At 42.2% G+C, this 144,179-nt stretch overlaps 1 long non-coding RNA gene across 2 annotated transcripts; it reads right to left on the bottom strand.

Annotated features, from left to right (window-relative positions):
• Positions 1 to 83,001: 83,001 nt before the first annotated feature.
• Positions 83,002 to 143,761, bottom strand: LOC117195579 (uncharacterized). 2 transcript variants are annotated; one of them, XR_004475313.2, is made up of 6 exons: positions 137,880 to 143,761; positions 133,541 to 133,656; positions 130,491 to 130,674; positions 117,959 to 118,114; positions 92,684 to 92,874; positions 83,002 to 83,622 (listed from the first exon to the last, which is right to left on the bottom strand). It is a non-coding gene; the product is annotated as an uncharacterized LOC117195579 (long non-coding RNA). The 2 variants fall into 2 exon arrangements; XR_004475315.2 differs by lacking the exon at positions 133,541 to 133,656.
• Between the last annotated feature and the right edge of the window lie 418 nt (positions 143,762 to 144,179).

The following is a 144,179-nucleotide window of genomic DNA, read 5'->3' as shown; positions in this document are numbered from 1 at the left end:
GTTGCTTGTATGCCGCCTGGAAACCAGAAGTGTGGAACATCCAGCCTGGCCCCTCGCCAAATTTCTACAGGGCATTAGTAACAAACTGGTGAAGCTCATTAAAAAAAGAGAGAGAAACCTATAACCATTAAAAGTCCATTAAGCAGCCTGTCATTTTGTAGAGCTAAATAGCCCACAGTAATCAAAAGCATATGAACCCCAGCTGGGATACCCAGTGAATTGTTTCGATTTAGGGGAGAATTCATCAAGAAAGATTGTTCTTGGGATTGGGTTGATTTTTCTCCTTCAGTTCCTGGCCCCATGTTCCATTATAATTAAAGTGATTGATGCACCTCCCAGACAGAGGTGAGCAGTGACCACCAGAGCCAAAACATCTGCTCCTTCCAAGCAAACAGCTAATACGGAACTTCGGTCGAAAGGCACGTAACCTGAGGTTACCCCTCCACTGTCAATTAGGCATGGCACAGTCAACCCTTTGCTGTCCGGCTGGGTTACCTCTCAGTTAGCTGTGAAATTTCTCTTTCCAACCATACTTGGACTTTTATCCACACCCAGATTATGGTCAAGAAAGAACTGAGTCTGAGGCCAACAAGGGACAATCCCTAAAGTGGATGATGGAAGACGCACCCATCAGTTGAAATGTCTTCCTGTCAATGCACGGACACTTGTTCATGTTGGAAATGTGGGTTCGTTCCTTCAAATTTACCACAATCCCTCCCCTTCCTGTTGCCCATTACCCCTCCCCTGTGTGGTGTGCCCCTGCCGTGCCACTGCCGTTAGCACCTCCGTAGGTGGCCACATGCTGAGGACAGAGGTAAAACTCAGAATGACAGTTTATGGTAGCACATTAGCAGTTCTGGCTCTGACATCATGATGGTGAGAAAAGAGAGAAAATGAATGATTCAACATGGGTTTAGGAGGCCATGGGAGGAGTCACTTCTTCATGCTTATCCATCCCATGACACTAGGTGAAAGCAAAGTGTTGAAAGAAAATGATAGAATGAAGATATTCAAAGTCAATATGAAGTCTTCTGAGAGCAATCACGTGTTCCCTTGATCTATCTTTATTATCATTGCTTCTCTTAAAATTTTCCCCTGGACTTCCCTGGTGGTGCAGTGGTTAAGAATCCACCTGCCAATGCAGGGGACACAGGTTTGAGCCCTGGTCCAGGAAGACCCCACATGCTGCAGAGCAACTAAGCCCGTGAGCTACAACTACTGAGCCTGTGCCACAGCTACTGAAGCCAGCACACCCAAGAGACAACTACTGAGCCTGTGCGCCACAACTACTGAAGGCCGCGTGCCTTTAGAGCCCATGCTTCACCGCAAGAGAAGCCACCACAATGAGAAACCCGCGCACCGCAAGGAAGAGAGCCCCCGCTTGCTGCAACTAGAGAATGCCCGCACACAGCAACGAAGACCCAACACAGCCAAAAATTAAATAAATAAATTTAAAATAAAAAATAAAATAAATAAAACTTTTCCCCCAAAATGTCAATAGTTTGATTTTAAATACATACATATATATATATATATACACACACACACATATATCTGGGACTAATAGATACACACTACTGTATATAAAATAGATAAACAACAAGGACCTACTGTATAGCACAGGGAACTACATGCAATATCTTCTAATAACCTACAATGGAAAAGGATCTGAAAAATAACATATATATATATATATATATATATATATATATATATATATAGCTGAATCACTTTGCTGTACACCTGAAGGTAACACAACACTGTAAATCAACTATACTTCAGTATAAATAAATAAAATTTTTTAAAAAGTCATGCTCAGTATAATCAACACTCTTCCCTCCTCCCCCACTGCCATCTATTCCAACTCCTATAGTAGTTTCTACCTATTTATATTGATCCTTTGAGAGCCCTGCACTGTTAACTGTGTTCTCGTGTCCAACCCCCATCATTGACTCTGCAGTTCTCAAGGGCAGGGACAACGTCTTCTTTTACTCTGTATCTCCCATTGCATCTCCTTAGTAGAATCTTTGCAAGTCAGAGTTCCTCACTCAATATTGATGGAGTCATCTTTCAGGGTTGCCAGGCTCAGCATTCCAGTCTCTCAGAACCTTCCGATTCACCAAGCACTTAATGAGCCCCCGTGCTGCCCACACAAGTTCATTTGCCTTGGGAATAAAAACAGATCAATGTCCCCTTTAGGCACTGAATCCACTTAAACACACATCACAGATTTACATACATATGGTGTACACGAAGGCAATTGCCCCCCTAGCCTCTTCTCACCATCCACATCCCAATTCTGCCCAACTTTCAAGGCTTGGCTGTCCTCCCATGACCACTGCGAAACCATCACAGAACACCCAGTCTGGGCCAGCAATCTCTCCCTCTGAATCCTTAAACTTCTAGTAACTAACAATCTACTGATAACTCTCAAAACTGCCTTGAATTGATTTAGTTAAAGGAGTAATTTAATTCCTTAGGTTATAAAAAGTCTCCCCCAGTAAATTCTTCGAGGGCAGCGATTGTAGTTTATCCTACTTCGTCTTCTCACAAACCAAGCAGAGGATGAGACACACAGTGAGTGGCATGAATAAGTAAGCAAGAGAGTCAGGGAGTGACAGTGGGCATGGGTGGACAGGTGGGACCAAGTGCGATGGAGTCAAAATGAGTGTAGGAGGGTTGAATCTAGATGAGGAGTGAGGCCCACTGTTGGCCCAGGTCAGTGAAAGCATGTCCTTCTCCCATCACTTCTCCAGGGAACCTGGGGAGGTGTGGCCTATCACTAGACAGAGGGAGTCTCTGACCCTTATGTTCTTTCCTCCTTGGAGGTCTAATAGTGAAGGAAAAATAAACACATAAAACACCATAAATCCTCCTGTAAAAATAAAGATCCCTTTTTAAGGCCCAATAGCTAATGACTTAAGTTAAATTCCAGACCCTTACAAAAAATGATAAGACGTCTTCCACCTCTCTGCTGTCTTGACCCCTTCCAGAGTCAGGAAACTCCCTATGTGTCTCTTTATTGATGGACGTCTGTAAGTGGTGCTTATGGCCATATTAAGGGCTTGAAAAGAATCGCACACTTTCAAATCAACTGGAGAACTGTCCTGGGAACCAGGACCCAGGTCCTCCATCTCGGAGTATTTTCTCCCAAATTCAGTTGGGAATGAAAGATGCTTTTCTCGGCAACAACCTGTTTTGTTGAGAACCAGCATGCCGAGTGTGTCCATGGCACTCAGGACCACCCGTTGTTCTAGGAGAGATAAAGAATCTACCTTCTTCTTGGTCTCCTGCTGGCACAGGACTTCCTGGGAAGGAGGATGTTCAGTAACATCCCCTCCACCATCCAAAGCCCTCACCCTCGTATGGCTTTCTCTCTGCAGGTGACCTGGCAGCTTAGGACAGCAACGAAAGACAGAAGCCATGAAGAGAGCTGCTCCTGGTGTCAGCTCCACTCCTTGCTAGCTGAGCGACTCCAGCTCTGAACCTCTTTATAATCTGTGAGAGGAAGGGGTCCCACTATGTCATCCCTACATCCTTCCTAGCCTGGCTTCTGCCATCCTTCCTACTCATCCTGTTACTCTCCACCTCGAGTTCTCTTGCTTCCGCTCCAAACAACACACAGTGCCGTCTCCTTTGTAACGCCCATTCCCTCCTACATTCAGGAGACCCCTTCTACTGCTTCTCTCCACGGTTACACCTACCTCAGCCTCCTATCCCACTCTAGTATTTTCAGTCTCTCCCTCTCATTAATCTCATCCCCTCTGACTATGCATAGTCAGAAGAAGAAACTCTGATTTCTTCTAGTCTAAAAAGCAAGCAACCTTCTGTGACTGTATGACCCTGTCACTCTCTTGAACTTTCCACCATCAAACTTCTCCATCGAATGTTCTCTACTGAAGTCTCCAGCCAGCTCCTTATCCAGTCCCTCCTCAACCCTTTCCACCCTGGCACCTACTTCTCAGCACTCTACCCTCTAAGCACTTACTAATGGTTGTTCCACCCTCAGGAGTGTTCTCCCAAGACCACTCGATCATAGATCCCATTCCCTAGAAGCAGACCCTGCAATGAGGATTCATAGACAAGTGATGAGAGAAAGCAATGCTCCAGAGAAAAACAGGTCAGGGAGTGGGGGAAGCAGGGCAATGTAGGAAAAGAAAACAAGCGAAGTCTCAGGGGGAAGTTCTAGAGTATAAATTATTCCTCGGGTCTGTCCTGACTTAAGACAAGGGAGCGGGGCTTTCACACTCCCCAGCTGGCAGTCATGGGCTACGGGCTTGGGTGGGACGGTAATTCCAGGCACTTGCTCCCCTCCGATGTTGCCAGCAAAGTCATACCAGGAGCCTGAAGGCGGTCTTCACAAGAAACGTCACGGGGGCCAGCAGTTGGAGCCAAAAGCACATCTAGGCTGGGTAAGGGACACCCAGAGACCCTGAGGGAGACCCAAAGGACACACAGGGCATTAAAAGTGTCCGCTACCCACACACCTTTCATCCTGCTGCAGCTTCTACCAGCGCTGAATGTGCTGCCTTTTGGAACATTCTCCCCCCGGTCTCGTGCAAGGAGAGCATCCCTGTGTTGCTCTTCTTCTGTTCGTTCCTTTTCTTCCTGCCTCATCCCCATTCCCCTCCCAGCTGTCCCATCTCTCCTTTATTTTTGTCACTTAGTGACCTCAGCTCCCCTTACAGCATGGATCACCACACGTAAAATCTCTCAGTCCCCATTTCCCACTCGGAAAGGAGCTTCTACTCAAATGCCCACCCAAGCACTCCAAAATCTAGAATTAGAACACAGGGACTTTTTAGTTCAAGTTCAACAAAGCCACTGATATAAAGTGGATATTCATACGCTTATTGCTGTACCAAGCAATACAAAGCAGTAAGGAGTCTTCAGAAAACTTATGTTCACTTTTAACAGTTTTGCTTTTCAATATTTTTTGAACAATAAGTAAGTGACCTTTAAAAGAAACGTATTACCATGTTGAACCCCACTCACAATTTTAAACAGTGCACTTCTATTTCAGATCCTGCGGCAAACTGAAAATAACCATCAACAAGAAGGTAAATGGTACCTTGCAGCTTATTAACACAATTAGACGTTCATAGCACGTGAGAAGAAAACTTCAGTGTGCCTTTAAATGCCATCTCACAGATTGTTCCCATCATTCCTATGAGCTTCACTACTAAGTTTTAAAATTCTAACATTTATAAAGTACACAGAACCTTATAAAGTCCCCATTTTATAAAACTCTTCCATGTGTGAGAGGACCCAGCACACTCTTCCCTTCCCTTCCCAGACACCAACTCTGCTCCTGGGCTTGGATTTATCAGGACAAGTGCTCTACCAAACTCTACCAGCATACATTCATCCTTCAGGATCAAAAAAAATGAATTTTAAAACATTCATTCATCCATGGACTATAGAAGAAACAGTCCTAGGAAAGAGGCGCCATGAGCTGAGAGGTATCGAACTGATTAACAAGAGCGACAGATGACAGGAAAAATGAAAAACCAGCCAGCAATCTGCATAGGCCCCCAAACAGGGGAGGAGATGAGAATGGATTGTTTAAACCAGAAAGCATAAGTTAGCACCTGTTAATGACCAGTTTGTTGGCTCACAAGCTGTTAACACTCAGACAAACTGGTCGTTAAATGTGGTCATTACTTATTTCAATGCAAAATTTATTAGAGCCCCCATTGGAAGATTTAATGGAAGGGCAGCTCTCGCCCTCCACACCTGCTATACCCGGAGGAAGCTGGGAGCCGGCCTCTAGTTGCTATGTCTGGATTTAAAAAAAATAAGTAATAATAATAATAATGCATCCTGTCACATCAATTACCGATTTCTTTCAGCAATCAGAATGTTAGATGCGTCCTGATTCACAGCTGGATACCTAATAAGGACCACTTGAGTCTTCATTACTTTGTGGGACCATTACGGTTAAGTGCGCACGGTCTGCACTCTTTACAACCCCGCTGCAGGACTCACTACTATTAGACAGACTTTCGATTAAGCTCAGAACATTTTTTTCATCTTTTCAGGCTTTTGCAGATCACAAAAAATATAAAATAAAATAAGAAGAGAGAGGGCTGAGGATTCACAGTGCTTACAGCGACAGAGGTGGATGGTGAGTCCTGGGAGAGGAGATGTGAGTAGCATTATTTTGTCTCAGGCTGTCCCCAGGGTGATGACAGAAAGGGTGGCCACCTGGAACCTCAAGGGCCGGAAATTCTCAAAGCAAAATCTTTCCCACCACGACACCTAAATCTACGTTCATTTGTGGATTTTGCAAAATAATGCCTGGGGCGGGGAAGAAGTTAGATCTCAGGAGCTTCAGCCAACACCAGTTAACAACTCGTGTTTTTTACTGAGGGGAAAGTTGACCTTAGAGCACTCTGTGCATCTCAGAGAGCGACCGAAAGTGCACGAAAACACTGGCCCCTTTTCCTTACGTGCCCCTCACACTATGGCACCAGAGCTGCCGAATCTAGCCAATAAAAAATCCAGGATTTATTTATTTAAAAAGATAAATAAATATTTATTTCAGATAAACACTGAATATTTTTTAGCATAAATATGTTCTGTGTAATATTTGAGACATACTTATGCTAACATAAAATAGTATTCATTGTTTCATTGAAATGCAAATTTCACAAAGCCACCCTATATTTTATGGCCACCCTAGAGAGGACACTTGGCTTTTGGAGAAAATGAAACTCTTTGGAGTTAGTAGCTCTTCAAACTGGTGGATCACGTAAATCAACTGGGAGATTATCAGGTGAAGACTGTGCCTAGGGAATCTGTTTTGTTGAAGGCTTTGAAGATGATGATGATGATGATGGGCCAGTTGAGAGGGGGGACCAGTGTTCTACAATATATCTGCATGACTCCTATAATTAAGGAGAAAGTGGAGGGTTAATTGGTGAACTAAGCACTGACAAAGGTTGGCCTCCCAAGGCCCTACAGAGCCCTATTCATTAATCAAAGTTCCTGAGTTCCCACCAGGAGCAGGGATATGTCCTTGGGGAACTTAACTCCAGTAGAGGGAAGAGACAAGGATTTAGAAGACAGACATTGATAGAAGGTCTTCTACGTGCCAGGTACCACACTGGTGCTTCTGCATCCATTATCACATTTAATACTTACAGCAGCCCTTTTTATGTAGGTGCCACTATCCTACTTCTACAGATGAGGATTCCGTAAAAGCTTAACTTGCCCAAGATGAGGACATTAGCAAGTGCCAGAGGGCACGTTCATGCCCAGGCTGGTCTGGCTCCAAGCATTTGCTGTTTGTACTACAAGTTCATCATATCCAATAAGCGCCAAGTGAGTGGAACAAATTAAGTACAAGAGACAAGCATCTTGATACTTGGTTCAAGTGTCACTCTGGCACTTCCTAGCCCTATAACCTTGGGCAAATGACTTAACATCTCTGTGTTTCCAAAGTTGCTGCTGCTTTGCAACTGCCATCATTGCCGCTCAGAGAAAATAAATGAAGAGAATTGGGGTGTAAAAATACGTTCACATCATTAAAATACAGAAGAGGTCAAAACAATGAGATCAATAGAAGAGAAACTTCTTCAAAACCTGGGCTCATGGAGCCAGGATCCCTTCCATTTTGAGCTCATCTGCTGTGTGACTATGAATAGCAGAGTCCCCACTTAAGCCTTCTTTGCAGAAGATGTCCCCACAGGGAGGGCTGTCTGTGTCTGGACATCCAGTGGTGGCCCCCAAAGCCTCTCCTATATCTTAGCAGTGGAAGAAGCGTGAAAGTATATAGGAATTAAACACGCAAGCACTTGGGGTTTTATGGGATGGAGCTTATCAGATTTAAGGCTGACGGGCTTTAGAAAAGCACTTCCTAAAGTCAAAGTAGCCTTCGTATCCAACATTTCTAGCCCAGCAATCATTTTCCTCACCTGTAAAAGGTAGTTCAAAAATTTCTCTGAGGATTAAATGAGATAATATATTTTAAATGCTTATTTCAATGCCTGATATATAGTTGGAGCTCAATAAATGTTAGCTGCTATTATTATTACAAGTTCTCTCCTACCAAACTGTGAGCTCCTTAAGGGCAGAAAACTATACTATTCTTCACTTGGCCAACATTAGCACAGTTGCTTACAAAGAGGAAGCACCAGGTGGGTGGGTAGGTGGGTGGGTGAGTGGATGGAAAGAAGAAAGGAAGGAAGGAAAGATATATGGGTAGATGAATGGATGGGTGGGTGGATGGATGGTTGGATAAAAGGACGGATGAATTCAAGAATGGATCTTCTGGCAATGATGACTGGGAAAATCTTCATGAAGAAGGTAAGAATCAAGCTAAACTATTAAAGGTAAACCATATGACAATTTTATGGTTTCATACATGCATAATACTTTCATTCTTCTTTTTCTTACTTCTATAGATGGATTATAGGATACCAGCCTTTTCGAAAAATACCAGTCAAAAGGTGTAGACGATCAGCATAATGCTATGCGCCTAGCAGATGCTCAAAAGATATACTAATTCATTCAAAAATATTGGTAATTTACCTTTTTCTCATTGGGAAGAAGAATTTTAATGTGACTTATAGCATGTTTAAATCCATAATATTCTTTAAGATAAAACCATATCAAAGCAAGTGGTCAGGAAGGAAAAGAAGAGTTGGTGTTTTTATTCTGTCCTCAAATTGCCTGGGTTTCCGAGATCAGTGTGATTGCTGCCCTGACTTCATTTAACATAGAATCATTGGGCTAGTAAAATTTTAAAAGTATATTTTAATTTGCTCCAGTCTGTGCAAGCTCAAAGAAGAGGGAGAGTGTGAGAGAGGATATGACTGGGATAGAAAAGAAGGACATAGGGAGGAGAAAGGACAGACTGTAAAACAAGGGCCAGCCGGCAACAGACGTGAAAAAGGGCCTGGCATAATTAAAATAATCAGGAACTAAGAGGAAAAACCAAGGGCTCAGAAAAAGTGAAGAGGATTCCATTAATAATCATTTCAGAAGGCAGTAGCGGGTAGAACTCCTGCAAGGGAACGAACAGGGAGTGAAAATAAAGTGAACAGCTGCACATTCCTCTCTCGATCCGCAGCGGTCACCACAGCCCCAAGCTCTTGACCTTGCCACGGAAAGGGCTCCTGAAAGCACTAGCCAAGGCGGACCAGCCCCCGGAGGAGGGAGCTGAGCCCAAGGTGCGCCAAAGACATACTGGCCCCTTAAGGGTCGAGGACATCACCAACACGCTGGGGCCACTTTGTGTGTAGACAGAGGTGGCAGCCTACCCTAGTGATTTTGAGGGTCCAGGCCCTGCACCCCAGAGAAAGAATTCCCTAACTTGCTGTCTGACACCTGCAATTCCACAGTTACAGATTTCTGTTTTGTCCAGTTTCTTCTTCTCAGTTACAGTGAAGATGCTCCTAGCAAATAGATATGAAATGTACCAGCCATCCATACTTACTGTGAATGAGTCCAGCAAAACATTTTCTGAAGCTACCTTGTTAATAAGACCGTCAAGAGATGCTGAGCCCCAGGATGCCTGCACCAAGGTCCACCAGGTCAAGGAGAAGGTTTGAGGCACCCAAACCTGCCAGGATCCTTTTCCATTCTGCCTGGTCACCATCTGGTGCTGACGTCTCGTCCCTAATGGGGCCCAACCCCAGCGGGTCTTGCTAACTGCTCCCTTAATTGTGCCAACTTTTGCTTCCTAAAAGGGAAAAATAACCCCCAAGTATCTCTCCGTTGGATATTTGGGGGCTATTTTGATATAAAAGAGCAAATGAGATTGAAAGGTAGACACAGGCTCTTCTTCAATACAAAAACTCATTAAAATTCCCCTGAACTCATCTTCCTAAAATGAGTATGTATCAAGCATGACAAACTATTGATCACTGTTAGTACTGAGTCATGGGCACCTTGGGGATCATTATATTCTCTCCACTTTTGTATATGTTTTTAAATCGCCACAATAAAAAAGGGAATAATAATCATTTCTTAAAGACTATGTTTCCAGTGAATTAATTCCACTGAATTAAAATGAATGATTGAAGAGTAAACAATTCCTCCATCTCTTAGATGTTTTACCCACTCTCATCCCAACACAAAATGCCTGAATGATTGGAAATACTCGGTTGCTTCTGCTTGGGGGAGGGGGATTTTGCTTTTCATTTCGACATCTTTATGACAGGTGGACGCTGCCTGAATGCTCCTCCCTACTCAGCCGGGGCTCCCGCCTTTTCTCTGACTCGTTCATGGGCTTTGCCATTTGCCATCCTCAGGTCTTCACTTTTAGCCTCTTATTGCTAACTCCATTCTTCCAGTTTCCTCATCCCAGCCTCCAGCCTTTGCCACTGGCTACTCTCTTCAGATGTCAGGAATCTCTGTTTCACAGATTCCCTGCTTCTCAGCCCCTCGCTCTCCTGCTAAAGATGCTTGTTCTCTTTTTTCTCCCCTCAACGGCTGGTTTGTTCATCCTGTGTGATTAATTAATGCATCGGCTGGCTCAATCTTATCACATGATCGCTGGCATTAATTAACCCTGCGGAGTCTTTGCCTTGTTAGACGCAAAAGGAAAAGGATTGCAGCACTGATGCCTCATGTTAGAGAGAGAGAATTTATGCTAATTTCTCAAAGAGAGAACTCACAACCAAACCACATCAAAAAGGATTCCTAAATTAGCACTCATGATTCCTTGGGGCATAGAGGGCAAACCTATTCACAAAATTCACACTCAGCAACAACACCACCTTTAATAAGGATACTGTAATTTCTGTATTTCACTTGGAGTCTGCAACAACACCACCTTTAATAAGGATACTGTAATTTCTGTATTTCACTTGGAGTCTTCCACAAAGAGTGACTGTTTTGGGCTAAACGTGAAAGTCAAACTGCAAAATAAAGACCAGGTGTAGAATCTCCACATGTGACCCAGACCAGTTCTGACTGCGCAGGTGTCAGTCATAAAGGCCTCAGAGAACCAGGGTCCAGTCTGACCCATCTAAAATCTCTGTGACATCAACACTTATGTTCACTCTGGTGGTTGGAGAGTAAAAGGACCTGCAAATGAAATAAAAGAAGCCAATTCTATATTCTATTAGGGCTTATAAAAAGAAACCCACCTCCGAATGTAAATTGGGGCAGCCACTATGGAAAACAGTATGGAGGTTCCTCAAAAAACTAAAAATAGAGTTGCCACATGATCCAGCGATCCCAATCCTGGGCATATATCCAGACAAAACTCTAATTTGAAAAGATACACGCACCCCTATGTTCACAGCAGCACTATTTACAATAGCCAAGACATGGAAACAACTTAAATGTCCATCAACAGATGAATAGATAAAGAAGATGTGGTACATATATACAACAGAATACTACTTAGCCATAAAAAAAGAATGAAATAATGACATTTGCAGCAAAATGAATGGACCTAGAGATTATCATACAAAGTGAAGTAAATCAGAAAGAGAAAGACAAACATTATATGATATCACTTATATGTAGAATCTAAAATATGGCATAAATTAACTTACCCACAAAACAAAAACAGACTCACAGACATAGAGAACAGACTTGTGGCTGCCAAGGGGAAAGGGGGTGGGGGAGGGAAAGAGTGGGAGTTTGGGTTCAGCAGATGCAAACTAGTATATACAGAATGGATAAACAACAAGGTCCTACTGTAGAGCACAGTGAACTATATTCAATATCCTGTGATAAACCATAATGGAAAAGAATATGAAAAAAGTATCCCCGAAATTGGCATAACTAACCTATGCTGTTAGAAGTCAGAAGTGTGTTCCTTTGGGGGAAGGGGGAGTGGCTAGAAAGGAGCATGAGAGGGGCTTCTGGGGTTCTGGTCATGTTCTATTTCTTAACCTGGGTGCTGGTGATGAAAGGGGATGTTTAGTCTGTGAACAAGTGTTGAACTGGGTGCTTATGATCTCTGTACTTTATGAATATTATACCTCACCGTAAAGTTTTCAAAATGAAAAAAACAATAATGGTGATTGGAAGCACACTGGAATTTCTCTTCCCTTAATTGGATAAAGGTTCCTGAAAAGCTAAAAGAAACAAAAATAAAATCCACCTCCAAGGCGGCAGCTGGGAGGATAAACTTGCTATAGATACTCTAGAGAGGAGGATTGGAATTCCAAATGTCTCTTCCAGGGAGAAGATAAAATCAATCTGCTTCAACTTTCACTATCTCTATGAATTCTTTTTTAAAACTCTTTCATTCAACATTATGTCTGTGAGATTAATCCATCTTGATGCAGGTATAGTATTTCATTTTCTAATTGCTGTGTACTATTATAATTATGTACAATTAAATATGTTACAATTTATTATCTGTTGGGCTATCGGCATACACATGGCTATTAGGAATAAGACTGCCCTGAAGAGTCTTGTATGTGTACAGGTGTGTGCCCATACATACCCATTCCTGTGGATGCCGAGGCTGAGGTCCAAGGTCACGTGAGTATGCATGCATGCTCAGCTGTGGTAGACACTGCTCCTAGCCATCTAACAATTGAGTAGGCCCTCTTAACAATTACCCTGCATAATTCCTCTTCTCCTAGCTTTGAACACCTTCACCTTCCCTTATGCATACCTCTTCCTCCCAAGATTCTTACCTTGATTGCCCCCTTCCCTCTGTATCCTGTGCCCTGTAGTGACCTCACTTCTAACACATGTAACTGACCTTCCATTTCTTTCGCCACACGCCGACTTCATGTCAAAGCACCAGTCATGTTCTTGCATCTTCTAGCTCAACATTCACCCCTGGATGTTCTTCCAGTGTTTGAAACATGTCCAGTCAAACCCCTCTTCCTCTCCCTCCCACTCATCATTTCTCCTTCAGACCTTCCTGGTTTGATTACCCTTCTCTTGGCCATCTGGGCTGGTAACCTTGGCAGTCCAACATCTAGATGGAATTTAAATCCTACTGGTGGCCCTTCTACCACAGACCTCAAAGGGGAGTGGATTTCTCCTACAAAACAGTTCCAACTGTTAGTTTACTTGAAATGGCTACCAAACTGAGAAATAGCAGAAAATGATTTTTATGTTTCCTATCTCCCAAATCATAAGGAAACACCATTTAACGGCTGGGTACCTAACCCACTGTCTTCAAATTGCAATTTGTAAAGGAACGTTTCTCTTTAAGAAGTGATGTCCGGAAAAGGGAAAAGGCGGTTTATATAACATTTAAGAGCATGGCTTTGGATCAAATAGACCTAGGATTCAAGTCCGGCTTCTGCCACCTTCTGGCTGTGTGACTTTGGGTAACTTACTTCCCTCTCTGAGCCTTGGTTTCCTCATCTATAAAATAAACAGAAATATTGCTATGTTGCCCATTTGCTGTGAAAATTAAATGAGATCAAGAGACTTAGTACAAGGACTTCCCTGGTGGTGCAGTGGTTAAGAATCCACCTGCCAAGGCAGGGGACACGGGTTTGAGCCCTGGTCCGGGAAGATCCCACATGCCGCGGAGCAAATAAGCCCATGAGCCACAACTACTGAGCCTGGGCATCTACAGCCCGTGCTTCACAACAAAAGAAGCCACTGCAATGAGAAGCCTGAGCATCACGAGGAAGAGTAGCCCCCGCTCGCCACAACTAGAGAAAGCCCGCACGCAGCAACGAAGAGTCTGCGGCCAAAAATTAAAATAAAGGAATAAATAAATTTTTTTAAAAAAGAGAGAGACTTAGCACAGCATCTACCGCATCTATACTCATTAACTGTGGTTGGTGCAGCTGTGTTGCCAATTCTCTGTGTGGGAAAACTGGATAAATCGCAACTCGTTCTGTGTCCCAGAGAGGTTACCACCGGACAAGCAGCAATTTCGAAGTTCTAATTTCTTTTTCTTTGCTCTCTAAATAGCTCAGAAGGGATGGCTAGGCGGTGAAAAACATTCTCGGGCTGGTCAGTTTGAGGTATTTCATTTCGCGGATCTGTCTGGAAAGTGCCAGCTCATTTCACTGATCAGCGGCCATCCCAGTGTTGGAGTTTAAGTTACTATCATCCTAAACTAAAGCTGAATGGGATCCTTAGGAGCCAGAAGCTCCGACAGTCTCCATCGGAGACACAGCTGTGGTCCACAATCAGGCTTCAATCCATCGGAGGGGCAATGTGCATTTGTGCCAGACTCCCTCCTCTCGTGATGGGACTTTCTCCACTGGCTCATGGATGGTCTTTTGCAGCTGCCTCAGATGGTACTTTCTGCAGAGCTATCAGTGCATCCGTCTGTAGCTGTCTGTCCTGTCTCACCCTCAAAATGCCCTGTCTTTTAAAGTATAAGCAGAACCCAAGCAGATACTGTGTCAATCCATCAATCAATCAAACGTACGTCAAGCATCTGCTAAGTACAGTGCCAGGAATCTCACGGCAGGAAAACACAAAGATTCTCCATCACAAAGCCTGGGTAACTAACAATACAGGTGAGCTTGTGGCTCAAGTAGTTACATGTCAAGATACTAATAGGAAGGAGAAGTCACTTCCGGATTCATGGATTCCAGAAACAATGGTAACCAGTCCCCACTCCAGCCCCACTCCTCTGACACAATCAAGAGCGGAACTCTACACAGAGTGGGTGACTCATAAACGCCAACAAATAAATGCTAAGAGTGCATTCTTAACATGTTCTTGAATTATTATTCTTTCTTTCAGAAAATCTTTCCTCCTCGTGAGCAGAAGTTTAGATGCTGAGTCCTCACAAACTAAAGTGATTTATCATATGACACAGTAGAAATATCATAAGTTTGTAGCTAGTAGGTAGGTAATAACTGAGAGTCAAACCCCATCCTATGGGGGGTGGGGGGATCACAGGATGAGGTTTGACTCAGTTACTACCTACCGACCAGCCATAAATCCTGAGCGACTTCCGAGCCTCAGTGTCTTCATCTGAAAAAAACGAGTGAACAACATCTCTTTCACAAGATGACTGTTGGGTTTAGAAACAGTGTAAGTAAAGGATGCAATGGTACAGAAAAGTGCTAAATAAAGTATATCCATTAACATTACTCTGTTGAACAAAAATAGTCCAACTCCCACCCCCCCAGCTCCCTTCCATGGTGGATGAAGCTCCCAGCTAAGCCGTGCAGGACTCTGAGCTTGGAAGACACCCACAATAATTAACAAAGCTCAGAATTCTTTTGGCCCTATCTCACCTGGCTTTCCCAAAAGGAGAAAGATAAAACGCAATGACAGGCATTCAGAAACTGAGAGAAACTGAACAAACTAAAACTCCCCCAAATACTCCATGAATCCCTGCTCTCGTAGAAGCTTCCCTGCCCAAGTTTGCACCCACACTCAGTCTTGAGTTACAGGAACCCACCTCTGGCCTAGGGCTATCCATACGTCCTCTTTGCAAGTGACTCTGTGCGTAACGGCAATTACCTCTAAGAGCTTGTATTTTCCCATTGATAATTGTTCATGAGACCGACTGCACCGAAAATCAATAGAACCCATCAGAAGGATGGAAAGAAGCAAATCTCCTCCATTCAGTTACATCGTCAGCCTCACACCAAGATTTTTCATCTCTCTAATTTTCCCAATTCCAACAGATCTTGCAGGGGTTGAAGTGAAATGATAGGAAAATACACGTGTTCCACCACAAGTCACATGGATGCTACTGGCAGAGGCCGAAATGTGGAGGCACACAGATAAAATAGGCATTTTCTTCCCATTTGTGCATCTAACCAGCTCTCTGGGTTGCTGTTTCAGGGCCGGGCTTATACCAGGTCCAGTGAAAGATGGAAAGTCCCACTTTCTGGAAATGAACTTGGACAAAGTTCTGGAAAGCAAGGCCAACACAGCGTGGCCAAGGTTCTGATGAGCCAGAAAGGAGAGGAAATGGTACTTTCCTCCTCGGATTCATGCAAAAACCATTCACTCTCGGTCCTTCTAACTATTCATGGTCTGAAAACATGGTGCAGCTGTCCTCATGAGCCATCCCACTCCCACCGTGTCACTCCCAGTCCGAGCTGACACAGAAATCAGACCCAAAGTGAAAGCAATGGGGTGGCCTCTACCCTAACCGTTCACAGATGGAGAAGGGCCGCACCATAAGTGCTCTCTCTTGTTTCAGCACTATAAAAACGTCGGACTGACCCATGAAAGATGGAGACGGAGGCTCACGCTGCCACGAGGAGGCATGCCTGCCTCGGAGCAATAAACTCATTCCCACGGTATTATGAAAATGGTTTTATTGCAGTGGGTTACATTTTTGCCCCCTCTGCAAAAAATTACTGCTTATCAGCGTCACAGAAATCACGCTAAAAAATCCCCACCTTTTCTCTCTTCTAATACAATCCCTCCCTCTGGCCAGGAACTTAATAAAATGGAACATTTCATTATTCCAGTTTGCATACCTCTTTTGAAGCTGAAACTGTCATCTCGAGTGAGTGCTCGGAAGTGGCCAGTGTTAGGCTAATTTGATTGCCCCTTGCGTTTGCTCAGACACCACCTGAAGGCTTGAAGAAGCCACTTAGCGTCCAGGCCTCTTGCTGGACTGGATTTGGGAGTTGCCGTGGGAAGGAAGTCATTCAAAAGCAGTACTTTCTGATTCCTTCAAAGTACAGTTTGGATATGGCTCTTTCATGAGCTATTAACTGCCTGTCAGATGCCTTAAGAGAGGAAAACAAAACCAGGTGTACTGAGAATTCATATATTCACAAAGAGCTCAGCCCAGAGAGGCCTCTTCTTCTCTTAAGGCTCAGTGGTCTGGGCAATAGGAATAACCAGATTGAAATGATCACCTCTGACACCAGCCATTTCCGAGGAAAACCTTCTGCTGTATTCAGACAACTGAGCCTCAGTGGATTAACACACCCAACTGGAATCCTCAGTCAATACCTTTATGTGGAGTACGAAATCTCGGGAGGTGTGCAGAACCTCAGGCTCAGCCCCAGATTTACTGAACAGGAATCTCCAGTTTTACCAGATCTCTAGGTCATTTGTAAGCATAACAAAGTTTGAGAAGTACTAGTTTATACAACAGAAGCAATACTGATGGCCTCACTCTGGCCGCCCAGGTTACTCAGCTAGTACCCAGTTAGTACTCATGTTACACCCTGCTGCAGTCACAGCAACCAGGAAGGCATGGTCCTGGCCTTCTGCGAGTTCAGCATCTGGGTAGACCACATACAGAGATGGTTAGTGTCTACAAGGAGTTAGGCAGCCTTGGAAAGGGGCCTCACGAATCTACAGACTTTAAGTGGTGAGCATCAGACCCTCCAGCACACCTGCCTCCCTGTGTGGTAGGTGGTCCCCCAGGAAGGCAATCAGACCCTCTGCCTGTGGCCTCGAAATGTCTCCCACAATCGTGTCTACCCAAACCCAGCAGTCCAAGCAAGCAAGAGCTGACTCCAGCTCTTCTGCCTTTGAGAAGGCCTTGACCATTGCACCTCCCAGCCGTCCAGCTCCCTGCAAGCTTCTCTAGAACACTCCTACCACACAAATACAGGTCATTAACAAAATGAGACCCTCTTAACATAGCATTCGTCCCAGTTATGCTTTGAGGCAGAGACATTTAGCCCTCACTACGTGTTCCCCACATCTCCCAGTGCAGATGCAGTTAAGAGGAGCACTGTGGCTAATTACGGTCAATGAGTTGCAAGCGGAGATGATGTATGTCACTTCTGGGATGAAGCACTGAAGAGCTGGTATGCTGAGCCCTTCCCATGCCTCAGGAACCAAAATGGAAGATGTGTTCCAGATAGCAACAGATGCAAGCAACCTAGATCTCTTGGAAAGGAGCTTCCTAAAGAGCTCCAAGTTGAACCACTAGTAGAATTTTCATGAGGAAGAAATGAGTCTTTATATGTTAAGCCACTGAGATTTGGGGATTATTTGTTACCACAGCATAACCTAGCCTATCCTGACTTATACATCTTTGAGTCATCCTTTTTTTCCATATTAGCTTCACATGAGGAATTCAACTTGACTTTTGCCTAAAATGTGGCAAGAAGTGATTGAACATAGCAAGGACTTTTCCTCAGGTTTTCTCAGCTAAATGCCTTTTCTATTTTCTAGTCATTATTTTTTCTTAAAATAATATTAGAAAATAGAATGCCTTCTTTATATGATGTTTTGTATTATTGTCCATTTTCCATTGAATTACTGTCCCAACCTCAAAGTTGAGAAAGCTGTTGGCACTTGGACGTGGTAAACAAATGTGGTCCCCACTAGATTCAATGATTAGATCTGAAGTAGCAAATGAAAGCAGTCATTTGAACAGGTCAATAACCACATATTGGGGGACAGTGGTTTTCTAACCCAGGTTACAGGCTGGAGAAGATGTGGAGAAAATACTGTGGTTATTCTTTTTCCCATCCACTGCGTAGACATTATGCTACAGTGGCAAGATTCTCTTCTCCTAGGGAAAACAACTCAACCTAGGTTTTCTCTTTTTCCAAATACATTGATCGACTCTTGATAAGAATTGCAAGTTGAAAAGCTATTTAATGTTGTAGGAATATCCACAAGATAAAGTCATGTTGTGACTTTAAATAACATGTAAATAATATTTAAACCATCTGCTCCAGAATCATCCTATCCGCCTGCCAAAATCCTTTTTTGGAGGAATGAGCTTTTCCTTTTTTCCTTTTAACTAGCGTTTAAAATGGGAAAAAAAACCAGCCCACTCCCACAAGAGATACCCTAATAAAATCACTAGGTATTAGCAATCTGGCTTCAAGTGCCAAGAATCCAGGGTAATTCTGATTTAGGACTGAAATTCTGCCCTGCATTTAGCTTGTTGTGAATGGTGATGGGAAAAGCTCATACTGCTTGGTAGGTCAGAACACCCACTGTTAGGAAGTCTTTCAGATAATGGACCATTTGAGATACAATACCTGGGCAAGGTTACATGGTCTGAAGAGAGGGAAGTTCAACTAACCCATTGGCGACAGTTCAGGAGTCAGGCTTTGAAGAGATGTTTTCCTTGCTTCCTGCTTGAAAATCTATAATCAGATAAAAAAAATGGTAAGACCATAGAAGTGAAAGGAAAATATTTAATTGTAGAAAATGTGAGTGAAGACATCCTAAGGAAACAGAAACAGAAGAAAAAGAAAAGAAACAGAAGAAGGAGAAAAACAAGACAAAGGGAAAAGTTCAAGGAAAGAAATCTACAGAGACAGAGACTGAAGGATAAGAGATTAGATATACCCCCAAGATATACTGCCCTGTGCACAGGAATTGTGTTTTCTATTTTGTGCATTTCCCACTCCTCTAAAACCTAGCACAGTGCTGAGGACCCAGCTGCTCTGGACTGACAGACAACATAAATTGAACTAATGATCTTCATTCTACTCTTGGTTCATGGGACCAGAAAGCAGTCTAGTTGAGGCAAGGAAATTTTGGATTGAATCATGAGTCTCACGACCAACACGGAACAAAAAATCCCACAGAAGAATCATGGAGCTAAATGAAACCCATCTGCCAGTTACACAGAGTTTAGCACTTCCCCGGCGTCCTTTACAGCTATAAAGACCTGCGTGATGCAAAACGGAAGAAGGGAAAAAAAAAAGAAGTCCTTCCATGGTCTTCCTGATAGCTGGATATGAAATTACCAACGGAAACATACAAAACTAAACATAAGCAGAAAACAAGATCATTGCAGAGCTCTGACCGATGACAGAGTCAGGGGTTGGCTTCTGAGCTATTACTCCAATGCAACCCAGAATGACAACTGGTGTCATGTTGCCCTGTAAAATCCACTTACAATGGGCGAGGACCAGCATTACACAACCTGAGAAAGTCCATATGGACGCCCTGAGGCTAACTGTCTCAAGGTCACCCCTGATTAAGCTCCTTTTCAGTCTGCCTCAACTCAGGTGTGGGGCTCGTCTCCTTTCCCTGGATGGACACACATGTACACAGCATACACAGCCACCCTCACCAGTGAAGTCCGTGTGAAGCACACTTTACTGAAGTGTGAAGATGGACGGAGCTAGAAAAAGTGAGCACAGACAACGTAATAATAAATCCAGAATACATCATCAATCCTGTGTTTAAAACTCCGTCAGCCTTTCTACCCTGTAGTTCCCCTTTCTACCCTGTAGTTCCTCTGCTCCTTTTCCTGCTTCCCTTTCCTTTTGCCCCCAAGACAACAAATTCTCCCATTCTCCTAAGCATGCCCATTTTTGTCTCCTAAGCACACCCTCTCCTTCCAGAAACTTCCCTGAGACTTATCTTTTCAACTCCCAGTGACCCACCAGGTTATCTTATGAAACAAAGTCCTTTTCTGAAGAAATGAATTTTGGTGTGAATTGTTTTTGTTTTACACAATTTTTAAAAATGTATTTATTTATTTGTTTGTTTATTTATTTTGGGCTGCATTGGGTCTTCGTTGCTGTGACCAGGCTTTCTCTACTTGTGGCGAGCGGGGGCTACTCTTCATTGCGGTGTGTGGGCTTCTCATGGCGTTGGCTTCTCTTTTTGCGGAGCATGGGCTCTACACGCACCAGCTTCAGTAGTTGTGGCACATGGGCTTAGGTGCTCCGTGGCATGTGGGATCTTCCTGGACCCGGGCTCGAACCTGTGTCCCTTGCATTGGCAGGTGGATTCCTAACCACAGCACCACCAGGGAAGTCCCTGGTGCGAATCATTAACAATCTTCTTGTGATAACCCATATCATTTAAAAAGCACTGGACATACAAATGACTTTACAAAACAGAAACAGACTCACAGATGCAGAAAACAAATTTATGGTTACCAAAGGGGAAAGAACGGGGGGAAAGGATAAATTAGGAGTTTGGGATTAATATATACATACTACTATATATAAAATAGGTAAACAACAAGGATCTAATGTATAGCACAAGGAACTATATTCAATATCTTGTATTAACCTCTGATGGAAAAGAATCTGAAAAAGAATACGTATATTCAGTTATAGATATATAACTACTTTGCTGTACACTTGAAATTAACACATTATAAATCAACTATACCTCAGTTAAAAAAAAAAAAGAAAAAGAAAGTAACGAGGGCATCAATCCCTTAGTATTAAAAAGAAAAATATTGAGCATTTAAGCTGACTTTCTTGTAAGAATTATATTTGATTATGGACTGCATACTAAATGACACAGGTATTACTGTTAATTTTTTTGTTTGTTTTATTTTTATTACTGTTAATTTTATTAGGTGCGATTGTGCATAATCATACCTAACAAAATGTAGAGCTAAAATGACATAATGTTTGAGATTTTTAAAAAATATTTCAGTAAAAAAAAAACAGGTGAAACAAGTGTAGCAAAATGTTGATTACTGTTGAATCTGGGAAATGTAATATATGTGATTCATTGTTCTAGTCTCTCTACTTCTGTCTTCATTTGAATTATTTCCAAATAAAAATTTTATGAAAGAAAAAAAAAACCACTGGTCAGGTCGCTTTGATTGAAAATATCTCCCTCATTTAACACTGTGTTTTCTAACAAGTTGTCCTTAGCAGTCAAATGTTCATCAAGTGTTCTGTAGCTGAGGATGTTCACAGCTATGTTTATGTCGATATCTGTATCTGTATCTATAGCTCTAATTATGTCTAAATCATAAACTTGCCTGCCAACAAATCCCAAGCCAGCAGCAAAATACTGTGTGCCTGGAGGTTCAGGAAAGAGGAAATGAAGAGGGAGGAGGGGACGGTAGGAGGAGGTGGGGAGGGAGAGGGGAAGAGGAAGAGCCATCACCATCAAAGACAAGGTGAAGGTCATCAATGAAAATTTGCCTCTTTCGCACACTCCCAAGAGCCAGTCCTGAATACAGTCCCCAGTGAATCCAGCAGAAGTCCCTTTGCCCAGGAGACCCATCCTTGGCTGCTGTCTGTGATCCCTCCCTCCCTGCAAACCAGGTAGATCTTGCAGCCCGAGGACACGAAGCCCCACACAGCCCCAGCTCCGCCTGCCCCTGCCCGGAAGCCTCCCCTCTGCCTGTCTGGGGACTCAGGCAGACAACCAACTGCTCCAGGAGCGGGAAGCTATTAGGAAGAGGGGCCCCCTCCCTACCCGCTGCCCGGCCAGCATGATTAGCATAATTACAATATGTTCCTGCAGCACCAGGATGAAAACTTGCGCAAGAGGGGGACGGGTTAACACACACAGGCCAGCCAAACAATAGTCAGGCTTTGTAATTAGCTAACAGTTCCTCTTTAGGAGCTTTCCTGGGATACTCCCAGGAAGCCCCAGGCTCCAGGCAGCACCTTCAGGACCAAAGGCAGCAGTAGGAACACGGAGTCCCTGCTTGAAAGCAGGGAGCTGATTCCCCCCACCCCCTCCAAAGAGGTAGCATTTGCCATTTTGAAGTGGAAAGTGACATCTCCAGACCTTTCCAATGGGTGTTAAGGAAACACCTCTTCACCCCTCAACTGTCCCTTCTTAACTGGCCTTAAAAAGTTCTAACCTTCCTGGGGCTGAATTTCCTCATCACCAAAGAAGGAAAAATAATCCATGCCTATTGTAAGAAATAATTAGATAATTGCTAGGAAACCTCTAAATAGCAAGAATGCTAAATAAATACCAGGTGACAATGATGATCTGAAAAGTATCTGGATTTGAATTATGGAAGTCATCTAATATCTGAAGGCATATTTCTGCCCTCTCATCCCAGAGTTAGATTTTCAGCATTTCCTTCTTGCAACCCTTACGCATACACATTGCCATAGTTAGTACATTAACACAGTAATAATAGAATTATTCGGGTTCCCTATAGCATGTTTTCCTTTTTCCTGCCATGGCATACATAGAAATTGATATTTGTAATAGTCCTCAGGGTAAAAGGTTGCTCATGGCAACCCAGGTCCCATCCTGCCGCCTCCAAGGCCTGATGGGATCAATAATTCCACATCCACCCAACACATCCATGAGACACAAATGTGTCCCTCCATATTGCTGGGAAGCTCTACTCCACGTCATTGGTTTTATTCTGATCGTTGCATTGTTGGCTGGTTGTTTTGTTTTGTTTTGTTTTTTGCGGTACGCGGGCCTCTCACTGTTGTGGCCTCTCCCGCTGCGGAGCACAGGCTCCGGACGCGCAGGCTCAGCGGCCATGGCTCACGGGCCCAGCCGCTCCGCGGCATGTGGGATCTTCCCGGACCGGGGCACGAACCCGTGTCCCCTGCATCGGCAGGCGGACTCTCAACCACTGCGCCACCAGGGAAGCCCTGTTTTGTTTTTTAACAGCCATAGCCCCCTGTGATTCTGGAGCCTGTGGTGGTCCAAAGCAATTGCTCTCAGCTTTGACTGTATATAAGAATCACTAGGGAAACTTTTAATAAACACCAACACTTGGGCATCACCCCAAGACATTCCGATTTAATTGGTCTGGGGTGGGGCCTGAGCACGAGGTGCAGCCGAGGTTGAGAAACAGTGCTCTAAGCTGTGCTTCTGAAGCTTTAAAGTGCCACCAAATCACCCAGGGAACTTGTTAAAATGCAGATTCTGATTTAACAGATCTGAGAGAGAGGTGGGCCTGAGATACAGGATTTCTAGGAACCTCTTAGGATACTGATGCTGTGATCCACAGAGCACACTTTGGATAGCCTTAGTCTAAAGAAGGAGATCTCAGATTTGAGCATGCCTTGCAATCACATGGAAGACCTTGCTGAAACAGACTGCCAGGCCCAACCCCAGAGCTTCTGATCCAGGAGGTCTAGTGTGGGGACTGATCATTTGCATTTCCATCCCCAGATCATGAGCACAGGTTACCTGTGGAAGTGGTTCAACCTGAGAGCCTGGAAAGGCCTGGATGCAGCCCTCCTGGAGAAGGTGGCTTCCTTTCTCCCTGTGTTGGGAAGACCCAGAGGAACCCTGCAAGCACTCAGTTTCTAGCCACACTGACCTCTCTGGTGACTCAGTCCACTGGCTCACAACAAAGCTGACATTCTTTCCCTGAGAGGTAAAAGGGGCTCAGCCTACCTTCAGAGCACAGAGCATCTCATCCCATCCCACCACCCAGGAGCCCTGTACTGGGAAACCGAAACCCACGGGTTCCACCCCCTTTCATATTCCCATGAGTTTTAACTCGAAAGAAAAGAATGGAGCCAAGGAAGGTTAAGAGGAGTGATGCAGGGAAAACAATGCACCCAAAGCGCCCTGGAAATACACTCAGTGCCTCCCTGGTTTGCCAGTACTCCTCTAATGGGCTGCCAGTAATGACCATAACCACTACCCCTCAGCCAGTTTTCATCATTGGATCTGGACAGCTCCCAGGTAACAAACTCCAACGGGGAGGCTCGATCGCTATCAAGCCGAGCGAGGGAGGTCTTCAGCTCAGTAAAGCTGCCAGGCTGGCAGCAGCGCGTGTGTAATCCACGTGAGCGGTTTCCAGCTCCAGGATGCCCCAGAAGAAAAGTCTGCTAGCACAGCAGCTGGAAAGCCAGGCCAGGCTGGGGACCACTGGGGCTTCATCACATGATGATAATCATTCGATAGGACGTCCTGCCCAGCCCCGGGGCAAGCTCACCAGAATTACCGCTGCCCTGTGTTTGCCGGCAGCCTCCAGGAGCATCACAGGACCCAGGGACAGCAGGAATTCGGTTGTCTGTTAATTACAGAGTAATTAACCAGGGTCATGGCAGGGGCTGGTTTCAGAGAAGCCTGCCTGGGGACTCACATCACGTTCCAGACCCCCAGGAGCTGGCCTCCGCTGCCTTATTCCTCTTCGTCTTGGAGTCACATGAGCCCCGAGTGAAGTGCTGCTGACCTGTGGGTCCCAGGCTCTACGATCCAGCCCTCACATTTCACTTCAGTGGACCCTGGACTCTGCAAAAGGTCCCCCCAATAATCAACAAGAGGGCTGTAACTTGGTATATTGGATAAACCTAGGATTTCAGCCAGAAGGACACTTATTCCAATACCGGATCCAGGACTTAACTAGTTTTTATCTGTAGTTTTTATCTGTGGGCAAAATAGCTTAACCATTCTGGGCCTCAGTTTTCTCATCTGTAAAATAATAACAAAAAACACCTACTCGTGATGTTGTAGGAATTAAAGAAAAGTAGGTATAAATCACCTGAAACACAGTGGACACTATATTATTATCATTATCATGATTATAGTTTTCAGCTATTTTTATTAGTAGTGTTACTATTCTTGGTTTCGACTTCTCTCCCTCACTTCCACCAAGTCTTTGTAATGTTCTTGAATAGAGCAGCCAAGGAGATTATTCTATTGAACAAGATCATAGACACAAATGGTGAGTTCCAAATATACCATAGATTTCAACCTCAAAATCTAGAATTCAGGAACTCAAAGAGTAAACTTCTCAATTCAGTTTTATCACCAGCATTTAATGAGTCCCTCTCTGCTTAAGCTGGTTTTGGAGTTTAAAGGAACATTGGCTAACCCAGCTGTCTCAATCAGGAGTTAAACACAGAGATCTCTGCCTTCTCAGCCCCCCGAACTGGGAACAAGAGTAGGAGAGGGGCTCACAGAAGTGGAAGCAGGATTTAGTGTCTTCTAGTCTCTCGGAACTTCTCCAGCACAAGAACGTCGGGCCTAAAACAACTTTCCCACTCGGTAAATGTGGCCAATTCTGATAGGATCCACTAGAGTCGATCAACCAGCAAGTGTTATTTGAGCGAAGAATGGTGAAGGGGTATGAAAGATCCGCTCCTAAGAACTCAGAACAAGACTCCCAGATGCAACTGAGCTAGAGAAAATTCCACCGCTGAAAATCCTGGGCCACATACAGATGGTGTTCAAGTTCTATATGTGGGTGGGCTTAACTGGCAGCACATCACCATAGGACATGACAAAGTGGTGCTGGGGAATCATTTTCAGGTGATTGTGCTCAGGGTGGGGTGGTATGGTGTGAAGGGAGTGTTGAGAGAGAGAGAAACCAAGCAGAAAGCCACACAGGAGCTCCCTGCAAAGGGAAAACTCCCTCTAGAGTAAATCACTGAGCACATGAACATTTGGGGTCAATGCTGTTGATAGTTGGAACCCCTTTAGTGGCAATGGAATGGAGTCAACAAGATGGATATGAGAGGCTCAGTACACAAAGAATGGACAGAAATTGGAATCCAATAAATGTCTAGGATATCTAGCCCTTAATGCTTCTTTCCAAAGAGGCCTCAGCCTATGGGATGACCCAGTAAAGTCCAGCTGAGCTTTGCTCACCCATTTCCCATATTATATGAACATCTGTATTTTAGACCAGGGTTAGCAAATAAAAGTATGAATAATTTGTAATCATTGTTTATCTGAAATTCAAATTTAACTTAGTGTTCTGTATTTTACCTGGCAAGCTGAGAAATCCTCCCCTAGAATTTGAGAGTCAGTTCCATTCTGTGAAAGAGCCTTTCCTCCAAAGCATGGGTAAATCCCATTCTTATTCTATAGTCTTAAAGTTAAGTACCAAGGATTGACCATCAACCTCCATGTCAACGCTCCTCCTTTCTTCAGAGCTGGACACCACCACAGGCCCTACAAGTAGAGAAGTCAGCTTTCTTGGCAATTAATTGGCTTGCTCACAGGGTCTAGTTGTTGGAAGGATTTTTTCATAAGTGGAATGATATTTATAGATCTTTACCCTCCTCTAACATCGCAGCCAGTGAAAGTCGCCATATTGCCAAAGCATGAAGCTGGATAAACAGAAAGCAACAAGGAGAGAGCTACGCCATATGCCAATCAAGCAGCTCTTCTTCCTGCACCCTGCTGTGCTAACAGAACCTTGATGGCTGGTGGCAAGGCTGCTAAACATGGACAGGAAAAGAGAGGCTAGATTCCTGCCAAGTCAGGGATTTATGGCCATTTGGGGAACTCCGGTGCCATTTGAAAAAATTTTCACTCGAAACAAGATTTTTTTTAACTGTCTTACTATTCATCTACTGCTCTCACTTCCCAGGAAAAGCAAATCCATGCTCCAGTTGACCCCACTATAACATCAGGGAAAGCTAACTTTTTCACATTTGCATTGCATGCCAGTTTAGGGTTGGAAGCATGCTCACTATAAATGAAACCATTGATAATCAGTTCCCATGTGAGCCCACAGATTCTGAGACTGGCACCTGTGTTCCTTGTCCAGCTGCATGTGCGCGCACGCACACACACACACACACACACACACATCACATAGGTATCCAAGCTTCTGGATTTTTCTATCACATGTGGAGGACTCTCTGATGAATGCAATGAGTAGCACATAAAAGACAAGGAAGAGTAGCATGTCTTTCTTTCCTGCATGATCCCTAACCACTCTCATCTTTACTGCATCACTCTCTCAGCTGGCTCCTGGTATAGGTCCCATTCCCTCCTACTTGACTTTGACAGCATTTGATAGTGTTGAAATCCTGCTCTTCAAAATGCATCCTCCCCTAGCTTCCACTGCAGTCTCCTGATTCTTCCCCCCACATCTCTCCTTCTCTTCCCCTTCATGCCTCTTTTCATAATTCTTCCAGAATATACAAAAATCAATGGCTTTCCTAACGCAAACAAGATGCAAAATACGATGGAGGGAAGAAAAGAATCATCTGTCCAAGAACAAAAACAACTATAAAATATCTAACAATAAACTTAAGAAATGTGCAAGACCTATATGAAGAAAACTTGAGAACTCCATTTAATAACAAAAAACATTTGAATATGTAAAATAAACTTTCTTAAACAAGATTTGTTATTATAAGGATGACAGTTCTGATTTATCTAGTAACTCAATTCCAATTACAAAAAAACATCCAGTAGAGCTTTTTTTTAATTTGATAAAATAATGTTAAAGTTCATCTGAAAAAATAAACATGTGAGAAAATTCTAAATAGGAAGGGTAATTGAGGATGACTTAGTCTTACCAGATATTAAAATGTGTTATAAAGCCAGTTATTAAAACAGTATAATATTAATGCTTGAATAGACAGATAATTGGAACAGAATAAAGAATCCAGAAACAAGTGCAAATGTATGTGGAAATTTAGTGTATGATAAAGAGAACATTCCAAATTACAAGAAATTACAAGAAAAAAACAATAAGAGCAAAGAACAGGAATAGAAGTTTGAACAGAAAGCCAAATAGCCAATGAACATATGAAAAGGTAATCAACTCCTCTCTTATGAAATAAATACAGACTAAAACAGATACCATTTTCCATCTCCAAAAGTAAACAACTTAAAATTTGAAAAATACACAGCATTTATAAGGGAATGAGGAACTTGTAGTTAGGCATATAAATTAGTACAACAATTTTGGAAGACAATTTGTTAATGCCTATCCAAATTTTCAATATACTTAACCACAGACCTAGTAATTCCATGTCTAAGGATTGGTCCTATGAATAAACAGAACTTCCAAAATTACACAAATGTATACACGAGAAGGTTCGCTGAAACATATTACAACACAGTGAACTACTAACACAACCTAAAGGGCTATCATAGGTTAGGGAAATTATGGGGTCATACCATGGAGTATCACACAACTGGCAATAAGTATGGGGTCATTCTAAATTCACAGACATGGTATGATAATCACTTAGCATGATCATACTAAGTGAAGTAAGTCAGAAAGAGAAAGACAAATACCATATGATATCACTTATATGTGGAATCTAAAATATGACCCAAATTAACCTATCTATAAAGCAGAAACAGACTCCCAGATATAGAGAACAGACTTGTGGTTGCCAAGGGGTGTGTAGGGGAGGGACGGACTGGGAGTGTGGGGTTAGTAGATGCAAACTATTACATATAGAATGGATGGACAACTAGGTCCTACTGTATAGCACAGAGAACTATGTTTAATGTCCTGGGATAAACCACAATAGAAAAGAATGCATACGTATGTATAACTGAGTCACTTTACTGTATAGCAGAAATTAACACAACGTTGTAAATCAACTATACTTCAATTAAAAAAAAAGACAAAGCTGAAAAAAAATACACAGACATGGAAAGATGTCAAAAATATATCGAAATGTGAAAACAAGTTACAGAACAATTTACACAACATGGCCCCATTTGTGTACAATATTAAATGTGCATACATATATGCTTATACACAAAAAGAAAAAAATGTTGATATATACACACAACATACCATCCCAAGAGGCTCTGGGAAATGGAACACAGGATGCTAGAAGAGAAACTTTTGCTTTATATTCTTCTGTAGAGTTTTAATTTTTCCTTTTTTCTACAAGTCTGTAGCACTCTTTGGATTAGAATTTTTAAAAAACAGTGTCATTCTAATTAAATAGATATTCCCTAAGGTTCTGACCATGGATGTCTCAAGTACAACACAACCCAGCATCAGTAAAACCAAACTGATGACAGAAAAGGAGAATTTTGCAATTCTTGAACTGAAAGAAATTTAGGGGCCATCAAGTTCAACTCTTCACTTTCCATATAAGGAAACTGAGGTCCCATAACAAATTCAAGGCAGAGCTGGGATGAGAATAATTTCTCAAGTTCTCTGTCCTTACCTCAGGTCCTTAATGGCGCTCCGGGCCCCAAATCTCCCAGAGTAGAATATGTGTAACATGACCTGTGGTTCTACGCTGACAGGACAAGGCTCTGCATGGCAGCCACTATCGCAGCCAGCCCAGTCTCTCCTCCCAGCTTTTCCCACATCACAACTGTTGTTTTGAGGTACTACAGTACTATGTTTCTTTCCCAGCACATTCCAGGCTCCGTAATTCCTCTTTGCCCATGCTCCTGTGGTTTCTTCCATCTCAAGTATTATCCACTTTGCACATTAGAATCACCTGGAAAGATTTAAAAGCTCCTTCCTTGCAAGTAGGTCACACCCAGAAATTCTATGAAATCAGAATCTCTGAGGGTGTAGAGCAGGCTCAGGAGTTTTGTAGGCTACCACAGTGATTCCAATGTGTACCCAAGGTTTGAGCACCTTCCAACCTCCTGCTTTGCCTGGTGATACTCAGTGATCCTTAGAAAACCCTCTCTGGGTATCCTCCCTGATCTGACCTTGACCCTATTCATCCTGTACATATCTGCACCATTGGCCTTTCCACATGGAACTGAGAATAATCTTTCATGTCTTAAGCTCCTGGGGGACAATAGTAACATCTTACTCTTCTTTGAGCTGCTGGTGTTTATCACAGTGACCCATAGTAAATACACAATAAACATTTGTGGAACTGAACTTCCTCCCTCACAGCTCCCATGAAATCAATTCATCTTCATACCACCTCTATATCAGCCTCCACCTTTCTAAACCCAGTACCACATCGTGATTTCTGCCTGAACTATTATCATAACCTTCTAACAAGGCTTTCTTTCTCTGCTTTCTCTCCTCTTCACTTGGTTTTCCCCCATAATCTTGCCATATGCTGGGACAGATCACAGCAATTCTGCTAAAACTTATCAGAATCAAGTCCAAGTTCATCACCACGTTCCTCCAAATCCATCCAGAACATTTTTCTTTTAGCCAAATGATCTGAACCTTGAAAATTAAGGAAGATGATGATTACACGCCTTTTCAAAGTCATTTTAGAGCACTGTGAAAAAAGTCTGCTTTGGAATCATCAGATGCTCTAGAAAAATGCAAATTTTGTTTGTCTTACATTTTACCATTGATTCTGGCCCAGGTTCTACAGAGTTGGGTGAACATGTATAAAATTGGCAAGCTACAAATGATTTTTTTGGCCCAGTACAATTGCAAATGAATACTGTCTGATAGAAAAAATAGCTCCACAGGTTATAACTTTATTGCTCTGTAGAACATTAACCAGATTCATATCTAACTGTGCAGCCTTCTTTCAGCTTTCCTTCTTTTATTGATTATATATGCTTTGGTCTCTCCAATTCTTCTTTGAACCAATTTTCCACTCTGCTGGTTCCCTAATTAATGAGTTGAATAAGTCTTTGACATGGGCTCACCAGATGTTTGTACGAGAATTTTTTTTAGATGTTTTAAAAAGTTATATTTTGACATTTCAGACCAGAAGCTCAGCCGCACTGCATACTTGCCAGTGCAGCTTTGTGCCTAGAAGCCTGTGCTCTTGTCATTGACACTAACCAAAAATCCCCATCTTGACCCAACATCTTTCAAAATCTCATCCTCCAAGGCTCTTCCCCCAGTGCCCCTCTCTGTGACGACGTTCCTGGTCTCTCAGTCTAATTGATTCCGTCCTCTGTGTTCTCACTGCGGCTGGCTCGTCTCTATTCCTGTTGTGGCCGTTCCTACTCTGCATTCCACCAACTCCCTTGTATCCTTCTCCTACCACAGCATCCAGCTCGATGCCTCACCAATAAATGTTCACTGACTATCTGTTTAATTGGGAATAATCAGTCTTAAGCAACCCACGATTTCAACACTTGGCCTCCGCCAAAATCTAAGCAATCCAACAGAAGATGGCTGGGGTGTTTCCCAACTTTTTTCCAAACCCACAAAAGATGACTGAAATCGACCGGCATCTATGGAGCACCTTCTAGGTGCCAAAAGCAAAGATGACTAAGACATGGAACTAGGTTATCCTCTCAGGAATCACTGAGCTTGCTTTCCAAGCCTTCTGTGCTCTGTTTAAAAAGAAACATTAAATCCTAAATAAGTTACTGAGAGCTGCCCAGGCTAAGTTTACCAAGTGTTTTCCTTGGCCTGTGGTGTCTTCCTGAGATGGAGGCACTGGTGGCCACAGGGGTTCTCAGCCAGCTGTGGCCCCCAACCTCCCTGGGGTGGTTTGGCTCATGGCAGAAGGTAGCAGCTCCCCAGGGGGGCTGGGAGGAGCACAGTCGAGTGCCTGGGGACAGGATCTGGGCTAAACCCAGCCTCAGCCTGGGGGTTCCTTCTGTGGAATTCTCTAGTAGCCCTGTATTCCCAGAGTTCTCTGTACACCCCAAGTTTGCCTCAACTGTGCCAAAAGGTACAACTCAAGAGTCGACACCTTATCCAACTGCATCAAAGGGATGAGCTGGAGACTCCCCAGTCTCCCACCAACATTGCAAAACAGCTCTCCACTTGCTGCTCTGGGCTTCAAAGGGATATTATGTTTTAATGAGCTGCTGTGTAATTCATCACCCTTCACCCTTCCTAGCTGAAATTACCGGCGGAAATAAGCAAACACCCCAAATTTGCTATTTCCCTTTCCCAATGCCAAGAGTCAGGAAACGTCCCCATGTAAATCAAAGCTGGGTGTGGATGGGTTCTGGGCTCCAACAAGTCTGCTCTCCAACCTCATACCTCAGACTCACAGCAGAGACTTTGGCTCCTCTAGGGGATGGCAGAGGTCACAAACCCTGCCCTCATCCATCCGCATCTACTGTGCAGAGGGCATGGCTCTTGGTGCCGTCTGCCTGGACACACTGAGGCCATTTAATCCATCCAGATGCCCAGGACCCAGCCACACAACCAACCATGGGCACAGGATGCCAGCAGCTTTCAATCTCAGCTCTGCCCAGGGCTGTGCTATGTTGAGCAAGTTATTTGCCTCTCTGGGACTCAGTTTTTTCGTCTGTAATAATAATAACAACAACGACAAACTCTTTCTCGAGTGGCAAGTATAGTAGCAAGACAACTAAGAGTAAGTGCTCTAGAGTCAAACAGCCCAGGTTATGACCTGACTCTATCATTTACTGGCCATGTGACGTGAGCAACTGCCTTAACCTCTCTGAGTCTCAGAGTCCTCATCTGTCAAATGGGGATGATAACCTCATAGGGTTATTGTGAGTATTAAATGAAATAATATAAGTAAAGTACTTCAATCAGTGCTTGGCACACAGCAAGAACACTTTAATGTTAGTTGTTGTTAATGTTATCATCATTATTATTACCTTTTTTTAGTATGCATCAGGTAGTATGCTATCAATGTTTTAATCTCCATTATATAGATGAAAAAACTGAGACTCAGAAAGGTGAAGGAACTCAGTCCAGGTCATAATAACGATTAATAGTAGATCCAGGATATTAAAAACCTATACAACTGCAGAACCACCATAAGGATTTGAGATGACAAGGCTGGCACAACAAATTCTCAAGAAATGTAATGATAGTTACTAGAAAAAGAAAAAAAAATGTGCTAGGAAATAAGACAGAACACGTTTCCAAGCACTATTTCTGATTTATCTGTGCAATTCACACTTCACACCCAACCAGAGGAAAGACGCTTCCCTCCATAAAGAAGAAGGACCATGTTTGTCATGAGCAGGAGACTGGTAGGAAATTTGAGCAGAACTCTTTCCCATCTGTAGTATAACCTGAGTGTCGCTTGTCCTCCAAACTTCTGGGATCCCTTTTCCTCTCAATACCAAATAAGTACAAATGCTTCCACCCCACATAATACGGAAAATCCAGAGCCCACCTCAGTGCATCCACAGACACTCAAGAGAAGGCTGACACTTTCCTGGACAGCTCTGCCTCTGAATTCCCCGACTGGGCTAGACTCCCCAACTGGGCTAGACCTATGGCTACCCCCTTACTCTCTGCTGTCCACCAGCTGTGGATATAGACCCAGCCTCAGTCTCCAAGCACCACCAACATGCAGACATTGTGTGTAACAGACTATTTGAAGGTTGGGGAATTAGCACAACCCAACAAGGAAACAAGTTAAAACTGTCATTATGCATCGTCCCCAGCACGTGGAATTTCTTAACTACTACTCTCCTCTTTACACTTTGGCCAGCTGTCATTTTTCCCCTTCTCTCTCTTTGAATCAAAACAGGCCCTTCCCCCATATCCCTTCTCTGAGTTTTACACCCATTTACTAGCTCATCTGCCAAAAACAAAATACCTATGATTGTTCAATGGAAACTAGGTTAGTTCTCTTTTTGTTTGAAATCTCTTCCAGCTACAGTAGTGTTCCTTAAAGTGGAATCCACTCAGTGGTGTTGGTCCAAGAACTTTGGTTCCCAGTCCACAACGAGGTAAGTACAGATGTTAAGGTTTTACAACAACTTGACAGAGTAATTTTATGTCTCCTGAAGTAATTTTCTGTCTCCAGAGTAATTTTATGTCTCTTAATAATAAAAGAAAAATAGGATTTGTGCTTTGTATGTCTTTTTTATTTCATGTTTTTAAGACTACGTTTTATTGTATTTTACAAAAGTAACTGTCCACAATGGATTGGAATTTTAAATGGTCCTTCACCATAGGACATTTGAGAAGTCTGATCTAGACTGGCCCAGGGGGTCTGTCTTATGAACAAAATATCCCATTTGTATATTCCCAAAGAAAAGGGTAGTTTTTCCTCTCCAAGGAATTCTGCTACTCTCCTAGGGAAACTGGAATAACTCATAAAATATTTTTTTCCTCCATGTCAGACACAAAAATACTAAAACATGACTTGCCAGGCAACACGTGTTATAGGACAAGAGAAGGATGTAGGGAGGACAAAAACATCCATTTGCACCACCCGCTGGTGTTTATAAATCACATTCCCATGCATCACGCCATTAGATCTTCCTGACAGTTCAATCAAGCAGCATTAGTATGCTCCCTACTGTGTGCATGAAGAAATCGAGGCATTGAGAAGGGTCTTGATGCCTCACCTAAAACATGAGACCGGGATTCAAAACCAGGTGCTTGGATTCTAGACTCCGTGTCCTACCAAGATGTCACAATATGATAAAACTCACTGGACAAACTCATTTCTGATTACAGTCTCCAGGTCTTGAATAGATACCCAAATCCTTTCAATCCTGATCAGCCATCTGGAACTAAAATTGTCCTGCATATCTCTAGCTAGTTAATAAAAGTAGCTGGTTTTGATTGTCTTTTCATGTTGCTTTGCCCAGAGATACACATGTCCCTCTCACCTCTGCTCCTTCCCTGTTCTGCTTTCCAGCCTTACCTACCTAGCTGCTACCTTCTTGACTAGAAGAAAACGGGTCAGGAGTTGCCAGGGACCTAGTTCAAGAACAAAAGCCAAGCTCAGAAGGGAACCTTGAGCTTCCCCAATGTTGTCCCTGACTTGAACCCAGCCATCTAGTACGTGCTGTTTTCTAATAAGGCAAATACTCTGGGTTGACATGAAATGCCTTTATGGGGCATAGCCACATGCTGACAAAAGAGGTGGCCAAAACAAGTGTGAGGCAAGAGTTGAAAAAGGATTACGGTTTTAATTTGATTAAGTTGTTGCCCAAAAGAAAACCAGAGGGATTTTTTAGAACCCTACTTCTGTAATTCCAATTTCTTCCATTCTTATAGCATATAAATAATTAAAATTATGCCCACAATACATGTGGCTTCATTCAGCAGGTATATTGACGAACATTACATTTAGTAATTTACATACACCAGAAACATAATACATTAGATTATCCAGAAAGCTAAGAACAGCAGGCCAACGTGGACTAATCTCTTATGTAACGTCTGCAGTAGCCTATTGCAGGCACATAAAGAGAGCTTGGATTTTCCTAGGAACCATTTTCTTGCAAATGAAACATTTAATTACGGAGCTGGGTCCATAAATAGACCGTTAACATTGGGAGTGGGGGATGGATGCAGCTATATGGCTGGATTAGCAGGGGAATATCTTACAGGAAATTCATCAATGCCATAGATAATTAATTACAGCTCACCTTCTCCCCATATAGCCATGCCTTTATCAGCCAGCGCTGGAGAAACAGCAGATGGCCAACCAAACAGAATGCAATTTTCTGTCAACTCATTACTTACAGAATCATGGATTAGGTACAAGACCCCTGGAAGGTCACCTAAGCCATTCCCCTATGTCCAGAACAATCTGCACCAAAATCGTCTTGGTCACACAACTACCTATCTCCCTTACTCAGAAATCATCCCCAGAGAGAGAACTGTCAGTGTCTGCAGAAGCTTTGAATTCCACAGACTCTGAGCCCTTCCACTGGGAAATGTTCCCTGAAGACTAAATTTCTCAGGATTTTTTTTCTTCATCAGTCTTTGGACCAGTGTCCCCAAGTGATGCTGACTGTCCCAAATCTGCATGGCCCCCTGGGTTCAGCCAGGACGCTGTGCTCCAGGGTCCCCTATTCTTTCCTTACTGAATACCAGCTGGATGGTACGACAAGGATACTTATTCCCAGGCGCTTTTCTTTTTTTTTTTTGGTACGCGGGCCTCTCACTGCTGCGGCCTCTCCCGCTAAGGAGCACAGGCTCCGGACGCGCAGGCTCAGCGGCCATGGCTCACGGGCCCAGCCGCTCCGTGGCATGCGGGATCCTCCCGGACCGGGGCACGAACCCATGTCCCCTGCATCGGCAGGCAGACTCCCAACCACTGAGCCACCAGGGAAGCCCCAGGCCATTTTTTATAAAAGTCTCAAAAGACAACTGAAAAGTTTCAAAAGGCTTCATGACTATTTTAAGTTTGTTTATTTAAGATTAAAGTTTTTTATTTGAAAGTTCACAACTTTCTTTTTATCCATATGTATCAGGGTTGCTCTGTTATATCACAGTCAGTTGTACATGGAAATGAAGTTTCTTTATTCCCCGAAAAGGATCTGCTCCTAGCTAGGTAGCTGGGAAACTTAAACTTGAGAAACAGTAGTACAGTTGACCCTTGAACAACACAAGTGTGAACTGTGTGGTATATGAGGATTTTTTTCCCTAAATATATTGGAAAATTTTTCTGGAGATTTGCTACAATTTGAAAAGACTTGCTGATAAACTGCGTAGCCTAGAAATATCAAAAAAATTAAGAGATAGCTTCCGGGAAGATGGCGGAAGAGTAAGACGCGGAGATCACCTTCCTCCCCACAGAGACACCAGAAATACATCTACACGTGGAACAACTCCTACGGAGCACCTACTGAACGCTGGCAGAAGACCTCAGACCTCCCAAAAGGCAAGAACCCCCCCCCCCCCACGTACCTGGGTAGGGCAAAAGAAAAAAGAAAAAACAGAGACAAAAGAATAGGGATGGGACCTGCACCAGTGGGAGGGAGCTGTGAAGGAGGAAAGGTTCCCACACACTAGGAAGCCCCTTCGCGGGCGGAGACTGCGGGTGGCTGAGCGGGAAAGCTTCAGAGCCGCGGAGGAGAGCGCAGTCACAGGGGTGCGGAGGGCAAAGCAGAGAGATTCCCGCACAGAGGATCAGTGCTGACCAGTACTCACCAGCCCGAGAGGCTTGTCTGCTCCCCCGCCGGGGCGGACGGGGCCTGGAGTTGAGACTCGGGCTTCGGTCAGAGCACCGGGAGAGGACTGGGGTTGGCGGCGTGAACACAGCCTGCAGGGGGTTAGTGCGCCACGGCTAGCCGGGAGGGAGTCTGGGGAAAAGTCTGGACCTGCCGAAGAGGCAAGAGACTTTTTCTTCCCTCTTTGTTTCCTGGTGCGCGAGGAGAGGGGATTAAGAGCGCTGCTTAAAGGAGCTCCAGAGACGGGTGCGAGCCGCGGCTAAAAGCGTGGGCCCCAGAGACGGGCATGAGACGCTAAGGCTGCTGCCGCCGCCACCAAGAAGCCTGTGTGCGAGCACAGGTCACTATCCACACCCCGCTTCCGGGAAGCCTCTGCAGCCCGCCACTGCCAGGGTCCCGGGATCCAGGGACAACTACCCCGGGGAAACGCACGGCGCGCCTCAGGCTGGTGCAACGTCACGCGGCGCGCCTCAGGCTGGTGCAACGTCACGCGGCGCGCCTCAGGCTGGTGCAACGTCACGCGGCGCGCCTCAGGCTGGTGCAACGTCACGCGGCGCGCCTCAGGCTGGTGCAACGTCACGCCGGCCGCTGCCGCTGCAGGCTCGCCCTGCACTCCGTGCCCCTCCCTCCCCCGGCCTGAGTGAGCCAGAGCCCCCGAAGCAGCGGCTCCTTTAACCCCGTCCTGTCTGAGCGAAGAACAGACGCCCTCCGGCGACGTACATGCAGAGGCGGGGCCAAATCCAAAGCTGAGCCCCTGGGAGCTGTGAGAACAAAACAGAGAAAGGGAAATCTGTCCCAGCAGCCTCAGAAGCAGCGGATTAAAGCTCCACAATCAACTTGATGTACCCTGCATCTGTGGAATACATGAATAGACAACCAATCATCCCAAATTAAGGAGGTGGGCTTTGAGAGCAAGATTTATGATTTTTTCCCCTTTTCCTCTTTTTGTGAGTGTGTATGTGTATGCTTCTGTGTGAGATTTTGTCTGTATAGCTTTGCTTCCACCATTTGTCCTAGGGTTCTATCTGTCCTTTTTTTTAAAATTTTTTTCTTTTTTTCTCTTAATAATTATTTTTTTATTTTAATAACTTTATTATATTTTATCTTACTTTATTTTACTTTATCTTCTTTCTTTCTTTTTTTCCTTCCTTCCCTCCTTCCTTCCTTCCTTCCTGCCTCTCTCCCTCCCTCCTTTCTTTCTTTCTTTCTTTCTTTCTTTCTTTCTACTTCTACTAATTCTTTCTTTCTACTTTTTCTCCCTTTTATTCTGAGCCGTGTGGATGAAAGGCTCTTGGTGCTCCAGCCAGGAGTCAGTGCTGTGCCTCTGAGGTGGGAGAGCCAACTTCAGGACACTGGTCCACAAGAGACCTCCCAGCTCCACATAATATCAAACGGCGAAAATCTCCCAGAGATCTCCATCTTAACACCAGCACCCAGCTTCACTCAACGACCAGCAAGCTACAGTGCTGGACATCCTATGCCAAACAACTAGCAAGACAGGAACAGAACCCCACCCATTAGCAGAGAGGCTGCCTAAAATCATAATAAGGCCACAGACACCCCAAAACACACCTCCAGACGTGGACCTGCTCACCAAAAAGACAAGATCCAGCCTCATCCACCAGAACACAGGCACTAGTCCCCTCCACAGGAAGCCTACACAACCCACTGAACCAACCTTAGCCACTGGGGACAGAAACCAAAAACAACGGGAACTACGAACCTGCTGCCTGCAAAAAGGAGACCCCAAACACAGTAAGATAAGCAAAATGAGAAGACAGAAAAACATACAGCAAATGAAGGAGCAAGATAAAAACCCACCAGACCTAACATATGAAGAGGAAATAGGCAGTCTACCTGAAAAAGAATTCAGAATAATGATAGTAAAGATGATCCAAAATCTTGGAAATAGACAAAATGCAAGAAACATTTAACAAGGACCTAGAAGAACTAAAGATGAAACAAACAACAATGAACAACACAATAAATGAAATTAAAAATACTCTAGATGGGATCAATAGCAGAATAACTGAGGCAGAAGAACGGATAAGTGACCTGGAAGATAAAATAGTGGAAATAACTACTGCAGAGCAGAATAAAGAAAAAAGAATGAAAAGAACTGAGGACAGTCTCAGAGACCTCTGGGACAACATTAAACGCACCAACATTCGAATTATAGGGGTTCCAGAAGAAGAAGAGAAAAAGAAAGGGACTGAGAAAATATTTGAAGAGATTATAGTTGAAAACTTCCCTAATATGGGAAAGGAATCAAGTTAATCAAGTCCAGGAAGCACAGAGAGTCCCATAAAGGATAAATCCAAGGAGAAATATGCCAAGACACATATTAATCAAACTGTCAAAAATTAAATACACAGAAAACATATTAAAAGCAGCAAGGGAAAAACAACAAATAACACACAAGGGAATCCCCATAAGGTTAACAGCTGATCTTTCAGCAGAAACTCTGCAAGCCAGAAGGGACTGGCAGGACATATTTAAAGTGATGAAGGAGAAACACAAAAGACCCCGAATACCCAAAGCAATCTTGAGAACAAGAAACGGAGCTGGAGGAAGCAGGCTCCCTGACTTCAGACTATACTACAAAGCTACAGTAATCAAGACAGTATGGTACTGGCACAAAAACAGAAAGATAAATCAATGGAACAGGATAGAAAGCCCAGAGATAAACTCATGCACATATGGTCACCTTATCTTTGATAAAGGAGGCAGGAATGTACAGTGGAGAAAGGACAGCCTCTTCAATAAGTGGTGCTGGGAAAACTGGACAGGTACATGGAAAAGTATGAGATTAGATCACTCCCTAACACCATACACAAAAATAAGCTCAAAATGGATTAAAGACCTAAATGTAAGGCCAGAAACTATCAAACTCTTAGAGGAAAACATAGGCAGAACACTCTATGACATAAAGCACAGCAAGATCTTTTTTGACCCACCTCCTAGAGAAATGGAAATAAAACAAAATAAACAAATGGGACCTAATGAAACTTCAAAGCTTTTGCACAGCAAAGGAAACCATAAACAAGACCAAAAGACAACCCTCAAAATGGGAGAAAATATTTGCAAATGAAGCAACTGACAAAGGATTAATCTCCAAAATTTATAAGCAGCTCATGCAGCTCAATAACAAGAAAACAAACAACCCAATCCAAAAATGGGCAGAAGACCTGAATAGACATTTCTCCAAAGAAGATATACAGACTGCCAACAAACACATGAAAGAATGCTCAACATCATTAATCATTAGAGAAATGCAAATCAAAACTACAGTGAGATATCATCTCATACCAGTCAGAATGGCCATCATCAAAAAATCTAGAAACAATAAATGCTGGAGAGGGTGTGGAGAAAAGGGAACCCTCTTGCACTGTTGGTGGGAGACCGCCTGGAGGCGTGGGGTAGGGAGGGTGGGAGGGAGGGGGACGCAAGAGGGAAGAGATATGGGAACATATGTATATGTGTAACTGATTCACTTTGTTATGAAGCAGAAACTAACACACCATTGTAAAGCAATTATACTCCAATAAAGATGAAAAAAAAAGAAAGATGAAATAAATGATGTCTTACCTATGAAAATTAAAAAGAAAAAAATTAAGAAATGGCATGAATGCATAAATATATGTAGATATACATGTAACACAAAAATATATATGTTAATCAACTGTGTATGTTATGGTAAGGCTTCTGGTCAAAAGTAGGCTATTAGTAGTTCACTTTGGGAGGAGTCAAAAATTAGACTTGAATTTTCGACTGTCTGTGTGGGATCAGTGTCCCTAACCTCTGCATTGTTCACGGGTCAACTGTATTTCTGTTCCATCCCTTAGAAAATGTCCCCTTAGACACTTAATCTTTTCAAAATAGAATTCCCTATTTAGATGAATTTTGGTCTCTTGGATTTCATCTCCCCTTCTTTTCCCTAAGATGTCGTCTTAATATATGAAGGGATCATTTTCTCCTCTTGCCAGCAAGGGAGAAGGTTCTCTGGATTATCCCTGGTCCCAGCTGCTTATCACCCAGAGCAGATCTGTTCCCTAGAGTAGTGACAGTAGAAGTGGTAATGACAGTGGTGTGCTTATTTCTTGGGGAAGGGGGGGAGGGAGCATTAGCACTTGAGGCCAACATGATGGCACTCACCACTGGAGTGTGTGGTCCCTGCCTACTGCAGCCTCTTCACTCTGACCACAGGCATCCAGCACATCAACAGACCCTCTCAGCCCTCCTCCATGCCCTCACCAGGTAGATGGGTCCTTCTGGGCTCCTTGCAAGCCCCAGTCAGATCATGGTAACCTGGCCTCTGGTCTTTCAATCTATCCTTCTTCTGTTGCCTAGCTTCCTCCTCACCAGACCTCCCAGGTCATGATGGAGGTCTGGGACCTCTTTTTCTCTCTCAGTCTCCCTCTCTCTCTCTCTCTCTCTCTCTCTCTCTCTCTCTCTCTCTCTCTCTCTCTCTCTCTCTCACACACACACACACACACACACACACACACACACACACACACACACACACACACACACCACTACCAGCCCACTAGCCCAGTGTTCTCCTTCTCCATCATGCTTCTCTGAGCACAGAAGATGGGGACCAAAGAAGTGAGAGAAACAGAGACACTTAAGTCTGCTTTCCTCCACTACTCGTCCCCATTCCATTCCAACCTTAGCTCAGTGCACGGGGTGGGTTTTCCCTTTTACTCCAGTCTGTCTTCCCCTTAGTCTAAGGCCACAACCTCACGACCCAGTCATCATGCCAGAAGGGCACTTTCCTTACACATAGGAGCATCTCAATGATCTAATCCTACAAATGTAATGGCTCTTCAACTCCAAGTTCATTTGCAACTAGGAATTCCTGAGGACAAAGAAAGTTGACTTGCCATCTCAATGTACTCTCACGACATCTAGTTTTCCTCTGTAAATTCTGTGGCTCCCAGCCAACTCCCTTCATACTCGCACAAACACACCCAGTTGTGCACATGTAGCAAACATACGCACATACGCACACTCCTCGTTACCTTGGATGAGAGAAAAGGGCAGCACCAAGATTCAGACCGGCAGATGGTCCAGGTTTACTAACAGCCCAAGGAGCAGGAGTGAGCCCTTAAATCCTTCTTCCAGAAAACGTATCATCATGGTAGAGGCATAAAGGTCATGGAAATGGTTGTCTCATTCCATTATTATTTATTTTGAATCTTAGGGGCTTATAATATTCCACTGTATATGAAAAAGTGTGTCAAATGCCTCTAAGCAATGTTACCCTAAACTCCAAAACACATACATACACAGAGAGATAGAATTTTAATAACTAGATCTCAAATTGATATGTTTTCAAATTTCATTACCTTCTCAATTGTATCTTTAAATTGCAAGTTAATCCTATGTATATCCCCAGCACATATCACACAGTAGGCTCTTAAAAACTGTGTGATGAAAGTCAAACCTTCCATGCAATGCCATAGTGAGAGGAGGAATTGACATCACAGACAGATCTTACCCCCTCCTATAGTTTCTAGCAAAATGAGATCAAGCCTCTTAATCATAGGGTATTTTGTGAGAATTTTTTTTCCTCAGCTATTTATTTACTAGCTCACTTCTCATCATAATGTGTGGAATATGCAGCATTGTAAAGAGATTTATGGGACAGATTTTAATCTCAGCTGCAGGGCATGCATCAGTGCTTATCTCTAAATTGAGGTATGTTTTATGTGGTCATTGTTTCATGTGATCACAGGGCTCAACCAGCCAAATGACTGCATACCTGAGGCCCAGGAGAAAGAGCAACCTTGGGGGAGTAGAATGAACTGGAACAGAGGGCAAGGTGCCTGAGAGAAAGGTGTTTGTTATGAACTCTTAAGCCATGGCACATAAATTCAATTCATCTCAAGCATGGTGAGTGGAGATGAGGAATTTGGGCCTGAGATGTGAAAATCTCATTGGTGTATCAGATGCCCCAAACCATGGAGCTTCCCTAGGTGTGAGCTCTCGGCTAAAGCACAGAAACTCAGAAGGCAGATTCTTTCCTGGAAATCTGATCCCTCCACTCCCTTCCTCTGCATTCCAGGCTGAGAGAGGAGTGTGAGGGATGAAACTGAAGGGACCCACAAGATGTGGTTTAAAGTTGCCACTGAGGGAGTCTCAGTGACCTCCCCCTGCCCTCTGAGGCCCAGGCAAGCTGGCTTTCTCATCAGGGCTGTGGGGAGGGGTAGTTCTTGGCTCCTATTACAGGGCCAAGGAAAGCCCTACTTAAGGTCCCTGGGGCCTTTGACACTTGATCCTCTGTCACTGTCTTCCACTGACCTAATGGGCCAGAATATGTCTTTTAGATTGAAAAGATATTTTTGAACTTGAGAGCTCATCTGTTTTCTTCCAGAGAAGGCCCATTTTAAGCAGCCCTTGACTGTATTCCTTCATTCAGCAGTATCAATTAAGGGCCTATTCTACCAGATAAGGTGTACGATACTAGTTAAAGAACAGATCTCTGAAGGTTTGTGCTATTTTTGCCAAAATTTCTCTTCAGAGAAGATGGAAGATGATATAAGGAGACAACTGCCCAAACACAGCTTTATAAGAACCTTAGGCCAAGGTCACTCTACTCCTCACCCACCTGGGTTTGGAGGTGCAGAGCATGACTAAGTGGGAAGGCGACCCAGCCGTCCTAGACCACTTCCCCTCCTGACCTGCCATCATAAATCAGGAAGCAGATCACAGCCTGAAGGATGCTCTGGGAAGTCAGAGGGAAGTGTTAGGGCCAGGTCGCCAGCTCTGGTCCTGCCTTCCCCTCTCTCTAATCCTTTCTGTGCTGTGTGTTTATATGAGCAGTGAGTTGAATCGTGTCTCCCAGACATTCTTGTCCACCAAGAATCTCAGTATGTGACCTTATTTGGAAATAGGGTCTTTGCAGAAGTAATTAGTTATGGCTCTCAAGGTGAAATCACCTTGGAATTAGGGTGGGTGTCCCTAAATGACTGGTGTACTTACAAGAAGAGGAGAAGACACGCAGAGAGACACACAGAGAAGGGCATGTGAAGATAGAGGTAGAGATTGGAATATGTCTACAAGCCAAGAAGTGACACAGATTGCTGGTGATCACCAGAAACTAGGAGAAATGCAGGGTGGTTCCTCGCTTAGAGACTCCAGAAGGAACCAGCTGATGGGGTTCAGGGCAGGCTGCCCAGAATGTGCCACTTGGGCCTGTGAATTACTTTGAGCTGAACACAATCATGGCCCAACAGACTCAAGAAGGGCTTTTTACCTTTCCTTTAACTGCCTAAAATAATTTACATATGGGGCCTATACCAGGAAGAACACTATTACCAGAGATAACTTTTTTCTTTTTTCTTTTTTTTTTTTTTGCGGTACGCGGGCCTCTCACTGTTGTGGCCTCTCCCATTGCGGAGCACAGGCTCCGGACGCGCAGGCTCAGCGGCCATGGCTCACGGGCCCAGCCGCTTCACAGCATGTGGGATCTTCCCGGACCGGGGCACGAACCCGTGTCCCCTGCATCGGCAGGCAGACTGTCAACCACTTAGCCACCAGGGAAGCCCCAGAGATAACTTTTTACATCAGAAAGACTTATCTGCATGGCATGGCAAACATTGTTTTCCAAACATTGCTCTTTCCATCTTCCTGTGAGTTCTTTTCCTCCCCTTTGAAGTCCTAGACCTCTTGCCCCTTCTTCTTATCTCAGGATGGCATATAAGCCTCACTTGCCTGACTGAGAGTCCCATATATTTAGGATTCCCATGTCTACAAAATTAAATTTGCTTTTCTCCTGTTAATTTGTCTTACACCAATTTAATTATTAGGCCAAGAACCTAGAAGAGAATAAGGGAGAAGTTTTCCTCCCCTACACAACCCTGTCAACACCTTGATTTTAGACTTCTGGACTCCAGAACTGTGAAAGCATACATTTCTGTTGTTCTAAGCCACCCAGTTTGCTACTGACCTAGGAAACTAATACAATATGGGAGTCACCAGTGTTTCCCAGCACTAGATCTGCCTCCCTCTTGTCATTGTCTTCCTCTGAACAGTTCCTGCCACCTAAGCTCCTAACATCAATTTTGGGACTAGAGGTGAGAAGAGGACAGGAAACAGGCAACCATCCCAATTTCTCTGTTCAGTGATGCGGAGGACCCAGGTGGTACTGACTTACATGAGCCAATTATATATTTCTTCCTAAATCCATGTTCAATGACATCACATGGGTACCTTGAAATCCAGCCATAGTGAGGGTATTTACACCATGGAAATTGGCAAACACTACAAACCAGAGCTTTTTTCACCAGAGGGCTGATTGCTAAACACTTACCAGTACACCACTGTCCCAACTGTGTTCCAACTACTTTCCCAACTCTCTCCATAGCTCCATTCTGTCCTATTCCTGCCAGAGGATGAGGGGATCAGGAAAATGACACTCATGTTACTGTAAGCAAAGCTGCAGCCACCTCCTTACTAGAGAAGGCCATCATTGAGCTCCATTTCCCTCTGAGCTCTGATCATTACTCTGTGTATTATTGTATATGAGGTCAACCCCCCATGGGCATTTGATTATTTATAACTTCAGAAAGTTTCTTTTGCACAGTTATTTGCCAGGCTTTCATCTACAGCAGGCAGCATTTGATAGAAATATGGAAAATGGTCTGAACCTTAAATGACAAACAGATGAGGAGGTCTGATGAAAATCACACATGTTTGAAGACCATGTGTTTTCATGTGAAATATATATGGGATTTTTAATTGATGTTGACTTTAGCTCATGGTAACATTTTTAGTTATCTTAATTAGTGAGTTACAAGAAACAGTAAAGGAAGGAATGTGATCAAGGTCACCCTAGAGAAAACCTGGCTTTGAGTGACCTCTCTTTACCCCCATGGCCACCCCCACCCCCAGCACAGTATCCATTATCTCATTGAAAAGGAAACATTCTCTTGTCCAACCTGTCCCTCTGACCACAGTGCAATATTAGCAGCCCTGCCTGCCTGACTCTGCTAGCCTCCCCAGTCATGCACGATTCTAAAGGGACATTGTGGCATTCGTATTGTAGGAGATCGTTAATGCTGTTCTCCAAATATTCCCAGTTGTCTGCCCTTGGGGCACATGGTTAAGATTGTACCTTCTACCCGCTATGGTTGGATGGGCCCATGGGACTAGTTCTGGCTAGTGAGTCAGGAGAGACCGAGGCATATGCCATTTTCTGGGCCAGAGTATTTAATTCCCAGCGTAATACCTTCCAGAGCTTTCTTTCCCTCAGGCAGAGTGCCCCTCAACATTAGAGATGGTAGCTTCCTCACCAGTCTGGATTCTGGGGGACCACTGCGTCCCTGGACACCCGAAATGGACACCAAAACACACGAGATATAACAGACGCTGGGTTGTTTATGGCACTGAGATTTGAAGGCCATTTGTTACCACAAGATATCTTGACCATTAATTCATCCCTCTTTACAAGAACACCAGGGCTCAAATAGTGCTAGGGCTGAGCTCCAATCAGAGCTCAGGAAATGAACACTGAAGATCACAGACACAGACCACTTTAAAAATCATAGGTGAGACCTGAGATGGACTTACAAATTATCCCGGTCAACCCTTTGATTTGCCCCTGAGGAATCTGAGGCCAAGAGAGGGACATTTCTTACCTTATGTCATCCAGCTAGATAGTGGTGTTTTGCATACACCACCTCTTCCACTAAGGAACCAGGTTCCCTTGATCCGATCACAATTCCTCTGCATGTCTGTATCCTCAGAGCATAATCCCACCAAGAGGTTTCAAGCTGACAAGGATAGGATTTGGAGTCAGACTGGCTGACTCAGCTCTTCGACTTACCAGCTGTGAGCCTCACCCAAGTCCCTTTAAGCTCTGTTGGCCTCATGTCCAACAGCTGCTAAGTGGGGATCGTAATAGGCTTATTGTGATGACATCTAAATGAGATCTATTTAAAATGCTTAACAGTGCCTAGAACACACACCAGTTAACGTCCACCACTGTTATTACATTCATGGGGTTCCTCTGTGCCATACTCCCAAGGAGGTGAATGGGGACAACCAAGAAAGCTTGCTGAAGTCCATTTGAGTATCCCCCAAAGAAAAGGTGCTTTCCTTTCCTAGAAGCTAAAAAGGACTGAGCAGATTCGGTGTATTGTTCTATTTGGGTAACTCCAAACTTCGCAACCCATTGAGGATAGTTGGTTGTTTTGTCCAAATTATCCAGACAATTACCTCAGCTCTCCCTTTGCTTTAACTGTAGTGACTACTGATTTATTAGACTTCATCACCCCAGGAGGCAGTAAGTTCTATTTTAGCATCAAAAAGAGGAAGACATCCCTCAGAAAGCTGGCAAAGGCCCAGGAAAGAAAAAATTATTCCATGAACCCCGTTTGATCCTAAAATGCCAGCTCAAGGATTGTTACTCAGGTAACAGTGCGTGGCTGTGAGTGCTGTTTGCATAACAGCAGGGAAAGAGTCCAAATTACAAAATACAATGTGCATTTTCTAGGAGGTTTCCTTATTTACTTTCTCTTCGGTCCCCAAGGGGGCTCTAGAATGTTTCTGGCAAAAGAAAAGTGCCAGGACTGGGCTTCAGCCACAGGTTAGCATTTCAAGATCATTGAAACACACAAAACCCCATCCCCTTCAAAAGGATTTCCACCTTCTGGAGAAAATTCTTTCCAAATAGTAAAAACCTTGTATCCTGGTTAGAAACAAGACTTGAATTGTAAGATATACTGAGAAAGGCAACATTTAAATGTTTCCTGAGTTTAAGCAGATTCTTTCCTGAAATGAGACTGGTGGAAGGAGAGAGTTGTATATACCTTGGGTATAGGGAGGGAAGGAAGGAAGGAAGGAAATAAGGGAGGGAGGGAGGGAGGGAGGGAAGGAGGGAGGAGGAAGAGAGAGAGGGAGGGCGGGCCATGGAAAGGAATAGCCTAGGGCTGGTGTGGTAGACGATTTTACCCACTTCACAGTTTCCTCCACCTCAAGCTTTACAGACAAGCCTAAGGGTTTCCCTAGGCCAAGACTTGAGTTTAGGATCCAGTTTTACTTGGCATCCCGGGACTTCTCACCAACCCAAGGACAGAAATACCGAGATCATCATCAAGCAACACCAACAGCCAGAGGATGAAGCTGTGTCCAGCAAGGCCTGTCTGGCGTCTGGTTTTCCTTGCTTCTGTCCATGGCCTCCTCTTCTCCTTAGGATGGGGCCCAGAGCATCACACCTGCAGAAGAGGTGTTCTTAAACCTCAAGCAGTAAGGGGATGGGGCTGGATGGTGCAGAAGGGAAGGCAGGGGATGTATTCATCCACACTAATAAATTACATATTTGATGCCATAGAATTTTGTTTTCCTCAGAGACGGCGGTGCTTTGTCTATGAGTCATCTGGGTCAGGCTTGGCTGATCTTGGCTGGTCATATTCACACACCTGTGTTTGTCTGGCAGGACTACTGGGATTTGGCTGGTCTAGAATGGCCTGGATTTGGAGGTCTTGGCTCTTCTGCTTGTGCCTCTCACATTTCTCTGGCAGACTAGTAGCGGGATTCACAGGGCAAAAGACATGAAGACAGGGAGAACATTAATTGGGATGAGTAACAAAATCAATCTACTACAGCATCTATCTTTCGTGTTCGCAGACTCTCTCAAATGGCTCATGATCCTTGGCTGTCCATTTATATTTAAGTGTGAGGCAACCGAAAGCCTGTTGGAAGTGCAGTATAGGAGGGTGGGACTAGCTGACAGCTGGAGATCACTGGAGGGTAATCAGATGACAGCTGGCCTTTTCACTAGGGTCCTCCAAACACTGGTATCTGGGTCTCTCCTTGGGGACACTTAGCTTCTCTAGATAAAAATATTCTGATCTTCTTGTAGCATTCCTTTATTTTTTTAAACTTTTTCCCAGCTTTATTGAGATACAATTGACATTTAACATTGTCTGAGTTTAAAGTATACAGTGTCATGATTTGCTACAGGTATATTGCAAAATGATTACCGTAATAAGGTTAGTTAACACATCTACCACCTCACATAATTACTTGAGTGTGTGTGTGTGTGGGGGGGGTGAGAACATTTAAGATTTATTTATTCTCCCAGCAACCTTCAAGTAAATAATACAGTATTGTTAACTATAGTCACCATGCTGTGCAATAGATCCCCAGAACTTATTCATCCTACAAATGGAAGTTTGTACCCTTTTGACCAACATCTCTCCATTTCCCCCACTTCCATTCTACTCTCTGTTTCTATGAGTTCAACTTTTTTACATTCCACGTCTAAGATCATACAGTATTCATCCTTCTTTCTCTGACATATTTTACTTAGAAAAATGCCCTCAAGGTCCATTCATGCTATCACAAATGACAGCACTCCCTTCCTTTTCATGGCTGAGTAATATGCCATTGTATATATTTACCACATTTTCTTTGCCCATTTCATCTATTGATGGACACTTGTGTTGTTTCCATATCTTGGCTATTGCAAATAATGCTGCAATGGACATGGAGGTGTAGACGTCTTTTTGAGATAGTGTTTTCATTTCCTTTGGATAAATACCCAGAAGTGGAGCTGCTGGATTGTATGGTAGTTCTACTTTTAATTTTTTTTGGAACTTCAATACCATTTTCCATAGTGGCTGCACCAATTCAAACTCCCACCACCGGTGCCCTAAGGTTCCCATTGCTCTACATGCTCACCAACACTTGTCTCTCGTCTTTTCGATGATAGCCATCCTAACAGGTATGAGGTGGTATCTCATAATGGTCTTTGTTTGCATTTCTCTGATGATTAGTGATGTTTAGCCTCTTTTATTTTTAATTGGGGTATAGTTGCTCTACAATGTTACGATGTTGTAGTTTCTGCTGTACAATGAAGTGAATCAGCTATATGTATACGTATATCCCCTCCCTCCTGGAACTCCGTCCCACCCCTCTAGGTCACTACAGAGCACCAAGCTGTGCTCCCTGCACTACACAGCAGGTTCCCACTCACTGTTTTACACATGGCAGTGCACATGTGTCAATCCCAATCTCCCAGTTTATCCCACCCTCTCCTTCCCGCCCTGTGTCCACACATCTGTTCTTTACATCCATGTCTCTATTCTTGCCCTGCAAATAGGTTCATCTGTACCATTTTTCTGGATTCCACATATGTGTTATATGCAATATTTGTTTTTCTCTTTCTGACTTACTTTACTCCTTTTTATGTACCTGTTGGCCATTTATATGTCTTCTTTGGAAAATGTCTATTCAAGTCCACTGCCCATTTTTTAATCAGATTGTTTGAGGGAGGTTTGTTTGTTGTTTTTGCTATTGAGTTGTACAAGTTCTTTATATATTTTGGATATTAGCCCCTTATCAGATAGGTGGTTTGCAAATATTTTCTCTTACTCCATAGGTTGTCTCCCTGCCCTGTTGATTGTCTCCTTTGCTAGGCCACCTCTAGCTTTGATAATTCTGATAGCAAGTCAGAGAGAGGGCCTGGGGGTGGCACAGTTCAGCATGTAGACATTCACAGAACACTCTAGTTTTCAGCCCAAGCCTCACCTCTGCCTTCTGCTGCACCCAGCATTTCAGAGTCCAAAGTCCCTCAGATTCCTTTTTGCCAGAGCTTAAATGTCTGGACTTCTGTGGAGGGTGGGTGAAGGAGAGGGTATTGTGAGAAGAAATGTAGCAAGGAGGAGTTGCCTGGCTGTGACGGATGGGTGAGGTGGCCTCGGGGAAGTCCATGGTCCAACTGCTGTGCGTTCAGACTTTCACACAACCTCCCCAATGGTGCATTGACAGTGCTGGTGTCTCCAGCACTGTGCCTGCTGGGGTTCTGTGGGGAAATCAGGGCATTTCCCTGCAGGATCCTCTTTCCATAAACACTGAAGTTCCAACTAGAAAGTGACTACTTCTGGGGAACCTGAACAGAACTTGGAGGGGAGGTACAGCAGACCCATGTTTTCTATCTTTGTACTGCTTGATTTTAAGGGACATGCATATATTTCTGTGATAAATCTAAATTTAATTTTAAAAGAAAGGTAGACATGAGGGGAAGAAGAGTTGTGACATTTTTGCCTGGGAGCTGGTTTCCAATTTGAACCACTAGGTTAAGCCAGTTTATTTGGAGGCTGTGGTCTAAAGAACAATTAGCCCAGTCCTCTCTTTGCCTATTTGCTTTTTTGGAGAAAAGGTAGCACTTTCCAACTTTATTCACTTCAAGGCACATGTAGAAAATGATAATATTTGTATAGTACTTTAATTACTCATGGCCAGAGGTAACTTGGTCTAATGGCTGGTCCCAAACTGGCCCAGGCTTCTCCCTGGTACCCCATAGGCCAAGGGCACAACCCCTAGGCACACCTGTAATTCAAGAATGGCATGCCATTGAGGAAGCTCTGCCTCAATCTGGCTGGTAACAAACTGACTTTTTTCTTTATTTCTAATCCATTACAGATGAAGACATCGTTCTACTTCAAGTGACTGGTACACAGTTCATGTCACATGCCACGCACCACCCACAGCTTCAAGAGCACCCAGACTGGTCCACACCCTATTGAAGGAAACGACCCGCTGATCATACACTTGGATGTCACAACAATGTCAAATGGATTTAAATGTTTCTAAACACTTCTCCAGTTCTGCATTGCTTTGTCATGGACCAGTCATGAAGAGCTTGCAGAGACGCAGACAATGGGTGGCCCACACTTAATTTTCTAACCCTTTCCTGTCCAAGGAAAGCTGAGAACCAGAGTCATTTAGATCTAGAATAATTACTACTTTTCTTTGTTGTTTTTTTTAAATCTGTTTTATTCCAGTCAGCTTCACATGGCCATAGCCATGACCACAGCCTATGTGAGACAGTCTTCTGCCTTCAAGAATTAATTCAAATGCCTTGTTTTCTCAGATGAAGATGCTGACAGCCAGAGACATAAGTGACTTTCCCAGAGTTCCACCATCAGTCTGTAACAAATCTCTGAATCCAGCTTGATGTTTTTATCCACAGTTCCAATCTGACCTGAACTAGAAATGTATATTCTTGTTACTACGTCTGTTTCATGAATATATAACATTTTATTTTATTTTATTTTATTTATATTTTATACAGCAGGTTCTTATTAGTTATCTATTTTATACATATTAGTGTATGTATTCAATCCCAATCTCCCAGTTCATCCCACCCCCACCCCGCTTTCCCCTCTTGGAGTCCATACATATAGCATGACTTTTGGTAATGCTAATGTCCTAACTGCCAGCTATCACTTAAAGTAAGAATAGGGCTGCCAATTTGGTGTGTCTTAGTCTACTTGGGCTGCTGTAACAAAAATACCACAGACTGGATGGCTTATAAACAACAGAAATTTATTTCTCACAGTTCTGGAGGCTGGGAAGTCCAAGATCAAAGCACCAGCAGATATGGTGTCTGATATGAGCTTGCTTCAGGTTCACAGATGGCCATCTTCTCCCTGTGTCCTCACATGATAGAAAGGGCAAGGGGGTATCTTATACAGGCAGTAATCCTATTCATAAGGGCTCCACCTTCATGACCTAATCACCTCCCAAAGGCATCACCTTCAAATACCATCACACTGGAGATTAAGTTTCAACATATGGACTTTCAGGGGGACACAAACATTCATCCTATAGCAAGGAGTGTTCACTTCTCCAACGACTCCTAAGTTCCACTCTGACGGCTAGCAGCACTGCTTCAGGAAAGGATCTGTGACTAAGCCCAGCTCAGGAGGCCAGAACTTCCCTGGCATGGTGAATGTGGACTTGCGACAACAGGTACAAAGCCATGTCTTTGGAGTCATTATTCAGGCCTCCAGATCCCACCTGATTACAAAGGCTCTAAACAAGCCAGAGCACATTTCACCGGAGGGTTTGCAGCCCTGAAACCACATCACTTGAGGAAAAATTTAAAGAGCGGGAGATGTTCAGGTTGAAGAAGAGAAAATTCAAGGAGACACAGGGCTGTTAATGAACATTTGGAGTGTTGTCACATGGCAGATGAATTAGGCATATTCCAAGGGGCCCCAGAAGTTCACACGAGCATCAGATGTGTAAGAATGCCATCTTAATATGCAGAAGAGCTTTCTAGCAATTGCCCCTGTCTGATGACAGAATGATTGTTTTGAAAGGTAGTGAGTCCCTGTCACCACAGGTATGTAAGCAGGGATGTTTAGAAAGTCATCACCTATTGCCAGATAAAATCCAGACTGCTCCATTAAATCTAAATTTCCAATAAAGCCACAAATACTTTTTTAGTAATAGTCTGTCCCAAATATTACATAGGACATACTTATACTAGAAAAGTATCTGAAATTCAAATTTACCTGTAGGTGTCCCCTATTTTATTTGCTAACTCTGGCCATGGTAAGTATTGGCGGAGCAATCTGGGCTCTGATTGTACCACTCTTTTTAAGATTATGGGAAGGTAGGCTGAGACAGTCAGGCTATTGTTGGTCTAAATGAAAAACATAATTTTCCTAAAGAAAAACGGTCCTCCTGGGTCTCTTAGAGTTAATACAAACTACCCAGCTGCTCCAGCTGGGCTGTCATTACAGAGCTCAATAAAATGGATCCTCTTCAGCTCTGGGGGATTGAGAGTTGCAGGGCGTCCTCACTCAACAATGAGAACTTGTCGGTTTTGTTTAGTAAACATAATGTTTGACACCAGGCCCTGCCCTCTGCTTGTTTATATCTGGCTGCACTGCCAGCTAGGGGCAAGGCCTGTGGCTCCCTGGTCAGCGATCTTGTCAGAAAGAAAGCAAAGACCATAGGTGTTCCCGGGAGAAAAGACTTAAGAGCCAATCAGAAAAGAATTCATGCAAAACCTCACTGCTTCCACCCAAGACCCACAGCCCTGCCCCTGCCACCGCGTGGGAAAGAGGCTTCAGCATCTGGGATCTCCCCCAGCCTCCACCCTGAGCACTGTGCCCTCAACTCAAAAAACAAGCTTATTTCTGGGCCTGGCAGCTCTCTGTCAGCTGGCCTTGAAGAACCCTAAACCGAAGCACAAAGGATCGGGACGTGATTCTGAATTTCCTGCCTTTCATCAGTTTAAGCCAGATGCCGGCCCCCCTCACCAGCTCAGCCCACCAAGGGAGGCTGACCACTGCACTCAGCCAATCGTTAATGCTGTCAAAGCTTCCAGAGGCTCATGGTCTTAAAAAGGGGAAACAGAAAATGAAGCAAGCCTTCAAATGCCTAGCCCGTCGTCCGCGGCTCTCCCCACACCGAGAGCCCTGTATACAACGGGTCCGCTGCACCTGCGCATTGTTCCTCAGAGGACCCATGAGAGGAGGGGGCGTGGCATCCGGTGCTGGGAGGACCCGACACCACCCAGCTCCTGACTCTGTGTTGGTCCAGCTTTGACTGCTCCACGATGTCCTCATGAACAGAGAGGGCCCTAGAGGAGGAGAAGCCCATCCTGGGGAGAGGGCTCAAGAGATGGAGAAGAGAGACGGGACCCAGTTCAAACTGCAAACAGCCAAGTCCATTCATTAACCGGCAGAGCGGGAAGCAGGTGAGGGTGGCTTGTTCTAGACGTATCCAGAACCCCCATCACCTGCTCCAAAGCAGGTTGATGCTAAGCCAGAGTTTAAACCCAGCGACCTCATGGCTCAGACCAAGGTGAAGAGCAGAGCTGAAAACAGACCACGTTTATCTTTCTATTCAAGCAGCTCCTTGTTGGGTCGGCTCTCAGCTGGAAGACCCAAAGGCTGGGGGCTGGAATCATCTGGAGCCTCCTTCATTCACATCCCTGGCAGCTGATGGTGGCTGAAGCTGAGATAGTAGCAGGGTGTCGTCAGCCACAACACCTATTCGTAGCCTCTCCACGTGGTCTGGGTTTCCACGTGGTGGCTACACTCCCAGGGTGACCATCCCCTGACAGAAAGCCAATCAGAAGCCATATCACCTTATGACTTAGCTCAGAAGTCACACAGCCCCTCTTTTGCCCGTAACGGAGGCCCACCCCACTGCAAACGTGGGTGATGATTCCCAAATCTATATCTCCGGCCCATTCCTCTCTCCTAGATTCTGGACCTGATCAGCCAACTACCTATTAAATATGTCCCCCTGGTTGGTTATCAAACTTCATCCTGGCAATGCAGGCTCGACACATCCCACACTGAACTCAGTGTCTCTGCCCTGCTTCTCCTGAGAAAAAGTGGTTCTTCCAAGTCCCAGAGCTGGTTGGTTCTACTTTTTCTGGACATGCATCTGTCTCTTTTTCTCCCCAAAATACATGCTTTCCCAAATATTTCGTGCAGACTGTTCATTTCTTAGGTCCATATTACATACAGAAAAATTAATTTTATCAGATAAAGATAGTGATCATATTCCAAAATATTAAGGATGTTTTTGCAAGGAAACAAACTTGTATTTACATAATTCTAAAAGCCTGAGAATACACCATAGGAGACTTGATGAGGTAGAAAAATGATGCTATGGAAAGGTGGAGTCAGAAAAGTCACAGGAGAGAAGATAAGGAATAAGAGGAGGAGAACTAGGGGTTGGGGGGAGGAAGAGAATAATTATCAAAGTCTCGTCTCTCCACATCCTCGCTCTCACAAGGAGGACCAGCCACGCCTGTAACATAACACCTCTCTTCTAGCCTCGCACATTTTCCTCAGTTGCTCTTTCATGAGTGCTACTGATGGCTCTCTTCTTGAGGGCTGATCTCTATCTCCAATCACCCATCCCCAGAATCCTTGCTGGTGAAGTGTTTAACTTAGACACCCAAGCCATCAAGCAGACATCAGCAAACCACAATCCAGGCCAGATCCAACTCACGACCTGTTTTAGTACGGCATCCAAGCTAAGGATGGTTTTTACATTTTAAAATGGTTGGAAAGTGTCTAAACAAGAATAATATCTCATGATACATGAAAAGTATATGAAATTGAAATTTTCGTGTCCATAAAGTTTTGTTGGAACACCCTGATGCCGATTCATTTACATATGGTCTATGGCTGCTTTCACGCTGCAATGGCAGAGTTGAATATTACAACAGAAACCACATCGTCCATAAATCCTAAAATATTTACTATCCTTGACTGAAAAAATGTGCTGACTTCTGACTTGAATCCACCCAAGTTATATCTCTTCCCTCCCCCAACTTCCTTGGAAGGAACCATATGGATTCCTATACTGTCTACTAGGCTCTTTTCCTATCTAGCCCCAGAATCCTTAGCTGAAGTATGAGTTATGTCCAGACAATTTAAATTTACAACTCCTCTCCCCTTTGTCCACAAAGCCCTTTGCCACTCTTCCTGTCTACACTGAACTTTTCCTATCTCTGAATCCACCTGTGGTACTACTAGCTAGTGTGACAATTTACTATGTTACAGTCTTTATGTTTTGTTGTGTTACTGCTATAAATTCCTTGAAGTAGTTTCTATGTGTTACTCAAAATAATACATATGGTTTGAGCTCTTAGTATGTGCAAGGCACTGTAGAGAAATTGAAGAAGCATAAGACATAATCTCTGCTTTCGTGGATTTATAATCGGGGCAGGGAATAAATTGAATTTTATGATGCACACACACACGAAATATATATACACACACACACACACACACACACACACACACACACAGGATGTGAGAGTTCAAAAGAGAGGAAAATATCATCCAATTGGGGCACAGAGAGTGGGAGGCAAACCAAGAACCAGCATGAGCCTTCAGGGGCCAACAGAGGGCAGTGAAGTCAATAGGAATGGTGAACCCCAAGGAGACAAAAATTACCCCTGGGTTAGCGCTCTCTCCCCACCTGGTGAGTTGCCCTCTTTTCAATAGGAGAGTTGTTTCCTTGCCTTGCCATATGTATTAAACAGGACCAAGGACTAGAGCCAGGGCCAGTGATTGGCAGGTCCAAGGAGTGAGACCGTGGCTGCAATATGAAGAAAAGCTAATATTCAGAATCATTCAAGATGGAACAGACGGCCTTAAGAGAATATGAGTACCTCCTACTAAGAAGGTTTAAACGTACACTAGATGCTCATCATAAGAGAATGCAGGCTACGGTTGGGCTAGACCCTGTACTCAACAGGATGATTCACGGACCAGAAGCATCTACACGGCTTGGGGGTTAGATGCTATGCAGACTCTCAGCCCTAATCCAGAATTACTGGATTAGACCCTCCCAGACCCTAGTTATTAGAATTAACTAGTCCTCTAGGTGATTTGTAGACACATTAACCTTTGAGAAGTGTGAACTAGACAATCTTCAAATTTCCTCCCAACCCTGAGAATCTTGCCTTCAAAATTAGGAGTGGGGACGCCTTAAGAGACTAGACATTAATAATGTTATTCTGGATAACATCTTTGCTGCTTCTTTTAAAGAGATTCCTAAAAATCACCCATGAGCTTTCAGATATTCAGTATCATTAGGCCTATACTGTTGTCAGGGGCATCAAGTTTAAGGGTCAAGGAGATTATACCACAGATAAGAGCTTCTAAGTGATGTACCGTTATAGACATTTGAACTTTCATACGTGCTCAATTCCAACACACCATCAAGGTTAACAACACCAACCAGTGCTTTCTTGGTTCACATCAGATCCATATCACAGTCTCAGTCACAGCCAAGAGGGGCCCATGGCCTATTTTGATCCAACTGCAGGAGAAAGACGACTCCCTGGGAGCCTCTGCAACCCTAACAATTGACATCGTGAGGCCCATTGCATGTCAAATACTCTCCGAGTGTAGTTCCCCACTCTCAACACCAAAAGGAAAACGGAGGGCAAAGGACTTATGCAATCCCTTCCCAGTGTCCCCACCCCCGCCCATATTGTATTCTGCACACATGCTGAAACATTAGCATCGGCTGATTTGGAAGGAATATTGGAAATGAAGTGATAGCAGAGTAAATGTCAATGCATTCAGTGTGACACCGTGAGCACCAGATCTTAAACAGCTTCATCACTGTGGCATTTACTGTATCCTGAAATAATATTAATCCCACTGTTGTCCTTCTTGATGGAATCATCCGTGAATATGGTTTATGGGCCTGGCCAAAGTGATAATAGGTTAAAAGAACAGCCCATCCAGTGTTCCACTAAATTAAGGTCGCTTCATGGAATTTAATGAAACAAGTGCTGCATGGGGTTTTCAAAGGACGTTCTTGTAATTCATGTCTATTTAGGGCTCCTGATAACCAGAAACCTAATTTCTCAGAGTAAAATGGCTTTTTGTAAAGCCTGGTCATAGAGAAAAAGAAAAAACTTTAAAGAGCAATAATCAACTGTAATATTTTGTTGTTTCAAATCCAAAGTTTAAGCAAAAGAAAGTTGGGAGGGAGGCAATGAGACATTTTGAATAAAACAAAATAGGAAAATTCATCAGATTCATATGTCATTTTGCAGTTGAGGGCTGAAGTAAGGATCTTGTCCTACCTGCTCCCATTAGCCACATACCCAGAGAAATAGAAAGATCTTGGGTTAGAGAAGGCCATGGCATGCTAGAAATGATGAGAATTGAAAGAACCGTTCAGACGTTGAGAATGGTAAAGGGAAAACAATAACAAATGTCCCTGCATGTCTATTTCCATTTCACCGGCCAAGGCCAAACAGGGCTCAAGGGTTTAAACCTTCTCTAAGAAAGCCGTAACCCCAGATTCATGCCCTTGGAAGTATAGGAATATTCCATTGCCCCTGTCAAAGACTGAGCCAAAAGTATCAGACAATCACAAATATTTATTTTGCAGCCAATATGGACAGTAGGACATTCCATCTATGTTTCAGTGTAGAGGTAAGTCCCAAAGGGATGCTTCAAGTTCTTTCTGGACTGTGCCTTTTTCTTATTCCCTATTACCAATGACTTCATATATTTTTGTTGGGGGGAGGTCACAAACTCAAACAGCAACAGAGGTCAGACAGGTAATGTACATAGGTAAAGTGGGCTAGGTGAAATAGACAATAGAGCCTGGTTGGTACTGTGTTCAACAGGGCAACGTGTGTCCCTTTGATATGGAAAAGCCGACATTTGAGCTCCTGGTAATTGTTTCCATGCCAGAACCCTACATTTAGTATTGCTAGAGTTTCTGACTTTTCAAAACATTCCAGAAACTTCATCTTTATAGTCTAGCTACAGAAATATTCTAGCTTTAAAGGGGCACCATTTAAAATTTTGTTTTTAAGTGTTACAGGACAACATGTATATGGGCTGTGGCTCTAACTCGGCTTATAAACTGAGAATCTGTGACTGTGTGTCAGCGCTACAGCTTAAGGAATATCATTTAGGCTTTGAAGCACTAGATTGGAAAAGAGAATGTAGTATTAAAAATAAACCCAGAAAGTATATATAATAAGCATGCAAAAAACAGTCGTTTGATTTTTATCACATTAAATAAAAAGAAGTCACTTCTTTTCTATCTCACCCACTTTCTCTCTGCACTGGGCCAATTCAGTCAATTTTCAGTTAAATTTGCTTTTTAGGCAAATCTTTGCAAGGCTCCTGAGGTCAAGGTTATTTTCTCTGACTTCAGGCAGGTGGGAGGGACTATATCAACCCACCACCTCCTGAGGGACTCTTGCCGTGAGTTTCCATGAATAAGTCCTCCTTCCCATCTCTATATGATGAATCACCAAAGTCTATTCTGAACTGCCCCTTTCACTAAAAATGTGTGAGGATGTCTCTCTCAGTAAATTTCAGTGATACCTCTCAAGGCAACACTGGGTTAATCACTCAGAAAGTTGGCTGGCTTTTAAGAGCCCAATTTACTCTGACCCAGAAGATACATATGTAATATATTCAGCACAAGCCGCCCCGGCAGCCTCCCCAGTCCCCAGCTCAGGCATGGCAGGACAGCCCAGTTTTTCAACTTCTAAAAATGCTGAAGATGTAATCTGCCCACAGACAAGTGCCCAGGTGCCCTCTGGGAAGGTGTCCCCTAGCTGGAAACCAAGTAGAGGGCTGTACCAAGGGCACGCACTAACCCTTGCAGTGGGCAGGACAGAAGAAAATGGCAGAAATCGCAGCAGCCATGCAAGTCCTCTGGGTTGGAGCAGAGTGATAGCGCCAGCTGTCTGGATTTTCCAGGAGACAGCACAGAGTGAAAGTGCAAACCAAGAGCCATCCTCATCGTACAAGGCCAGCCTCAAGTATGCCTTTACCCTGACACATCGTTTCTCCCCATCATCCCTCCATCTCCTCCTATGAGCTCATAGAAAGTTCAGTCTGTGCTCAGTGACACCTTGTCTTGCTTTACTATTTAACTCTTTCTGTGTCTATGCCTGAGCTGAATTACGAGCTTTTAAATATTAGGGTATATTTGTGATATCTCTTAATATTCGACACAGAGCTAACACTGAGCCTTAAGTGTTGGTGGGGCTCAATTAATATTTATGGAAGGGAGATGGAGTGGGAGGTAGGGGTTAGCAGATGTAGACTATTATATATAGAATGGATAAACAACAGGTCCTACTGTATAGCACAGGGAACTATATACAATACCCTGTGATAAACCATATTGGAAAATAATATAAAAAGAGAATGTATATATATATGTATCAATGAATCACTTTGCTATACAGCAGAAACTAACACAACATTGTAAATCAGCTATACTTCAGTTAAGAAAGAAAGAACGGCAGCAAGAAAAAAAATTTATAGAAGGGAAGAGAGGAGTTGTCCACCAACACATCAAAGTCAAACTCAACCACTGAGAAGAATTCCACTGCATAAAGGACACAGTCAGAAGCAGGAAAATCAGCCCACCACCCATCAATTAACAAAGAATTTATAAAATGTGATTTTCAGGCTGACATCTCAAGCTCCTGGTCACAAGAACCTGGAGGGAAATGGTGATGTGATTTCTACTCAATCTTGTGGTACCATCTTAGTCAATTCTTAGAATATTTATTGGGTCCAATCATGCCAGCAACAAAAACCTATAGGAATATATCCCCTGAAATATACACAAATAACTGCTGCTTGATGAAAATATATTTATTATTTTATCCAATATTTATCCATTTGTTTCTAGTGAATCTAGAAGAAAGTCATTAATGATGTGACTTTTTTGACTTCCCAAAATCAAAAAAATGGAACCTGATTTGGCAAATATGAGAATATGTTTTCAGTGCAACCCAGGTCAGTAGGAATCAGCATGATCTCCAAAGATCAGTGCTGGTCAGCTCAGGTCCACCCTCCCCTCTGCTGGCTCAGACTCCCTGCCCCTTGCTCCAGGTCACTGTATTAACCTTTCCATGGGGCTCTCTCCACATATAATTGAGGTTAATACACCATCTGAATTAAGAAGAAGTGGGTAAGGTTTGGGGCTTCAAAGTAGAGAAAGACAATTCATAGGAAGATGAGAAAAGCAAATATTTGGAAAACAAATGTTTGCCATGCAGATAAATCTTTCTGATATAAAACTTCTCTCTGACAATAGTTCTCTTCCAGGTACAGGTCCATATCTAAATTCTTTTAGACAGTTAAGGTGTTACCAGACCAAACATGGGTCTGCTGGCCCACTGCATAGCAAAGCCAATTTGTGTTGTGGTGAAGGAAAGTACAGTGTTTGTTTATTGCAGGGCCCAGCACGGAGTATGGGTGGCTTGTGCTCAAAAGACCCAAACTCCCCAATGGCTTTCAGAAAAGGGCTTAATTTGAAAGGCAACATTTGGGGTGAGAGTTGCAAGGGGAATGACTTTCTTCTGATTGGTTGGTGGTGAGGTAACAGGGTGATATTTGGGGAATCTTATTCATCAACCTTCTGGTTTCAGCCAGTCTGGGGTCAACGTACTTGTGCTCAGCATGAGGTCACCATCCTCCATCTGGGTGGGGTATCTTAGCTCCTGCAGAACAACTCAAAGATATGTGTCAGGCTGTTACGTATTCAATATATTCCTTGAGGAGGAACTCTGTTTTATTGCTGAACTATTGTTTCTTGCCTGCTTTTCCTTCGTTTCTGCATGCCCTCACTTCTCTAATTAATAACTGCTTAAATCTCTCTTTGGAATTCAGGGAAGGCTTAGCAGACTAAAGGCTTTTTCTACAAACAAGAAACAGGGGGGCATGCAGGGGCTTTTGTAGTCAGTAGGCCCCGCAGGATCCTGCTCGGTTTCGAAGCGGGGAGGTAAGATGCTCTTCCTGAATCTGCTGGCCCCTGCCTTCAAGCTCAAAATAATCCACATGCCAAAGTAGCACATTCTGGGGTGGCGTATTCTGCTCTACCCCCATGACCTACGTAAGCAAACCAAAACCTAAGCCTGCAAATGTCTGAAGGTAATGAAGTCAAAACCTAAGGACAAGCCATCACAAACAGCCAACTAAGCTTTAAGCTATAGCCAATCAAAAGCTTCCTTTCTTTGTTTCTGTACCTTCTCTATATAATGCTTTCCCCAGCCCCTGATGGTGGAGTACTTCTACCCATTTCCAATTTGATGCTGCCCAACCCAAATTGACTTTTGCTCAAACAAACTAAAAGTTTTAATATGCCTCAGTTTACGTTTTAACTGCAGAAACCTGACTGTGCTACATAGGCAAAGTTCATGATCAACGAAAAGCAAGTCACTTAGTGCTTCTTCTACACCAAGCGTTGTTATCTACTTCTTGGGGAAAACAAAGGTGAAGAGGGTTCTTGTCCTTTTATCACTTACAGTGACCTGGGAAGATAAGAGCCACACAACAGAGGACAATGCCAGTTGTGGTCAGTGTAAGGAGCAGCTGCCACTGCACAGACACCGTCTTCCCTCCTTCTGAATTTGGGAACAAGGTGGAGGGTGATCCTCTCTGGAATTGAAGCCATTAGGGACAGGGTCTGCCATCTGCAGAAGTAATCCACTTGGCTCTGTCTCATTTGGCTGTTATGTTTGCCTTTGAACCATAACCCCTTCCAGCTACTCCTCACCACACACACACACACACACACACACACACACACCCTTTTTTCTGCCTCCTTCCACTTCTTTCCACTTGTTTTCCCATTTCTTCTCCTTGCTGAGCCTCTCTCCACACTTTCCTTTCCACTGTGCTTTTCTATAGAAACAGGCCTCTAATGCGACACCCTGGGGTCCTGCAGAAAGTGTGCATTGAGAGATGGGCAGAGGGTGGGAGGCATCAAGACTGAGTTCTTTAAATAACACTTAATGAACAATAAACACAATCCAGCCCAGCCAAACTGGTACTTAGCTCCTAAGTACCCAGTCAATGGCCCATCTGTCATATTGTTAAGACCTTTAGAAGCTGTTTAACAAAATGTTAAATGAGATGACATTCAGCAGGCAGCAAAATGCTTGACTGCCTAATGCAACCCCAAAGAGCTGGCCTGGTGGCAGTGTCTGATATAATGCTTTGTATTCCCCTCCCAAGAACCCAAGAGCAGGAGGTCTCCCTGCCTGTCACTTCCTATCTCGGTAAAGTGAGCCTGGGGTGGGAAGGACACGATTACCATTGCCAAGGAGGCCCCAGCTGGCTGATGAGATGCTTTTCTGAAGAAGCACGACAGAGAGAGGGCACCTGGAAATAAAGCCAGGAGAGAGAAAAAAAAAAACAGTAATTCATCAGCAGTTTCATTCTCTCCCCTTCCTTGTCTCCAGTGGACTCTACCTCTCTCTCTGTTGGCCTTGTGGGGAGAAGGCAGGGGTGATAATGAGAGTTGACTTTTTCTAAGAGCTGAAATATGAAGCCAATTACTAAGGGGAAGATTTCCAGCAAATTGGCTCCTGATAGCTCACATTTAACTGCATAGTCAGGAGGGGAGGGGAGGCTTTGGTCCAGGTAGCAAAGACAGAATCTGTTCAGCAGGAGGTGAATGACTTATTCAAGTTAACTTCAACCTTTCTATCCAGGGTTCAACCATGAAAGGCAATAACGAACACATCACAAATCTCACAAAAAAGTTGTTTTAAGGGAAAGGGAGGAAAAGGTTAAAAAAAAAAAGCCTTTTCCCCTTTGACTGATGCTGTAAGAGGCTTCTTTCTCTACAAAGAGGAGAAAGCACCCAAAACCGTTGTAATGACAAAATTCTTCACTGGAAAGTAAGCTTCCAAAATCTTTTCATTTCCTTCTTCCTTTTCAACTTAGAATTCCCTGGCCTTTCTACCATTTTCAAATGCTTACTTCAAGGAAAGGACTAAATATCCAGCAAATTTAATCAGCCCTCAGAACCCTACAGGAAATAGAAATTGTACCATCACCTTGCTGGGTAGAAAACTAAGACCTAGTCTTACTGAAATAAATCCCCCACCTATAAAGTCATCTTGCATAGTTCAACAATAAAAAGGCAAATAACCTAATAATCCAATTCAAAATGGGAAAAAGATTTGAACAGACATTTCTCCAAAGAAGATACATAAATGGCCAATAAGCACATAAAATGATGAAATGATGCTTGACATCATTAGCCGTTAGGGAAATGCAAATCAAAACCACAATGAAATACCCCTTCACATGCACTAGGATAGTGACAATCAAAAAGACAGATAATAACAAGTGTTGGTGCAAATGTGGAGAAATTGGAACCCTTCCATTGATGATGGGAATGTAAAATGATACAACAGCTTTGGGCTATAGTTCCTCAAAATATTAAGCGTGGAGTTACCACATGACTCAGCAATTCCACTCATAGGTATATACTCAAAAACAATGAAGACATACATGTAAATGAAGATTTGCACACTAATGTTCACAGCAGAATTATTCATAATAGCCAAAAAGTGGAAACAGCCCAAATTTCCATCAACTGATGAAAAATAAACGAAATATGGAATAGTCATACAATGGGATATTATTCAGCCATAAAAACAAATGAAATATTGATACGTGCTACAGCATAGATGAACCTGGAAAACATTACGCTAGGTGAAAGAAGCCAGTCACAAAATACCACATACTGAATGATTCCATTTATATGAAATGTCTAGAATAGGCAAATCTATAGAGACAGAAAGTAGAGTAGTGGCTGGTTAGGGCTGGAGGGGGGCTGGGAGACAGAGATGGTGGTTATGAGGAGTGACTGCTAATGGGTACAGTGTTACTTTTACGGGTGATAACAGGGTTCTTAAAGTAACTGTACTATTGTAAACATACTAAAAGCCAGTTGAGTTGTAAATTTTAAATGGGCAAATTCTATGGTATGTGAATTATATTGCAATAAAGCTGATAAAAAGGAAAAAAATAATCAAAACATTTTTTAATCCCTGCATTAGTTTGCCGGGCTACCATAACAAAGTACCACAAATTGGATGATTTAAACAACAGAAATTTATTGTCTCACAATTCTGGAGACCAGAAGTTCAAGTTCAAGGTGTCAGCAATTAGGTTCCTTCGAGGGCTGTGAGGAAAAATCTGTTCCATGCTTCTCCCCTAACTTCTGACAATTTGCTGGCAATATTTGGCAGCCCTTGGCTTGTAGAAGCATGACTCCAATTTCTGCCTTATCTTCACATGCTGTTCTTCCTTTGTGATTATCTTCAAATTTCCCCTTTTTATAAGGACATCAGTCATATTGGATTAGGTTTCACCCAAATGAGCTCATTTTAACTTAATTACCTCTGCGAAGACCCTATTTCAAATAAGGTGGTAATTCTAGGGTACTGGGGGCCAAGACTTCAACATATGACTTCGGGAGGGGCATAATTTAACCTGTAACAATCCCATTCAAAGGATTTAAAGTTGCCTGAGACATGGTCCCTACAAGCTCACAATTGATTGGGAGATTTAAAATCTAGCACCAGACCCTAGAATTTTCTCTCCCATGTCTCTTGTTAGCCATTAGGCCTGGACTCTCTTTAGGGCATTATCTATGAGACTGTGTATCAGTCAGGATAACCTCAGTTACTATATGGTAACGAAACTTCAAAATCTCAGTAGCTTATGACAATGAAGACCATGTGGATCAGTAGAGATTCTTCATAGTCTTTCAGTGACTCAGGATGATAAAGCTTCTACCATTTGCCACAAACTCATAACATGTCTCATTATCCCTAAGCAAAGAAGGAAAGAGCATGAAGACTCACACAGTGTCTTAAATGCTTCACCATCTCACAGTTACCGAACCAAACTTGGGTTTGTTCATTCATCACACAACAAAGAGAATTTACTGCCATCGGGCTGTGGTGAAGGAAAGTGCAGAGTTTATTGCAGGCACCAAGCAAAGAGAATGGGCAGCTCATGCTCAAAAGACCTGAACTTCCTGATGGCTTTCAGAGAAGGGTTTTTAAAGGCAAGGTGAGGGAGAGAGTCTCCAGGCGCGTGATCAGCTCATGCACCATTCTCTGATTTGTTGATGGTGAGGTAACAGGATGGTGTCACAGGGGCTGACATAATCAATCCTCAGGCTCCAGCCAGTCTGGGGGCTACATGTGCATGGTCATCTTGCAGTTAACTTCTTCCATCTGGTGGGGGGTTTAGCATCTGCAAAACAACTCAGGAATGTGCATCAGAGGGACATTTATCTATGTCCCTCAGGGAGGAATTAAAGATTCTGTGGCTCTGCTTAAAGATTATGGCTGATCTATTTAAATTGTCACCAGTTTTCCTGGCCTAACTGCTATTTTTTGTTACTACGTGTTCACATTCTTCCAATCATTAATTCTTGAGCCAGCTTTTTGTGGCTCAGGGGAGCCCTGATAGACTACAGTTTTCTACAAACAAGAAGCAGGCAGAGGATATGGGGGGGCGGGGGGTCTGTCCCAGGAAGACCCCATAGGACCCTGCTCGGTTACATCACTTTCACTCAATGACCAAAGTGAGTCACATGGCCATGCCTAACCTCAAGGTTCTGGGGAAGTGCCATCCTCCAGTGGGCCTGGATGGAAAGAGCCAGAAGTGCTGAGGAACAGCCCTGATTGATCTCTACCACAGACAAAATCTGAGGGCTGAGGATGGCTCTTTCTGCCAAAAAAGTGGTTTTATCCTGAACCAGTGTAAATCCCAGCTCAGACACACACTTATTCTTTTAATCGTGATTTTCTTGCATTATTTAGAGGAAAAGGGATTGAACAAGACAAGCAACTCATCTCCCAGCTCTGCTAAGTACCAAAAAGTCACTTCTCATGTATTCTCTCAGAAAACACTTATGAAGGGTCTTTTTTTTTTTTTTTTAATTTATTTTTATGGTACGCAGGCCTCTCACTGTTGTGGCCTCTCCCGCTGCGGAGCACAGGCTCCGGACGCGCAGGCTCAGCGGCCATGGTTCACGGGCCCAGCCGCTCCGCGGCATGTGGGATCTTCCTGGACCGGGGCACGAACCCATATCCCCTGCATCGGCAGGCAGACTCTCAACCATTGCGCCACCAGGGAAGCCCTACGAAGGGTCTTTTAAGGCCAGGTATCATCATGTTACCTTGGGGATAAAAGGCTGAACAAACCATCTCAGTTTCCTTATCTGAAACAAATAGGGTATGAGTAGCTCAAAGAATACTCAAAGGTAAAAGTTTATATACCAACTTAACAAAAAAGTGGGGGAAGTGTCAGGGCTTCAATGTGAAAGTATGCAAGGTTCTATTGGGGTTTTTGATGTTAATGGGAATGGGCAGTTGGTCTGTCTCCTTCCTGGACTTCGAAGTGAACTCCCTTGGAGGGGAGTTAATGGCAGCTCTATTTTCTGGAAGCTCTAATTTAGTTAGATAAGAAAAATTTAGAAGAGATTTCAAATGTTTTTCACTGTAAAATAATCTTTATGCCCAAACGGTGATTCCTTTACTACTGAGTCCCCACATGGTGCCGGTGCTGCTGGTCCATGGACCACATTTTGAGTTGCAAGAGCCCAGAGACCATCTCAAAGTCACCTCCAGCTTTCTAACTCTGGGATTCTACATTGCTCTGAGGGAAGAAAATATATACTATCAAATATCCTGGACAGGCTATTCTTTATAAGAAATAACATATCAGGATAAAGGCAGTCAGGGAGAACATAGTTCTATCATCCCAATTACTCAACATCCAAAGACTCTGAGCTGCCTATACCCAGCAGGCAAGCCCTAATTGTCATAGGAACAGAGGACAGTCCAGCTCACCAGGCCACATCCTGCTGGGGAGACTATTACATCCCTGAATTCAGGACTCCTTCAACCTGTGATATACACCAAACCCCACCCCTACCCCAGCCCCACCCCATGCCGAGCTGGGTTCCACAGCCTGGGCTAGTCCTATCCCACTGCTGCCAAGAGCATAATATCCTGTTCTTGATCTCAATAAGAAAAATCCATTTGAAATGGGATCCCTGGGTATAGGCACCAAACGGACTCTTTATTAAATACTTTCTGATACCTGAATTTCTGCCCTTATACCTACCACTCTCCTTGCCAGTCAGGCAGTTGCCTGAAACACAGCCAGATGGGAGACATTCAATAAACTGGCTAGATCTTCCCCCATAATACTGAGATTTACAGTGTTAATTTAAAGCCCTCAGACATCTGTGACACCACACCACCTTGGCCAATTTTTTCTCAAGGAGCTGTATGGGTTTTCTAAAGAATTCACTGTTAGATCAATATTAGCTTTAAAGGAAAAGTTGCACCCTGAAGTCAAAGCAATGATATTGCTGAACTACACTCTAATAATTCTGTGTGATGGGAAAAATGCTTACAGCTAAGTGCCATTCCTAGAAAAGTTAGGAAAATCACTCAAGTTGCTCCTACTTTCAATTGGGAGGTTGGGATTGACATATACACACTACTATATATAAAATAGATAACCAATAAGGACCTACTGTATAGCACAGGGAACTCTACTCAATACTCTGTAATGGCCTACATGGGAAAAGAATCTAAAAAAGAGTGGATATATGTATAACTGATTCACTTTGCTGTACACCTGAAACTAACACAACATTGTAAATCAACTATACTCCAATATAAATTTTTTTTTAAAAAGTTGCTCCTACTTTTAAAGGTGATCAGGAATAGGAGACTTTGACTTTATTCCTAAATTAATGTCAAAATATGCCTTTCCCACTATATACAAGAATTTTAAATACAAATGTGTGCATAGGGAAGGAGGGGAATCTTACTGTAATAATGGAAAGAACTTGGACCAAGTGTCTCTAGAATAGTGCTGTCTAATAGAACTTTCTGCAGCAATGGAAATGTTCTATTTATATTGTCCAATATGGTGGCCATTGGACATTTGAAGTGTGGCTAGTGAACTGAAATGTTCATTTTATTTTAACCAATTTCAATTTAAATGGCCATGCGTAGCTAGTGGCTACCATACTGGGCAGTGCAAGTCCATATGCTATTCCAAGGGTGTGACCTTGGGCAAGTCATTAAACCTCCATGAATTTCACTTTGGAGAAGTTGAGAGTAAGAATAAGAAATGTGTCTGGTTTCTTGGAGTTGTTTCACTCTATAATCCATGAATAAATACAACAGTTGCTCTTGTAGTTGGGGATGTATTCAGATCTTTGGTTAAACTTAGGAACATTCTCTCTCTCTCTCAATCTCTCTCACAACACGTTAGTGACCCAGCATGGACAGAAGCCTTTTGTGGCATATAATCTAAGTACATAACCCAACACCAGCTGCCTGGCCACCAGCGTCACTCCTACTTTTCCCCCTAACACAAGACGAAATTAAACTTCTCTTGTTCCATTTTGGCAACAATAAACCCTGGCTGACCTGCACCATGAACTCTGTGTTACAATCAAGGCTATTTTACCTGCACACCGACCAGAATCCTCCAGTGTGGGGTCACAGGGCAGAGTACAGTGGAGAGTCTGACAGCGCCACAATGCCCACGTGACCCGGCCCGCAACTGGCATGGCCCCACTCTGCGAACCTTAGTTAATTTCAGGGCTACCTCCTACCAGGTTTGAAGGGAGCTGGGAAGATCAATTACAGAAATGATTAGCATGCAAATGGCAGCAGCAGGCTACAGGCAAGAACTCTCTCTATAGGGACTGCAGAGGCCAACTGTGTTAGGAGCAAATCATCCTACTATAAACTGAAGAAAAGTCACTAGCTTTTTTATCAGTGGAAAAGGATTCTCTCACTATTTTAAGTGTGTTATTCTGAAACATTTTAATCAAGTGATAAGAACTGGAGACTCGAAATATAACAATCAAGATGAAAGATAGAATACCATTTTGCCCAAAAGACATAGTGGAACTTCTATGTTTTATTTATTCATTTCATCTCACTCATTTTCTTTCCTGCACTTATTGGTGTCCTTGTATGACTCAAACATGAGGCCATGGACAGGTGCTAGCTTATACCAACATTTTCCCCAGTCCAGGGCACATTTTAAAAAATAAGGACATTGTAATCAATTCTTTATAAGGCTAAATTTATTCAAGTTAAAGGAGTTTCCTATTATGTTTGTCCTACTTTTGATATTAAGAAGTTCTTTCTTTTATGAAATGATTGTGATTCTGAACAGGAGTTTGTTTTTTCAGTTTGTTTTTGCTTTTTGTAAATATCCTTACTGGCAAAATTAACAATTAACTATTGCCAGATTTGTGTTATGTCTGTTTTGCTGGGTGAGTAAATCCCAATGTCTGGAACCCTCTGGCTTAGATATCAAGAGAGACATTCCAGACCTTCCCAGGGCCGGGTAGGCCATGGTCCATATAAGAGGACTTAGCATGGAGGTGCTTTGATCCTCCACTTCTCTGTGCTCTGTTAGTGGAAAAAATGATTCTCCTAATCCCAGGTATGGAAGAAAGAGACTTTTCTGATAGCATCACCACCCCAGTGATATCTGCTTGACACTGACCAGCCTCAAATTAAAAAATATTTTTTGAGTCTCTTGACAAAACACTGAGTTAGAAAAAAAAAATAAAGGTATGAGTTATGCTTACTATAGACATTATAATGAACATTCTATTCATCCATCCATTCTTGACATAGATCATGCCCCTCTGGGCCAGAGTATTTACAAATGAGAGTTTCCTTCACATCACCTCCATGCTTTCTAAAAAGAGTAAAGCAAAGCCCACCCCGATTGTACAAACTTCAAGTGTTGGGAACAGCACAGTATCATCAGGGAGAAGGACTGGTAACCAGTACTTGGGAGAAAAATGCTTACGGGATAATTTTTCTACCTTCAAGAAGCAATAAGAGGGTTTGTGTGTAGCAAGAGAAAGATGTGAATATGTGCAAGTGTGTAGAGGGTGGGTAGTGTAAGAAGCAGTAGCAAAGAAGCTGAACCCAGGAGAGCTCTTAGGACAATGACAAGGATGGGGGCTAATGGCTCCAGATAGGAGCCAATCCAGAGCAGCTGCCTAAGCAAGATGCAAACTAAGGTCTGCAAAAAGGACACACAACAGAGGGTGAAGACTGAGGCTTTGTACTCCCCAAACCAGGAATTAGAGCATCACTGTGCCAAGTGCACTCTTTGCATAGATTAACTTATTTAATCCTCACAGCAACCCTGTGAGGCAAATGCCAGAGCTGTCCACTTCCTCCTACAAAGGAGGAAACTGAGGCTTGGATAGGTTATGTAACCAGCCTTAAGTCACAAAGCCCGTAAGTTGGGATTTGAACCCATGGTAGCATGATACCAGGGCGCTTGGTAACAGGGAAAACTTTGCTACAAGAAATACCAGGGCAAGACCTTTTCAAATGGATGCTTGAGATAGAGCAATTAGACAAGAGGACTTTGAAAGTGCTATTTTCAAGGGAAGTTTTAATCATTTATGTTACCACATTAAGGCCAGTTTCCTACCTGCTCTCTGGAGATGAAAGTAAAGTAGTTTTTGGTATTTCCTTTTCTCAGAGTCACAGAATGGTAGAGCTACAGGGAAACTCAGGACACCATCTGGCCCAACTCCTTTATTTGACACTACAATAGGTCTCAGGAAGATGAAATAACTATGCGAGGGTCCATACTGACAAGTCTGTGACCTGTGCCCAGCTTAAGTTGACAGTCCAGGTGAAATGAGCTGATGTGTTGTTTGGCATTTAACAGGATTTTGAAGGAGTTTGGAACATGCCACCCCAGAATATACCACTTGGGCATATTGAGGCACTTGAGAAACAGCAGATGCAGGAAAGGCTCTGTGACCTCCTCTTTCTACCGAAAAGAAGGTCATAACATTTCCCATGAGAAAGGTACCCCCTCAACCCAGAAGAGAACATTCTTATCACCAGAGACTGGGAGTCCATACTGAAATGGATCTACCAAAAAACCTACTGAAACAACCCATATCTTCTGTTAGTTTCCCCCCATATATTTCATAGTCACTGTCCCAAAATTACTGCCATTAGCCCAAAACCCTTTGTCTTGTCACATCCCCATAATTTATCCCTCACTAGTAAGCTTTGGGGTCTGACAGCTTCTTTGGGTCTTCATTTTCCTTCTGAAGAACCCCACGTACATGTGAAAACATTAAATAAATTTGCATACATTTTTTTGCTGTTTCTCTCTTATGTCAGTTTAATTCCTAGGCCAGCCACAGAACCTAAGAGGGTAGAAGGAAATTTTTCTTCCCCTACAGTTCCAACAGTGTTAAAAAATATTACACTATCATTTCAGTGCCTAAAATAAACTTGGGCTCAGAAGTATGCACTCAGGCAATTGGCTCAAAGAATTCTGTTGACTCAGAAAAACAGCAAAAATAAAACCTCTCCAATCAGCATAGAGATGTGAATATAAAGTTGTGGGGCTCTGTGTGGTTAATAAATAGCACCAGTTTTATTTCTCAGTACATATAACCAAGTCAATAATAAATTTGGTTTAAGAATATGAACCAGTCATGATGCATGCTTAGGTAGATTTTTATGCCTACAATCAAACAGGCTTTTCTTGTTCAAAAAGGAACTGGACATTCAGCTCCACCATATTTTATTAAGACTTCAATATGACTCAGAATTGGCTTGAATCAAAATTAGTAACCAGATATTGTTACCTAAGGCTTGGATAATTCCTTAATCTCTTCCACCTCCTTGAGAATTCTTGTCCTAAAATTCATCATGAAAGGGAGCAAAAAAGATGAGCCACTGGATATTTCTGCAAACCTTTGACTTCACACGGATCTCTATAGTTTTAGCTAATTTCTCACAAAAGCACTGATCTTTAACATGACTAATAGGACTTAACAGTTACAAAGATTGCTGCCTCATTCTGGCTATTTACATGCAGTCTCCAAAAAGGCATATCCCAGCTGTAAACCTACAGTGTTGATTTAGATTGAAACAATAAATTCCAAGATGATAAGTAGTATCTAAAAGAAAAGAGTAAGACCCCCTAAAGTCTAATACTGTGCTAACTCCCTGAAATAAATAGGTTCTTTTTGTAGAATGGTAGAGTTAGGGCAGTAGGTGCATCTTGAATTAAACAATGAATTCACAAGATGAGGTTGTCACTTAAAAATCAGAATTTGATCCTCAAAAGTCATGTGGCTAACTTTTCAAATGATCTTCATATCCAACTCTTACCAAATTACACTCTTCTTTTTATACAGTAAGAGGTAACCATGGCCAACATGGTATTCTGCTACCTCATGAAGACATGGATGGCCCGGTGAGAGCCGAACAGACTAGAGATGTGGTCCAGAGCCTCTGTCGCAATAGATCAGCAGTCGGGTCGGGGAGAGGTTTTCAGAAACAGATGTGAGTCTTGGTTTATAATCCAGGAGACCATCTTAAGGTTGAGAGGCAAGAGAGTTGGTTATGAAATTTTCTGGTAAAGAGCCCACAAGAATATTTCCTGGGAGAAAACTTAAGGCTAGTAATGAAGCTGAATCAGAAACCAGAAAAACAGATGTCAGAGTCAGGAACACCTTCTCCTAGTGTTTCTAGATGTTTAATGAACAAAGCGCTCTGTGATCAAAAGCGTTTGGGCATGCACTAGGTTAAACATGTTTTTTTTGTTTTGTTATTTGACCACAACATTTTCACTCTTTTAATTATACTGGTGTCTGTCATGAATCTCCAAGAGGCATATGTAGCATATAGAGTTTCCAAACTCATTTGACCGGGAACTCTTTGTTCACTAAAGCTTCCATTGAAAGATAAGAGCATTGAGTCCCAAGAAGTTAAGAGATCTGGCCAGCATGGCATGGCCACCTAGATGCAGAGCTGGGACTAGGACCGTCCGGAGTGCCCGGTTTGTGGTTCATCACAGCAAACCACGTGGTCCACCTTTTTCTCCTCTCCTTGCTGAAGGCTGCCTTTGTTAGACACCACTGAGCTCGGGAAAATAATAGCTACACTCTTCTTCCTAACAGCAGCCAAGCCCACCCCAAGGCACTTCTGCCAAACCTTCCCAACAGGAAACCCAGGACTGTCTACCTCTGGCCCTTCCCTCCACCCGAGTTCAGGAAACAACTACAGTTTCAATTTTAACTCTTCCAGCAAAGCTACAGAGAAGCTCTTTGGTGATTAATAGCTGATTAACTTCTCTGCCAAACATCTGCGAGCTCCATTAATTAGACAAAATGCTAAATGGTAATCAGACAAGCACTGAAAACACCAAGACTGAGAGAGCGTTTTCCCTGAGTAGGACTCACTACCTGTTACACAGGGCCCCAAGCTATGACTGGGGCTCATGGAACTCTGAGTCCTGAGGTCTACAGTCTAGATCCTTCTCTTCCTGGGCCCTCCAGATGTAACCAGGAAGGAATGATTACCTGCTTCAGCACCTTAAGCACTATATTTTTAAAAAAGGAGGTGGAAGGGAGGGAATTGACCCTCTGCAATCTAGATTCAAACACTCCTGGCTCAAAAGTCATCAACGTCTCCTTAACACTCACTAAGCATGGTTCAAACTCCCTGATCTGGTATTCAGGGTCTTCTACGATCTGTCCCTACCTCTCCCTGATTCTCCTACACAGAACCCTCTTTCTTACCTACACAGGACCACTTGTTGCCCTCATCATGCCTCTTCCTCTCCTACTTTCACCTAGAATGGCTCTCCTCACCCTCTCTCCCCATCTAACTAACCCACAACTATATCTCAAGGGTCAGACTACATTCTCCATGAAACCTCACTGATCACACCTCCAGAAATTGATCTCCTCCTTCAGAAAATTTCTATACTTCTTCTTGTCTATAATTTTCATAGAATTCTTATCAGGAACCATCTTGAAATGCAATTAATTGCACATGTCTTATTTCCCAGACCAAATTGTAAGCTTTTGGAAGCCAAGGTCACCGTCTTCAACATTTTCTACTTGACACAGTGAAGGCACTCAATGAGTGCTCAAAATCCTTCAGTTACCCCTCTCTACCCACACTGCCCCCATAGCCTTTAGGGTAAGGTTCCAACATCTGAACTTAACATACAAACTCTTTCATAATTTTCACCTTTCCAACCTCTCCTGTCCAAGTCTACCCCTCTTGTCTAAATCCTGTCTCTAGCCATGCCAAGTTATTGAGATTTCCCAGAGGGCCATGCTTCTACCTCTGCAGACATTCTCCTCTCTCCCTGGAATGCATTTCACCCATTTATCTACCTGGCAAGCTCAAGACTTGACAATCCCACACAGGAGCCTTCATCCCTGGTCTAGGTTAGGGCCCCCTGCCTCAGTGTACACAGAGCCCCTATAACTTTGTCATGGTACCTGTAACACTTCCAGTTTACTTCTCTATATCCCCCACAACTTGAACTTCCTTAAGAGGTCCTTGAAGACAGGAATTGCATCTCATTCATTGTGCTATCTCCAGGACAGCACAGTACCTGCATGTAGTAACCTGCATGTAGTAGATGTGGTCACCAGCCTCCAATATGCCCCCCAAATGATCACAGCCTCCAGGTGTTCATGCTCGTGTGTATTCTCTCCCACTGAGTGTGGGCTGGAATTCCTAATGCATATAATAATAATAATAATAATAATAAAACAACACTGAGTGACCAAGACTAGGTCATAAAAGGCAGTATGGTAGCTCTCCCTTGTGTTCTTAAATCACTTGCTGTGAGGAAAGCTAACCACCATGTCCTGAACAGGACTATGCCCCATGCAGCGAGGCACTGAAACCTCCAGCCAACAGCCACAGGTGTGAGCTTGGAAGAGGATCCTCTAGCCTGGGTGGAGCCTCGGGTGATTGCAGCTCTTCTGACACCTTGATTACAGCCTTGTGAGAAACCATGAAACAGAACCACCCAGCTAAGCTGCTCCCAGATTCCTGACCCACAGGAACTACAAGGTAATAAAAGTGTATTGTTCTAAGCCGCTAAGTTTGAAGATTTGTTGCTCACCCTTAGATAACTAATACATATTTTGGAATCTGGAAGTGGAGTTCAACAGTAACAAAAACCTCACATAATGGGAGCGGCTCTGGAACCAAGTAGTGGGCAGAAGCTACAAATCTATAGGATCTGGAGTAGATTGTCAGTGAGAGCTTAAAGTGCCTTGAACACAGTGTTTGAAGATCTTTAGACTCTGAGGAAGCTACTGGTGAGGATAATGAGGAACCTCTTTTTGGAAAGTGGAGGAAAGGAAATCCTTGCTATGTAGTGGTAGAAAATTTAACAACACTGTCATCTGCAGTAATGTGGAAAGCAGAACATATAACTAATGAAATAGGTAATCTAGCTGAGAAGATTTTCAACCAGAATGTTGAAGGGGCCACCTGGTTTCTGTTTGCTGATTCTAGTAAAATGCAAAATAAAAGAGATAGGCTAAAAGAACTGTTAAAATAAAAGATACCAAGACTTGCTGGTTTTGAATATTCCCAGCCTCTCCAGATGGCAAATGATACTAAAATTTAGAAATGGTTTCTAAGCAAAGGTCAAATGAGGGCACCCAGGAAACCATGGTCTAAAGATAAAGCCAACAGTATAGCTACAAACTCTTCTAAGATCTCAGATCCTAAACTATAAATGCTTTGTGAAGAGAACTTAAAAGATGAAGTCCTTTTGGCCTAGAGTACTGATCAGAGAATCATGCCCTTCTTTTTTCAATAACATTGACACTATAGTTCATATTGATAAAGGACTATATTTAAAATTTCCCAAATTTGACTCTCAAAACAACACTGTGAATTAGGGCAGATATGAGTAAACAATGGACCCAGAGAGATGGGCAATTTGCCCAATATCTCATAACTAAGTCATAAAAGAATCAGACTCAAGCCACTTCATCATCAAGCCACCTCATTAAGTAAATAGACCCTTGAAAGTATGTCTAAAATTGTGGAGAGCAGAAAAGTTCCAAAGGCACTTGTATACAGATATTTTAACATTTTGTTTTTAAACTCCATTTTTATTTTTAGCTGAAATCTGTAAGATTTATGTAACTTAGATCTCTCAGCTGCTTCCTCATCACCCAGGTCCTGGGTCCACATGTGTTGTGACTGTTTTCACTTTGCTTAAACCCTGGTACAGAACAGCATGTCCTTGATTTCCTCAAGGATGAATCTACTCACATAAGCATTAGTGACCAAGGCACATGCTATGGAAGACTTTTCAAGAGGCAGAACATACTACAGCAAGCCATGTCAAAGTTCCCATTCCCATTAAACACTTCTTTCCAACGAAATAATGCCATTTGCTGCAACATGGAGGGACCTAGAGATTATCAGACTAAGTGAAGTAAGTCAGACAGAGAAAGACAAATACCACATGATATCCCTTATATGTGGAATATGAAATATGATACCAACAAACTTATCTACGAAACAGAAACAGACTCACAGACATACTTGTCTGTGAGTTGCCATGGGGGAGGGGCTGTGGGGGAGGGATGGGTTGGGAGTTTGGGATTAGCAGATGCAAACTATTGTACATAGAATGGATAAACAGCAAGGTCCTACTGTGTAGCACAGGGAACTATATTCAATATCCTGTGAAAAACCATAATGGAAAAGAATATGAAAAAGAATGTGTATACGTGTGTGTGTATATATATATATATAGATATATATACCCATATATTATCTGAATCACTTTGCTGTGCAGCAGAAATTAACACAACATTGTAAATCAACTACACTTCAATAAAATAAATTTTTAAAAAGTACTGCTTTCCTTCCAAGTTCCCCTTGGATTTGCTTCAAAATAAAAAGAGAGAGGAGGAAGTACATTGAAGATATAGATGAAGAAGAAATTGGCCATGGGTACCTGGGGATTCATTATATTATTCTGTCTACTTTTGGATATGTTTCAAAATTTTGTGATCAAAAGTTAAACAAACATAGCCCCCCACCCACCCACTTTAGCTATGAAGACTTTGGCATTTCTCTTTTGGGTCTCCTCTCTTTCTCAAATTCTCTCCCGTCCACATCCTGCAACTCGACTTCCTCTTCTCTCAGACCTCCCTCCTCCTCCTGGACTCTGGCACTGGCTTACCAAACTGCTCACTGAATTCAACAAAACAAAGGACTCCCCAAGTAACAGGACCCACCCTCCTTCCAAGGCTGTTGAGTGACTGTCTTTTGTTACTTGAGCATCCTTTGGGGGCTTAATCCGCAGTCAAAGTGGTTTATCAAAGTAATTCTCCCAAACACCTACAGTGCTTTCCTCAAGAATACTGGTGAATAAAATTTTCTCCATCTTGCTACACTTATTATTCTGAATTCCTTTGCACTTTGTTCAAAAGAAGCCAGTCATTGAAACTTGATTTTGAGAACCAAAGCTTGTATTCAACTACTTCTGAAAAGAGTAGTTAATTCTATTTGAGTTTCTCTCCATAGCCCCATTCAAAACAGGTTGTGTGTATCTAAGAATAAATGGAATCACCACACAAGAGGTTTATTATCAGGGCGAAGCTTTGGGAAGCAACTCCCACTACTTAATGCTGAAAGGAAGGGAGAAACAGAAGAAGGAATCCAGGCTGCAATGAATGGAAGGTGGCAGTTAAAGAGGAAGGAGGGAATGGAGAAACAGGAGGAGAGGGGGACAGGGTGGGAAATATTTGAAAAACCACCGTCACTATCATCGCATACAACTTTCTGCTGCACCGGTTCAAAAGAACAAAAACTATCCATACAAACCAGAAAGTCAGCTTTGATTTAACCCCCTCCCAAAGCCTTTGCCCTTCTTTGAGTACCTTTATTTAGACCGCATTTGGCTTTCTACTAGTTTCGTGGGGGTTTGTACTATTTTCACTGCCTCTTTTGGTTAAAAAGATAAACTTAGTCCTATGGACCCTGCAGGCCTGTACAGCGACCTATGATCCTTTATTCTGTCTGCACAGGGTAGGTGTTTGATGTTTAAATCACCCTGAGCCTATTTTGTTTTGTTCTTGTTTGTTTCTGTGAAACACCCCAGTTTTCTTGCCGCTGCACCTGCCGAGCAAAAAAGGCATGAGATACAGAGAAACTGGTCCCTCTGAAGGGGACCAAGGGCCGATTATGTCAACAATCTCCCCGCCTGATGGGTCCCGAGTTGTCAAATGACAATTGTGACTCCCTGCATTTCAAGAGTCACGAACAAATGGTTCCATCTGAAGCCCTCTGGGTAATAGTAGCCTTTTGAGGTTATGATATCTCTGGATGGAATTCAATAAGAGAAATTCACTTTCAATTGAGTCCTTGGAACAGAGCCAGGCAAGCTGAACAATGCAATATGCTTCCCATGAAAATTGCACCGATCCTCTTTCTTTTTCTCCTTCTCTTTGCTTTCTGCTTCTAACCTTGTTCACATGTTACCTCTTCCCACTTCCACTCCCTCCTTCTTTCAGGGGACAGCAGAGCTTTTAAAAATAAAACCCAGCACTTAAATAAGAGCGGTTTGTATAGAATGACACAGCTCCCATGTGACAGCCTTGAGAATTCACTCTCTCCTCAGCTGACCTTTGCGACTTCTACCAGGAAAATGGCACAGAGCCACTGTGAAGGGGAGACCGGGGATTATCACAACCACCAGTCTTCCATTACTGGTTCATATAAAGAGTTTGACTCTTTTCTTTCTATTTTTTACTTTTAAACTGAGAGGAGGTGAAATGTACAAAGCCTGCCCAAACACCAAGGCCTAACTGCTGGCTTTTTTCCTCTCGATAACTCTCTGCCTCTCTCTCTCTGTCTCTCTCTCTCTCCCACCTCCGTGTGTGTGTGTGTTGTGTGTGTGTGTGTGTGTGTGTGTGTGTGTGTGTGTGTGTGTTCTTCTTCTCTTTCTCTCTTCCCCTCTTTTTGCTTGGTTTATTCCTCATTTTGCCAAGATTTTCCTCTGAATAATTATTATTTCTTGGCCTGGAAAAGGTTGTAATTCTCTTTGTCTTTTGCATTTGATCATCCAAGTGGATTAATGTGGGTGTTAAATGGGTGGAAGAAGTCGTTTTCTTTGTCAAATTCTGTTAATCATCCTTTTGATTTCACACTCTCATTCTCCCCACCCACACACATCCCTCCTGCCCCAACAGAAATGGTGTGGGTGTGTTTCTTCTCCAATGCTGTCTCCTTTTTGGAGAGCAGTCCATCTGAACGCCAGGAATGAGTAGACGTGCAGAAGAGAACCCCACACCTATGTACGGCTTTGTATCTACCAGGAAGGGGTGTGTGAAAGGGATGGGAGGGGTGTGTTTTTGCACTTTTCTCTGGATCCGTCTACAACTTCAGCTTCAAATTTGTTCCTCTGAAAATCTCTCTGGTTCTAATATCTCCAGGTCAAGGGGCTGACTTTGGATTTTGTTTGTTTTTTCTCTCAGAAAAAGCATAGAGGAGGCAGCCATTATGTAATATTTAAACCAACACCAGTGAAGGCCAACCACCCCAAGCCCAAAGCTCTGGTCCTCTGGTGAGTTCAAAATCATGCCTTCTTCTAACCTCAGGTGCAGAACCTTTGACTGGACTTGCCAGAAGGTTCTACCAGCCCACCACCCACAGGCCCTCCTTCCCCAGCCCCTGTTCCCTGCATGGATTCTTACAGAACCATGCTTTGGTGAACTGGGCATGATGATTTAGAGACTTAGAGGCTATCATGTGTGGGTGAATGGGAAATTACTCTGACTGAAGGAAAAGCTACTTTGAAGGGCTTGGTCCACCCTTTCAGGAGGCAGTATCCTGGGGGGAAGAGTGCCTGGAAGGCAAGCAGCCCAGCAAAGAAATTCAAAGATATTTGACCAACTATTAAAATAGTTAATAGAGCTAAGAGTTTGATTGGTGTCTGAAAGTTGCAGTCCCTGAAATCAAGTGTATTTGAGGACAGACCTGTGATGTATCCCCTTGTAATCCAAATAGTTCCATAATGTTCCTAGAGTCATCAAGTCTTTATCCTCATCCCACCAAGGTTCCTACCCTACTAATAATGATAAAGTCTTAGGTAGAGAAACTAGCTGCTATTAAAGCCTTCCTACACCAACCCTGTCCATGAAGCTCCAAAAACTATGACGTTCCAGGCACCAATGGGGGAGTCCCTCTGTATCAGGAGAGAAAACTGATGCATGCTGTTACCTGCATGTGACCATATGGTCACCCAGCCATCAAGATGACTGGTCTCAGCAATTCCACTCCTAGGTATATATCCAAAAAAACAAAAACAGAAACCCACTCATTTGAAAAGATACATGCACCTCAATGTTCAGAGCAGCATTATTTACAATTGCCAATATATGGAAATGACTTAAGTGTCCATCAACAGATGAATAGATAATGGATAAAGAAGATGTGGTGTATATATATACACACACACACACACACACACACACACACAGAATACTACTTAACCATAAAAAAGAACAAAATTTTGCCATTTTCAGCAACATGGATGGACTTGGAGGTCATCATGCTAAGTGAAATAAGTCAGACAGAGGGAGACAAATACTTTATGATATGACTTATGTGTGGAATCTAAAAAATACAACAAACTAGTGACTATAACAGAAAAGAAGCAGACTTACAGATGTAGAGAACAAACTACTGGTTACCAGTGGGGAGGGGCAATATAAGGGTGAGGGAACGGGAGATACAAACTACTGGGTGTAAGACAGGCTACAGGGATGTATTGTACAACACGGGGAATATAGCCAATAATTTGCAATAACTGTAAATGGAAAGTAACCTTTAAAATGGTATAAAAAATGAAAAAGGTGACTGTCATCATGATGCATCTGTTATCTACCTAGTCAAAGACAAAAAATAGATTTTTACCTCAAGTTCCAATTTTGATTGACTCATAATGGTTATCTCCAAAGCTGTACTGAAAAAGATCCTGAAGCTACATCAAAACCTAGCAGACAAGAATACTGAGATCAATAGATAAACAACAAGGACCTACTGTACAGCACAAGGAACCATATTCAATATCTTGTAATAACCTGTAATGGAAAAGAATATATATATATTCTTTTTCAGATATATATATATATATATATAAAAAACTGCTGCACACCTGAAACTAATGCAAAATTGTAAATCAACTATACTTCAATTTAAAAAAAAAAGAGAGAGAGAAAAAAGAATACTGAGATCAATTAGTTATGTCTGCCATGGGTTAGAGTGGTAACATAGATGCTGTCTATTAGCTATTCCTGACAAGGGGATTCCAAAGTCTAGAACAGAAGACTTCACATCAATGTTTCAAATTCTATCAAGCGGAAAAGCCCTGTGTTTTTCCAGAACAGTGTTTCAACCATGTAAAATGCTGTTCTTCTCTAAGCTGCCACTGATTGAATATCTGTAGTGTGCCAGGGACTATGCTGTGATCAGTACTTACATTATTTTATTCAATCTTTATTATAACACTGCGAGGTAGGTGTTATCCCCATTTTGCAGCTGACAGTTCAGAAAGGTTAAATAACTTGCCCAAGGATTCTTAGGCAATAACTGATGAAGCCAAGACCTGAAGGCGGTCTGCCGTGAAATCTAAAGGCAAGGATCCTGCCATAAATCCTGCTGCCTCCTTGGGATTAGAAGACACTAAGGCAGACTCAGGGAGCGGGAATCCTTGGCAGTTTGCTGTCAAGCCTTACAGCAAAGTCTTCAAGCTGCCCATCATTCTTTTTGGCTCCTGACAGCTCCAGCTAATTGTCTGCCATTAGGCAGTTGAGATTTTTAATTACAGTTATATTCCGCTGAGCTGAAATTTCAGCTAATTATAATTGAAATTGAGGGCTAAAAGCAAGTTTCAAAGGTCATCCAGCAGTTTTCTTTGTGTGTATATATGTCTTTGTTAATGCTGTGTAAGTAATACATATATATGGTTTAAAAAATCAAATACTATATGAAAAGACTTACATTGAAAATTGGTGACCCCTCCTGTGCCCCACCAAGTCCTGCTTCCCAGAAGCAAGCACTTTTAATCATTTCTATTTTTATTTCTCCTGGTGGTTCTTTCCAATCTCTATATACTAGATACATAGCTCAATTTCTTGATTTACCATCTTTAGATATTATCTACTGACTTCCACTACGATGGAGGAAAATTTAAGTCACCTCTACCACCTCTTCCTTACTGCCCCTCCCCCTCCTCATCCCAATTTAGTTACACCTCCATTTTCAGTTCTTCCTCTTGACATCGGCAACTTCAAGTGGCATACTAAAGCCTCACTTCTTGTTCCGTCAACTTTTCACAGCTATTTCCTTCTCCTTCTCTTCCATTCCCCAACCTGTGACAGCTATACCTGTAATGTTTACATTATCAAGACTCATAATGTTTATATTCTGCTTGGAACCATAGCTAAGTCCTCGTGATTTGTATGAGTGAAAGTTAAAAACTGAAAAACAGAAAATAATGTAACATTTCTGGCATCTATTCAAATGGATTCTCCTCTTCACATCCCATCAACTAGTCAAAATCATACCTCAGGTGAGTTGGCTTTATATTTGGGCAATGCCTTTCTTGTACACTTCTGTTATTATTGTCTTCCTGAAGTCTCTGATTCACTTCTCCTTTTTCTTATTTTCTGCAGCATTATAAAAGCCTCATGATTTTCAAAGTTCTCAACATACAGTTTAACCTATAAGCTCCACTGTCCTCCACTTGGCCAAGACCTCTTTCACAGCATCCCCTGTCTTTCCTCTCCCATCGGGACTAGTTTCTCCCTAGACTTGAGACCCAGCTGCCAGGATGGGATTTTTGTTTGCTGCTTTTTCTGGGTTGGAGGCTTTGTCTCCCATAGCTTCCTCTTTTTTTTTGTTCACTCCTTTGATTTCTTTTTCTGAAACACATTCTCTAATGTGCATGGTCATAGTATTTCTGAGTCCTTGAAAAAATGATCTTTATTCTGACCTCAAACTTGATTGATAGATTAGCTAGGTATAGAATTTTAGAACAAAAGCCACATTCAATCAGAACTTTGAAAGGATTGCTCAATGTCTTCTAGCATTCAGTATCACTGTTAAAATTAATTGCCAGATTAATTGCTATGGTCTGAATGTTTGTGTCCCCTCAAAATTCATATATTGAAATTCTAATGCCCAATGTGATGTTATTTGGAGGCAGAGACTTTGGAAGGTGCTTAACTCATGAAAGTTGGAGCCCTCATGAAGGGAATTAGTGACTTTAGCCCCCTTCCACCATTTAAGGATACAATGACAAGGGACCAGCTATGAATCAGGAAAAGGGTCTCACTGGAATGTGACCATACTAAGACCTTGATCTTAGGCTTCCAGACTCCAGAACTGTGAGAAATAAATGTTTGTTTTTATTAGCCACCCAGTCTCTTGTATTTTGTCGTAGCAGCTTGAAGAGACTAAGTGACTCTTGTTCCTTTCTAAATTGCCTGCTTTTCTTCTCAGGAAACTTTTAAGACCTTCTCTTTAACTCCAATGAAACAAAATTTTATGATTATTTGTCTTGGTGTAGATCTCTTTTCATTTATTCCATTCAACACTTTAGGTCCTTATAATCTGAAGACTTGTATCTTCCTCCAGTTCTGGGTAATTTTCTTTTCTTATTTATTTAATAATTTCCCCTCCTCTGGTTTCCTCTGTAAATTCAGGAACTCCTATTAAAGCCAATCTATTATTCAGAGAAAGCTACTTCTGTATTGATCCTCCTACCTTTTCTTTTTCTAATTCTTTCTATCTCTCCTCCCTTCCTTTCTTTCTCTCTCTCTATCACTCTTTTTATTCTAAGTTTTCCTTCACTTATCCTAAGATTTCCTTCACTTCACCTTCCAATCTTTATATCAATTTATTTTGTTGGCAGTCATCATTTATGTTTCACAAGATCTTTCTTATTTTATCTCTTTTTTCCTTTTTGTAACATTCTCTCTTGTTTAATGGATGCAAAATTTTCTCAAATCCGTTTGAGGAAACTAATTATTTTTTTAAGTGCTCCTCTGTCCCTTGAATTATTTTCCTCCAGGCTCATTTTTATTTGTTTCTCTTAGCCATTCTCTTTCAAGTTACTGGCTTTTCTCAATACTCTGACAATCATCAGATATCTTTTCATATTTAAGAAGGAAACAATAGAATGGCTGACCAGGAGCTCTGTGAATAAGGGTTTGGCTTATCAACTGGCAGGATTTGCTTCACATGAACTGGTGGGAAACCATCCATTACATCTAGAGATTCCTCAGTTCCAGAATCAAGAGAGCTTTGGTCTGGGGCAGTAATCCTCACACTAGTCTTCTTCCAAAGACTGTGTTCAGTGTCTGTAGAGATATTCACTTTGAGAACAAGGGCTATTCTGGGTTGCACAGGAAAGATAGCAAGAATGGGGTCAACAGTTCCATGAAGCTCCAATTTGTCTTCTGTTTTCAATCCCACTGACATTCATGCTATCTCCAAGGACAGAGCCTCCCTATAGTTCTTTTGGGCAACAGACGTCCTACTTTAGCTAAAGCCCAAGTACACATTCCTGTGCTGAAGCTTTCTTTACTCTGTTTTATTAGCCAATTATTTCTCCAAATGTTTTCTACCTTCTAGAGATTTGTTGAAATATATGAACCATCACTACCCGCTTATACACTTATTACTTTTAGTTTTTATAAGTTTATAATTTTTTTAATTCTTTACTATAATTTTAATGCCATCTGAGAAAGAGGGAGAGACAGAGTACTTCTGCCATTTTGAACAAAAGTCCCTGAAATGGCTTTCAGACAGTGCTCCACAAGGCCAAGCTTATGAAGAGAAAGAGCAAGGATGGGACACCAAAGTAAGAGATGAGTGGTGAAGCTGTCCAACTTCAACTAGAGTGCTCTGTTTTTATTGATTGTGCTTCTGCAGATTTCACTTGATTAGATCTTCCTATAAGAAAGAATCAAAGAATAATTCAAGATAAAGTCTAATCAAGTGCTGAAATAAGTGGTCCAGAAAATGAGCTTTCAGGTATGGGCTAGAACAGTCAGAGAAGGGTACTTGGGAGAGGTAGGACTTCTAGAGAGATCTGGGTCTGAAAATGTATGTTGGGGCCAGATTCTACAAGACCTTTTAAGCTATGCTGACAAGTCTGGGCTTTATCTAAATATGAAGAAGCAATTAGATGGTTTAAAACAAGGAAGTGAAAGTATTTGATGTGTGTTTTCAAAAGGTCACCCTGACTTCAGATGCACTGAGGTGATCATCAGTAAGTGGGCAAGGACCTTTCACACTTCCTCTCCCTTGATCCTTACTACACTCTCTGCAGGTAGGCTAGGCAGGTATTGTTGCTATTCCTAATTCACAGGTGAGGAAACAGGCTCAGAGAGATTTTGTGATCTGTTCGAATTTACATCAGTCGTAAATGTCAGAGCCAAGCCAGAAATCTGGCTTTTTTTGTTTGTTTTTTTTTGTTTTTGTTTTTGTGGTACGCGGGCCTCTCGCTGTTGTGGCCTCTCCCGTTGCGGAACACAGGCTCCGGACGCGTAGGCTCAGCAGCCATGGCTCACAGGCCCAGCCGCTCCACGGCATGTGGGATCTTCCCAGACTGGGGTACGAACCCGTGTCCCCTGCATCGGCAGGCAGACTCTCAACCACTGCGCCACCAGGGAAGCCCAGAAATCTGGCTTTTTAAACTCTTTTTAAACAGGTTTAAAGGAACCATAGTGGTGTCTGGCCAAAAACCGATCAGTCGGGACTTCCCCGGTGGCACAGTGGTTAAGAATCTGCCTGTCAAGGCAGGACACATGGGTTTGATCCCTGGTCCAGGAAGATCCCACATGCCACAGAGCAACTAAGCCCATGTGCCACAACTACTGAGCCTGCACTCTAGAGCCTGGGAACCACAACTACTGAGCCTGTGTGCCTAGATCCCGGCCTCTGCAACGAGAGAAGCCACTGAAATGAGAAGCCCGTGCACTGCAACAAAGACCCAATGCAGCCAAAAATATAAATAAATAAAATACAAAACTGACTAGCCAGTGTCACTGCCCAACCTGGAGGACCATGCTGCCTGCCCTCCTGGCCCATTCCCTATATGCCTGGGAGCTCCTACCACTAACTCCCTAACTCTTTAGAGCCTTGCTTTCCAGCTACCCCAGGAAATCAAGTTCAGAGAGATAAAAAGCAGAAGGAAGACAATAATGTGAATTCAGCATCCACTATGTACCCTACCTTCTTTTCCAAAATCCCTTTATGGATACTGAAATGGGTTGGATAGTGTCCCCCCAAATTGATATCCACATGGGACCTCAGAATGTGGCCTTTGTTACAGCTAGCCTAGGAAACTAAAACAAATGCTAAATTCAAAGCCAGTTTTTAAAAAAGAAAGAACTATTAATTACATATAAAATAATCACCAAAGATACAAATTTCAAAACTTAGGGTTTAACAGAAAAATTAAACTGACTCTTGGTTTTGGTGCACTTCCAGCTGCTTTCCTGGGTGCTAAGTTTGTAAAATAAAGATGATGTCAGCTGAAAATATGGGCTTTGAGAGAGAAGGGAATCTGCAGAGCTGAAGTCCAGGAAAACTGCCCCTGCCCCTCCCCACCCACAGAATATTCTTTTTTTTTTTTTAATTGGAGTATAGTTGATTTACAATCTTGTGTTAGCTTGTGCTGTACAGCAAAGTGAATCAGTTATACATACTGAACATTGGCTTTCTCAGCCTACAGAGCACCCTCCATACCACGGAAACTACCATTTCTGAACCAAGTGCTTCCACTGTGCTAGGCACTTGACTAGCTTGACCTCACTCTCTCCTCTCCACAACCCCGTCCAGCAAATACTAAGCTCTCAATTGCTATTTGTTGACCAACAGACTAGCCCTGAAAGGCACGTCCCAACCTGTGTCAGGAAGCCAAGTGCTGTTGTGGAAAGCTTTCTGGCAGGTCACCTCTAAGATCCCTTCCAATGTCTGAGTGTTCTTCATTCTCTGACTCTATCTCTCTGCTAAAGCAGCACCCAGCCAACACCCAAGAAAGGGCTTTCCTAGTCAATGAAACACTCCCCGTTTCCTGAGCTCCAGCTAAGCCCAGAAATAAACACACTTCAGGGCAAAGTAAAATTCTTCTCTGTGCTGGCTTTTTGCCCATGTCAAGTTGAGAGAACAAAATTCCAAAGGTGATTCATAGATAGCCTCAGAACAGAGACATCAAGCAGAGACGCACGTACACACGTCTTTCTCTCTCACACACACATACCTCCAGCCACGTGCCTGTTCCCAAAGCCTGACTGTCTCAGACTTGGCCCCACTGGTATCCTAATGGGTGAGGGAAGGTGGAAAGAAAGCAAGAGTAAACCTATTCGCAAAGCTGGTAGAGTTCCAAGATTAAGCCCTCGGGACCATGTTGCCTTTAAACTCCCAAAATGGGCTCCTCAAGGTACTTGTCACAGATGGCCAAAAATAAAGCAAAGTTAAAAGCTTCTTGTAATCCAAAGTGAGGAAGAGAAAACTTACTGAACTGAGAACCAAGAGATCAGGGCCAAAATCCACCCTACTGCCAACTGCTAGCCATGTGACCTTGGACAATTCGCAGCTTCAATCGACGAAGGATTAATTTATCTACAAGTCTCCTCAACAATCCCTCATCCACTGGGCAAGTCCCTCCACTGCCTTTCCCCAGTTCCCTGGACTCCCCACTGCTCTCATACTGCTGCCCACACACATGCTGACATTTGCACACTTCTGCCTTTGCACAGACCATACCCTCCCTCTGGAAAGTTCTTCCCAGCCCAACCCCTGAGCGTACAAATCCAGCCCTCCCTTCAAGGTTAAATCCAAAGGATTCTACAAAGTCTTCCTGGATCCTTTCAGTTGGAAGTAATCTCATTCTTAAGCTCCTCTAGCACTCTCCCTGTGATGAAATTTGACTCTTTCTATCTCATGCTTTAGTCATTTAAGGTATATTTGTTAGCACCCTCCTTCATTAGTCTGTGAGCTTCTGGAAGGCATGATCTGTATCTGGTTCATCTTTGAATCACCTGTCGATCTTAGTGCATGCTCAGAAAGCCTCCAGAAGTTGCCAGAGGACACAGAATCCCTTAGTTATAGTTCCTGTCACTGTGGTTCTCTTTTTGTTCTCACCTGGGGCCAGAGTCCCAGGTAACTAATAAAGTTGGTTCATGCAAATAACTCCACATTATGTGACAAAATTTTACATGCATATTACAAACTTGGGGATGCATGAATGACTATTTCGTTTTGCAGAAGTCAATTGCAAGGAAACCCCACCTTCACTTGTTAGGCTGAGCCTCCTTCTGGGGAGCAGATATGGTATGAATGACTGCTGTCATCAAAGGACCCTAAAATACTTCAGCCCTAGCAGGTGTTCCAGGGCTGGGCCTGGGGTCTGGGTTCTGTGTATACTCTTCAGAAAGACATCTATGGGTTGCTTTGGAAGCTGATTGTGATGGGGAGAAGGAAATATTTGCTCAGCAGCAGTTTAAATAAAAAGTCCCTTCCCCCAGTGTACCCCTTATCCACACAGCCTGACCTCAGGCTGGAGGATTAGAGCATTTCTTGAAGAATAATGGATCTGTTTGCCTTCAGAGTCATGACCTGTTTCTTCTAATTAAGACAAACATTCTATTTTGGTACAACATGAAAAAGTGAGGAAAGTGAGAAGGTTTTGAAAAATGAAGCACTTTTGTAAATTACCTAATCCTATTTTTTTTCTTTCCCAGGTGTCACCAGCCATTCCTACTTGAAACCTGACATGACAAACACCATCTATTTGTCCTCTAATGACAGACTAAAATTATTTTTAAGGCCATCTCTATGATGAAAAGCCCAAGATACAGCCATAAATTACCAAGCAGAGCCGTCTATTTACAAATATCATAAATAATCATAAGCATTATATATAACCATAAATAAATATCACAAAGTTCACCCTTTTCCAGCCATCAGATAAAGCCAAATAAGAAGTTAAATGGCCCCGTTCTGCTGACCCTCACCTGCCTGGTGAAGGAGACCTTCCACTTCTCCTGCTGGAGTCTGGCCACTCTCTCCAGGCTCCCTGAGAAAAATCAGCTTGGTGTACAATCCCGTGCTAATGCTTGCACGTTAAATGTTGGTAATCAAACCCCATTCATCACCCACACAGAGCCTAATATTGATTTGCATCTTGGGATTTCTAGTATTTAAAAGCTCTGCTCTGACATCAGACAATGGAATCAGATCAGCTTCGCCATTCCCCAGCCAAGCCACTTAAAGTTACTAAAATTCTCTCAGCCTCCATTTCCCTGTGTATAAATAGGAATGATAATAGTGCCTCCCCCATAGGATTTAGTAAAAGTTAGGTCATGTATATAAACCGCTTAGAACAGTGCTTGGCAGATAAAGACCAATCCAAAAACTGTTCACTGCTATTATTCCTCAAACGTATGTCTTGCCCCAAATGAAGCTTGACCTCCTTTGCCTTGTTTTATGTAGCTTAGAAAACAAGTGAGGACAGAGAAGGACACACACACACAGTGGAGACTCTATGCTAACAAGGTAGTTCCAGGTAACATCTGGCTGGGAGCACCTATCTATCATGTTACAGCATATAGGCTGCATTTCCCCCAAAGCAGAGCCTGAGACAAAGGCTTGCATGCGAGTTGTTTCTCTGGGGGTGTGATCTCAAGAGGCAGAAGTGGGAAGCAACAGGAAAGAAAGAAGAAGAAAGAGACAACATAAGGATGAATTATTGAGTTAGCCCCTGTTACATGAGACTGGGTACTGGGTCCTGTGGGATCATGTGTGATGCCCATGTTGTCCACTAAAGAAGCATTGCTCCATCAGCTCCTACTGTCCATTGGTCAAGAGTTGGCCCATCCACATGCATGAGAGCCAAGCAATTCCTAAAGAACCCTGTCCTGCAGCAGTGGAAAAGATGCACAGTTAGGAGCATAGCACTATCCTGAGAGTTGCACCCATGAAATTGCTGGAAATCTGTACTGAACGGGTCACCACAGCAGTAAATGGAATAAGAGATAAAGCCAAAATGCTATTAGGTTATAAAGAGCTTTCAACAAGAGACAACCAGAAGAGGATGAAATGTTCTTAAAGTAGACTTCCAAGAGATTGCCTCTTTTCTGACAAATATACCATCTCCACTGTGTTTAAGTACATGCCATTAGATGATGGGAACTTGATTACTTCTTGGCTCCTGACTCAAAATAACCACCTGCAGGTGTTCTTGCAAAGTTTACATCCCAACCTCACCGACTTCACTCTTCCTCACCCTCTATTTCCAAATCAGAGAATCTTATGGTGGACAGTTCCAACTACCTCCATCAGAAACATGGCTCCTTTCTGTAACGGCCATGACAAAAGGCAGCTAGTTCATGCTAGGACTCTCTCAGTGAAGGAAATTTCTGTTCCTCAGGATGCAGCTGATCCATCTTCCCACAGCTCTATTAAAAAGTTATCTGACCTTCAGCTATACAATTCAGATTGAACACACCTTAATCAGTACTCTTTCCACCAAACAGCCCAGGTCTCTTTTGACTATCCTATATCAGAGAGTAGGAGCATTAACATAGTTCTAGGGTGAGACTGGAAATGGACACTGCTGTCCATTGCAAGTGAATAGCAGCTGTTTCTGATCATTTTTGAGAAGACCAGAAAAGAACGCAATTGACAGATGAATGACCTCTCATACCTTGTACCCAAGGTTGTGTTGATCTGCTTCGGCAAAAAATACCACAGTAGGGACTTCCCTGGTGGCACAGTGGTTAAGAATATGCTTACCAATGTAGGGGACATGGGTTTGATCCCTGGTCCAGGAAGATCCCACATGCTGTGGAGCAACTAAGCCCATGCACCACAACTACTGAGCCCACATGCCACAATTACTGAAGCCCACCCACCTACAGCCCATGCTCCACAATGAGAGAAGCCACTACAATGAGAAGCCCACGTACTGCAACAAAGAGTAGCCCCCACTCACTGCAACTACAGGAAGCCCGCACTCAGCAATGAAGACCCAACACAACCAAAAATAAATAAATAAATTTATTTATTTATTTATTTATTTATTTATTTTTTAAAAGACCACAGTAGAAATCAGAGCTACTACTTGGGTGAGTTTGCAGTAGTCTACTACCAGTCTCCAGGATTTGTCTGGATTTCTCAGGTGTCAGTCTGATGAATTCAATGGGAATATGATGGGAAATATCTTGCATCTTTAGATCTTGAAGACTGGCAATCATTTCTGCCAGTGCATCACTGGGCCTGGTCCGTTTTTCTTTATCACTTAGGATGACCAACTTATCTCAGTCATCCTGGGCTTTCCTGGTTTGAAACCTGAATGCCCCACATAATGGGAACCTCCTGAGTCCCAAACAAACTAGGATAGTTGGTCACCCTAGTGCTGCCTCCCTTTACCATCCCCAGAAAGAGATAAAAGCCTATTTATATGCTACCATGAAGGCCCTCTAGGTTTCACACTTAGCTTTTAATTGCTGATTAATCATTTGCTTCTTATTATCTTTTTCCAGAACATCAGATAACAATAGACACACAGTTCCATCTTCTTATAGTTAATACTGCCCCAGTATTTCTCAGCACCTGCATTCTTTTCCACCAGCATGCAATTCTAATACACTGCCAGTGAAACTTTTAACTGTGGCACTGCTATGTTGTTATTTGTGCCAGGAGTTAACTGTTTACCTTCTGCTGGTGATGGACTCTTTATTGGCAACTGGGCAGCAAGTGATCCAGCTCTAAAATCTCACTCCAGCATCTGCTTTCTTGACCACTTGTGGCACCAACGGTTGCAAGCTGGGTTCCCTTGGAAGTGGATCCTGAGCTGGAGAATAGCATGCTGGTGAATTACTAGGAAGCGAGCTTGGAATTAACACCTGTGGAAGCGAAGGGAGGAAAACAGGATTGGGTAGAGGCACAAGTCGTGCCACACTGCAACCTCAAAGGAGGATTCAGCTCACCCTCCAGTGAGCTCTGAAACTAGTATGACCCTTCAAAATTGTCCCAGGTTGAGGGAGGGAGTCTTTATGTCCTGTGTAGTAAAAAAAGTAACCTGGTCCAAAGATAAGTCTTGCCTTTGTCCCAAGCTCCTGGAAGGTCATAACTAAGCCCTTGGAATGTCCTGCCTGGTAAAAGTGTTTTTATTTACCTAAGAGCCTTGGGCCACAGTAGATAGTTTCACAATGTGATTTATGGTAGGTTTATTGGGTCACAGGTATCAGCTTGATCTCTAGTGAAGTTGGAGACTGATGTCAGCCATGTGGGCAGTCAACCATGTCCATGTGATTGAACCCCAAATAAAAACTCTGGACACTAAGGCTCAGGTGTGCTTACCTGGCTGGCAATACTCCATGGATTTTGTCACATATTGTTGCTAGGGAATTTAGTGCTGTCTGCAATTCCCCTGGGAGAGGATGACTGGAAGCTCCATGAGTGGAACTTTCCTGGACTCTATCCTGTGAGTCTCTACCATGGATGATTTCAATCTGTATCCTTTCATTGTAATAAACTGTAACCATGATCATAACAGATTTCAGTGAGTTCTGTGAGTCTTTCTAGTGAATTATTAAAATTGAGAGTAGTCCTAGAGATGCCCAAACTCTGGAATTAGTGTCAGGAATGAGGGTGGTTTTGGGGAATTTTGTATATCCTGACTTTGATCAGTGATTGGATGTGATATGTATTACCCCTGGAAGGATGGTAACTTTGGGTGTGGTTTTCTTCTACCAAGGCAAACCAGGAGGGGGCTGGCAGCTGGGGAGTTTCTGCTAGTAATGGTCCCACAGACTGGGGAATGAAGCTTTTCATTCCTGAAGAAAGCAAGTACATCACAGCATCCACCACAGTGGGACAGGCATTAGTCATCAGATGTAAAGGACTGGATTAACATTTCTTTGAAAGGAAGGAAGAAGATTCACATAGCCACTAAATGGGAAGAAAGTTGTATTACTGTTTCAGTTTTTGGAATACTAGAAAATGGAATGCTTGTTTCCTGGACAGAGTTTGTGTCATTGTGTGTCCCTCCATGACTTTCTGGAGTTAGTCATTCAATGCTGATTTCTAATGACCAAAATCACTATCATAATCAGCACCCATGGCTCCTTGTTGGAACCCCTCTCAGCAAGTATCCATGTACTGACTTCAACAGTTCTCCTAAGATGTGAAACCTAAATGTAAAAGTCAGAAGCCAAAACCATTGCGTTGTTATGTGTCACTTTGCCTATGAGGTAGACAGTCCCCTTTGCGATTTACATCATGCTGAACAGGGCCAAAGACATAATCTGAAGCCATGGGTGGGTGTCAAAATTGCATTAGCCTCATAAGAACACAATGCTAACAGTAAACACCTATTAGCTGTAATAAGTAATGACCATCCAATACACACCCAATTTCAAGTCAAATTTGTTAAAGCCTTCTGCTATGGGTCTGTGGCCACTGATCAAAATATACAACAGCTATTAAAGCTTTAATGGAGTTTTCAAAAGGTCATCAAGTTTTCCTTGGCCTTCCTTATTGCCTGCCTCTGCCCCACTCCAAAGTTGGAATGATTTCTCCTGTCTAGAAAGCTTTGTTTTTTATTAAACGTCTCTAGACAAAGAGTTTCCACAACTTCCCTTGGTAATCACTTCCCCTGTTCTTTAATCTTGAAGTTTAACTGAAAAAAAAATTTAAGACATTTCCTTCTGTCAGACTGCCAATGAAAAAATATATGGGTTAGTCTGCTCTGGTCTGAGTTAAGTGTTCAGTAAATATGAAAATTCTTTTTCTCTTCCTCTTCCCCCTTCAGACTCTTAGCAAGCAGTCACATTAGTATTCTACTAACCCTAGCAAAGTAAATAGCTGCTACTTTCCCTGATGTCTCTCCTAAATCAAATGACTTATCATGGCTACACAAAAGAGCTGGGTTTCAACTCAGGAACCACAGAGGGATGGATCCATGCCAAAATCCAAATTCTCTTCCAGAAAGGGCTCTGGTAAAGAAGGGTCTTCCCCCAAAACAAATCCATTCATAAGTCCTAAATAGAGTCGACATTAAGTCCACAATTGAAGGATAGCCTTCTTTTTCAAAGCTGAGGGCAAGATAGAGGGGTTTTTTCCCTAATTAAACAGTTAGCTGACTTCTGACTTCCATAAAGATGGAAGCATCTTTATCACGACAGATGGATGATTAAATATAAGATTTGGGATTTAATGTTTATTTTAAACTGTACTATTTTATAGCATTAAAAGGTATTCCAGTCATCACTATAATTACTAAACATGCAAAATAGATTATGATAATGCAAACTGAACTTGAATTTTAGAAGATAAAAGTGGAAGAAACAATAATTCTTAAGCACTTTTCAACACTCAAAAACAGGCTGTAAGATCATCTGTCTCTCAAGTCTACAAATACAAATGCTCACAGTAAGCAGGCAGGCAGGAAGGCCAGTAATGCAATCGTGAGTGCTGAGGACTCTAACACTTGGAGCAAAGGCCCACGTGAAGGAGGTAGCTGCTACGCAGAAACACAGGACTGTTTTCTTACCACGATGCCAGCCCAGTGTCTCCAGATCTTCTGATTTTCCCAGAGAAGCTGGAAATTCAGGTTTCATGTAAAATTTAATCATTGTTAAATCTCATAATTCTGAGAGCCAAACAAAACCCTTTTGAATGCCAGATTTAGCCATTAACCACCAGTGTGTAACCTCTCAACTAGAAATAGGTGAGATTCTGGTTATTAGGTAGAAGGTAGCTTAGTAGACACCAAAGATCCGTCCCGATTCTGCAAAATACTGCTGAACAGTAAATCACCCCAAATTCAGTGGTATAAAACAACAAAGATTTTATTATGCTCAGGATTCTGTGGTCAGAAATTTGGACAGGGGCTTCCCTGATGGCGCAGTGGTTGAGAGTCCGCCTGCCGATGCAGGGGACACGGGTTCGTGCCCCGGTCCAGGAAGATCCCACATGCCGTGGAGCGGCTGGGCCCGTGAGCCATGGCTGCTGAGCCTGCACGTCCGGAGCCTCTGCTCCACAACGGGAGAGGCCACAGCAGTGAGAGGCCCGTGTACCGCAAAAAAAAAAAAAAAAAAGAAATTTGGACAGGGCATGATGAGGATGATCTACCCGTGATTCACAGTGTCTGAGATTCAGCAGGGAAGATTTGAACTTTTGGAGGTAATTGAATGATGAGGACTGGAATGATCTAGAGCTTCAGTTGCATGTCTAGCACCTGGACTGGGATGTCTCAAAGTTTGGGCTTAGCCAGAACTGTCAACTATAGCTGTGATGCTTACAAATATGGCTACTCCATGTGTTTTGGGCGTCTACCTAGCATGGTGGCATCTGAATAGAAGACTTCTTACCTGGTGGCTCAGGGTTCCAAATGTTCCAGCAAATAAAGCAGAAGCTCATGGCCTTCTGTGACCCAGCTTCAAAAGTCACATAGCATCACTTACGTTGTAGTCTACTGGTGGCAGCAGTCCAAGCCCACCCAGATTTAAAGGGAGGGCATGTAGACGAACTGCTCAACGTTAAAAGAGTCAAGATTTTGCAGCCATTTTTTTAAAACCACCCCAGGTAAGAAAAGCTTATGTTTGATGCAGGAAAGATCTGTATTCAAATCCTAGCTCTACTTTTTACAAAGCAGCATTAAGCAAATCATTTAACATCATTGATCCCCAATTTCCTCGGAAGGTTAGAAATGTGTGTGAAGTCCATGATATATTGTGCATGCTCGGTGAATAGTAACTATTCCTTCCATTCTATTTATCTATTTTATATATAGTACTGTGTATCTGTTAATCCCATACTCTGTTTTATCCCTCCCCCACCCTTTCCCCTTTAGTGACCATATGTTTGTTTTCTATGTCTGTGAGTGCGTTTCTGTTTTGTAAACAAGTTCATTTGTATTATTTTTTTAGATTCCACATATAAGTGATGGCATATATTTGCCTTTATCTGACTTACTTCACTTAGTATGATAATCTCAACATCTATCCATGTTGCTGAAATGGCATTATTTAATTCTTTTTTATGGCTGAGTAGTATTTGATCGTATATATATACCACATCTTCTTTAACCATTCATCTGTTGATGGACACTTAGGTTGCTTCCATGTGTTGGCTGTTGTAAATAGTGCTGCTATGAACATTGGGGTGTGTGCATCTTTTTGAATTAGAGTTTTTGTCTTTTCCGGGTATATGCCCAGGAGTGGGATTGCTAGATCATACGGTAACTCCATTTTTAGTTTTTTTTAGGACACTCCATACTGTTCTCCATAGTGGCTGCACAATTTACATTCCCACCAACAGTGTAGGAGGGTTCCCTTTTCTCCACACTCCCTCTAGCATTTATTATTTGTAGATTTTTGATGATGGCCACTCTGACTGGTGTGAGGTGGTACCTCATTGTAGTTTTGATTTGCATTTCTCTAATAACTGTGATATTGAGCAACTTTTCATGTGCTTGTTGGCCACATGTACATCTGTTCTTTCCATTTTTATCATATTGTAGAGGAAGATGATATGGACTTTCTTAACTGGGTTCCCTTTGTAGCTTTTCAGAATTTATTGCAGGGTCAGTGACTAATTTGACAGGCATTTTATTTACTGACAACACACCCTGAGTGCTTAAGAAAGGTCACCTGCAAACAAAATCATGACCCAACTAGAGTACAACAAAGCATTCTCATACCAGTGTCATGATGGTCTATTTTGAGCAAGCAAACATCCTTTGAAAATGGCTGCTTGCTCTGGAGTCTCAAAAACAACCACCAGTCTATAGGTTTTAGAAGGAGAGAGAGGTCTCTAGTAATAGTGGGTGGTTGAGTCAAGATGGAAATGATCTTACAGTGCTTATCTGCCTTAAGTTGAAGGAGCCTCTTAGTATCTGCATGTGTCATAAATAATATAATCACCTCTGTGCAACTGGATAGTGCTAATGGAACCAGTGAGGCCCACAGTATATAATATTTATTTGAAAGAGAAAATGATTTCATTTTATTTCTGGTACAGCCAAGCATTCGAGTAGCACAAGATGAGCCTTTCAATTGCATGTTTAATTCATTCAGATGATTTGTGCACAGCAAGGAGATTTTAATCCCAGGGATTCTTAGTAAGAATGTCCTTAGGTTAGTATGTTCTCAAAGGCTTCTGAGATTGGATTCTACTTAACGCCATCTTGCAGACTAAGCTATAGAGTCAGAAAGCCCACCAAAGGCCCAACAAGTAAGAGTAAAACTTCCCTCTGCTACGTCAGTTCCTCAGAGATGGCTGCTCACACCTCCCAGGTCAGACCAGCTCGCAAGCTGAGCCTACACTAGGATCTAGTATCTCTCACATTTTTAAAAATAGTAGTACAGTTTTATTTGACCAATAAACAAATCCAGATTATAGTGAGAAAGTTCAACACAGCTTTATAAGTAATTGATTAATCTAGAATACCAAAAAAAAAAAATCAGTAAGTATGTGGAAGATTTGAATAACACAACTAGCAAACTTGATGAAATTATCATGGTTATAATACTATAAGCCAAAACTCTAGAGTATATCATTATAGATTACATAGATCATTTGCAAAACAAGATTATGTTCTTATCCATAAAACAAATCTAACAAATTTCAAAGAATATCATGCAGAATATTTTTTCTGATTATAGTAAAATGCAACTAGAAATCAGTTTAAAGATATTTTTACAGTCCACATATCATAGGCACTGTTTTTAAAGGTAAATAGACTTTATTATTGAATTTTTATTAATACTATAAAGCCCTTTTAATCATGTAAGAAATCATTTGTATCATTTTTTTTAGATTCCACATAAGTGATATCATATGATCACATTTGTAATTAAACAGCCTTTTGTGTCATCATTTGTAATTGTGTAGGCCCCACGCTAGAATGTAAACCCCATGTGGTCAGAGACCATGTCTTACTTATCTCCAGCGCCCAACACAATGCCTGACTCATGGTAAGTGTTTGATACAATTTGGTGCATAGTTTGCAATACTGCACTGTTTATTCTGGAAAAATAAATTAGAAAATATACATAAGATATTATCTTATGGAGCAATTTCCATTTATGATATAGATACATAGTTATTGATGTGAAAAGGCATCCATGGATTTGTTTTCCAAAACTGGTTACAAAACAATATACATATTAGGTAGTAGTAGAATGTAGTGCTTAAAAGTAGTAGATGAATGTGGGCAAGCGACTTACCCTCAATGAGCATCAAAAGAGGGATTAATAATAATCTCAAGTGTGAAGGGCTGTTAGAAGGATGAGTGAGAAAACTGACTAGATAAAATAAAGTAAAAATAAAATAATAAAAAATCTCAGCAAAGTACCTGAGATATATACTAAGTGCATGATAAATATTAGTTGTATTGGAAATTACAACCTCCGTTTATGGAGAAAAGTACTTTTCTGTGTGTATATAAACAACTCAAAACTATTCACATCAAATTTTAACATGAATACGTTGGTAGGATTTTCGATTTTTTTAATTTTCTTTTTTATTTTTGTCTATTTTCTGGACAATAAGGCTATTTTAATCTGGGGTTGGGGATAATAACTTAGTTTTCTTCTGTAACTCTAGCTGCCTGATCCTTTATTACAAAGCAGAATATTTTGGAGGTGGCTTGTCCAGAAAAATGATCTCAGACTTATTTGAGTGAGGAAGACCAAATGAAGGTTTCAAATGGCTGACTGAAGAAAAGTGTTTGCCTGGTCACATTCTCCAAATTCCATGGACATGAGGAAATGTGCAAACAAAATAAATTTTAGCAGAGCTGAAAAACCGAGAGTTGCCACTAGCAAATCAGAACCTTGAGAAGCTTCTAGAAAAAGCAGATGGAAACAGATCTAAAGAATCCAGACTTCCAGAAAGGAAATAAGAAGTCCTCCAAGAAAGAACTCTAAAACAATCAAATGATCAGAGGCAGTAGGGATAGAAGAAGGAATAGGTGATAGGCCTGGGCAATGTTTTAAGAGTGGAGGAATGGTGTTCCTGCCCAGGTAGAGTGCCTGGTGCTGGCTTTGACCTCAAGTGCAGCTCTGGACTCTGGGAATTTTGACACAGGAGCCTCAGAGTAGATACTGGGGCTGGAACAAAGCAATTCCCTAAATATTTTGGGCTACCTCAAGGGAAGATCCTAACCTTCATCTGAAGACAAACTACTGGTTGCCCTAAAGGGATGTCTAGCCTACCAGGACCCATAAGTGTTCTTCAGTCCAGAACGAGCACCAACACCACCCACCAGAAGCGTAGTGATCGTCAAGAGAAACAGGGATTTCCATTTGCACTAGAAAAAAAACATATCTGAGCTGTCAATTCTGTCTATTTATATGCACTCACCTAAAAATATGAAGTGCCATGAAGTATTGTCAAACATTCAATGGAAATCAATAGTTGACAGAGTGAAGGGAAGGTGAAAAGGAAAGAAGGAAGGAGGGAGGAAAGGAAAAGGGAAAAAAGAAATAATTTCAGCATGTCTGGAGGAATCTCTGAACTCCAGCATTTAAGAGAAAATTTTAAATAATCAATAGAGAGGGTAAAAAAAGGTTATGTTCAGAAGAACAAGAATCTGCCTGGCATAAGGCTTCTCCTCTGTAACTAGGCTCTAGAGCGCCGTGGAGCAATGTCTTCAAAGTTCTCACGAAATACCATTAATTATGAACCAAGAATTCTCAAATTAACTATCATTTAAGTGTCAGGGCCAAATAAAGACATTTTCATACACATGAGTCCTCAGATGTTTTAAAATTCAGAAAGCTTTTCTGAACAGATTATATAAGTATAGACAATATTAAGATGGAAAATGAATCTAAGAAAGAGAAAGGATTGTTTTAAAAAATAGTGGTAGATAAAAATAAAGTATAGTTAATGCTAAGTACATTTAAATAGCATGGTTGTTAGCCTTAAGCAATTTGTAAGACAGCAGTGGAAGTCGCACCCCAGTTCTTAAATACCTGGCTTGGAAGTGGCACTCTAACTAGTGGCACTAGTTAGAGCCTGCTGGTCAGAACTAGTTTATAGCACATTTAACTGCAAGGGGCTAAGAAATCTGGGAGAGTGCATGAATATTATATTAAATGAATATGAAATGTCCTCAATAGTTCATAATGATTTTAACTTCCTAATGGACTGTATCTTTCAACAACATGTTATGTCCCTCTTTAGCCATATAATGGCTTTCATATTGGAATCTATTTTTCTAGAAATACTGACCTCTCTATCTTTTTTTGGTTATAAGTTGCTTATTTTCAGTTTTTCTGTGTCACTTTTGTGTGTGTGTCTCTTGTGTACATCAAATAACTGAAATTTATTCTCTAACTCAATCTGTCTCTACATTTAATAGGCTATTTTAATATAACCACCTTTATTTTATTACCTGATATTTGATAACTGATAACTGTTTCCATTCCTGTTACCTTTTTTCCTATGAGCTATCATTGCATTGTTTCTTCTTTTTCCTTCATCTTTAATTTTTGCTGATTAAAGAAGTTTTTTGTTTCCTTTTTTGCTCTAGTGGTTTAAAAATAACATGTTCTATTTCCACTTTTCTCAAGATTAAATGTACACTGAACACATTTTAAATACACTGAACACATGTATTTAAAATGTTTTAATTAAAAGTTTTATTAAACTTTTAAACTTGAAAAATAATTTGTACATACAAGCTCTTGAAACAAAGCAAGATGCTTATCATGCTTTCATCCACTCTTTCCCTTTGCCTCCTCCTATGTTTGTTGAAAACATTTGAATTCTTTTTTCCTGTTTTTATTATTACTATGATTATTTTAAAGTTAAGCCTCTATTTACTAATAAACCATTTAAAATTGCCAAGTAGGTTTTGGCATTTAATGTAATGGCGTTAAAATGTAGGGTTTATTCAGGGAATATAATGAGGGTTCCAATTTAGGAGATTTACTATTGCAACTCACTATATTTACTTAGTAAATAAATGTCCCTTAATTTGATAATAGGAGTTACAGAAAACATCATACTTTAGGGTGAAATAGTAGAGGCATTTGATTAAAACTCAAAACAGGGAAAGATGCTACACAACATTATTCTGGAAGTTTCAATAAATACAATTAGATAAGGAAGGTGGGTAAAACTCATAAGTAGGAGGTGGGAGGGAGATGCAAGAGGGAGGAGATATGGGGATATATGTATATGTATAGCTGATTCACTTTGTTATAAAGCAGAAACTAACATACCATTGTAAAGCAATTATACTCCAATAAAGATGTTTAAAAAAAAAAAAACCTCATAAGTATTGGAGAAAAAGAGACAGAACCGCCATTATTGTCAGTTGACGTGATTATCTATTTTTTTTAACTAAATAAACCAAAAAACATAGAGAACTAATAAGAAGGCTCAGTAAGGCAGCCAATTATAAGATTAACATTTTAAAAAATCAGTAGCTTTGTACTTCAAAAAAACAATCTAATAGAAATTGCAATGAAATTTCAAAATCCCCAGAGGAAAAAAACTATGAAATACCTAGAAATAACCAAATAAAAAGATGCACAAACTTTGTGAAGAAAACTATTTTACTGAGATACTAAAAAAAATTTTTTCCAGATGAATGGGAAGACTAAATTTTGTAAAATATCAATTCTCCCATAATTAATTTATAAACTCAGAGACATGCCAGTCAGAACATCAACAGGGAACTTGTTGAAAAGGTGAATCTAAAATTCACAAGTGCGCAAAAAATGTCCGAGGTGAGAAATGTCGGTATTTTATAGGGTGATATTCACATGATACTAAACAATGAAATAGAATACACAGGTTCAAAACCAAATGCAAATTTAGTATATGACCACAAAAGAGTGAACTAGATAATAGATGATATTAGGACAAATGGTTATCCAATTGGCAAAAAGGTATAAAATTAGGTTCTTACCTTACACTATATGCAAGAATAAATCCTGGTTAGATTAAAAATCTTAATATTAAAAAGTTACCAGAAGAAAGTTTGAGATCAGAACTTTATAATCTTTATAATGTTTTCCTAAGCAAAACATAAAATGTATGAATCATAAAAGGAAAAGGTACTGATTTGATGACTCACAAATTTAAAGCATGTCTAAGGCAAACAACACCATAAACATACTTCAAAGAAAAGCAATAAACCAAGAAGAAAGATTTGCACCATAATAAAGTCACTATCCATTCATAAAGAGTGCCCACAAATCGGTAAGAACAATTTTTCTAAAAAGGAAACCAGGTACGATTAGGTAATTAACAGAAGAAACACACATGGCAAATAAGAAAGGATATTCAACCTCACTAGAAATCACAGAAGTGAATATTAAAGCAATATACTGAAACACTTTTTCCTCTCAGAATGGCAAAATTTTTAAAGATTGATTGTATTTATGCAAAGAATGTGATAAAATGGATAAACATACATTGTGGTGGGAATGCAATTCAGCGTAAGCTTCTTTGTGGCCACCTTGACAGTATGTAGCCAAACTTGCAGACCCTGGCCACAGGGGTGGCTTAGGTGTTTTGCCCACCCCTCTGCTGGTGTTGTGTGCAGGGGGCATGTTCAGTACCCTGCTTTTGCTCCCAACACCTGTTTTTGCTCCAGGCTCTTCAAAAGCGGCAGTTGGGTTTTTTGGTCTCTTTGTATCTTTTGTCCAGAATTTGCCTCAACTGTGCATGCATGCAGTTATTTTTAGTCCCATACAGTTTCTTTGTATTTTGTTGCTCAAGGATAGGTGTGTCCATGTACAAACACTGCAGTACCGCAGCAAAGGGTTCCGGGTCCCAGCCTGTCTCACTGGGAGCAAATAATCTCTGGTTGGTCTGCCCTTCTCAATAAAACCACTCCTGTCACACCAATCGCCCTTGGTTCTTTTTTGTTTTGCTTTCATATTTACATATCTTCCTCACCTAATTTACCATGTATAAATATAACACATCTATAAGAATATATATATAAAATATGCACAACTTTAAAACTAATGAAAATGCTGGAGAGGATGTGGAGAAGAGGGAACCCTTCTACATTGTTGGTGGAAATGTAAATTGGTACAGCCACTATGGAAAGCAGTATGGAGGTTCCTTAAAAAACTAAAAATAGAGCTGCCACATGATCCAGCAATCCCACTACTGGGCATATATCAGGAGAAAACACTAATTTGAAAAGATACATGCATGGGATTGAGACATATACACTACTAGATATAAAATAGATAACTAATAAGGAACTACTGTATAGCACAGGGAACTCTACTCAATACTCTGTAATGACCTATACGGGAAAAGAACCTAAAAGAGAGTGGATATATGTATATGTATAACTGATTCACTTCGTTGTACACCTGAAACTAACACCACATTGTAAATCAACTCTACTCCAATAAAAATTATTTTAAAAAAAAGAAAAGATACATGCACCCCATTGTTCATAAAAGCACTATTTACAATAGGCAAGACATGGAAGCAACCTAAATGTCCATCAACAGATGAATAGATAAAGAAGATGTGATAAATACACACACATACAATGGAATATTGCTCAGCCATAAATATGAATGAAATAAGCCATTTGCAGCAACATGGATGGACCTAGAGATTATCATACTAAGTGAAGTAAGTCAGAAAGAGAAAGACAAATACCATTATATGTGGAATCTAAAATATGATACAGGGGCTTCCCTGCTAGTGCAATGGTTAAGAATCCGCCTGCCAATTCAGGGCACACAGCTTCAAGCCCTGGTCTGGGAAGATCCCAGGTGCCGTGGAGCATCTAAGCCCACATGCCACAACTACTGAAGCCCGCGCGCCTAGAGCCTGTGATCTGCAACAAGAGAAGCCACTGCCAGGAGAAGCCTGCGCACAGCAACGAAGAGTAGCCCCCACTCGCCGCAACTAAAGAAAGCCCGCGCGCAGCAACGAAGACCCAACACAGCCAAAAATAAAATAAAGTAAATTAAAAAATAATAATAAAATAAAATATGATACAAATGAACTTATTTACAAAATAGAAACAGACTCACAGACATAGAAAACAAACTGATGGTTACCAAAGGGGAAAGGGGGGGATAAATTAGGAGTTTGGGATTAACAGATACAAACTACTATATATAAAATAGATAAACAAGCATCTACTGTATAGCACATGGAACTATATTTAATATCCTGTAATAAATCATAATAGAAAAGAATATGAAAATGTATGTATGTATATATACATGAATCACTTTGCTGTATACCAAAAACTAACACAACACTGTAAATCAACTATACTTCAACAAAAAATAAAATAAAACAATAAAACTAATGATACAACAAATATCCACATAACCTCTGTCGTGTCTCCACACACCCACCTCCCCATCTCATGACAGTATTGCTCTTCCAACTCATCAGTGTTAACTAATATCCTGATTTTTTGGTCTTTCATAATTTTCTTGTTTTTCTTTACACTTGTACCAAATATGTAGAATTATCTTTTAAACGAGCAATTTTTTTCATAAAGTTCCTATGAGGATTAAATGAGATAATGCTTAAAATCCTTAGCACAATGCCTGACACATATCAAGTACTCAAAAATGTCATCTATTGTCATGTACTAAAAAACGTCATCTATTGTCATGATTCTTTTAAATTTCCATTAATATAATGCAGAAGATCTTTCATTTATTCAGTAATTCATCTCATTCATTTCTTAATCACCTACTATGGGTCATCTCATCTCTACAATGGTAGATGCTATAAAGACATACAGTTTGGGGTGGGGTTTTTTTCATCTTTTTACCTTTTATTTTTAAATAATTATACACTCATGAGAACTTGTAAAAAGAGTACAGGGAGGTTCTGTGTACCCATCACCCAGCTTCTACAGACATCTTATATATCTATAGTACATTTTCAAAACCAGGAAATCAACATTGGGACGATACAATTAACAGGACAACAGACTTTCTTCAAATTTCACCAGTTTTTGTGTGGACTTTTTTTTTTTTTTTTGGTATGTATATTCCTGTATAATCCTGTGACATTTTATTCCATGTGTAGACCTGTGTAACCACCACCCCTATCAAGATATAAACCTGTTCTGTCACTACAAAGGAATTCTCTATGCAATCCCTTTAAAGTCACACCCTTCTTCCCTTACCTAATCCCTGGCAACCACTGATCAGCTCCCCATCTCTATAATTTTGTCATTTTGAGAATGTTATGTAAATGGACTCATACAATATGTAACCTTTTGAAATAAGCTATGCAGTTTTACACTCATGGGAAATTGGCCTTACATCCTGACTCTGGATTTCTTGGCTGGGGAGAATTCCTTGTCTAGATTTTTACTGAGGAGAATTAATTCCACCTTCAGGTCATGTAGAGTGTTTCAGTGTCTGGGAAATCTGAGAATCTGATGAAACCCTAAAGATAAAGAATCTAACCATTAATTAGAATTCACCAGGACACTGGAAGGTGTCCATGAAGGATCCAGAATGGAAGAGAGGGAGAAAGAGCAGAAAACAACCCTGGAACTAGACCCTCTGGGATGTTTGGGGACCCTGATGTGAACTCCATAATTAATGGCAAGCCTGTTCAGTTGCTGCCCGTGCTGAAAACTAACGAACTTGGAAGAGGTTTGTCTATAAATGTCAGAAATGAGTTTCAAAGACTTTCCTCAATCCTTCACCCCCAACTGACCAAAAAAGGGGATTGTTTGCAAATTGCACAGCAGGCCAGGAAAACAGTCTGAAAACCCTTTTAATCAGATATTTTGGAAGGCGCTTGTCTAAAAATCACCTTTGCCAAGTTTCCAGGCCGCTCCTTTGTAAGCTCATTTTTGAAGACATGTCACAAAGCAGGAACTGGAAGGAGAAACATGTTTTATTTTGTGATACAATGAAGTCCTTTGTCCAACAAATAGATGTGATAATATCACTGTGCTGGATCCACAAAACCGTTCTCCACAGTGATTGTGGCTGCTTTTTCAATTTTTGCACCTTCCGTCTGGTTGAGAGCACTGAAAGAATGGTGCTAAACGCCTCTTTTCAGACACTTCAGGGGCATTCTTTTGTTTGAATTTACTTCCCCTTTCCCAGCCGGTCCCTGGCACCAAACACAGCCTTACAGATCGCCTCAGACTGGCAGGCGGGATGAAGTAAGCAGGGGCCATGCCAAGTTCCTCTTCCAGGCTCTGCTCACCCAGGCCCTGCTCGCTACCCTCTCTCCACATAGACAGGGCGGCCTGGCTGCTCTCAGAAACAGAACCTGGTACACATGCCAAGTGGCTCCTGGGGACAGTTACAGCACAGCCCGTCCCCACTTTGATTTTTACCTAGACTGTGTCAGAGCGGAACACTTTGCAACTTACCACCTTTTCTCTTTACTTAATATTAGAAGCTCTGTCTGACTCTGCAACTGATTCCTGGAAGGGAGTTCCAAATGAAGACACATTTCCGTAAGCCAATGACACCCAAAATTACTTCACAGGACAAACCATTTACTGTCTCCGACTGGATTTCAGAGATCACTCATGTGAGTGCTACAGTTTTCTAAAACACACAAAAGCATGTGAAAATGTAAAGACATGAACTCCAGTGGTGTTTCCCAATTGCAGGTCATGGATTTTTAGGCAGTACAACTTCGAATTAGCTCAGCTGCATGGTTTAGAACACTGGTTCTCAACTGGGACAATTTTGCCCCCCAAGGGCCATTTGGCAATGTCTGGAGACATCGCTGGTTGTCACAACTGGGTGAGGAGTGCTACTGGCACCTGGTGGGTAGAGGCCAGGGATCCTGTTAACCATCCTGCAGTGTACAAGACAGGCTTCCCTGCAAAGACTTCCTGGTCCTAAATGTCAATAGAGCTGAAGCCGAGAAACCCGGGTTAAAGGAAAGCACGGGGCCTTTGAAGTCAAATATCCTGGATTTGAATCCTACCTTCGTCTTCAACCTAACCTATCCAAGCTTTGATTCCCCTTCTTTAAACTTGAAATTATCCTACTTGCCTTACTGACCAGTTGGGAGGATCAAACGAGATCAGAACCTGTAAAGAGCCACTGCTTAGTATTCATTGGGTATTCAGTAAAAGAGCAGATTCCTTCCCTTTCATTCCTTGCCTTACACTCCCTCCTTTGAGACCCCCAAGTCGCCTCTCCTTCACTGCTGAGTCAGCTGTCGCAGGAAATGCCTGCTGTGCCCTGTGAGCACTGACCGTCTGGTCTGATGGGCTGGCTACCACCCAGCCCTGATTCTCCCATCACAGGTGTGATGACAAATACAGAGCACCCCAAGCCCTGGCCACAGAGTGTTTCAGAGGAGGGACCCCAGCCCAAATCTGACCAATCATCGTCATCCAAGGACTGGAACCAGAGCTTTCAGGAAATACACATCCTCTTTTTTCTCTGAGATTGATCAGAAATTGTGAGAGCAAAATAAATCTGGAGTTGAGCTGCCCAGAGCTAGCTATCTTTGCTACAAGCAGAAAAGAATTAAATCAAGAATGAATCAATGTAGGGGACTTCCCTGGTGGCGCAGTTGTTAAGACTCCACACTCCCAGTGCAGGGGGCCTGGGTTCGATCTCTGTTCTGGGAACTAGATCCCACATGCATGCCACAACTAAGGAGCCCACCTGCCGCAACTAAGACCCAACACAACAAAATAAATAAATATTAAAAATAAAAAATCTCCCTCTGCCTTCCTCCAAAAAAAAAAAAAAAAGAATCAAAGTGTAGAAATTAGAGACAATAGAAGGCAGGGAGAAGGCAAGATGGGGTTCCAGTGATAAACTTTCAGTGACCTTGTAGCTTACATTAGTTTGAGTTAGGTTTCTGTCACTTGCAACTTAGAGGTTTCTGACTAATAGAACTGAGTAGGGGTTAGAAAACACAGGATGTCAGGATACCAACCAACCCACAAATATCTACTGGGTGCCATGCCAGGCTCTGAGAATGTCAAAAGGTATAGTTCCTGCCCTCAAGATGTTTCTATTATAGTTGGGTAGACAAATACACAGCAAAAGGTTAGCATTACAAGGTTGTGTAAATGCTAAGAGAATCAGAGCCATATGGCTGGTAAATCAGGAGAGGGGACATTTTTCTGCATTGGAAAGAACAGGGACCATTTTTATGATTTAGCTGGCACTGTTCCCTAACTGCCTGAGCTAAGAAGCTGCCCTTTCATTACCCCAGTACACTTATGTTCAGAACTGGGGAGCACCTTATACCTCCAAGGGGCTCAGCTCTTGCTGAGCTGTCACCACCCCTAGTCTGGTGCCAAGACCTCTCTTTATTGGCCCCTGGGTACTGTCCACTACTCTCATTTATCAGCTCCCAACATACACCCCCCTCTCCATAACCTCTCCTCTGCATTATTAATACCCCCGGGATGCTCTGTATTTCCTTGCCCCACGCACAAGCCCCTGTTCCTCCCCTCTTTATCAAACCCTTCCACTGTGGTTTCTGAAGCTCTTACATCGAGATCAGCAAATGCTCACATTTCATTTTGTCTCAGAAAGTTCCTTCCACCCCTTTTCTATATTGAGGCTCAGCTGTCCACTGAGCACAACCGCATGAGAATCTTTATCTTCTCATTCCCCTCACATCTCATTGTCAGAAGGTAACCTTATTCCCAATGCCACTTCTAGGCAGTTACTGCTCTGGCCTCCAGCCAAGATCCCTGCTCCTTTGAGGACAAGGCCTTCTCACCCTGCCACCTCCTCCCCTTTACTCTCATCTACACATCTGGCTCACAGTATCCTTCTTCGCCCAATTATTGCCATCTTTCCTGGTGAGTTCAACACCCGTGTGTAATTTTCATCCAACATCCTCTGTTTTCATCCCCTGGTGCAGTTGCCACATTGCCCAACTCCAGGGGCGTAATGAACATTGTAGCCTATGGGAATGGTGCCCCCTGGAGTTGTTAACTGCACACTCTGCACAGCCCTATGCAGCATCCCAGTGTCTTCCTATCATTTCCAGTCACCTTCTCTTCTCCCCAGCTCAGCCAGCACCTCCCTCAATCATACCTTGAACTCTGCGTTACTACAAATTATTAATTCAAACATTCCAATCCTTTCAAGTTACTTGCTCAACTATCCCCACAATAACAGTCCTTCCCTATGGAAGACTGGAGAATATCTTTCCACTTTCTGTCAATTCTCTCTGCTTTCATTTCTTTCTTAGTTTATCCTGGAATTCATAGTCTATCATTATAATTAATCCCTGGTAAATTCTCCCAGTCCTTTGCTGCCTCCATTCCATTCAACCTGGCTGGCAGAACCCCAGCCCTGAATCAACCAAATCACCCACCATCTCTAACCATGTGCATCCTGGAAGCAGCACTTCCTGAGAAAATCACAAAACAGAAGAGGTAGGTATCACACAAGTCATGACACGTCCCTCTCCCTCATTGGCCACATACCCTAAATCACCAAGTCCTGTTGAGTCTTCCTTCTTAGTACCCCTTGGGTACACACTCTTCTAACTCAATGCCCCTACTGAAATCTACACAGCGTCAGCACCCAAACAGACCACTGAAATAGTACACAGTGAGGTTTTTTTAAAACATAAATATCATGTCATTCCTTTGTCACTGCCTGAACCTCCTCAATGATATACACTTGTTATTAGAATAAAATCAGATATTCTTATCACAGCCTACACAGCATTGTATGACCTGACTCTGCTTGTGTATCTACTCAGATCTCGTGCTCCCCTTTCTCTGTGTAGTCCTTTAAACCAGCCACATTGACTTTCTTTCTGTTCCTCAAATTTGCTCCTTTTCACCCCCAAGCCTTCCCTCAAGCTGCTCCCTCTGTCTACACGGGAACAAAGCCATGAATCCCCAGAATGATGTTGGAGAGTGATTCCAAGATGGCACCTGGGCAGCTGGTCTGGAGAGCAGCCTGTCCAGATTAGAGCATGTCAGAAATATTTTTCGGAGACTTCCATTAGTTGGATGTTGGTCATTCTCAGTACTTCTCTCATTTTCTTTCTTTTTCTCCTCTCTTTTCTATTTCCTTGTCTTTTTCTTCTATCTTCTGGAAGATTTCCTCAAATTTACCATTCTAGTAAAGTTTTTATTTCTCCTATAATATTTTTATTTCTAAAACCATTTCTGGTTTTCTAAATGTTCCTTTATATAGTATCCTGTTCTCATTTCATGGTCGTGTAAAAGAATGTTGAATGGCCATTATGGAATCATCTTTCTCTCTCACTCTGGCAGGGTCACCATCTTATTCATTTGGGAGTATACAATACATAACACAGGGCCTGGACAAATGTCAGTTAAATTATTGAATATCCATGTGTAGATGAATTGAAAGAACAGCAGAATAAAAAGAGAGAGATCCAAGCTTAATTATTTACCAGCTGTGAGGATCTTAAGCAAGTCATTTTTTCCTCTTCAAGTCACAGTTTCTTCATCAATGAAATGGAGATACTATACTCTGCCCTGGCTAACTCCCAGGGTTACTGTAAACGTAAGTGAGGTCCTCGAATCAACAATTAGGCAAAAATATCAAGGAAATTACCCTTGGGAAAACTCTTAAAACATTCACTGAGCATATCATACATGGTCTTATGTATGTAGATCTGAACAGTTATTCTTTGCACACTAAGAGTTGAAAAACAGCTAAATTTAAGAAAATAAAAGCAAAGTTTATATGTAGATGAAGGCATGAGTTTTCATGAGTATTTATAGTAATCTGCTTTTTAGATACTATCAAATCTCTAGGTCAGGTTTTCTCATTTCTATTGACATTTGGGGCCAGATAATGCTTTGTTGTGGGGTGCTGTCCTGTGCATTGTAGAACATTTAGCAGCAACCTGACCTCTGCCCACTAGATGCCCATAGAAACCCCCCTTTCTTCCCCCTCACCTGTCCCCACAGTTGTGACAACCAAAACTGTTTCCAGACATTGCCAAACGTCCCCCAGGAGGGTACAAAATCACCCCAACTAAGAATTGAGGACTGTTGCCCTAGGGTAAATGAGAATTAGGTTTCTTAAAGCTTTCCTGCTTGACTGCAGTATTTACTCCATTCTTCCTTAAAATTAAGTCTCTGAAACTTTATTACATGTTAATGTATCTGTTTGCTGTTCTGATGATTAAATGACAAAATGTATTGTAAAAACATCTAGCACAGGGCAAAGCACTTTGATCAATATTTGCTGGCTTTGACATGGAAACAACCTAAATGCCCATCAACAGATGAATGGATAAAGAAAATGTGGTACATATATACAATGGAATACTACTCAGCCATAAAAAAGAATGAAATAATGCCATTTGCAGTAACATGGATGGAACTAGAGATTATCATACTAAATGAAGTAAGTCAGACAAAGACAAATATATGCTATCACTTATATGTGGCATCTAAAATATGACACAGATGAACTTATCTACAAAACAGAAACAGACTCACAGACTTAGAGAACAGACTTGTGGTTGCCAAGAGGGAGGGGGGTGGGGGAGGGAAGGATTGGGAGTTTGAGGTTAGCAGATGCAAACTATTCTATATAGGATGGATAGATAAGAAGGTCCTACTGTATAGCACAGGGAACTATATTCATTATCCTGTGATAAACCTAATGGAAAAGAATATGGAAAAGAATATATATGTGTATACAGATACAGATATATATGTCTCTGAATCACTTTGCTGTACAGCAGAAATGAACACAACATTGTAAATCAACTGTACTTCAATAAAAAAAATTTCTTTTTAATTTTTTAAAAATGAATATCTGCTGGCTGTGAATCTACACCTGGCTTGGTCAGACTCATGGGCACATAGCTTTTGAAAGCATAGAAAAGAACTTGCCCCCCACTTCCTGTCTTTCCAAGCTGGCACTTCCTGTCAGGGTCTCCATAGTGCCATGAAGCTACCTACTTCTCATGCCCTGCACCACAGGTCTCATCCTAGGAGGGGGGTAGGTTTAAAGTCCGCATATAAATCAAATGCACTTACCATGTGACTACACAGCATGTGAAAGTGTTTTGTAAATGTACTACTACTTGCAGCTTCCAAGTTCACAGCTACCTTCCCAGACCTCCTCAGCCCAGTGAGAAATCATCTCAAGAGCCTCAGATTTCCTAGCTCTGTCTTTGACTTTGTTCAGTAATTAATCTCTTTTAGAGATAATGTTCCTATATGTGTTTCATCATTTTTTCCTACTCTACTGTCATCTTACTTGGTATGACCTTACATCCAGGCTGAGATGCACCTAGATGAGGGTAGGGCCGTGGCTCATGTGTGTCTTTATCACCAACTGTGCCTCCAGAGATGCTGGCAGAGATGCTCGAAAACATTTTAGTGATTTGCAGTGCTTTTAAATATGTCTGCAAATTCTTTGACACCATCAAAAGTGGAGTGGAGGGCTTCCCTGGTGGCGCAGTGGTTGAGAGTCCACCTGCCAATGCAGGGGACACGGGTTCGTGCTCCGGTCTGGGAAGATCCCACATGCTGTGGAGTGGCTGGGCCCATGAGCCATGGCTGCTGAGCCTGCGCATCCGGAGCCTGTGCTCCACAACGGGAGAGGCCACAACAGTGAGAGCCCCGCGTATCGCGCAAAAAAAAAAAAAAAAAAAAAAGTGAAGTGGAATTCCACCGCCTTTGGATGTGGGCCAGCTTAGCAACTCGCATCTAATAAACAGAAGGCAGTGGAAGTGATGCAGCATATCTTCCAAGACAGGGTCACAAATGGTGATATAGCTTCTCCCTGGCACTCTCTCTCTCTCTTTTTAAATTTTATTTTATTGTGATAAGAACACAACATGAGATCTACCCTCTTAACAAAAGTTTAAGTGTACAGTGTAGTATTGTTGACCATAGCCTAGCTCTCTCTTAGAATGTAGACCTTGGGATGCTGAGCTGACATATAAGAAGGCTGGCTACTCTGAAGCCACCAAGCTGGAGGGGACACATGGAAACAGAAAGATGCCCAAGGAACTCCAACTGTGCTAGCCCCCGCTGTTTTAATCTTCCCAGGATTAATCCCCAGATATCGGAGGGAATGACCTTCAGATGATTCTAACCCCAGCCTTCAAACTACCCCAGTTGACTTCCCAAAAGTCCCCATTGCCCAAATTCATAAGCAAAATAAATATTATTGTTTCAAGCCACTGAAGTTTGGGTGGTTCGTCATGCAGCATTAGATAACAGGAAGAGATTTGGATCCACAGGCAAGGAGCTATGGAATACCCTACCAAAAATATTCCCCAGTTTTAATACATCCCCGAAGCTGCAGGGTGAACGGTTAAGGTCACTCTAATTGCACCATTTCACTTTGCTGGTTCCCTCCCTGAGCTTTAGAAAGAAGTGGTGCTACTTTGATGACAAAGACCATCCAGATAATCACTGGGTTAACGTATTACTAACCTCCACGTTCCTCATCTAGGGGAGTTTATATTTTTACTTTCCAACCTACACTGTTTTGCTAGATGTTTTCAACTAATGGTTTCAATGCTATTAATGATGAAATGTGGCTTTTTGCTAGGCAGAAGTGGAATATTTGTCCTTTACTCCTTACCAATTGAACTTCAGAGATAATCTCATTAAAGTCTTCTAAGAAATTCAGCACAGCAACCAGACTCATTTTTGTTTAAAATTATAGGTGCCCAAACGCAGAGGCCATTGTCCGCTTTGAGTCCCACTAGGATGGAAATGGCTTCCTGGACTGGGAAGTCTCTCCCATCAGCCCTGATACGCTCAGTGGATCCCTTTGCCTTCTTCTGGCTGCATTTCTTTCCTAGTTTGGTGTTTAAATATCAACTTCTTTGACCTTCACAAACAACTTACCAGGAACTGAACAAAGACAACTTAAAAACGTAAACTAATGTCAGATGTTAGATCGTTGAAAAAATCCAGGAAAATTGGAATATTGCATTTTAACCAGTTGGCAGGTAGTCCATGATCGTGATGAATTTCTTACTATGGTTGACACATTTTCAAATGTTAATGTCCTCTTGAGGAATAAACTTTGTTCTAATGATTGAAGTAATGGCTTCAAAGGTGAGCATTCCACTTATTATGGTTTCAAACCTTGGCACTGTGCACCGAGAGGTGTTAGGTTATGTGCTCGACAGAGAAATAATTACGACCACATAATGAAAAGGAAAAGGCTTTGAGAGAGGGATTATGGAGGGGACCTGGGTCATGGGGGAAAGAGACTCCATCAGCAGGATGAAACGGCCCTTAATCAAGTGCAACGTGATGTCAAAGACACGATATCAAGTTTCCTCGAAACTGTGCAATTCACGCCCACCAGGGCTCCAGTTTGTGGATGCATTTTCTTCCTCTAACCTGAAAGGGGAGAGAGTCCGAGAGATTTTTTTTCTATCAAAACTCAACTTTCTTTCCACTTAATGCTGAGTCAAAAAAGGCAGGAAACTCGAGAGTAACAGGGTGAGTTTCCAGTTTTTTCATCTCTCCAGGAGGAATGCAGGGCAGAGAACCTCCTGGTGACCAAACACACTTCCAGCTGCGGGCCGACTGGTAGAATTCATTTGAGAACAAATAAAGAGCAACTGTCAGCAACAGGAGAGAAGAATGGGAAATATTATCCGGAAAGGAATTATTGGTCTCCTATGGCACTGCTTCTTTCCTTGAAGCCATGGCCGATAAAAGCTTCTCATTCTCTTAAATCCATCCTGAGCTACCTTCCAAGGAAAACTTGCAAAGTGCTTCAGCACAGAAATTCCATCACACATGGAGTCCATGGTTAGCTGGACCTTTAATACTGAAGCCAATACAGAGACTCTCCTCACTTTTCCTGAGAGAAATATATTGTGAATCATACAGGTGCAAAAATTCAGCTGAGTGACACTAAGAAGGAAAGTGATGGAAAACAGGTTACCGCCCCCCCAGCTTTGTCTTGTCCTGAGCAAAGGCAGCCCTCCAACAGGCAGTATGCCTCAGTCTTCTATGCTATGCGACAAATCACCACACACTTAGTGGCTTCAAACCACACCCATTTATTATCTGTCAGTTCCATGGGTCAGGAGCCTGGGCATGGCTTAGCTAGGTTCTCTGCCCAGGATCTCACAAGGTTGCATTTTCATCTGGACCTCAGGGTTCCTGTCCAAGCTCACTGGTTGTTGGCAGAATTCAGCCCCCTGCATTTGTAGAACTGAGGCTCTCAGCTTCTAAAGACCTGCTAGTCCTGCTGCATGGCCCTCTGATAACATGGTAGTTTGCTTGTTCAAGGCTAAATGAATCTACTCAGGTTACCATAACAAAATACCACAGACTGGGTGGCTTAAACAACAGAAAGTTATTTTCTCACAGTGCTGGAGGTCCGAGATCAGGGTGTCAGCATGGTCGAGTTCTGGTGAGAGCTCTCCAGCTGGGTTGCAGACAGCCACCTCCTCACTGTGGGCTCACGTGACCTTTGCACATGCATGCGCTCGGGGTGGGGAGGCGGGGAGGGAGAGACACAGAGAGAAAGCTTTCTGGTGCCTCTACTTATAAGGGCACTAATCTCATCATGAGGGCCCCACCCTCACAACCTCATCTAACCCTAATGACCTCCCAAAGACCCTCGCTCTAAAACCATCATATTAAGGGTCAAGGCTTCAACATACGACTGGGGAGAGGGGTGGGGCACAAGCATTCAGTCCATAACAAAGGCCAACAGGAGAGTATCTCTAACCTCTTCCATCTCTGACCTCCAGACCTCCTTTTAAAGTGTTCGCCTGATTAGGTCAGGCCCACCCAGGATCATCTCCCCTTTGATAATGTAAAGTCAGCTGATTAAGGGCCTTAATTAAATCTACAAAATCCATTCACCTTTGCCATATGACATTAACCACAGGAGTGAAATCTCATCATGTTCACACACTCAACTGGGGGCAGGGGGAGAGGGATTATACAGGCTGTGTACTCCAGGAGGTGGGTATTTTGAGAGCCGTCTCAGAACTCTGCTTACCATGCCCTACCATTGACCCTGTGCTGTCCTTTCTCCCATAACCCTTTACCCCTCAGGGCCCTCATCTGTCACTCTCACTACCACACACACACATGCATGCACATTCACTACTTTTCACAGGTACCTACAAATTAGCTGCAGGCATTTGGCCATTACCAATGGCCTCCCCATGTCCTCCTTTCCTGTGCCCAGATGCATCTTGACCTAAAAGTGCTAACCAGGACTTCCCTGGTGGTCCAGTGGTTAAGACTCCACACTCCCAGTTCCAGGGGCCTGGGTTCAATCCCCGGTCAGGGAACTAGATCCCGCATGCCGCAACTAAAAGATCCCCATGCCACAACTAAAGATCCCGAATGGCGCAACTAAAAGATCCCACACGTGGCAACGAAGATCCCACGTGCCACAACTAAGACCCGGCACAGCCAAATAAATAAATAGATATTTTAAAAAATGCTATAAAACATAAATAAATAAAAGGGCTAGCCTATTGGAGCATAGAGGGAGGCTCTGAGAAAGGAATTTTTTTCTTTTTACCAACTGACCTAAGTCTTTTCTCTAAAGACATTTACCAAGCATTATTAGTTACAGTGACAAGTAGCTCTGAGTTTTTAAAGGGCCTACCAAGAAGGTTTGAGATCAAGAAAAAACAAGTTCATCATCTCCAAAATATGAAACTCAGTATAATTTAATTAAATGCTTATAAAACATTTTATCAGAATGAAAAACATACTGTTATATGTAAATTTATTTAATGGGGATGTGAGAATATTATAATATGTTCGCTATGATGAAGCACGGGACTCCAAAAAGAAGGGTATCAAGGATTTGTGAAGGATGCAAACAACTTAGTGAGACCCATTTACCCACTGGTACTAGAACGTTTAGGTGGTGTTAGAGAAGGAAAATGTCAAAATGACACTTACTTTACCATCCTTTCTACTTTTAAGGTAGGTATTCTGGCTGTCAAGCTTACTTGATTCTATTTCCTTGTGAATTAGAAAAAAAAATAGACATTATTTTTATTTCACATATTGGGAAAGAATCATAAAGTACTTACCTAAGGCCACAGTAGAATTATGTCAAAGAACATGGTCTAGAGGATTTCCCTGGTGGTCCAGTGGTTAAGACTTCACCTTCCAATGAAGGGGGTGCAGGTTCGATCCCTGGTCCGGGCGCTAAGATCCCACTTGCCTTGTGGCCAAAAAACCAAAGCCTAAAACAGAAGCAACATTGTAACAAATTCAATAAAGACTTTTAAAATGGTCCACGTTAAAAAAAAAAAAAAGAACACGGGTCTACCCCTAAACTATAGAATCACAGATTCTGAACTTTGAACCACTGACAGCCATCACCTGACAGACGCAGAGAAAATGTGATCCTCCCAGCACCACACTCACCAGCGAGATCCCAGTGGAGACAGGAATCAGGGCTGGCTGACTCCTCACCCAGAGGTCTTTCCAACACAATGTGCTTTTTCCTTTATCTCTTAATACTAGACTCATGTTCTTTCAGTCCATCATTATTTCTCAGACTAGACCTCACACATATGCAGGGGGATTTTCAGTTTTAACTCCTTCCTTCCCAAGCCTCACCTGGAATTCTGAGAATAAACCATAAGAAGAATCCTTGTATCTTGGTACTAGGATACCTCTCAGGGATCATCTAATCCATCCTCTTCTTCAGGCTGGATATCCCTTTCACAATATCCCTTCCATGAGGTCAACAGGCCTCTTCTTGAATACCTCCAGTGTTGGGGAGCTCACTACCAAAGACAAGGACAAGTCCATCCTGAGCAGCCTTAACTGCTGAGATGCCTGGTCTCCATCTAATTTCACATGTGGTCTTCCAGAGGTACATGGAAAAGTGTAAGTCATTTCAGAGGCCATGGTGTCTCCTACTTGAAGATGATTCACTTTCTTCAAATCACTTCTCCCAGAGTTTCTCAGTGTTGGTGTCATTAGCATTCGAGTGAGACTTCTTCCTCAAGTGGGCCTGTCCTGTGCATTGCGGGATATTTCGCACCACTAGTCCCCTGGGAACTAAATTCCAGTAGCTCACATACACTCACCATGAGACAACCTATTCACTGTGATCCCTCCCATATTTCCAAGAACCCTTGGGGAGGGCAAGGATACTGTCCCTGATTGAGAACCACTGTGAGTCTAGGTCAAGACCTCCCCCGAGCGCCCTCAACAATTGACTGTATTGCGCACGGCACAGTTATAGAGTGCTTCACCGCCCATGGAAGTCTCAAAGTGACCCATGATGGGAACTTTGTGTCACTGTCCTCAGGAACACAGGATTACAGGGAGGAAAGAGACAATTAATGCCAAGAATTTAACAGTGATTAGAAGACAACCTTTTCTCTTTGCCATAGTAAGGAATCTTCCATCTTGCACCATTCCACGTGTTCCCCACTTAAAAGACACCTCCCTGGTCTGCTACAGTGATTGGGAACCATATGTTGTCTGTTAAGTAATTTTACTGAAACTAGAAATCTAGATCACCTTGCTTCCCGCCCAAACAGCCATCTCTCAATTATTCTGCCAACAGAAATGCCTTGTAGTTCTTTAAAAATCTTTCACCTCTGGCCATTGTTTTCGTAGCTATTAACCAACTACGGTTGGACCTTTATGATTTTGATTTAAATTGCTTCAGTCAGAATGATTGTTAAGACAGAAAATAATTGAAATCCAAATTGCCCCTGAAATTGCTTTGAAATCAGAGCACAAACTGGCAAGAGCTCATGATGTCATCGAACGTTAGACTGCCACACAGACCCTCCAATATTTTGTTCACTCTTTCCCCAAATATTCTCGATTACACACATGACAGCTGCTGTATTTGGGGAAGCACCATGCAGTATGGTGGTAAAAGCATGGGCTTCTTGCTTTGAATCTTGGGTCTGCCACTTACTAGCTATGTGACCATAGGCAAGTTAACTTCTCCGTGCCTCAGTTTCCTGTAAAATGGAGACAATACTACTTACTTCCCAAGGTTGTTGGAAGGATTTGTCAATGAAAATAAGCAATAAACAATCAAGAATAAGAAATAGAAAAGAGTTTTATTTGAGCCAAACTGAGGGCTAGCCTGGATGCCCACTGCCCAGATTACTCAGAGGAACTGTCCCAGAGAAGCATGGTTTCCAGCACAGTTTTATACCTTGTCAGAGCAAAGAAATTAAAGTCAGGGATACATTTCTTCAAGGTTTCAAAAAAAAAAGAACAGACCAGCATGTACATAGCAAGTCAGCATGGCCTCGCACCTGCGGAGGGTGTCTTATCGTTAAAGGAGTACCAGCATTGGCATCCCAGGAAGACAGGCATTTAATCTTTATTTTTAACATGGACATTCTTTATTTTTGGTCAGTGTGTGCTTTTCTCTAATAATTAAAGCACATGTACAATGTGTGTTTGATAGGCCATAAACAGGCTATTTTAGTTAGTGTAAAATTCAGGTTAATTCATGGATAAGCCAGAATGACTTCCCTATATCTCAATATGTGAAAATTTCTTTTGTCAGTTTGAGTGAGCTGAGAATGAGCAAGCAGGTCCTGTGAACACTCCACCAGAACCATCAGAGCATTCACATGGTTTCTTGGGCTTTTTCCCTTCATCTTCTTTCTAACTCTCATCAGAAAACTGTTTGAAGGCTACCAAGGCTGCTCTGTGATGTGACACGAAAAGCCAGAAGCACCTGGGAGTTCACAGCCCCCAACACCACCATCACCCCACTGAGGTGGCCCTGAGCCCGCAGTGGACCGGGGTCGGTATATGAAAGCCCAGTTCCCTTGCCATCAGTGAGGACAAACTCCACAATGTAACTTACACTCCAGAGCCCCCTACGCGATCAGGCTGAGACTGGGGCTTCACCTAAAATCACACCCCCTGCTTGGTTTCTTCTCTTCCTCTGCCCTGCTTCGTCCATTCTCAGAGAAATCCTACATGAGTCTCCTGCATACAAATTCTTTTCTCTGGGCTTGAAAGTCCAACCTGAGACAGGCACTCACACATAATTCACAACTAGCAAGCATCTAATAAATGTTAGTCTATATTACACTTGCCATTAACAGGCACTATGAACTCAGTAACACTTTAATAATAAATTACATATATACAAGACATTATGTCTTCATAATGTGTCTGGACACCCTGTTGTCATCTTAGTTCTCTGTGGTCACATTTGGGAAACATGGCTTTTAAAAAAAGCTCCCTTATTTCACTGAAAACGAAACCAAGAAAAAGAGAGTCTGTGTGAATGGCCCCAGTCCCAGGGCTAGGGAACGGCAAGCAGAATTTGAACCCAGGTCTCCTGCCCAGTTCAGTGTCATTTTCATCAAACCCTTTAGGCGCCCACTGGCCAGTTTTCTGAGAGAGGGAAACGGTGGGAACCCAGAAGCCTGCTCGGAGCACTGGTGGCAGCACCCCAGCGGCAGTTATGGAAGGCCTGTGTTCACACCCCTGCTGGGTGTTTTAACAACAGTCAAAGTGTATAGAAGCTCCCTGCCCTCTAGAAGCTTGTCACTGAATATGGACAAAGGCCAAATGCTTGAGAATCATAAGAAAATACCCGGAAAACATCAGGAAGTTGAGGTTACCAAGAAGTGTGGGATACATTTAGAGATGGGAGGAGCCTTAGCAGACATGCTACCTGGCGATTTTCAGTGTATTTTTTAAGCAACAGAATCTTTGGTTTGAATGAGTCCAATGCCAAAATGCAGAGTCTAGAACAGGTAAAAGCGGGTATGTTCAAATGAACTGGGGTGGGACGGTCCCATCTCCCTTGCCCTCTCCACCCCACGGATCCAGTCTGATGCCCCACTCATTCATAGAGGAGAACACTAAGGGTCACCCTCCCTTGCCTTTGCAGTCCCACCACCAATGTCCTGATCCCCTCTCACCTGTCTTGGCTAACAGCCTTTGTGCCCTCTTCCTCCCATCCCTATCCACACCTCCCTCTCCTCCCCTGAGCCCGACCCACAGATCATTGTGTGCAGGGGCCTTCCCACTCTGCACCTCCCACTGTCACACAAACCCTGTCCCGGCAGCCTTCTGGTCAACCTTCAAGGACCACCAGAAATGCCTCCTCCTCCAGGCAGCCTCCTGGGATCTTTCCAGTCAAAAGTGCCCCTGCCCTGCCCTCCAGGCTCCTGCTTCACACACCCCCAAACCCCCGCCAACTTCCTCACCCCCAGGGATATTTGTGAACATCTTGCTTTCCCGCGCTGGGCAGTTTAATTGACTTTGTTCCCTCCCCCCAACACACACACACCTTGGGGAGCACTTTGCCCACAGTGGATGCCCAACAAAAGGCTCTTGAAGTGATTGCCCAGAATTACACCACAACCTTGGTGGCATCAACCAGAGAGGGGACCCATGGACAGGATGGAATATCTGGGTGGGTGTTTGGAAAGACTTTGTACAGAAAGAGCACACACTCCCTTTGCAGATTTGTCATTATCTGTAGGAAAAACCATGACACAAATCTGTTTAAACTATGCAGGCACAGAGCCTTGGGACAGTTTGGGGAAGCCACAACCAAGGGGTGTGTATACAAATTGACAGGAGGTGTTTGTCAGGAGGGAAGGAAGTGTAACTGAGGAAGAAACTTCAGAAGTTCAACTTCACTGAGGATGAATCATCACGCTCAGTATTTTTCCTTAGACGGGGAATTTTCTTCTCGGAGGATGGGCTGTACAGAGTAAATCCTCAGGAGAATGGCCCCTAGAAAGTCCTGTGCCATCTCGGAGTCCCCAGCCTGTCACAGTTAAAAAGGGGCTGCACCCAATTATCACAAGAACCCTAGGGCCAGGTGGCTGAGGTTCTAGACCCGTAAACACAAACGGGGCTGGAAGAGAGAAATAAACCCCTCACTGCTAAGCACCCCTGAGACATACCTGCCCCTTTCAGGGCAGACGTCTGGGCCTTTCTGCCTGGCTCAGCTCTTCAAAATCTACCCAGCAATGTGAAAAATGCAGATCTGCTGGCATCCTCTGCAAGGAGTAGGCACATGGGTGGGAGGATTACACTACTGCATACTTTCCAAGGGCTCAGTCACTGGCTTTGTGGTCAGGAACTCAGCCCAGGAACGAAGAAAAGATGCCCCAGGGGTGGTCTCAGGCCAGGGTCCGCCTATTCTCCGAGCCCTCCCCTGACACATCACTTCTCAGCCCATCACAGCCTGCTTTCAGGGATCCCAACAGCCACGTATACACCCTGAAAGCCATGGTTTCCCAAAGGGTATTCACATATGTTGAAAAAGTGAAAAGGATGTTTTGCCCAAACGAGTTTGAAAAATCCCAAGTTCAAAGACATTTATTTTCTCGAGGACTTCTCAGAGCATTTAAAAGCTAATGAGCACTGGGAAATCCCAACACTGTCATAGAATACATTGCATTTTCCCAACAGGACTTAATCCCCCTTTCCCCACACGGCATCTCCTAGAACCAGCAGAATTTAATTCAATTTGTTCCCTTTCTACCTCAGCAGGTTCTCCAAGAGTGGCCCATGGACACACTTTCAAAGACCCACATCTTCTTTATCCATTCATCTATTGATGGACATTTAGGTTGTTTCCATGTCTCGGCTATTGTGAATAGTGCTGTTATGAACATAGAGGTGCATGTATCTTTTTGAGTTAGAGTTTTGTCCAGATATACTCCCAGGAGCGGGATTTCTGGATCATATGATAGCTCTATTTTTAGATTTTTGAAGAACCTCCATAATGTTTTCCATAGTGGCTGCACCAACTTACATTCCCACCAAAGAACATGTGTGTGTGTGTGTGTGTGTGTGTGTGTGTGTGTGTGTGTGTGTGTGTATAAAACTGAATCACTTCGCTGTACAGCGGAAATTAACACAACATTGTAAATCAACTATACTTCAATAAAAAAAAGATCCACAAGGTCAAATCTATGTTCATAATAATAGTAAGATGTTATTTGTCTTCTTCACTATTTGGACATTCACACGGATGATCCAAAAGCAATGAGGGGGAGGGTAAAACCGCTGGTGCCTTAGCATATGTCAAGGCAGTGGCCTCATACTGTATGTCTTTCCCACCACGTACTCACAAGAAAGAAGAAACAGTTTTACTTTTAAAATGTCCTCTATGAAGCTGTAAGAAATATTAACTTTATTAATTGCAACCTTTGAATATATATATATATATTTTTTTTAATATAACATGCTGTGTGAATATATAAAAAATATACATAAAGCACTTCTGCTTATTGAATGGTTGTCTCTGGGAAATGCTCTTGTGCAATTGTTAGAGCTGAAAACTGAATTAGTCCTTTTTTAAATGGGACACCACTTTGACTGACAGACAAACTATGGTTATACAGATTTGAGTATTTGGCAGACATTTTCTTGAAAATGAATGAAATGAGCAGATCCCGACAAGCAAAACAACTGGCAGAGTTTGATGTCAATTATAAAATTTGAGCTTTCAAGCAAAAATTAGAATTTTGGAAAACTGTATGCACCATCATGCGTTTGACAGCTTAAAGACTCTTCTAATGAGCTCGATGGGGATATTAACAAATGTGATGTTTTGATATGACACAAAATGAAATATGTCAACATTTGGAAGATATGAATAACTCAGTGAACTAATATTTTCAAAATAATTAATGCATGATGTTACAAAAATCTTACATGGGTATAAGAACCATTCAAAGTACAATTTAGACCAGTGGATTTTAACATAACAGAGTATGAAATTTTCATTGCTATGGTTTCAGATTCTACATGCAGCCTTCTAGAAATTACCACTTGTCAAGATTTGTTGTAGTCAAAGGGAAACATCCATAAATATCTGAAATGACTACTAAGATACCCCTCCCTTTTCTAACTACATACCTTTACGGGGCTGGATTTTCTTCACCCACTTCAAACAAAGCAACATACCACAACAGATTAAATGCAAGCAGATGAGAACTGAGCTGTCCGTATTAAGCAAAACATCAAAGGAATTTGCAGAAATGGAAAACAACGCCACTCTGAGTCTCACTAAATATTTTTTGTTTTATTATATTTTGGAAAGTATGGACATTTTTCAATTAAAAAAAAGTTGTCTGTTTTCTTGTAATGGTTTTATTACTGACTTTTTAAATGAATTAATAAATAAATATTTAAACATTTCTCATTTTACTTTTTATATTAGCCATCAGTAAACTTCTCCTATAAAGGTACAGATAATAAATATTTTAGGCTTCACCAGCCAGTCTCTAGTACAACTAATCAACTCTACCATTAGAGCGTTAAAGAACCATAGACAATACATAAACAAATGCATTTGGCTGTGTTCCACCAAAACTTTATTTACAAACAACAGTCATGGGCTAGATTTGGCCCATGGGCCACAGTTTGCTGACCCCTGTCATGATAAATGTCAACAGATATAACCAACTGAAACAAAAGTTCTGTGGAGTCCTCAATAATTTAGAAGTATAAAGAGGTCCTGTGACCAAAAAGATTGAAAAATCACTGTTCTACCCGAAGTATGAACACATCATCATCTTCAAAAGGAATTTCAGGGCTTCCCTGGTGGCGTAGTGGTTGAGAGTCCACCTGCCGATGCAGGGGACACGGGTTCGTGCCCCGGTCCGGGAAGATCCCACATGCCGCGAAGCGGCTGGGCCCGTGAGCCATGGCTGCTGAGCCTGCGCGTCCGGAGCCTGTGCTCCGCAACGGGAGAGGCCACAGCAGTGAGAGGCCCACGTTCCGCAAAAAAAAAAAAAAGGAATTTCATACAAGAGAAAGCCTGGGGGAGACAGGCCAAGGTGGGAGCCCTTCATCCAAGGGGCAAAAATCAGCCTGCTTATTTTTCCCTGGGGGGCAGATTCTGTAGGCAACACATGGTTTGGGGAGGTGAGGTTCTGAACACAAGAGCACTCCACTTTAATATTCCCAGTCGCTCCTGGAACCCACCTCATCTAGAAAAAAGACTCAGATTTTGGCCAGTATGGCCACCACCAGTGCCATGAGCCTGTCAACAAAATTCCCCTCTTTAGGAAGATGAAAGTCATGTGTGATGTCAAAGCACATCCGTAGGGTAACCTGCAACCATCCCCAGGGAAACAACAGGGGGTTCTCCTGCACTTCCCAGGTGCAAGAGAGGCCTGCATGGTGCTGAGGGTAGCAGGTCTGATCCTCCCACAAATAAGTCACTTCAAATCTAGACAGCACACAGAAGATTCCAGACTGCTCAGAGCATGCTCGTTACGCCTGCCAAAGGGCTGGCTCCTCAGCCCTGGCCTCCTATTGTATATTTTAGTGCAGGAACTGAGTCACACCTGCAAATTCTATGACAGATGATGTTTCATCAACTTTGAAGAGTGCCGGCTCATTTCCTGGGTCCCAAGCCAAAATGACATAATAGAGTCCTTTCCAAAGCCCACCAGAAGAAGTTGGTATAATGTCCAAAATAGTCCAAGGAATGAACACTTCTAAATGTCTTAATAAGTTCTGTGCCAATCAGCTCTAACAAGACAAAAGCCTGTCATGAGAGGCCCAAGGCAAACTCAGGACCGCCATCCCCCTATCGCCTGCTAGGTCTTCTTTCCTTGACTGTTTATTTGTTTTTTTCCTTCTAGCAATGCTTTGGGTGACAAGAAGAGTTTCCTGGTGTCTTTCACACACAGTCAGCTCTCCTGCCCACCAATCTTCTGGGTATTTTTATTTCACTCCCCGGATGATTTTATTGGATCAAAACATCAAGCTGTGAGGTTTTACAAACATGAAATGTCAGCACAAACATAGATACATCCAGAATAGCACCATTCCCTCTCTGCCAATAGCACCCCCGAAGCAACACACAGATGCACACACACACACACACACACACACACACACCATCTTTCCTCAGTCATAAAAGTTACCCAGTTGAGCCCTTATCCTCAGAATTCTGCTTCAGCCTCATTGAGTGACAATACACAGGGGTTCCAGTACTGAGCTCACCAAAGAAGTAAGGCAAACACAGACAACACATGCAAAGATATGGCAATCCACCTTCTAAGGGACAGGCCAGGCCTCAGTCTGCTTAGAGTGAATAAAAGCAGCCTCAAGACGAGAGAGCGTAGTCTTGAGAGGTAGAGAACTGCCTTCTCAGAGCAGAGAGTCTGCCAGTGGCACTTGAACAAGTCACCAGGAGAGAGTGGGTTCATGGGGGAAGGGCAAGAGAGGAGGAGGGAACAGAGGCCCGTGCAAGGGCCTTAGAGTGATTTTGAACAGAGCAGGTTAATATAGCTACTCCCCAAATTGGACAACTGTGTGAAGTCAAGAGGAAGAACACAGGAAAATTGAGGCCTGGATCACTGAGGAAGGGTCAAAGGCCAGGCATGGGTGATGGATGAGACAAGAGGGCCCTGTCACTAAGGTTTCAGCCAAAAGCAGGGATTTATACCCTCAGCCACCCAGGAGATGGGGACCTGCAGGTTGACAAGGACAGAATCACACAGGCCACAACCAAACCTACTCTGCTGCTCACTAGCTGGGTGAACCAGGACAGGTGACTCGGTCTTTTTGAACCTCTTTTTTCATTTGTAAAATGGGATGATAATAGTACTGTATTTGCTCCAGTTTTGGAGACTGGAAACCTGAGATCAGGGTGCTAGCAGAGGCGGGTTCTGGAGAGGTTGCTTTTCCTGGCTTGCAGATGTCCCCTCTCCACTGTGTCCTCACATGGTGGAGAGAGAGAGGGCTCTGGTCCCTTCCTCTTCTTATAAGGACACTAATCCCATCAGTGGGGGATCCACCCTCATGACCACCCTCATCTAAACCTAATCACCTCCTAAAGGCCCCACCTCCAAATACCATTACCTTGGAGGTTGGGGCTTCAAGATATGAATTTGAGGGGTGCAGACTTTCAGTCCATAGCAAGTACCCACCACAGAGAGATGTTGTGAGGGTTAAATGAAATTTATACACACAGGGCTGATTTAACACGGTGCCTGGCACATCATTGGAACTGTTTAAAGATGGCCATTGTTCTCATTTGTTTTAGGGAACGGGCAGAGGAAGCATTTCCACAGGCCAGCACCACTGTTCACCCAGCGCTGTGTTTGGCAGGCAGTTTGCAATGACATTTCCAACAAGGGATATCATTGCCTGTTACTGAGAATTAGGCAGGCCTTGCTCCCTGGTCCCAGAAGTCTCACTCCCCGTGTCTATGTCCTTGGTGCTACACAGAGGTCTGAGTTATGAGAGGGGTGATCGTCCTCAGGGCCTGGTGTCAGGGCCTCCATGGGCAACGAGATGAAGACAAGGACCCTCCCTGGGTGCAGGAATCCAAGCAGAAGCCTGATTGAAAGTCACATCCTCACTTTTCCTTTTCCCCTATAACATGGACCAATAATCTCAAACCTGAGTGTGCAAACCAGAATCACCCCCAAGAGCCTGTTACAAAACAGATTTCTGGGCCCCACCTCCAGAGTTTCTAATTCAACAGATCTGGGATAGGCCTGAGAATCTGCATTTCTCACTAGTTTCCAGGAGATGGTGCTGCAGCTGGTTTTGGAACTACACTTTGAGAATCACCACCGTCAACCATGAAACAGAGGGTGCAGTAGCATGTTTCCCATGACAATCCAATCATTTTAGAAAAGACTGACTTTCCTATGCCTTTCCTCAGGATTCCAAATTGAGGACAGAATCAGCCACTGCAGTTTTCAACACAGGAAAAAGTGGAGTCACTTTGAAAAGGAGAAGTGATATCTCATATTTGAGGTGAGTAAAGGTGCAGCTCAGATAAGTCTGGACTATGTTCCCAGGGTATATGAAAGGGATCGGTCAAGCCTTTGAGAACTAGAACTGAGGGAGGAGTCAGGAATTCTAAACTATCAACTAGATGACAACCTATCTCTTTTCCCTAACAATTTCCCTGGCATTGGACAGTCTTATCTTTTCACACCTAGCGTGAAAACAAAGTATGTCAAATACTTGTTCGATTCCCACCCTATGTCGCTCTAGGATGTGACTGGATTGACTCTTGCTGTGGAAAGAATTCTTGGCTTCCCGTCTGCATCTGGGATTGGGTTTCCCCTACACCAAACCAGAAGAGCAGCAGGTGGAAACATCAAATGCTCTTTATCTACCTGCATACTGAAAGCAGGAATTCCCAGGTCTTCATGAACTCCCTCTTACTGAAGAATTGCATCCACTGGGCATTCTGCAAAATTCAGTGGGAACTTCCCAAGTTACTTCAGGACACCAGCCAGCTGCCACCTTCTCTGAAGATGTTAACTTCTCTCAGACTAAGTATCACCACCCAAGAACCCTTACTGCCACACAAAAATTCTTCTAATATATACCTTTTATATGTATTTTATTGGGAGGAGGTAGCTCCAATGCAAGGGGATAACCACAAAGATTTTTTTCAGGTCATCCTCAATCTGTCCTTTCCTTCCCGTTGGGTGATCAGAAAGCCTTTAAGTACCCTAAACAAACTTGCCACATTAGACCCACATAAACTTGGATCTAACTCAGTGGTCCTCAGCTGGGGCCAACTCTGGCCCCCAGGGACTTTTGGCCATGTCTAAAAATATTTGGGGTTGTCATAACTCAGGTCAGGGATGCTCCTGACATCTAGTGGATAGAAACTAGGGACGCTGCTAAACGTCCTACAATGCACAAGACAGCTCCCGCAACAAAGTTATCCAGCTCTAAATGTCAGTGGTGCCAAGTTGGAGAAACCCAGATAAGTGACTGTCTAGAGGGAACAGGCAACCTGACTCAGTTCCTAAATAATGAACAGGATCTCTGGTTAAATTTCCAGCCTAATAGCACTCAAGAAAGTCCCTAGAACAGTGTAGTTTCTTCACATCCACATGAGAAGAGTGAGAATTTAAAGCCATGGTGTCATCCTTGGATGATGGGTACCTTAGGTTAGGTCCTCCCAGAAGGAACAAGTACAAGTGGTTCATTTGAGAAGTGATACCTGGAAACCTCAGTAGGGGAGTGGAGATGTAATACCAGCAAAGGAAGGAAGCCATTAGAAAGTGTGTTTTCAAGCAAGTTGCTACTGTGGGCAACTTCATCTTAATTCCAACAGGGAATGCCGGGAGAGACTGCAGAACATTCATTATTTTCAGTTATCCCAACCAAGAGGCAAGGAGGCTGAGATATTTACTCACGCATCCTGTCAGTCACTGGTCGAGGGATCCCAAGGGTTACTCATTCCCCAGCACTTCCAACCATCCCAAACACAGGTAGAGTGGGCCCTCAAGCAAAGTCCACAGGCAAGAACTTTCTGGTGTTGGTAGTGATACATGAAACTGACAAGTGTATGAAACTGTCAAGTCTGAGTGGTTGTGGATGGGGCCACCAACAGCATCTGCTACAATGAGATTGCTGAACGCATTCATTTTTTACATTGTATTTCTCTCATGTTGAATATTTACAATAAATTTATTACATTAGTAACAAGAATAAAACACATATTAACTAAAAATACCAGAGGGAAATGCAAAGAGCATTTAAAAGATGGGATAAAATGTAGCTCTTACAAGCAACTAAACTGTCCAATTCAAAACTAAGAACAAGGCAATTCAGAACCATATTGTACCCAACATGAAAGAGGTGACCCACCTTGTGGTGTTGGTAGCACGGTCATTTTAGATCTGTCATCTCATGTGCCACTAAGCTCCGAATCAGAGGGCCTTCTCAGTCATATTCCTAGTGCCTGCAGCAAGCTCCTGGAGGTGACAGAAGGAGGAAGCCAAGGCAGAGGTCCTGGTTTCCTAAACTTCACGCCTGGCTTTGGATCGCCTGTCTACAAAATTTGAAAATCCAGACTTATAAGAAGTACCTAAGTTTAAATTTAAAAAAAACTATCAGCGAAGTAACTCTAGCAGAAACAAGAATGTTATGGGGAAATTAACTGATTTCAGTCAACACTGGAATGTTAAAACCACCCAGTCCATTTAGTGAGAACTCACTTTCCAAAATCTGGTGTTTGTGGATTCATACACAACATAACTAAGAAGTCTAGACCTCATCAACCATCAAATACTTTGTTACGTTATTTTCACATTACTTTTTAATGCCAATAGTCTGAACCTCCACTCAAGTAATACATATAAAAGAAACTGAACTTGTTTCAACTGCATTAACATAAAGTGAATTAATTTAAATTATAATACTCCTCAGAAAAATGCAATATCAGTCTAGGATTAATTTTAGCATCTTTCCTACCAGAAGAAGGTGCTCAATTATTCTAAACTTAAGAATAATTTAAAGTAAATTTAAAGAAACTTTTCATATTTCAAGAGTATCTCAGAAAATAATAATTATTTATTGATGTATATATTTGTTTTTCGCTACTTAGCTCCAATTTAAAAAGTTAATCATGAACATTTGGGAAGGAGAAAGGGCAGAGATTTTTGTTATTCCAGATAAGGATGATAGCATTGAAACCCAAAACAATAAACACACACAAACATTTGTCTTTTTAAATTAATAAACATATTTCAGACAGTTTCATTCAGCACAGAAAAAATCATTTTAACGAGAAACACACATCCTTTTGAAATATTAACTATTCAAAAATTAATGTAAATTTAAAAAGGGGATTCTTTAAAAATAGAAAATGAACAGATTATTCCTACAGTATCAATATGAGAACTTAAAATATTGGATATGTCATTGTAGAGGAAAAGGCCAGTCCAACAAAAATACACCTCATAGGACAGCTCTTTGGAAGGGCATTCTTCCTGCTTGTGCTTATTCTCTACATGAGGTATGTAGATCACCCCATCTAAGAAGCTGTGGATAAACATTACCTGGAAGAGTCCTTTGAGCTAAAACTTAAGGCAAAATAACTTGCTGAGAGTGGCTAATTCACATTCTACAATGAGAATGATCAACATTTTCCTATGGCTGACCTGTGGCGAAATGTACACAGTGAACACGGAGTTCTGACATCCCCTTCCTCCACCCTGTCGTCAAGACCACACATCTTCAGCTTGACCCTTTCTGGACCTTTCATCTCCCTACATGTGTCTCATGATCATGAAACTTTCGTCTTACGTCATCATGCACTGAAATTTCAATTTTTATTGTTCAGGGTATCTTACAAATGGATGATCATTTCAAAAATTCTTTTGACTTTTCACTCAAGCTGGTGCAGTGATTCACCACTCTGCTTCATAAAGAAAGCAATGATAAAGTATAAAGACAAAAAGACAAAAATCCAAACTTGGGCTCAAACACCAGATAAAAATCTCTGTAGGTCAGAAAAGGATATAAATGCTAAGCAGTGAATGGGGCTGTAGCTGCAGACTCACTGGGGTTGTGTCAAAAGTATGCAGCAGACAACTTAAAAAGGCTCCCACTGACCACAGATGATAAATGAAACCTTGAAAAGAATGATATCTACAAAAAATTGAAACACAGTGAAAGTGGGAAATCCAGAGTTGATTAATAATACTTTTTAAAAAAATTAGTCGCCTTTTAAGAGTGCCAGAGACTCAAATCATTATTCTGAAGACTGGCAAACAAAGGAAAAGAATCAAGTATTTATTCCCCCTTTCCTATATGAACTATACCTCTGGGCAACAATGGATGGAAAGGGAAAATTCTTCTTTAGGAGAAGAATTCCACCTAAATAAATAAGAAATGATGGAATTGGAATATCACCATTTTGCAACCCCTAATGAAATAATGGACATGGGCAGATACCACCAATGGCTGCTAAAACCAGTAGGTGAAAAGCTATCAGTCTTAATGTCATGAAAAACAGAAACAGATGTTATGTGCCTTCTCTTAAGTGCCATGGGAAGTATACACCACCACCTCCGAAGTATTCTTGGAAAAAGAAAAAAAAAAAAGCCAGAACTCATCAAGCCTCATCTATAGGTCTATTATCATTTTATGGGTAATGGAGGAGGTGGAGGTACATATTGAACCATATCACGGAGGAAAAGAGAAACTACGTTAACCTTCTTAATAAATAATTGTAAGAAAACAAGAGGTGAGAGTTGGAAACGTTCTACATATTTGATTATTTATTTTAAGTAGTGTCATTTTTTTAGATGTGATAACTGCATTGTACTAATGCTTTAAAAAGATTCACACTGAAGTATTTACTGATAAAATGATATAATGTCTAATTTTACTCCAGAATAATCCATTGCAGGAGGGAGGAGGGAGATTCGAGGAAATGCAACTGACCATGTGATGAGAATCATGGAAGTTACACCACTAGTTAATATTACAGAAAGAGAGAGAGGTGGAGGGAGGGAAGGGGTGAGGGTACTAGGGCACTGAGTGGAATTTCATTGAATCTGTACACCTTTAGTAGCCAAGGTGTGGCTCAAAGACCAGCAGCATCAATGTCACCTGCCAGCTTGCTAAAAATGGGGAATCTCAGGCCATGCACAAGATCTCCTGAATCAGAAACCACATGAACAAGATCCCTTCGTAAAATTTGTGTACACCGTAAAGTTTGAGAAGTACTTTTGCAGATCACTTGGAAGAAAATGATTATCCTCCAATCCATGCTATACTACTCCATTTATTTAGGTCTACCCTAATGGCTCTCAATAATTTCTTATAGTTTTCTGTAGAGTCTGTATTAGTCAGACTGGGCTGCCATAACAAAATACCACAAGCTGGGTGGCTTAACAACAGAAATTTACTTTCTCGCAGTTCTGGAGGCTCAAAGTCCAAGATTAAGGTGTCAGCTGATTCAGTTCCAGGTGAGGGTCACTTCCTGGGTTGCAGATGGCCACTTTGTCTTCACATGGTCTTTCCTCTGAGAATGAGCAGAGAGCAAGAGAGCCCTCTTGAGTCTCTTCGTATAAGGACACTAATCCTACCAGATCAGGGCCCCACTCTTGACTTCATTTAACCTTAGTTACTTCCTTAGAGGCCCCATCTCCAAATACAGCCACACTGGGGGTTAAGGTTTCCACATATGAATTTTGGGGGTACACAAACATTCAATCCATTAACAGAGGCCTTGGGCCAAGCTTTTTGCATTTATTCCTGGATAATTAGTATTCTTAACTGATTTATGAATTATAATAATTTAGTTGTAGATTCTTCTAAATTTTCTATGTACATAATCCTATCTTCAAATAAAGGCTGTTTTTGTTTGTTTGTTTGTTTTGCGTTACACGGGCCTCTCACTGTTGTGGCCTCTCCCATTGAGGAGCACAGGCTCCAGACGCGCGGCCACAGCTCACAGGCCCAGCAGCTCCGCAGCACGTGGGATCCTCCCGGACCGGGGCATGAACCCGTGTCCCCTGCATCGGCAGGCAGACTCTCAACCACTGCGCCAGGGAAGCCCCAGGCTGTTCTCTTTTTAAGGCTTTTACAAAGTTGTTATTATTCCCCACCTGTCTCTAGATCAATGCTTCTCAACCTTGGATAGTCATTACATATCTTGAGGAGCTTCAGACAATACCAATGCCTGGACACCATGCCCAGAAAGTCTGATTCGTTCTTCCTAAACGTGAGGATTTTTTTTTTAAACTCCAAAAGTGATGTGGAGCCAGAACTCAGAGCCACTGGTCTAGACACTGCTCTGGAGTCAAGAGGAACAATTCCCACTCATAACAAACACACGGGAATCTATTTCTTGTGGTGTGGTCTTCTCTCTCCAAATAAATTAGAGAAGGGTTGACACTTTCTCATATAATATAATACCTTTTCCTTTGCTAGAAATTGTTCACTGCCTGACTCCTTCAAGGGTCAGCCCATGATTTCAAACAATGTAGCAAAACCTTAGCTATCCAAACAGAGTACATAAGACTCTAGGCAAAGATCCATACATGTGGAGGTCTGAGAACACTAACTTCCCAATAGGACCTCTTCAAATATTAATTTAGAAACCTTATTTGGAACAAAGAAAATAAAGGACAAACTAGAAAAGAAACTTTCCATTAAATTTGTCCAGTTTTGAGGTAAGTCATCTTAATTTTAGTACTATCAACATAACATTTTAAGTAGCATTTTCTTACAAAGCCCCTACTCCCTTTTATTTGCATTTGTATAGTTGATGGTGAAAAATGGGCATGGTTGTACCCACCTTATAGCTGAAGAAACATAGGCATAATTTCAGTGACTTATTTCAAAGTCAGCAATCATTGACAGAATCAAGAAAATCAAAGCTGGGCTTCCCTGGTGGCACAGTGGTTAAGAATCCACCTGCCAATGCAGGGGACATGGGTTCGAACCCTAGTCCGGGAAGATCCCACATGCCGCGGAGCAACTAAGGCCATGCGCCACAACTACTGAGCCTGCACTCTAGAGCCCGCAAGCCACAACTACTGAGCCCACACACAACTACTGAAGCTCACGTGCCTAGAGCCCGTGCTCTGCAACGAGAAGCCACCACAATGAGAAGCCTGCACACTGCAACGAAGAGTAGTCCCCACTCGCCACAACTAGAGAAAGCCCACGCACAGCAATGAAGACACAACGCAGCCAAAAATAAATTAATTAAATAAATTTAAAAAAAAAAGAAAATCAAAGCTGCGTTGTAATGTTCCTTCTGTTCTACAATTTATACTAAAAAATACTCTATTAAGATATTTTCCTCAAGATATATTTTAAGAAGCAGTATTTAAGCCTGGATCTTCAAATTCCATTAAATTTAAAATAGCCACAGGACTTCCCTGGTGGCACAATGGTTAAGAATCCGCCTGTCAATGCAGGGAACGTGGGTTCGAGCCCTGGTCCTGGAAGATCCCACATGCCGTGGAGCAACTAAGCCCGTGTGCCACAACTACTGAGCCTGAGAGCCACAACTACTGAAGCCTGTGCGCCTGGAGCCCATGCTCCCCAACAAGAGAAGCCACTGCAATGAGAAGCCCGTGCACCACAATGAAGAGTAGCCCCCGCTCACCACAACTAGAGAAAGCCCACTCACAGCAACGAAGACCCAATGCAGCCAAAAATAATTAATTAAAAAATAAAATAAAATAGCCACAAAAATAAGTCGAGCAAAATAAATCCTGAAATTTGAAAGCTAGTCTCTATGGTCTGTAAAGACAGCTACAAATTATATTTAGTTTCAGCCTTTAGTTTTACCATCGCTTACTTTCAAAACGAACTTTGTTTCATTTATTTATAATTTCCCTTTATCTTGATAGCAAATACAAATAAATCAAAACCACATGGCCAAATGATAGACACAGGGGAGATGTATAGGTGACTATTACTGAAGAAGTGTGTAGAACTTTCTTTTTTTAAATTATTTTTATTTATTTATTTATTTATTTATTTATTTATTTTTGGCTGCGTTGGGTCTTCGTTGCTGCGCACGGGTTTTCTCTAGTTGCAGCGAGCGGGGGCTACTCTTTGTTGCGGTGCGCGGGCTTCTTATTGCGGTGGATTCTCCTGTTGCAGAGCACGGGCTCTAGGCACGCGGGCTTCAGTAGTTGTGGCTCACAGGCTCTAGAGCACAGGCTCAGTAGTTGTGGCACACAGGCTTAGTTGCTCCACAGCATGTGGGATCTTCCTGGACCAGGGACCGAACCAGCGTCCCCTGCATTGGCAGGTGGGCTCTTATCCACTGCATCACCAGGGCAGCCCCAGAACTTTCTTTCCTAGAAATTTTCCAAGAGGATTTACAACCCTCGGCCCCCAGATACTCCGGACTAATAGCAACTGAGACTCTTTCAGTGTAGTGACTCTATGTAGTTTCTAAAGATACTAAATACATCTCACATAAATCTGTCTTGCATTGAGACAATACACATGCTTCACTTCTGCCCCTTCACCCCCCTCCAAAAAAAAAAAAAATTGCTCCAAAAGGAGGGAATGGTGAAAATAAGAATTATTTCTCTCTCCTTGTTCTTGGTTTACAGCAGACACTGATGGCCACAGTCCAAACCCAGGAAGGTTATCAGATATAGTTTCAGGTTGGGGTTTCAGGTCTCAGTACCCATAAATACTGCTGGAACTTCTTGAGTACTGTTAAAGGAAATTAGACATTGAGACTCTGGTGGCCATATACTTCATTATTGGGGGAAAACTATCCCACTTTCCAAAAGTTCATTTCCACTTAGAGTTAAGTAACATAAGGTCAACCTGATCCATATCATACGTACATCAAAAGGCAATGATAATGTGCCAGTAAGAAATAAAATCAAGAAGGGTTCAGGTTCCAGGCACAACTGGAAGGTCCCAAACTCAACAGGGGAAGAAACACATGCTCTGTTCTTCCATGATCCTCTGACAACAAGCCCCAGGATGATACCCTGGCTTCACTCAATACTCAGTTTTCTGGACAAATGCAACCTTTCCATTCTGCACTTAATATTTTATGTAACTCACTGAAGCTTTCAGATAGACTAAATATATTTTGTCTAAAAATTAAAAGATTCTTTTAAAGTAGTACGTTGACAAATGTTTGGGAGACAGGGACAGCTGTATTTTCACCTAAGCAGATTTCACATATCTGTACAAAATCATAAAATAAAATAAAAAACAAGTGTTTGTTACTTTGTCACTGCCTCAATTCCATTTCACATTTTCAGTTGGAGCTATATATCATTTGTAAGGTATGCTCAGTTCGGAACTAAAGCCATTGTAACTTTATAGAAATGGGATGAAATCTTCAAAGACACTCATTACCTTAAATCTGCTTGGTAAGCAATTTTTTAAAAGAAAAAGGAAAACAAATTCTTGTATATGAATGAGATCTCCAAACTCAATGGTTTTTCTCCAAGAATGATCTTTAAAACAGGGTATCAAGAAAATGACCCCTTTCCACGGTTCCTTGACATTCAAAATCTCTGTTCACAAGTTTCCTGCTAAACAAGTTTTTCTTAATATCTAGTTTGGCTCTTATTTTTCACTTTTAAAAACAGGAAAGTAATGGCATGGGAATTTTGAAAGATATTTTGTGACTAAAAGAAACTGGAATAGAACTTTACAATATGGCTTTGGTAACAATAAAGCATACATTTAATCTTTTATGTTACTACCATAACATACATCCAGTGATGAGATGTGTTGGCGTCTCACCTGCTTTAGTTACATATCAAGTTTTAATCACTTTATTTTCTCATCACCCACGAAATCCAAATAGCTTTCTCTTCATTTTTGCGAATGCAAAAGCAAAACGAACTCTTCTATGTTCTTTTGCTGCCACCCAGTGGCTCTGATCAGCAAGTGCCAGGATGACAAATCTAACTGAAGAGACAGAAACACACCTTCAAGAAAACCCAAAGCATGAAAATCCAAATTATGAAAAGGGATAAATGTCGAAGCAGGCAGTTACATGAAAAAGGGTTCCTTTATGTTGCATAAAGATTGAGGGAAAACCTCCCCTAGATTGTAATTTAAAGCAAAAATGGGAGCACGGCACTTCACTCTTCCTAGACTCAGGCTGGTTGGGCGTCAGCGCGTAGTAGGCGTTTAAACACCTGTTTAGCCTAATCCATTTCATTAAAATGCTTATTATAATCAAGCGGAAAAATAAAAAACAACGAAAAAGCTGTATTTGCATTTGAATATAAATGGATAATAGGCTCAAATAAAGTATTTTAAACGTTAGTCAACTATCTTTCAGTGAGAGGACTTCCTTCTCTCCTTTTCTTTGGCCTCCCCGCGCGCCATGAGGGATCTTAGTTCCCCGACAAGGGATCTAACCGGCGCCCCCTGCAGTGGAAGCGCGGAGCCTTAACCACTGGACCGCCAGGGATGCCCCGAATACTTTTAAGACGGTCTGAGCAGGAGAACAAATTGTCAAAACCGGTCAAAAATTCAGGATGATTTTCCCGTCGCGGACACAAGCGATAGAGCACGGGGTCAGAGATATGATATTGCTCCAAATCATGCTCCAAAGTTGGTGTGCAAATTTAACACCGAGACTACATAAACCAAAACTGAAACCAGCTTTCCAGTGTTTGAAAATTCAGTGTAGGTTTAGCCAATCAGCAAACAGCATCCATGACCCGGGTCCTCTCCTCCTGCGAAGCCCCTCTGTGTGCAGTTTCTGGGCGGGTTATAAAGTTCAGGGCAGAGACAGTGAGAGAGGTGCAGTCTCCAGAGTGGACTCACATCCTAGCCTCAGTAATTATGTGCTCTTGGACATAAACACCCACTTCAATTGGCTTGTATAGATCACAGATGAGATAACACAGGTCTGCCCCAACCATGGCCAGGACCTGGTGTTAGCTTCCACAAATGCTCACACATGGACCAGGCACGACCTTAATATACATATGCACAGAAAAATTATTATTCAGAGAGGAAGGGATGATTGGAGAATTTTATTTATTTGTAAATCATTTTTTAAATTTATAACCTATGCTTTAACTACAGGTACTAGTACAAAAACAGTAAACAATAAGCCTGGAATCCAGCAGTGAAAATGGCAATCCAGTAGGAACTTTAAGATATCACTTATTCCACTTTATCTTGATAAATGGCAAAAATATTTAAAACAATTGGAAAGGACAAAGCCCTAGTAAATTCAGTTGTGCTTCCCAACTCACATATTAACAAGCATTTCTTATTTCTCTCTAACAAAAAATATGTATTTGGGGAAGAGGATTCCTATGCTTTGCCTCATAGAAATTTGAATATATTGAAAATACCTTCCAATGAGTCAGGAAATTCAAAAACTTTTAGGACACATTTTAAAGGAAAGCCCAAGTCTTATTCAGAATGAAATGTTCTAGTTGCCAGCTTCTCAGGATGCAGCCCCTAGCTCCATTTCTATTTTATCATCAAGAAATGTAAGATTTTCTACCTCTCCTTTGATCACTTAAATAATTTTTTTGCTTTGAACCCCTACAAAAACATATAGCAGAAACCACAAATAAAAGCTTTAAAAATAAATTCCACCACCACCAAATGCTGGCAAGACGTGGAAAAACAGGACCCTTATTCATTGCTGGTGAGGATACAAAATGGTACAGCCACTTTGGAAAAGCTTGGCAGTTTCTTACAAAACTGAACATACTTTTACCATATGATCCTGCAATCACACACCTTGGTATTTACCTACAGGCATTGAAAACGTATGTTCACACAAAAACAGGCACGTGGATGGTTACAGCAATTTTATTCGTCACTGCCAAAACTTGGAAGCAACCAAGATGCCCTTCAGTAGGTGACTGGATAAATACACTGTGGGACATCTAGGCAACAGAATATCATTCAGCACTAAAAAGAAATGAGCTATCAATCCATGAAAAGACATGGAGGAATTTAAATGCAAATTACTAAGTGAAGGAAGCCAATCTGAAAAGACTACATACATGATTCCAATTGTATGACATTCCGGAAAAAGCAAAACTATTAAGACAGTAAAAAGATCAGGGGTTGTGAGGAGGAGGGGATGAACGGGTGGAACACAGAGGATTTTCAGGGCAGTGAAACTACTCTGTACAAGACTATCATGAGGGATACATGTCATTATATATTTGTCCAAACCCAAAGAATGTACAACACCCCGAAGGAACTCCAATGTAAAGCATGGACCCTGGACGATAATGATGTATTTATGTAGGTTCATCCGGGTATGTAACAAATGTACAACTCCGGTGGTGGATGTCTGGTGGTGGAGGCAAGAGGGGGTATGTGGGACCTCTCTGTGTTTTCCGCTGTGAACCTAAAACTACTCTAAACATAAAAGTTTATTAATTAATCTATTAAAAATTACATATAAGAGGGAAGGGGAGTACAGGCAACAAGGACATCTCATACAATTATAGCTTAAAATGATTAATTCAAATATTTCTGTAAATTTCAAGGCAACACATAAGAACTAAGCTTAACAAGTCAGAGTCTAAGAAGATATGTATTAAGTTGTACCTGGTACCTCCCTTAAAGGATTAAAACACACATTGACACTATTCCCAACAGCTGCTTTTAACATTTCTTTTCAATGTTATATATTTAAATTATTGTAAGTTACTTTAAATGCCTAGCTAAGTAAGAGAATGAAATTTAATTACAGATATTTCCAATGTTATGTATCTAGGTATAATATAGCTAAGTATATGTAATGTAGCTCAAATAACAACTTATGCTAAAATAAAAATTTAAGTAGTCAATAATTAAGGAAACACTATTAGGTTGGTCTTTATTACTGTCTTCTACAAATTTAAAAAGTGATAGATAAAATCTAGCAATTGTAATTCCTTAAGGCTTAGTTTAAATTGTTTAGAAGAAATCCTAAAAAAGATTTTATATTTTGCTACACTTCTGACGTATATAACTTCTGATACTGAACAATTAATTTCCACTACAATACAGTTAGATTGCAGTGAGAAAACAGATCCTGAAAAAAATATAAGCATGTTTCCTATGAACTAACCTCGCTTTATGAAAATTAGGTGCAGTAAGATCCCTCTTCCGATTCGGCATTATTAAGACAATCAAGCAAAGATCCCACTATAACTTACACATAACCCTATTTTTGTGGTATCTCACCTTACCTTAAACAACATTTACAAGTTTCAAAAGAGTATAGAAAGCAGGTTAGAAAAAGAGCCACTTTCAACTAAGAATTCTCATTTTTCTGGCTATATCTGAATGTAATTTGTCTAACATTAAAATTAAAAATAAACTGGGCCCGCATGTAGGAAACTATTAAATGCCTACATTTTTATATACACATGGTGTTTTTTTTAAGACAATGAAATATCTGCCATTACACGTAAGCATTCTCACATTATTTCCTTGTCACGGAAGGATTTTACTTCTTGCCTAACATCTCACAAATAACTAGCATTCACTAGGTTATCCGATTCTCGTGCTGCTTCTTTGAGCAAATGTTGATCAGTACAACTATTTTTTCTCATTTCTTTTTACCGAAGAAACCATGCACACAACACAACAGAAAACAAAAAACCTTTGCTTCCACTTTACTTCTGCTCATGTGAGGGATTATCACTTTTAAATAACTGGTCTTTAATTCTGGTGATTACCTTCATAACACACACCTACACTGCTATTTCGTTGGCCCTCGTCTATTGACTCCCCAGCCTAAAAATGAGGATTTAATTTATACCACTCCCCGCACCTTACTCCCTTACTCCTTCCAGTTTTTGACAGAAGAATGAAATCACTTTGTACACCAGAAATGCAATCACTTTGACTGAATCACGTTGCTGTACACCAGAAACTAACACAACATTGTAAATCAATGATACTTCAATTTAAAAAAAGAAAGAAAAAATATAGCTATTACCTTTACAACTTACTTAAAATCACATTCACCCAACAGTGTCGTGCAGCATCCAGGTTTCCTGCCATGAGCATGCCCTCTTCCCTCCTCCCCATTTCTACCTCACTTCTGTCTACATACCTTCACTTTTACATTATCAAAGTTGATTTCCTTCACATTCTTGTCTTCTGTTTAATCTACTGGTTGATTGTAAAAGCTGAAAACCAGTAAGCAACATTTACAATTTCTTTTAATTAAACTGGTCCCTAATCATTAAGATTAAAAAGCCACTTCTGAGTTCTCTAATACCTAACTTTAAAGGGAAAAAAAAACTGAATGGTACACTAGAGTTAAGAATTTGGGGGGGGGAAAGTTTTAGGGCTTTAAAAAAAAATCTCTATACAGATGAATTCAATAAGCAATTTTTTAAGTGATTTGTGCTCTTGGATGAGCACAAATTACATACAATTTGTGTAAGATGTATGTATTTATTTTCATTATTTGAACCTGACTGCTGTGTTATATTAGGAAGAGACCACATGGCACATGATAATAGGCTTAGTGAAAATCTCTCCCCCATGGAAACCTGACAGGGTTTTCTTTCCTTCAGGGAAATGAGTTTCTTCAAACCAAGGTAAAGTTTAAAAGATGGTACACTCAATCAAAACTAACAAAGCCTGCTAGAGAGGTCTGAACACTTTGGCTTCAGAAAGAGTATAACAGACCCTTGACATTTCAAGGTCTAAATTTTGAGATCTTTGCTCCAATTCAAAAATAGTCCTAGATTAAGTCTACATAGGTTCCTGGTTTTCTTCAACATTACATTTTCATCTTGTGTCATGAAGTTTCTTTGCACATACTTTCACTCCAAGTTATAAATCTTTTTAATTCCTTCCATCTAAACGGCCATTGTATTAGTTTGCTAGGGCTGCCATAACAAAGTACCACAAACTGAGTGGCTTACAAGACAGAAATGTATTTGCCTCACAGTTGGGGAGGCCAGAAGTCCAACATTGTAGTGTTGGCAGGGTTGGTTCCCTCTGAGGGCTGTGAGAGAATCTGTTCCATGCCCCTCATTTAGCGTCTGGTGCTTTGCAGGCAACCTTTGGTATCCCTTGGCTTATAAAAGCAACGCCCTGATCTCTGCCTTCATCTTCATATGGTGTTTTCCCTGGGTGCAAGACTATGTCCAAATTTCCCCTTTTTATAAGGACACGATATTGGATTAGGGCTCACCCTGTGGTCTCCTCTTCACTAACTACAACCACAACAACCCTATTTCTAAATAGGGTAATATTATGAGGTATTAAGAGTCAGGACTTCAGGCTTCCCTGGTGGCGCAGTGGTTGAGAATCTGCCTGTTAATGCAGGGAACACGGGTTCGAGCCCTGGTCTGGGAGAATCCCACATGCCGCGGAGCAACTAGGCCCATGAGGTTTTTTTTGCCACACCGCACAGCTTGGGGGATCTCAGTTCCCTGACCAGAGACTGAACCCAGGTCATGGCAGTGAAAGCTTGGAATCCTAACCACTAGGCCACCAGGGAACTCACTCTATCCATTTTACCTGTTGATGGGCACTTATGTTGTTTCCATACCTTGACGATTGTAAATAATGAACATTGGAAAACTAAAAATGGAACTACTATATGATCCAGCAATTCCACTCCTGGGTATATATCCGAAAAAAACAAAAACACTAAAAAAGAAACTAGCACCCCAAATGTTTATACATACTTTTAATGCTTTTTTTTTCTTTTTGCGGTATGCGGGCCTCTCACTGTTGTGGCCTCTCCCGTTGCGGAGCACATGCTCTGGACGCGCAGGCTCAGCGGCCATGGCTCACGGGCCCAGCCGCTCCGCGGCTTGTGGGATCTTCCCGGACCGGGGCACGAACCCATGTCCCCTGCATTGGCAGGCGGACTCTCAACCACTGTGCCACCAGGGAAGCCCAATGATTTCTTTCTTAAGGGAAAACAGTAAAGAAGGAAAGGATCAGAAATGGGATAGTAAATGATTTCAATTTAAATAAGTCAAGGAATGTATTATTAGAGAGAGCAAAGGTCACTAAATGAAACAATATCAGCCAGATACATTACAACATGGTCTACAGACCACTGTTCTAGCACTAAATCAGAAATGATTC

This window comes from Orcinus orca, chromosome 13, assembly GCF_937001465.1.
Source record: "Orcinus orca chromosome 13, mOrcOrc1.1, whole genome shotgun sequence".
Classification (NCBI taxonomy): domain Eukaryota; kingdom Metazoa; phylum Chordata; class Mammalia; order Artiodactyla; family Delphinidae; genus Orcinus; species Orcinus orca.
Note: the sequence above shows the minus strand (reverse complement) of the source record. Positions and strands in the feature narration are given on the sequence as shown.